We start from the raw sequence: 144,179 nt of genomic DNA, 5'->3' as shown, positions 1-144,179 counted from the left end.
TCCCTCTGGTTCTTAAGATAGTCATCTTGGGTAAGAGTCTGTGTGGTAGCACAGCATAGACTGCTCGGTTCAGGAGGATTAAAGGGTCATTAAACACCATGGTACTCAGTTCTGGAGGGAACACAGCTTAATTAGGATAAGGACCCAAGGCTTTCCAAGGTACAGTAACTTTCCCAAAGTGTTTTATAGCATTGCAGTATTGCCTAGAATTTCAGCAGAGCTCCAGTCCTCTCTCTAACACCCTTTGCAGTTCAATTCCCCTTGTGCAGTGTGCCTCATACTTTGCAAAGGGGCTTTCAGAAGGCAGCACCTAATTGTGCTCAAGCTGAGAAAACATTTCCATGGCCAAATGAGAGATTTTTAAGAGTCATTTATCTTTATTTGGAGTAAGGAATGTAAAGAAGAGGCACAAAATGAGAATTTTGGACTTTTCTCTGCATGATAAAAATCACAACAAATTTTTTAAAGCTGCAAGTTTATTTATATTGAAAATTTTTTATAGTGTATTCCAAACATTGGCATAATTGTAAAAGAATAAAACCAAAGAGAAATTTACTACATTGCAGCTTTGTCACTGAGCTGCTGTTTTAGCAGACACAGGAGTATGATAGCTACCCTGTACCATCATGCAGCACAGACTTTTGTGAGTCCATGGTGTTCTGGAAATAAGCCAGGCAATATAATAATGAGGGATTTGGATGTGAGTCAGAAATAAATTATCCTGAATATTAAAGAAGAAAGAAAAAGAAATGTAATTGACCCCAGCAGAATAAAAATCACAGCGTTTTAGAAATTACTGGTCATTTTTTCTAATACTCCAGCTAGAAATATATTGAAGAACCTAAAACCAAATGGCCTTATTTTCAGAGATTCTGAGCGTTCGTTCACACAGATGGAGTGGTTTCTGCTCCATTTATATGCTATTTCTTTCCTTGTAAAAGAAATTATTCCCCCTGCTACTGTCTGTCACCTCTCACAGTGTTATGACTACAAGCAGACAAAACCTTATGATGAAACAGATTCCAGTTGGAAAAGGATGATTACTAAAAAAGAAATGCATGTTTCATGGTGAAGGCTCAGTTTTTGCAAATTTTATAAAGCTTTCCTTCTGGGAACCTAGGTCAGGCTTTTCAATTTTGGAGCAGATCCAACTTGCAAATATTTATAATGTTTCACCCAAGGAACGAGAAGCCTTATGAAACCTGCTGTGAATCAAACAATTCAGGGTCAAGGCAGTGCTTTGGATTTAATATGTCTAGTTTCTCTGTCACAAAACCGTGATCTTGAAAATTACGAGCTTTCCACTCTAAGACATTGATATAAAACAAAATTTGAAAATCTCAGGAGTACCCAAACTTGTATTTGCAATTGTGTAGTCACAAGATCCAATTTTTCAGTTGCGCTGCTGGTTTTTGGAGGTTTCACCGAAAATGAGAAGAACCACATAGCATTTGGCTATAATCTCTGGAAGATCACAGGAAACACAAGTCTTATGAGGAGCAGTTGAGGTAGCTGGGGCTGTTTAGCCTGGAGAAAAGGAGGCTGAGAGGAGACCTTATCACCGTCTACAACTACCTGAAAGGAGGTTGTAGCATGGAAGGTGTCAGTCTCTTGTCCCAAGTAACAAGTGATAGGACAAGAGGAAATGGCCTCGAGTTGTGCCAGGGAGGTTTAGACTGGATATTAGGAAAAAATTATTCCCAGAAAGGGTTGTCAAGCATTGGAACAGGCTGCCCAGGGCAGTGGTGGAGTCACCATCCCTGGAGGTGTTTAAAAGGCGTTTGGACGAGGTTCTTGGGGACATGGTTTAGTGCTAGAGTGAGGTTATGGTTGGACTCAATGATCCTGAGGGTCTCTTCGGACTGAAATAATTCTATGATTCTACGATTCTATTTCATTTTGCAAAATGAAATTTGCAGAGTTTTGGTTATAAGCCTTTCTTTGTCTTCATTCTGGATTTTCACTCTAGACCAGACATTAAAAAAAAAAAACGTGGAAAGGAAGCTAAGACTCACTGCCAGCTTTAGACAGCAAGATCCTCAAGGGCCAGTGTCTCTTTCCACTTCTATAGAGATTCTTGGAACCTCTTTACTGGATGCATAAAACTAACCATTAATATGTCAGAGCAGAGTTAGAAGACTCCCAAGACACATGTGTAAGCTGATATGTAAGGAGCAGAAGATAAAGATTTGTGTCTTTGTATCTATCATTTCTTTAAAGAGAAATCACCTTTTTAACAATCCACATTCAAAATATTATATAGTAAATGGTGTGATATGGAAATTATTCATTTATATATATTCCATTCATATTCCTTATGTAAGCTCTTCCATTTCAAGAATGGGGAAAAAACTCTTGATTTAAGCCATGAAGGATTGAGCAATGTTAGGACCACCTATTAGAAAAAGGAGAAAAATACTCCTACCTCTTCTTCCAATCTACCTTGCCCAAAAGAATGAAAAGCTCACATCCTAACTTCCCTTCCAGACATATTCTAAAGCTTGCCCTGCTCTACCTCCTCAATGATTTGGTCAAAACTATTTGCTCAAAAAAGCCCAAAGGTTATTGACTTCCAAAACTTTCTCTCTACAAATGGATCAATAAGGCCTCCAATGGCAAAAAGCAGCTCGTCTCTTATTCTCATAACTGTATTTGCATTTATATCCACAGAGAGTGATCAGAGAAATGGGGACCCTGCTGATCTTGTGAACTTCCCAGGCCATGTGCTAGAGGGAATAGTATGTGTGGATGGATATCTGCACATCAGAGATCTCCAAAAACACAATATACAAAAATTAGCTAATGCATAGCCTAAGTAGGAGAAAAAAAAATGCCTTTTACACAAATTTTGTAAAAAAGTCCTCAGGATGCATTTCTAAAAGTGCTTCTCAGTAGCCAGCATTGACTGGCTGTGCTTTATATAGCACTGTGAATGCAAACTAGTTACGAAACTGTTGTTAGCACTGGAAAATCACCTGCCGTTAAGCTGCATACTGTGGATGCAAATTTAGCATGCTCATAAATGGAAAGCTTGAGAGGAGTACAGAGTGTCTCTACAAATATAGCTTGGAATATTAATCAGTTTGAAATATATTTAGACTGGATGAGCTGGGATTAATAACATCTCAGATAATAGGTCTTTCTTCCTTAGGTAATCGATCCAGGTTTTACTTTATTACTGGTTTATAGCTGCGTGGTGGCCCACCTGAAACAAATGAGAGGTTCTGAAGTTTCCTAGTGAGCAGCTCTGCCCACTTTTCAAGATCTCTCATCTTAAGTACTATTTGTGATCCCAGATGGAAGGTGAAAGCCTGGTTGGGCAAAAGTAGTCCAGGGTGAGATTTTCAAAGGCTTGCTCAGGCCAATAGCTCAGACTCAGAAAGCCCCTTTTTTCCCCCTACCTGCATCAGGGCTGGAGATGATCTGACCAACTTACCCAGGGTTGCTCTTCCTCACCATCCCCAGCACTGCCAAATTCTCCACTGAACATCAACACGGCTTCAGCAGGAAAGGCTGAGAGGAAGGGTACCTTCAGAGTCCAGTGGCTACAGTGCTCTCCTGGGAAACGGAGATACAGATATAAACCACTTTTATTTGCATGCAAAGGGTGACCTACTAAGCCAGGCTTCCTGATATGTACAGGCCATGCATGAGGTCAGAGTGCTTGTGCTCTCTCCTCCTCCTCAACTGGAAAGTGAGGTCACATACTAAGAGAAGGTCTAAGGCACTGGGTGGTACAAAACACAATGCAGCACCACAGCTGTGCTAGTTATTATGAATCAACCTGAACTAAGGGATTCTTGCCTCAAGATGTTGAAATCCAGCTTCACCATCTTCTCCCATACTTTAGCTACATGCTTTTCACACACTCTGGCTCTAACACTTGTCTTATCCCACAGAAATCCAGTGCAGCTCATTAAATATGAATGCTATTTAGTTGCACAGAAATTCGACTTTTTTTTTTTTTTTTTCCCCAGAGTTTGATTTCTGTGGGTTTAGCAAGCAAAAAGGTCTCAATAATAGGACCAGAAGATCACCTGAGATGACAAAAAGGGAGCAGAGGAAGATACAGTTTGGACTAAGAGGGGAGCTTAGCAGTTTAGCAGTCTCATGAAACCTTCCCCCAAATCCTTTTTTAGGTCTGAGTTCAAGAGTAAAGACACCCCACTCCTCAGTGTCGACTCAGGCTCAGGCAGCTCTCTGAGCAGCATGCTCAGACTTTGTGTTCCCCCCTTCCTGTGCTTAACTCACCATTCCTGAAGCTCCTGCAGGCAACAGGCGATGCATTTTATCAGTAATTTTGCTGTAGCTGGGACTCAGATCTCCACAGGCATTTCCATCGATGCCTCCCACTGTTTTCAATTAAGAAGTCAGGAGCTTAAATACCTCTGAAAATTTGATACTGTAAGTCCTCTTTTTGTAGCTTCAGCCCTTCAGGTTTTAGTTCCTATGCCAGGAACTATCATTTTTAGTTACAAAAACCTTACATAAAGACCTTACTGATGGCATAAATACAAGATTTCAATTTTTGAGAAGTGATTTTTGAAATACAAGATAAATACGCCTCAGCTCCTATGCAGCATGGTTTCCAACTTTTTTTACTGCTGACTATCAGTCTGAAATGAGATTTTATACAACCCAACCTAAAAATGGAAGTTTATCATAGAACTTCTGATGGACTCTTTGTAATATGTTATATGCCAGTGCTTTCAAAACTCTCCACTTGCAATCTAATTAACAAAAAAAAAAAAAAAAAAGAAAAAGAATGAAACATGACCAGTAATACAGTCTTTTCATCGTGAAAAGATCTTAGGGTATTTCCACACATATGCATTACCCGAGGGCAATTCACCTTTCGGTTGCTGATAAAAAAATCACTATCTTCATAAAAAAAATTTGCCTCAAGGAACTTGACAAAAGTTGAACTCTTCTATTAATGGGATTTTAATGAGCTACCCAGGGAAGATGGAGGAATTGCACAAGGATTATTTTTTTTTCTGTTCTACAAGTACTGTTGTATCACAATGGACTAAATACACCTCCATGAACACATCAGTTGTTCTTCATGGTTTTGCAGTAGAGCTAAATTAGACCAAATACTTTTTGCTGTAATTCTACAGTGCTAGTTACAAAAACACCTTTATGCTTTCCTCTCAATAGCAAAACTTTGTTACTCCAGACACTGAAAGTCAACTAAGTGAATGCATCTTCTAGATGCCACATTTTGCTACTGTTGGCAAAACAACCTCAGTGCAGCTTTTCTTTCTCCATGAAAAAATTCAACAAAAAGCATAGCTTTGTCTTAGTTTTGTATGTAGTTACAACACTTCAGCCTTTTGTCCCGAAAATCAAACGGGGTCTGTTTCTTACCTCCTCCCACCTCCACCACCCCAAATTGTCAGTGTATTTGCTTGATTTGCTCTCCTCTGAGGCTGGACATTGGTAAGTTCAGCACACTCAGATTCATGGATCAGAGGTGTCACAAAGAATCTTCATTCTTCCATGGTTTGGTCAATGTCTCATGTTATCAGGTTTATGATCATACAGATTTGGGTTCAGAAAAAAAAAATAAATCCTTAACATGGACTGACAAGGATCTCAGGATTGTGAGAGGTGGAGGCAAGAAAGAAAGAAAAGTCTCTTCAGCACAGGAGCTGAAATCGTCCTACTGCAGGAATTGAACACTGGAGCTCTCTGCTCTCTGCCAGATAAGCCAGTAAAATATTTCACCTCAGCTAAAGTCTTTGGGCTCAGGACAGGGACCAAGTGGCAGCCTGAGAAACAGAAAAAATCAGATTTGATACAATAATGGGTTCTCTGAGTTTCTGTGAAAGTTGGACTTGAATCATACAGCCTTATCAATCATGTAACCTTAACTTTATCAGATGGCACAAGCACGAGACTTGCCACCTGTGCTGTCAATGTTACTGGGTTGTGTTTGACACAAAAAACATTTAAAAGCTTTGTTAATGTCCCTTTTTTCTGGAACAAAACTAAAATCTTCCAATAATGAAGCATAAGTAGTATTGAAAATCTCTGACTAGAGAATTCTTTTGCTCTTTATCTATGCCTTTTCATAAAGCTCATTTCTCTTAGCTATATTTACTGAGTTTATGAAAATAATCAGGCTACTGAGAATGAAAATGAGCAGCAATGAAAACCCTTGGTTTAAGATAATTTTTATGCAGATATACAGTATTATTCAGCCCTGCAAGACTTGTACACTGAGAATATTCTTTTCATTTAAAAAGGTTTTTGTCAACTACTGATAAGGTTGTTACATTTGCATCATTAAATATTTTCAAGAAAAAAATCTAGATATAAGTAAAGGGCCAGGTATACTGGGATATTTCTGGGTATTGAGGAATACCTGTTTCTGAAAATAGTTATTTTACTTTGGTTTTTTGCTATATAAATTCTTTTTTTTTTTTAACGATCAGTTAGTATTAGCCAAAGTACCAACTGAATATCATAACTATGTAAATCAATAAGCACAGATGTAAAAGAGTTCTGATACATGTTTCAAAGGTAATTTGCAATTGAAAAATCCATGAACTCTAGGAAGGAATCTGGCATGTGCTGAAATATCAGGAGGAAGACAGGAAATGCATTCTACAAAAATGCCATTTTGAGTAAAAGGAAAAAAAAAAAAAATCTGTTCTTCTTTCTACTGTTAGCACACCCATCTCACATGAGCTTATCATGACCTAGCACTACTTCTCATTCAAGTGTTTCATGTAGTGAGACACTACAATATTGGTAAAAAAGTTGAACCTGCGTGTTAAGAATGCGATTTGAAGCTGAATAGACCTCCACGTATCATTGATATTGATATCTGTAGTATCTTAGAGGATAAAGAGATGAAAAACTCAGCTTTGTTAAACTCCTCAGAAAAATGCACCAGGCTTCCACAAAGTGTTTAAGCATATACTGAAATGTATTGATGTCAGTGGGACTTAAACTTGTGCTTAAGCTTTGCTGAATAAGGATGATGAATTCCACAAGGCTTACGAGTGGAAGAAGGGCTGCCCATGAGAACTGAACAGCTGAAATAGTTTTAATCATAGTTTACTAGTTCTCGCTGTCCCCTAGTACATTTACACTGAAGTGAAACACAGGTAGCAGATCAATGCAGCCAATGCCTCTTTTATACCATTTTCTGCCTATCTCAAGAAAACAAAATATCAGCCGATGCCATTTGTCACCCTCCATTTTACTTGCTCGATTTATGTTTATTATTTTAAGCTGCTAAAAAAGATTAAGGACTGTCTAATCTCGGAAATTTCAGGTAATAGCCATCATTTACATTTTCTGATGTTGACTTCAAGTCATTATCAATATGTCGGGCATTTATCACTGTGTATGACTGGATACTTATTCTGCACCATGCAGGTCCCCTCTACCACAGTATCCTGGGACTTTCCAGTAGCATGTCAAGTGCTGTCACTACAATTCCTATTCTCCAGCTCATTCTCTCCATAACTTTTCCCCAAGAAGGAAGATGCGACTTTGTGGGAATGGGCTGTTGCGGGTATTCCCACTGACTGTAAAATACAGAATAACAAATAATTGTTACCTGGCATCTATCACATCCCTCTTAAAATCCAATGGGAATCTCAACACTCATCTCAGTTGCAGCTGGAAAAGAAGTAATATTTTATTATATTTAAAAATCAAGGCAGAAGAAGAAAGCAATATTTCTTTAATCTAAGCTATTTTTAGACAGCTACAGTTTTTACATACTTTTAATCCCAAACCCTCTCATCTCCTGCTCTAGCAATTTTTAAAAATAAGTAAATATTACCACAAAAGTAAAAGAACCCACATATTAATTACACACATAATTTATGAGGAAATTGAATTGCTGTGATGAATGACAGAGAAAAACAATACACGATCCAGTATTTGCTCAGAACAAATATAAAAGTAAAAGCCAAAACCAAACAAAAGTAAGATTTATCTTTGAAGTCCTAGATTGCTTGTTTTAATTAGAAACTAACAGGCAGATGCAGCAGAAGCTGACCACCTCAAAGAGATCAGGAAGGACTTCTTCAGATCTCTTCAGAGAATATTTACAATTGCAAATCAGATCGTGGAACAAGCGCAAAGGAGTAACAGCCTCCTCCAGTTTGAATAAAATCCAGCTCAATGGCAGTGTTGGAGCTATTTTAGGTATCCTGATTTAATAACCACTCTTACAACAAAAGCAACAATAAAGAAGGTTTAGGTACTGATTTTTACTGGGTATCTTAATATGTAATGTTCACGGAAGTTCAGGAATAAGGCAAGTTTTATTTCCTTCATTTTACTGCAGTTATGGCACAGAGCAACAGCAGGTTACCCGTGGTCAGGAGGGCTGATAGCAGAGCTGGAATGGCAGTGCCCAGCTTAGGACAATGTTCAGTGATCCCCTAATCCAAAAGGTAATCAGAAAACAGAGGCACCATCACCCCTTGACAACCATTCTGCCCTGAAGAGCTATTTGCACCTCCAAAACCACTCCTGATCAGCTAATCTGGAGGCCGTGCAATGGGGAATGGAACCAAATAGCATATCTAAAGTTCTTATCCTGAGCATCTACGTAAAAAACCAATAAACCTCTTTCACTGCATCTCCATTTTCACTTCATAGTCATCTATAGATGCACCCTCTTCACCATTTTCCACCTCATTCAGTGTATATGCATCATTCAAAAAGCCAATAAAACCCAAGCGTGGAAATAATTTTTCATAAACTACATAAAATCAGCCCCTATTTAAGATGACACTATGTTTCCAGTGTTTGGTTTCTCCACTCCCACACACATTACCAATAGCCTAAAATGGCACAGGGACTCTGCTGGGTATGATTTATTGCCTTGATTTATTGAACTGAGCAATGACAGAGCTCCCGCTTGACAAGTTTTCATTTCTTCATGGCAAGTAATTAGCCTTCATATTGCCAAAGGGCTCTTCAGCTGCCCTGTCAATGCTGTTCCAGCCTAATGAAAATACACTGTCTTATCATAGTAAGACATTTACATTATTCACATACTGCTTTCTAGTGGCCTCTCATTAGCTCCAGCCTGCTTAACTTTGCTGGTTTATTTGCTGCAACAGACCAGAAAAATGCGATGCTCAAGGAGGAAGGGAATCATTCAGCTGCAACACTTCCTCAGTGCTGGGTTAAAACAAGGTCTTCTGACACCCCCATGCCAAAGATTTTAAAGGGGGCATGTAAGGATACCTACCCCAGTGCACATTTTTGGCTATATATTTACTCTTTAGCCTTCACAGAGCTGCATTTTGTCATTAAACACAGCCCCAAATAACAGGTAGGGTTATAATCCACACCTCATCACAGTCATAATCTCTCTCCTACTTCTTCCTCCTGACAGGTAGTTTACAGCTATCTGATCCTGAGACTCAACTCGTCTCCTGCTGAGCTGCCAGCACTCTGGCCAGCAAATAAAATCCATAACTGCATCCCTACCTGTTTCCTAACTACCTGGGGAGAGGATAACAGTCAGCAGTTCAACAACCTTGCTAACTCTTTCAGGCTGGAACCAAACCCAGCTGGGATGGAAGAGGAGCTGTGAGGACATGCTGTCTGAGCCCTGGGACTGCCAGATTTATACACAGGAGGGTGGTCTGTTCAGTAATCCCATCAAACCCCACACACAGTGCTTTGTCCGGTGCAGTAATAACAACCCACTGGAGGTTTGCAAACTGTAAAGTGCCTCAGCACCTTAGCATATATCATCCACAGTCCTATCCAAACTAACTTTAATACAGCCAGTGCAGCTGCCAAGAGTATTTTGTCTAGCAGCAAGATCTTCAGCAAGGATGCACAAGGCCACCTGGGACGTCTGGTTAGGAAGAGAGTCAGATTTGTGTGCAAGAAAAAACATATGATGAGAGTGAACAGACAAGCTGCCACAAAATATACCTTCAGTAAGGTTCTCTTATAAACTTTCTATAATGATACTAGATCCCTTCAGAACTTTTTTAGCATTCCAATCCACAGATCAAGGTTATATTAGAGCACACCAAATCATTTCACCCTTTGCCTTAGCCTTCTGTAGCCCTGTTTTCCCACCTTGCAACAAATTTTGTTCCAGTTTCTGGGACAAAGAACTCTGTTCCTCATCCACACAGGGCTGGTGTTTCCATTGACTAGGAGTCTGGACCGCCAGAGAGAACAATTAGGAAGCAAAGATTCATTATGAAGAAAATCTAATTTCTTCATCGGGAATGGATGATGGAGAGGTATGAATTTTACCTTGTAGACTTCAATGCTGTCCATTAATTGCTTAATACATAGCAAACAACTTCAGTCTACCACCAGCAAGTAGAAAAAGAGGGATGAATCCTGGTAGGAAACCAAGACTTGGTAAAGGTACTTCTACAGAAAGCCGTTCTCTCTGCAGAAGCTATCTTGGCAGCTGTCCAGTGGAGTATTTGGTGTGTTTAAATTCAAGAAGAAGGTAACTACTGGAGCCTTGCTTGGTTTATCCCAGATAAAGGTCTAACCCTAGGTGAATGCAGAAGGGAAAATTAGGAATAAGGCCCCCACAGCTGTGCTATTCCGTAGCCTTCTCCAGTCCCTGTCTTCTCCAGGAGACATTAGGAGGGGAAAGCAAATCTGACTTCCCTCTGCTTAACCCTAACAGAGAAAGACAGCCAGGAAGAGGTGAAGCACACATTCAGTCTCTGCTATCCCACTGGACTGCACAACTGAGAAATATGGTTGGTAATATTCATGAACTGGGCATATTGTTCCCAGCATGTTCTCCACCACAAATGAGAGATAACAGAAAAAAAAAAACTTTCCCTAAATCCCACATTCTTCCCATCCTTTGGGGATGGTAACGACACATATAACTCCTAATTCTTTTTTTCCACTTGTGCCTTTCACCATCCATAGAATGAATGCCTCGTCATCAGACTGCTTGTTATTTTTTTTTTTTATCCTGTTTCAGCTTTCAGGACAAACAATTCCCTGATGTAAAACTACCATCTAGAAGAGCAAAGTCCCAAATGCATATGGCCTTCTGTCTGCCTGTGTTTATTTTTACTGGCATTGCCTTTGATATTAACACTGTATCTTCCTTTCAATCTACAAAGTACCTAGAATATTTTCTACTGCACATTTGAAAATTATGAAATACTCATAAAACATTGCCTGGGAAGCATGAGTGACAAAAACCGAGCTGTCCTACAGCCATGTAATATCACAAAAAAATTAAATGTTGATTAAATTAATGCTATACAGTTTAAGTGTTGCTATTCCAACTGTGAGCAACTAGGTACTACATTTTGAGCTTGCTTTTCAAGGCAATATTAATGCCTCAGGAGGCTCTTTAGTCATAGTTCCTTGTTTCTTTCAGAAGTTTCCCCACACCAGTGCTATTATGCATATAGACACCTTGGAAACCGTGTCAGAAAGCAGATATTGGGCTTCTAATGTTGAGGCCAAAGGCTGCAGATAAATAAGGTTGTGGTGACCCAAAGGAACATGCTGTATTTCTTCTAATTGGTTTTTTTCATTTTCAATCTGAATGTTCAGTGACAAATGCCTACTGAAATTTCAGGGTAGGAGAAGTAAGAAGGGTGGGAACAGAAAAGTAATCACTTTCTGTGGGCCTTTTGCAGCTTTCCTTAAGCCCTAAAGGATATTCAGTGGTGAAGTCTTCAAAAGGAGCAAAAGTAGGTCCTGCTTTTCCACCTGAAAAACTGATCAAGACAAGAGAAATATGCTAAATTTGCCTAACACTTAAACCCTAAACATAAGAATGAAAAAAGCAAAGGCTGCAAGTTGTGGGAAAAATAAAGTACATTTGTAAGGATTTTAATGACAGAAGAAATTCTGCCTTCTTTTCTTCCCTTTGACCAATTTACTGTCAATTGCATTTAAATCTTGCTGTGGGTCATGTAAGCTTCTATGCCACTCCTTTAAGCAGTGAGGAGCTTTCTTGTAGGCTGAGGGCTGTATGTCACATAAAAAGGCTTCCCCAAGATGTGGGGGGTTTGCAATCTCATTGATCCCTTTTTGTCTCTCTATTCTGCTTTTCCTTACAGGGCTTTTTAATGTTTCTGCCACCTCTGGCAGCTTCATCTCTCCAACTCTTTTATTTCAGTGTCATTATGCTTTTCTTTCTTTTTCCTTAGGAGTCTATGCTGGCATTTCTCTTCTCAAAGTACATTCTACTGTACAATTCAAAACCAGAGCTGCTTTGCAACAGTCCTGAACCTGGTTTCCTCACAGCACTTTTGAGTACTGCTTAACTGTGAAGAGGTATCCTCAGAGATGACATTTCATGCACAGACAACCGATCTCTGAAAAGCTATTTGTACTCAGCCTGGCCCAAGAACTTGTGAAAGGAGGGTGAAAAGCTGTGTATCAGACACTTCTTTTCAGTTCTGAATATTGTTCAATAACTCTGAGACTAAAGGTCCAGTTTGCAAAGGTGAGGTTCAAGCTAGACAGAGATGTGCAGATGCAGATGGCAACTTAAAGGCAATGGCGGTTCAGAAGATGAGCACTATGTGTCTATTATTAGATTTTGACAGGCTGGCACCGAGTCTTACAAGCTGCTGAGTTAATGAGTCATGAGCACAGGCTGGGAACTACGACATCCTGCAGGGTAAAACTGATGCTCTTCAGGGACTGAATCAGAGATATGGAGAATAGATCCAATGTGGAGAGGCTGAGTCAAGAAGAATTGCAGGTGGTGAGCATCACTTAACACCTGCTCCCTGCAAACCACCCACGAATGTGGATCCTTTCTGACTATTTGGCCATTGTGAGTTGCCGTGTACATCAGAGATCTTTAAAAGTACACCTTCTTCAAGAGTACTCAAGCAAAACATATTCCTCTGTGAAGTTCTTAACTACTACTCTATTTCAGCTCACCAGTGTGTTACAGCCTTTTGTGCAACACATGAGAGTTGAAGTAATATAGAGATTCTGCTTGCAGCAACAAAGCAAATACTGAATCTCCTCCTTAATTCATGTAAGTCTTATACTGAGCCAATTGTTATTATAGCATTGCCAAGTAACCAAATATTCTGCTTTTCCCTAATTTTCTTGGTCTTACAGGTTCCCTGCCCTTTATGTTACAGTATTAAAACACTGAATTGTGCAGGCAAATCCATAATTGAGAAGGAGGGGAAATCTCCCCAATGTTTTGAGCTGTTTTAATAATGGTTTTCAACATTTGCTTCTTTTTTTTTTTTCTGTTTAAAACTCTGCCAAAAGCATAACTTAACACAAAGGGTGGAAAACAAACAAACAAAACCAACCAGTTACAAGCATGATCCCATTTTTATCTTCACAACTAGTGGCTTAGGTATCGTTGAGATGCACACTGCTCTAGCCCATGCAGAAGTCTCCCAAAATGCAAAGATTTCTGCCTTATCAACACCTTCTACTCCTGCAATTTCTCACACAGACACACAGTCCTAGAAGTGAGCTCTGAAAGGCAGAACAAAACCAGAATGGTATATCAAAACAGCTTCAAGATGGGATTTGGATTCATTTCTAATAAACAGACTTTTCTCATCACTCTGTCACATCCAGATTAGATGTCCAGCATGTAAGAGGTTTCAGATGCTGTATACAACAAACACTTTCCATCATATGAAAAGAGACAGGACTGAAACTGCAAGCTATCACATATCCAGAACACCAACCAGAACGACTAATGGAAAACTCACTTCTATAGGAATAGTTCCCTTATCCTCTCTGTGGACCTGTCACAAAAAGTGTATTAGAGGAATAAAAATGTGACAGATGGTAGTGACTCTTGTTGGATGACATTACTTGTAGTACTAACGTGATTATGAGATTAAGAAAATGTAGGGATAACATACATTCTTTTCTTGCAATATATTTGTTTAATCAGGGAGATTCCATCAGAAAATGAAGAAAAATGGAGGATGAGTATGCTTCTCAGCAGCGTTTGGGTCAAAAAGTAGGGAAATGGTACTAACATGACTCATTTTTTTAAAAAATTAGGTGTTAGAGATGTTGTCACAGAGATTATGTAAAGCGAAAAACAAATAGCACAGCTAATTAATGCATCTAATCTGTATTGATAAAGCTCATTTAATGTATATGCCAAGAGTCTCTATTTGAAATGACTGATGTGAAATCCTTACAGGAGCTAAAGCAGAAGTTTCTGTGCCTGGATCTCCAAGTACTTCCAAGCAGAGTGTAAGCTAATCACAGATGGGTGAAAGTGGAAATTGCTGGCCCATGTCAGACAGAATGACAGAAAGGGGACTTAAGTACTACTCAGAATGTTTAAAAATTCTCCTGTAGAAGGAAAAGACAAAATCCCTGCATGCTACTAAACCTCGATGTCAGTGCTCCTCTTTGAAGCATATATGGCACATAAGCATTCTCTGGTGCACCTTGACCATAGTTATTTGTTATACACAAACACTGACTGACCTGTTTTTACAACTATTGAAGATCCTTATATCCAGGTTAGAATTTGGGCATTACAGATACCAGTCCAAGACTTAAGAACAGAAACATGATACATTAATACTGCACTCGTTAAGAGTATTTTTAAAATTTTTATATAATTTCAAAAAGATCAGCCAATCTTGCTTGCATCTTCTAATAACAGAAGGGTCCTTTGTGTATTCAAAGGAACTTACTATCTCAGTAAAAAACAAACTAGAGGAGATATTATACATTTATTATAGCCATTATTAAAATAAATCAGAATTAGTATGATATGATCTGTTGATTCTTGTAATGTTGCACTGAGATGAAGAAACAAATAAAAAAGGTAATTTTCATTAGATATTTCTTCACTATAATACTCTAATCAGTACTCATTTCTTAATAGATGCAAGGCAGTCATATAGTTTTATGAAGCAAGTCTGGGAAATAATTTCATCCTTAAAATAAAAACCCCCAACTTATTCTTTGCTTGTCACTGGAAGGTGAAAAAGCACACAAAAAATGCACATATGTTCAGCTGCTCCTATGCAGCTCCATAGTGTCCTGCTTTTTGCAGGTCATTTTAACAACACATTTATGTGTCAAATCTAAAATGTCAATGCTTTGAAATGCCAACAGAGAAAGGAGAGGTAACACTGGAAATGAAAATCAGGGCCCCTATGGACATGCTAATTTATCATTTACAAAGCCATTTTGGGGTTTTCTTCTCTGAGAAGGACTTCACCTGTGATCTTTGGTGAGTCATTTTAAGACATCTGAAGAAAGGCTTTGCTTCCAAAGTCCTGACCAATTTCCATTTGAGCAATGCAAATCCAAATTACAGTCTTCACAATTACCATTCATCTGTCACTCCACATACTCTTAACCTTTTTACATTGAAAAGCTTCTTACCCAAGATAAAAAACCTTTTAAAATTTCATTTCCTGGGAGTGTTCAGAAACAACCTACTTCAGCTCAGCCTCCTCTAAACCAGAGTCTACAGAGTTTTTGCAAAGATACATGTAAATAGTATACATAGTAAAGGAAAAAGTCCTTCTACAAAAGCACCAACACTGGGCTAGAGATCAACATCACTTTCTCTTGCATCATGTATCTTTAATTTTGCCATATAATATTAACTTGCATCTGCAGCTGACAGTGATTTTCTTCTTCCATCCCAGTTCTCCCAGTAACTTGCACTCAAGGAGGTATTGTCTCTTCAGACAGTGGAAGTGTCAGTGGAGGTGTGAATTTATAGCTCCTATAACCTGGCTCATCTTTCTAACCAGCCAACTACTGGCTAAACAGAGGGAACCTTCTCCAACTGGATTTTGAAGGACCTCTGCTTAGGTTTTGTAGCACTATTCCAGGAGCAAGGCTGTGACTCTCAAGCAGACAGAGCTGTCTCACCATCGACGTCTGGTATCTTCTGTAGCCCTTATCCACCTCTCTTCTTGGGAAATAACCAAGGCAACAGCATGTCCTGTGTGCTCTGGTCTGAATCTGCTGAGCTCTGCAAGGAAGTATCTGGTTTTCGCCCGTGTTTTTAATGGAGACAGTAGATGCCCAGTTTAGCTCATGTCACTATGTCCTGGATGAAGTGATTAGCAGTAATTTTAAAGCAACTACAACTCAGTGGCAAAACTAAGCTAAGCTGACCGTAACAGTAAATGCCCGGTTAAGCAAATGTTACTCAGGACAAAAGAACTGAATACTCACAGGTACGCGTGACTCTCAGATTCACAGATGTTGATTACCTTAAACTATTAACGTGATAACAAACTAGATTGTACAGCACAGCTAATACAGCTGAAAATATCTTAAGGAACAGTATCAAAGAAAACAGGTCATAATAAAATGAGTCTAAGAAGAGAAACATGAGAGCATCCATGCAGGGAGAAAATGAGAGGTCAGGACCTATACTATTTCTCTACATGGGTCCCTGCATTATGAGTTGCCAAATGAGTGAAGAAAGAAACTGTTGTTTCTTTACTACCATCCTTCATGCAGACATTGATGCAAAGATAGCCCCAACTTTACTGATTCCAGTAGTCACAAGACAGCTTAAGATGTTGGGGAATACAGTTTTAGAAAGACAGAATCAAGGGGTTTGGCGAGAAAAAGGGTTGAAATATGACATGCTGTTTTTGCTCAGCTACAGCTGCCCTTTCTTTTAGTTGAACTGGAAGGTGTATGCAAAGTATTGACATAAAGAAGGAGAAGAATATGTGTATAGACAGCCAAGATTACAGCCTACAAGATTGTATTGATGGACTAATCTTCAAATGCTGGAATATGAAGATTCCCACTAACATAATAATAGCAGTAATTAAGAACACACACACAAAAATAAATAATGTAGGAAGAGAAGGAAGAATAGAGAAACAAGAATAAGAGCATGTTAATTCATGCCTGGCCTCTAAAAGAAGGAACACCATCTGAAAAGTTTAACTCCTAGGGAAAAAAAAAAAGCAACCAACTGAAATAAAAGTTTAAAAAGAAAGAAAGGAAAAAGAAATGGCAATTTCACCTTCAGATAAAAGCTACTAAGGGACAAAGAAAGTATCGACTGTAAAAGGGTATTTTCTTTTAAAAATACTTTATATATTTCAATTCTTGTATTTCCCTCGGGGTTTGCATATTTCAGTCACATAGTTATCCAATTAAAATGAAAACTCTGCGTTATCCTTTAGGCGAGGACAGCTGCCAGCTGCTAAGTTTTATAAAGTCTTTAATCTTGTCCATAAATATTTAACAAGAATTGGTTGGTACACAAGCCAAAGTAAAGTAAGAAATAAAAGGCATGATCTCTTCAGTAACCTCTGTATCGTCTGAATGGAGACGAACTACTTGAACAAAATTATTACTTTTATCTTTTTATGTTAAAATTTTTATTAAAATGTATTCAGGCAACTTTTCTGATCATTTTCCCATTTTCTTCTCCTCATGTAATGTATAGAATAATAGAAAAGAACTAAACAGATTTCAAAACTGGGAAAAATCTGTTTTCCAAACTCAGTTTACAGCGCACAAAAGTGCCAATCTTTGCCATTTTATCCTATAAGCTTTCCATGCTAATAAGTTGTTTTTCAAGCACAGCCTTCAACAAAGGTTAACATCTTTTCATGATACTTTGGGTATACAGAGACCGTGCGTCCAACATCTGCAGACAAAAATATATGTACAGGTGTAATGAGACTGCAGGCATAGCCTACAACATTGGGTCTTTGCAACACCAGCACCAGCACATCGTTAGACGTGACACACCATCGAAACTCCATGAAGCAGCAAGGCACACGGCCTCTCATTTAGACTGACATCAGTCTCACAACTGAGCTCAGCCTAAGTCACACCCAGGAGCAAGGAGAAGTCCTGTGATCTGCTGTTTCCACAGACTATGTGCACAGGAATGCACCTGGGAGGAGCAGCCTTCAAAGGTATATATTTGAGGACAGCATCAATGTAACAGCCCTGTGTCAAGCCAAAACTGGCAGCTCTTGCTTGGATGCAGAATATTCTAACAGGTGGTAAACTGAGGGACTTGTAGACATATTTGTAAGGCTACATGCAGTCATGGCCTTGCACAACCCCATTTTTGCAGAAAGCAGAGGAACAGTCCTGTCGTCTATGGGGAAAAGGTAATCAATCCCCCCAACCAGTTGCAGGCCTCCAGTCCCAGTGTTATGACTGAAAAGGATCAGCAGCAGGAGACACAGCCTTGCCCTGCAGCACTGCGTTCATGACAAATGCACAGCAGCGTCACGGCGTGTACAGCAGCAGCACAAAAGCATCTTCATCTCTTGGGCTTGAGAGAACAAGCTCAATGACAAGCTCCACATGTGGTCTCTGCATGATTGCTCTCAGTTTTTCTCATGCTTCTGCTGACCACCAAACCTCATCTCCATGGCCTAGACTGTCAGCTCCCCAGGATCTACACCCATAGAGAAAGGGGGGTACCTGGGGAGACCAGATCCCATAAGGAACAAGCATGAAAAAGCACCTTCAAAGTCCTCTGTATCAGTGATGGCCCATGGCCAAGACAGAGAATGACAGCTGCTGGATCACACCTGTAAATCTCTTTTTTCAAAATGTTTGCAAGTAGAACCATGTGTTTTCATGTCTAAGGGATTTTAGCCTGGTTTCACTTTCACTTCAAGGTATTAGCTTAATTTTTGTTTGGATTAAATACACACTGCTAAGTATAGTCAAACTGAGGTAAAGTCCTTTAGCACAGCCTTAAAAAAGTAATTAATTGGACCAATTTCTCACCCGTTTGATTGCCAGACCTGTAGAAACTCAGAGTTGAGAGACAGCACAGTGAGCAGTTTCAGTCTGATAAACAAATACACAATGGCAAACATTGCTCTTAATCCTATCAGTTTGACAGATCTTTAAACATCATACCCTTTCAATGGGCAGAATATTGCAAAATGTAAACACAAGCTCTCCAAGCACAGAATACTCAAGAAGAGGATCTGCCAGATGACCTAATGACTCTTCTCCACCTCTGTGACAGAAGTAGATGTCTCTGTCAGCTGAACCTTGATCAGGTGAGTGAGAGAGATGCCTTTAAACTGATTGTTTTTTATTAAGGCAGAAATAAAAACAACGACAAAAATCCAGAAATACCATACCACTTATAACAACATAAAGTAACTATCTGTGTCAGGATGTCAACCTTGGTGTAAAAAGGCAGTTAGATATTGGAACCACACTCAGTAAACTAAAGCTGCATATGCTATAAATTGGTTATAAGGCACTCCCTGGCACAACACAGCGAAGCACACACTGGAGCTTAATCCTTCTGCTTTCTGGATCAATAGAAATATTCTTCTCAATTTAACAGGATGGGGTGAAAACACTAGAATCGGCTTCACTGAAGTGGCAGAGAGAATTGTAAGGGATGCTGCAGATGAAAGCAGATGAAAGAGGCTATTGCCAGGACCCTTGTGAGCAACAGGCATTTTTCAGAACTTTGCATTTTCAGTTTTAATCTGCAACCTGGAAATAAAGGAACCTGACATTTCAAAGGAAGATCTTTGTCAATGTTGTTAAGGTGGGGGGTTGAGGGAAGAAAGGCAAAAGAAAAGGGCTCTTGTGAGATTTCTGGAAGTTAAAACTTTGATGTATTCAAAATCATCAGTCACTAATGATAAATATGACTCATTCTCTGAGCTTTGTCACTGGTGAGTCAAGTACGCTCAGAAAATTATGGTCAGAAGTTCAGGTGACTGCAAGCCTCTCTGACATTAATGAAAGCTGCAGAGACTAAGCACACTGTAAAAAGTCAGGTCATTAATATCCCTGCACCAAAATTTCACATATGTAAATGCAATTCTGAGGCAGTATCAACTCCTCTTTTTCTTCTTCAAGTGATAAAAATAAGGCCTTCGAATACATCCATTGAAAAAAATGCTTCATATTCCTCTGAAGACAGATTCAGAGGTGGTACATCCCACCCAATCTGTGATTAAGATGCTATTTGAACTTTGGATCCAGACGTAAGAGGTATTAGTCCTGAGTTCTGTCAGGCCTGACAGATTAGAGCACAGTCCTTCAGAGAACTGTGAATAATTGAACAAAGGAATTCACTGCTATGGTCAAGGTGAGCAGAACTTGATAAATATTTTCATGGAAGAACTCATCCTCATAAGAAAATTTTATAGCACAGATTCATCTCTGACACGTATTAATTATAGATGAAGGAGCTCAATGCAAAGATAAGATAGGCAGGATAGGTATTCTGAGACCCTCAGAAAACCTGCACTTAGCCCAGCAAGCAAATCCACTTTTGTCAAAGACCTCTTCAGGCTCACAAACCCTTAGGGCAGAGCTAATTAAAGTTTAGAAAGAGCAGCAAGAAGTGATGAGCATGACAATTCCTCTGATGAAGGAAACAATCCAGGGGAAAACAGTGGGAGGCTGAGCATAAGCACCCTGAGGTGAGATGTGTCAAAACTAGAGAAAGCCATACAAAAAATGCCAATATCTGGGTGAGAAGAGCTGGAGTAAACAGGTAGCAGTCCCATATTTTGCAGTAGGGGACATAGGAAAGCAGTAAATACTGAGGCTGCATCTGGAGCACTGTGTCGAGTTCTGGGCTCCCCAGTTAAAGAAGGACAAGGAATTACTGGGGGGAGTCCAGCAGCGGGCTATGGAGATGATTAGGGTCCTAGAGCACCTTTCTTATGAGGAGAGACTGAGAGACCTGGGCCTGTTCAGCCTGGAGAAGGCTGAGAGGGGATCTCATCAATGTTTATAAATATCTCAAGGGTGGATGCCAAGAGGATGGACCAGACTCCTTTCAGTGGTGCCCAACAATAGGATCAGGGGCAACTGGCACAGACTGAAGCACAGAAGGTTCCGTCTGAATATAAGGAGAAACTTCTTTACTTTGAGGGTACCAGAGCCCTGGAACAGACTGCCCAGAGAGGTTGTGGAGTCTCCTTCTCTGGAGACATTCAAACCCGCCTGGACACATTCCTGTGCAATCTACTCTGGTGAACCTGCTTTAGCAGGTGGGTTGGACTGATGATCTCCAGAGATCCCTTCCAGCCCCAACTATTCTGTGATTCTGTGAAATGACAGGATTTTTTCTACTTAATAGAAACTTAACCTTTCTTCAATAAAAGCACAGTTCGTATGCTGAAGGACGGGGTGACTACCTGAGCCCAAGCTCTGGACTAAACCTCTACGTTCAAGCGTTTAGTCTTTGAGCCAGAGTGAGCTGTACAGAGTAATAAAATCCTATGGGATGAAGCCATGGCTACCGGCAGAAATGCTACAAGCAGATGAAAAGACAGACAGTTCATCTGTAGGCACTACTGAGGACACATGGTTGCTGCACGATGTTCTGCAGAACAATGTGAGAGTGGCAGAAGAGAGAGCAGTATCTCCTGCGTGTGCATCCAGGCAGCCAAGCGCCATCAAGAACATCTGGTGAAAAGCACAAACATCACTCTCCTATTTTGAATCTCCCCTGTAGACCGTGCACGTAAGATATAGCACAAGACATATAAATAACTTAAAGTGCAGGACATCTTGCAGTTCTATTTTTACCTGATGCTACATCACAAAAAGATTGCTTTTAAGCTAGTAGAAACTTCCAAAGCAGCATCAACTGCCTTTAACTGATACTATTACTTTAGCTGATTCCTTCAGCAAATAGCCAGCAATAGCCTTTATTTTCTAGGTTACTTCCCCACAACAGTAATGGAATTTTGTTAACAATTTTCAGTCATGGAGGAAATCTGAACAAACTAATCTCTGGTAAAGCACCTCTGTTCACAGCTGTGTGATCTGAAGTATTTCTGAGGGAGAGACATATTAAGCCTCGAAATTCTTCCATTTATTATCCTCATGCCAATGAGAAAATGGAACATTTTAATAGAGTTTTGAAAGAGTGTTTGCAAACTGCTGACCTAGAAGGAAAGGCCTGCAAATCATTTGCCATAGATTTCTTACAGGACTAGTGAGAAACCTGACGTGAAGCAAAACAGCCGCCTGCCACAGCACCGGTAAGTAGTGCATGCAGATCAAGTTAAATTCTGTTTTTCACAAGCCTCAGCCAGAGCTGCATGTAGCTTTGATTCAGGAGCAACAGAAGCATTTTGCACAACAGCATCATGCACCCCATTTCACCTTTCCTTTAAAAGGAAAAATCAGGAAAATATAAACCCAGGAAAAAAAAGGAAAATATAAACAGATACAGATCATCTGGTTTGTAGTGCTTGCCTCTCAGCAGAGCACACAGGTAGAAATTCAAGTTGCTTAAGCAATCATCTGCCTGTTCTCTAGTTTGGGGGCACTCTACACAAGGTATAATAAAAGTTAGATATAAAGTAGGTATATAGTATAGGCTCATCTCATTCTGAGAAGAAATGATTCAGCATGATTCAGTGCACTAGAACGTACACCACACAGCACACCACCGTTAGGCAGTAGGCTTATATCTGCTCTTTCTGTTATAAATGATTCAGTTTTGATTCTAAGACTGGATTTCTGATAATGAAATGTGCTGCTAAGCTCAGAGGTGCTTACAGCTACAAAGGAACTCACACCGCAGTTACCAGGAAGGAGAAACATGGAATGGTATAACCCACATTCTTGCATTTCCAGATCAGGAGATCACATTTTGGATTATCTTGACAGGCTGTATTGCAATACTTGATATTTTGGGTAGAGTGTACTCATGTGAAATCATTGTTCTACCTGAAAACAAAAGACGCATTTATCAGTGGGAGGCAGGTGCGAAAGCAGAGATCAAACACATGTTAAAATATTTTGGAATGCATCTCCTGTACTCATCCCTGATGAGACACATCTGGAGCCCTGTGTCTCGCTCTGGGTTCTCCAGGATAAGAAAGACAAGCATATACGGGAGTGAGTCCTGCAAAACATCACAAAGGGCTTTCAGAATACAAGTAGAGGCTGAGGGAGCTGGGAGTCCTCAGGCTGGGGAAGGGTGGGCTCAGAGGGATCTTATCAATGTGTATCAATACCTGATGGGGGAAGTAAGGAAAATGGAGTCACATTCTTGTCAGCAATAGCCCGTGTCCAGACAAGAGGCAATGGGCAGAAGCTGAAATATGGCAAATTCCATGTAAATGTAAGAAAAAGCTTTTTCACTGAGAGGGTGGTCATGGTCTGGAACAAGCTTCCCAGAGAGGTTGTAGAGTGTCCATCTTTGGAGTGATTCCAAGCCTGACTGGACAGGATCCTGAGCAATCTGCTTTAGCTGACCCTGCTTTCAGAAAGGGAGTTAGACCAGATTATTTCCAGACGTGCCATCCAGCCTCAATCATTTATCATTTTGATTGAATTTTGACGTATCTTTCAGCAGGGTAACTCAACAAAATTGTGAGATATCTATTATTTCATCTGAAAAACTGCATGTATTCCATTAGGCAGGACATATTTGATGCTGTTTGACAGCTGCAGTTAGGGAAATGGTTTTAAAGTATGCTTTATATTGCAGTGCATTAGTGTGACTGCTCCTGCTGCCTAGGTACCGTTATTAGATGGCAGTACCTGAAAGAACCGATGACATTGCTCTTTCCAAAGTAATGTATCTGTGAAAGAGCCGATCCTCTTAGATAACACACAGAGAAATTTTAACTCATATTTTATATATTTCAAAGCTTTTATAATTCAAAGATACCAGCACTTACATGTTATTGATTATACTTATAACTCCTAAGTCCAGGAACTTACTTCTCAGAGTCAAGGATCACCATTTTTTCCCCTCCAATCCATCTAGATTTTTTTATTGAAGAAGAGCTATTTCACTCACAGGAACCTACTTGTTGCTTAATAGTAATCACTACCTCTCTGTTTTTCCGCTGAGCTTCAGTATAATCTCAACAACAATTCTGTGTTGATTAATCTTACCTAAATATAGTTTATATATGTTTCAAACAGCATTGAGTATTAAATTTCAAAACACCACTGTCTATTCTGGTACTTCTCTGCCTTGGTTTTCCTTCTGAATCTGTTTGTCTCATCTATAAACTTCTTCAGAGCAAGAAGCAGTTCAGCCAAGGCACACAGGCACTACTGTGGCAGAAACAGTAGGAAAGATGAACAATAAATCTCTCTCACTACATGCTGGAAGAAGGTCTTGGCTTCTCTCTCTATGTGCATCTTCAGAAAACAGGTTGAGGTTATCGAACACAGGAAGAGTTTGCCTTTTTGAGATGAACATGGGGAGGAGGGAATGTAATCATGTCAGACTTGAATAAATATATTAAAAAGCAAAATAAAATAAAGCAAAACCACATTTACCCTAGAGATTTCCATATCATGTCTAGCCTCCTCCATAGATTTTCTCCCAGTCAGAAGTATTAAATGCTGCTATGGTGCCAACTTAGCTGGCAAATAATGAGTGGCTGGGATTGGACTTAATGTGGTCTCATCAGCATTCAGTAGCACTACATCAAACTGCAGCAGGGAGGAGACAGAATGGGGAAGGGAGAGGAGATAAAAAGAAAGAAGGATTAAGATAAATATTATTTCTTAAATTACACAGTAGGTTTTCATGTTAACGGATATCCCCTTACACATTTCATGCTAAGTAAAGAAATTGGCATAGTATGTAGCAAAGGCACTAGTATAATTATATTTATTTTTGGTGGTTACATTTCGACAGGAACTTTGGCAGCTTTATTCCACACAGACATGCACACAAATCATTCACTCTGTAAACAGGCCTCCATTACAGCCAGAACAACATCTACTATTATTCTCTTCTTCTCTCTGTGCTCCTGCAACGACTCCATTTTTGTTTGAACAAAGAATACATGGGGTAGATGAGGTCTTACCTGCACCCCAGGGCCAGATCTTTTTTTGGTGTCAGTGGCCACAGGGGACAACAGACCAATCCCAGCACCTACCAGCTGACACTCTGTATTTGCAAAGATACACCTGGAATTTGTGACTGACACGCACAGCTCACGCTGAAGCCTGTGATGCAAGAGTATCACTGCTATTGGTATCCATTCTGCCTACAGCGAACTGACTTGCTTTTCTGTGCTGCAATCACAGCTTCCAGTGATGCTGTACACACATCCCTGGTCTCTGCTGGAAAGCACCTATGGTCTTGGTATGGCATTTTAAAAAAGTATTTAGTATGCTTGTTATTAACATTGTCTCCAAGTTCTAAAAACCTATAATTATGTGTGGCAATGAGGCCATGTTTTTTGGAGGATTATAGACATATTTTTAATATATTTGTGTTATATATATTCACCCTTAAAGCACCCCTTTTTTTTCAACTTGGGTCAAAAAAACTGGGAGTGTGTGCCTTTAATGAAGCACTAACATTTTCAAGCAAAAATCCGCCTTGCTTATCATGGGGCTTGGACTGTCCCCATGCACAATCTGCAGGAGGGACTGTCACACTCTCTCCCCATGCTCTTCTGGCATTCCCATTATCCAGAGCCTTCCCAGTCCCACACTGGGAAGAATGCAGAGGGAGAATGCAGTCACAATCCTAGTTTTATCTCCACAAATTCAAATAAAATTTGGTAGGAGGGAATAAAAATACAATTTCTTCTGAAGGATTTATGGCAAGTGCATGCACTGCAGAAGAAGGCAGAAAGAGGGAACAACAATGAAGATACAGTTGTAGATAAAATTTCAACTTGTATTTTCACATAGTGTTACTGTGAAAAGAAAAGTCTCTTCCATTTAAGTCTCCTCTCCCACCAACATTGCTGGATGCATCAAAAGACTTCACTTTCAGACTTTGTCATTTAGCAATATATAAATAGATCTACAGCTGGTTCTAATTAATTCATTCTACCTGTTTCAGAGACCGTGCCTGAGATTTTCTAAAATATTATTCCAGCAGTTTGCAACAGACCTATTAAAAGGAACCATAGATTTCTGATTCCCATTTGTATTGAAAATCAATAACTACTAGGCATAAGGCAAGACAAAGAGACCTGTTATTAAAATAGAAGGTCCGGGGCCTGTATATCCAGGTTTTATTTCTGGGGTGAGTCTTGGTGCCTGTGGGACTAAGTATATAATTTTACATCTGTGTAGCTAGCTGTCTTTGTAAAATGAAGTATTTAATTTTGCAGAGAGCTTGCAAAGGTAAGGTACCACTTATAAAGGACCTGAAGTCTTCAGGTGGAAGTGCAGTCTGGTATCATCGAACTAATATTAAGTATCCATTATATTCAACAGAAACCAAGCAAAACGGGAGCCATTAGGAACAAAGTCTAGGACACAGCAGTTAGTCAAGGACAGCTCAGTTGCCCTGATTCTCTTCCCTTTCTAAGTCCCTGCCACACACTGAATAAGGCATGTACCCTTCAGAGAAATAAAGTAGGATATTATAATTTAAGACACTGGACATACACTTAATGTTGCATTGCCAACCATAAATCTGGCATTTTCAAGGCTCAAAATACTTGGCTTTGCAACCCAAGTAACTTTCTTAATGAATTGTATTGCTCCAGATAAGAAGTAGACTGTTCATCTAGACAAGCATCACTTTGAAGTAGGAAGAAATATGAATAATGTCACTTAAATATAAAGTTTTATCTGGTCTCAAACTTATATCCCCATAGTCAACCTGTCAGTCATTCTACGGATGCATCTGCTAATCACACAACCCCGTGCCACGAGGGTCTGGCCTGAAGCCACTTCTGGATTCCAAAGGTATCACTGAGCCCTGAAAGACTCCCAGCCCCCTAGTCAAACCAGCATTTATCAAGAAGCTAAAATGAATATAACAACTATTTTCCTCCCGCACATGCTGCCTTTGCATCACGCCTGACTTTGCTTCTTCCCTGAACGCAGCCCTTGAACACCTATCCCAGCATCTACATCCTATATCATGCCCCAGCCATTAGCACCTGCAAAAGTCCCAGAGACTTCTTTTAATTGTTATTTGAAATAAGCCTTGTTTTTCTATGAAATAATATTCTTGCTGCCTAGAAAGGCAGAGAGATCTAAGTCTTCCACTGGCTCTTTATTTCTTGTACAACATTACCATCAAGGGGAAGGCTGCGTAGGTCGTAGGAGGTGCCCAGTTCCACCTGTGTCACACCTTTGCTGTCAGCATATTTGCACAGCTGTGACTTAGCAAATGGGTCCAATGCTGAAGAGAGACAAGGCAAGAAGTGTTTTTCTTTGTGGTAGTGGCTGAGCAAACATCGCAGGCACTCTGCTAACAGAGTAAAAAATCACTCAGAGCTGTCTCATGTCACACTAGTCAGTGAATACTATTCTCTGAGTGCAGCCTTGTTGAGAAGGAAGGAGCTACCCTTACATAGATACTTTTTGATCTACAAATGTATTTTAAGGTAGCGGTATATATTCTAAAGTGAGAACAGAGAGACTAGTTGGAGAAGAAAGAAATGCAGCATGTGCTAGAATGAAACCAGCAATGGCCTAAAAGACAGGACTATGATGGATATCCAGCTCCAGCATGCCCTTCACAAAGCCTTGAGGGCTGACCCAGACCCTACCCAAATGAAGAGCAGGCTTCCACACAAAACATTGCTAGTTGTGCCCTGACTTGACTGCAGATATTTACATTTCTTACAGCAGACACAGTATTTTGTACCTACTGCCAGTCAGCCCCCGTCATTACCCAGCCCGTGGGTGGCTGACTGCTTTTCCATTATATGCTTAAAATATGCAGAACTAACTAGGCTGTGATCTGGCTGCTCTCACTTATCTGTTTATCCTTGTGGCAGTGCCATATGACTGACATCAGACAAACAACAGTGTAGGATCCTTCCTAAGAGTGTTTTCTGCCAGGTCTTTTTGTTCCAATGGTGCAGCTGGGCTCCTGTGGCCCACAAGAAAACATACATAAGAATGTCCCTGCGGGTCTCCAGAATGGGCTGTACCCAGCCTCATCTTTTGATTTCATTCTCACAGATGTTAAAATGAACATTTCAGCTTCTTATTCTATAGACTCACAGCAATCAGACGGGCATCCCTCCTGAGGCAGCACGAGTGAGCGGTAGAAAGCCTTTTTAACCTATGTTGGCATTAAATATATTCTTCCTCAAGTTAAATGTAGAAACTGAAGAAATGGTTGGAAATGTTTAGCTGCACTGAGCAGACAGATTGACCTTCATTTTACAGAGCCATGTTCCCTGTACAGCCCAGTCTTATTTCCCTTGAAGAGCTACCGCAGTGTCAAGGATAAAAAGGTCACTGGAGTTCCCAGACTGCAATGTGCAATTTCATAGTGCACCAAAAGCAGATATACAGGCAACACACAATGTAAGGAAAAATACTTCTAGCTCTTAATTCAGTTCATTGATATATCAGAAGATAGTATACAGTTTCTTCTCCTAAAACTAGCATATTTTAAAGTTGTCTCTAGAAACAGTGCTAGAGCAGAGTCACACTGAGAAACAAGGTAATTTCAGCCATTTTCTTAAAAAAAAAAAGTTTTGGTTTAAAAAGTACATTCAACACTAACATGAACTGAACTAAGTTTTCTGCAATTTTGAACATGATATTTACAAAATGTGTTAGTGTACTCTCTTTTCCACAAGAAGCTGTTGATATCTGCCAAAATTTCCATGTCAATAGAGACAGCACCTCGTGTAATTTCAGTGCCTTCATTCTGGGGTTTTCAGCTTGTGACACTATAATGAAACTTACTCCTTTTGAAGGCAAATATTGCTGCCATCAATCAAAGTACCAACTGCTTTGGAAAGCATCCATCTCAGTTTTTGAAAATAAGAACTGACCTACAGGGAAATGGCTGTACCAGTTGCCTCACTCTAACAAAATGTTTGATTTCTTACAGAAAAGACTTGAAATGATGAAAACCCACTATCAGTGATGAGGTATATGAAGGGTGCTGTCACAGTAAGGGAAGAGGTGCACATCTGCTGTCTCTCCCCCTTGCCAAGACATACTGGGAACATTCTGAGTCCTTCCACCCAAAACACTCTGCCATGCATTAGAAGTTGATGGACTCAGGCTGCCTCTGTAATCTCTTCAGGGTCTGTGCATTTTTCATTTCTTAGACAAAAATTACTTCTTAAGCTTGCTTCTGAAAACAGTCAAAACTAAAAGGTGATCAACAGACCATCTATTTGAGAAATTAAGTGTCATTTTTCATATTTAAAAAGGAATACATATGCAACATAAATATGAAGCCAGAGGGTGCTCTTTTTACTTACAACATCCTGGTTAAGGCTGGTTTCTATGGCACCAGAAAATACGGGTTTGTTTTTTCCCATACACACACCCCCTCCAGAGGAACTATTCAGCTATTGAATTTAGGAAGATTCACTTAGCTCATTAGAAATACTTTCTCTTCTTTGGTGATATGCCAAAAGTGATAAAAGTTAAGCTATTTATATCATATCCCACTTTAAACTTTTCCTTCGATATATCTGCAACTGTATTTTCTTATTGCTCTTCTGTGTTTCAAAAGAGACGTTTAGAGATACAGCAAGGCCATTTGATTATTCAGCACCAGCTGAAGTCAGAAAATCACGCTGATTCATGATATTAAGCTCAGGAGAATAAAAACATTAATTATAACTTCACCTCGCACCTTTACAAGCAGGTAGCCCTAGGTTCACAAGAATGACATTAGGTTTTGGATAAACAGTTATACAGCCGAAGATAACCTTTCCTTTTAAAAGTACATGCATTTACATTTTCTATTTTTGTATCTGACAGCAAAAGCTATAATCACCAGCTTATTGTGCAGATATGGAAAGTTCCATTCTAAGATACCTGGGTTAGGTGAAGTGTTGCAGAAAAGAGAAATACATTCCATGTTAATTTACAACCTCACAGCCACACGTGACTAGGCAAGTTCAAAGACTCGAAAACTGGTTCCTTTACATTGCCTTTGAGAGACTAATGTACTCTCAAATGGCAAAATATGTAGATCTGTAGGAAAACAAACAAAAAAAAACCCCACACATACAGCCTGGCATTCAACAGTGAAGAACAACTGCAAGGGCAGGTTTAGGATGTCAGCTCAGTATTATTTAGGCTGTTAAACACATTCACGGTAGAGATTTGACACTTCGACTAAAGAGTTTCCCTGTTGCTTTGTAGTCTTTTACAATAAAGCATACCAAGCTGCACAGCCTTCCAGCACCTGAGATATTTCTATATAATCAACACCTGGTCAAACTTTTACTCAGTCTAAACTACTACTGTGTCCACATTGTATGGGCACAATTTTTGGTTTAGTTCTGAATAATCCCTTGATGTGTATCAAGACAAGACAATGAGAAAAGCTGGATCCCTCATGTCCCTTGGCACAAGCCCAAATATATCCATGTCCACAGTGTGGATAGGACAGACACGCTACATCTAACCTGGCTGCTACCACATAACCCTGTTGCTCTTGCAGCAGTGTCATATGGCTGATGGTAAGAAGACTCATCATCTATTAGGTACTTCCTGGGACCCTTTTTTTTGCACATAAATAAATATTGCAAGGACTCCTGCACTTCAAGCAAGTGCATGCTATAGGCAACAATTTACATACACAGCATACGCACAGCTCTAATTTTACCTTACAGGCGTTTTCATGACAGGCTCCCTTAAATCCACAAGAGAAGCAGCTTTGATGCAGTGAAGATTATCTATGAAATCCATTCAACTCTTTGTAGGACCTCTTCCAGTTTCTCTGCAGCACCAGGTTACCTTCCAGAACACAGCAAGTAAAGGCCATATAATTTCCTCGGTGATTTCAGGAGGATTCAGTTACAAAAAAATATTAGCATTAGCATAGTCTCGAGTCAAATGACATTATTTTATGGAATTTACATCCTATATTCATAATTCTTTGCAAACCTGACCTTATAACCTTCAATTCTGATGTCACAAATATTTACACAGATAAGCAGTTTCTGGGATAATCCAGTTTTGCTCGTAACAAAAAATCCCATTCATGGAACACAGTTCACCTATCTAAATACCTGTGTAAACAAATGCTGCTTAAGTTGAAGCACCATCTTTACCATGGCACTGTACATAACACTTAGCATTTCCTTTTTATTCCAGCATGCCATGCTGTTGAAACACGCTCCGTGTTTATTTGAAGAACCCAGCACAGAGGGGGAAAGTTTTGGTCCAGATCCTGCCATCGCTCACCTTTTTTTCACTGACCGGAATGAGAGCTGCATCGAGCCTGACAAATACATCTTCCACTGAGAAATTCTAGTGGGCAAACAGTTTTGCTTCATTGTCCTGCGAAGACTTTCAGCTCTGCAGCTGCTTCAGGACAAGACTCTCCAGGTACGGAGAAGAGACCAACCTCCTTCCCATTGACTGTAGTACGAATTGGGCTTCATTCCTTTTCAAAGCTCTCTCTTCTCTCTCTCAGATGGAGACTGCTCAATTTCTACTGGAGGGAGAAGGAAAAAAAATGCATTAAAAAGGCAGCAAATTGTATGGTGATTGCTTTTTTCCCTATCCAGTGAACATTGTCCTAAAGATGTTCTCCTCAAGTCAGATGAAACTGAATAGAATATTTTAATACCACTGCAGGCTCAGTTTGACCTTTAAATATTAATATTTAAATATTAATGAAATAGCAGGAGGAAAGCAGACTGACAGGTGTAATACAAGTCACACAGTATAGCACAGTAAAATTATATGCTGCATTGAAATTCTCATTAGTGATAATGAGATATTCACATACGATCCATGATCTGAAGATGTACTCCAGAAAACCCAGGTAGAATAAATGATCAGAAAATTTTGCTAAGAGTAATTATCCTTATTTTATAACTTTGGGGGCAACTCTTTAAGAGAGGAAAAGTCAGACACTTATACTTATGCATGTAAGTGGACTTTTTTCTTTAAATTGGACCCTTGTTGGATTTATTTCCTAAAATATTTTACCCGAGAGTCTCTTTCTATTCCAACAGTATAGGAAAATCTTAATCTTTACCCAGTTCTTCACAGTAACTTACTAGTCTGTTCTTTATTAATCAGAGTGTATCTCTCAAGCATGCCCTGAGTACTGCTTATACCACAAAAGCTGTTTGAGAATAGTGGAAAATTACATGCTGAAATTATAAACATTTTCCCATTAAGTGTAATATAACAAGATAGAGACATTTTATAATTTTGAAGTAGGATCAATTCTTCATTCAGCACCTTCTCTGCAACATAAAAAGGCAAAATCTCAGAAGTCAGGTAGGAACACTGGGAGCTTTCAATGTATCATGTATGCAAATCAACTAGATGGTTTTGAAAATGTGACTGAAGGAATCTGTCTTAAAAGCAATGAAAACAAGATGTTAATAATGAAGGAGAGCTCAACAGATCTGTACGTGCTGCCTCATGGGTCTGTGTCTCTGCTAAAGCTGCACTATTTCATGGAAAGATAATATGATGTTGGAAATTATGTAATTTAAAAATTATTTTCAGTTACTTTGTTGATTCTTTTTGAAGACAGTTCACTACCTAGAACATGTAAAGTTGTAAAAGTTATAAATGTTTAGAAATGTATGGTAGAGGTGAGGCTTAACTTCCCTGGAAGCCGTAAATATTCTACACTATATCAGGCTGGCTAGGGAATTCAATTTGTGATATCTCCCAGTGTCTCTCAGCATCACCTGCAAGGCCAGACTTATTCAATGCTTTATCTTCTTCTCTCAGAAAAAAAAAAAAAAAAAAAAAAAAAAAGTGACTAACGCTAATTCCATGGCACAGCACAAATGACTTTACTTTTGTGGGTAAATTCTTATCCTGGGCAATCAGACTCCAGAGAAAGTCTCAGAGCAACCAACAAACAGCTGTACAACATCAGCCAATGTGGGAGTACTGCAAAATCATGAAGGCAAAACACAACTGAAAATGCTATTTTCACAGAGCATGTATTTTCTGAGGAGGCCAAGATCTGTGCGTGTCTGAAGTCTGAGCTACCAGCACAGCAAGATTTATTTTAAATAACACCTGTACCGCTTACTCTGTCCTGACTGAGCTTCCAACACTGCCCTTCTAATACTTACATCCTCACCACCTCACCTCACACAGTCCAACAAAGTGTTCTGCCAGCTCCTTACTCTCCCTAATGATTTCTCCTGACTTTATCGTGACAGAATCCTGTAACAGGCTCATGAAATTTAGGAGGAACAAGTGAGAAAGCTGAGATATGGCATTCAGCTTATCCCAGACACTGCATCTTGCAAGATACGGGTCTGGATGAGGCAGCCTCTAAGCAAAGGAACATGGTTGACCTCATGCCAATGATGTCTCCACTGTTCTTAGTAAGGACCAACCATCAGCAGAGATGCTCATTGTCCTTCTGGTGTGAGATGATCAGTTAGGAGCCATCAATGTCAGGATGTAACTGGGCTTTTGAGAAAACACAAGTTTATCTTTGAGGATACACAACATGCAGATGGTGGTGACTGAAATGTGGCGTGTGCTTGGATGCGAGACATTGCATTTTGACATCCTCAAAGGACTGTCCCACTACTGTTGTCAGGGTCAGTGAGGGAATGTGCTCTTTTAGAAGGGCACACTCAGGGGACTCCAGGGTACAGCAAACCCAAATCTTTTTGCTGAAGTCAACTATCATTTTTTTTTTAATTAAAGTTTTGGTTTATGGCACTTGGAATAGCATTTTTACAAGAAATTTTGCTCCACATTTGGTATCTAGACAGAAGACATTTTTTGAATGCATATGCTTGCTGGGGAGTTAAGGCTTAGAGACTAAGAATTCACACAGAGATCTGCTTCATTCATCAAAACTCGCTGAATATCTGCAAAATATGTATCTGTCTTATGCTCCAGGTCTCCGTGTGCAGCCTTGCTTTATTTTTCTTGAAATGTTCAAATCCTAGCCAAGGACTTTTTGAGGCTATTTGCCATGTAAATCAGTAAGGCATCTCTTGTTTTTCTTGCTTTCTTTTGTGAAATTACATAATTACAGATTAATGCATTTTGCATTCAAGGTTGAAGTAATTCAGGCTTCATTTAAAGCCTAAATTGCCCTTTTAAACACTACAGAGTGAGTACATTCGCGCTCTCTCTAGAGCTTACCTATACTGATTCGCTGCTTCTTTTTCTTTATCTTTTATTATCTTCATTCCTTGTGGACATGGGTAGGAAAGAGTAAAACAGACTATTAATCCAAAGGTTGTGCCTTATTTTATAAGCAATGTCATTCTGAGTCTAGAACTAAATACAAATCCTTACCATTTCACTTGATCTTACTTAAAAGTTGGTTAGTTTTTTGTTTGGTTTTTGTTGTTGTTTTGTTTGGCGTTTTTGTTGTTTACAGGGGATTTTTTTATTTGGTTGGTTTTTGGTTTGTTTGGGGTTTTGTTGTTGCTGTTTTGGTTTGGTTTTTGTTGTTGTTGGTTGGTTGGTTTGGGTTTTGTGTTTGTTTTGTTATTTCACTCCGTACCCTCCAGAAGAGGAATGAAGCTATAGGCACAAACACTGCTGCAAAGCAAGCTGAATACCAGGCCTCCCTCATGCTTTGTGCAGAGAGGGCTGAGGGAGAACAGGCTCTCTGGGAGACCAAGGGCTCACCAGAAGGACACAACAACAGCTGCAGGCCAGACCCTGTCTCTGACAGTAACCAGGAGCTTCGATACCCTACATCCCCTGGACGTGGGGCAAAGATTGATTGTCACCACAGATAAGCAAGCATAAATAATTATTGAACTCTTTACAAAAGGGTATGAGGAACCCTCTAGGGATGTACAGCGTTTCAACTCAACCAGGCAATACTTAAAGCCTACGAAGCCACATAAACATCCAGCACTATTTCTAAAACTGCACTTAAGGACCTTGACTGTGTTCAGAGCCTGTTCACACTGTACTCCCAACAGTCAATGAAGAGAGACAGACACCACTGTGGAGCTCACGTGATATTTGAACTGCTTTCTGAAGTCAGTGCTTTAATACAGGACCTCTGTTAATGTCCATAGTTAGATGGCAGGAATGTCATCATGACTGATTTATTTCAGTCATGCAGGATGTCTGTGGCAGAGCTAGAAGCTCTACATGTATTTTTTGAGTCCCAGTCTCATAACAGAGTGACACTCTGCAATCATTTTTGTTATATTATTAATGTTATTTCTTTACACCTGCCAATTTACATGAGAATGTTTTAAGCTGTCAGAGTATGGGGGAGTGTAGAAATGAGACTGCATGCCATGGTTGAACACTGTTTCAATCACCAAATGCTTCCTTCCTTTACTAATATATATCATCTAATAAGGTTCTGTTAATTCCCTTTAAAAATTCCAATATCTGATGTTCTGTTAAATGCTTGGTAAATGATCTGTGGTTTACCATTATGTAAGTAAAGACGGAACATCTCTCTTTGCACAACTCAATGATTTAATAATTATTAATGAGACATTTCTGGCAGATGATTAAGTGCCTGCTAAATGTTTAACATAGCTTTTAGATGCTTGTATTATGATGCTGCATAGCAACTGAAACTTCATATACACAGCTCAGGTAAATTTCGTTATAGCTATCTGGGAATTATTGATGAGATTTTGTGAATGGGAAGAAATAACAAACTTTGGTCAATATGTTCAGTGCCATCTGTATATCAAGCAGTTTTGCCACACTAAGGAGTTTTGCGGTCTCAATGGATCCATATTGCAAGCCTATAGCCAGATACTCCATACCATGTACACGATTCTCACCTGCAGAATCCTGGCATGCAAGTCCAAAGACATTTGCCTTCTGCTAGACATGAACAGCTCACCTTCCTGCACACCAAGTTAAAAATAGAGCTCTGTTGTGAGAACCAGTCATCTGCAGGATGTCTACAGGCATGAATGCTCTCAAAAACAGTGGCAAGACATTGAGTAATGTGCATCAAACTGAATATGGTGAGCTGCAGAAGAAAGGTTGAGGACCTTTACACATAAACATGACATGGACGTCTGTTATCACTAACTTTAAAACCAAAAAAAATTCCCTTGAAATACTGACATATGACAAGTGAGAATATAGCTGGACATTTGGAATAATTTATTGTTTTCCTCCTTTGCTTGGTTCTGCAATTAGCCCAGGTAGCAACCAGAAAATTAATAAACATCAGCTAGCTTCTACATCTACTCATCTTATTCGGCATCGTCTCAAAGAATTTCTTCATGTTATTATTGTTATTATTGCTATTAGTCAGTGAGAGGTTAAGACAGTTTGAAATGGTTGTGAGGTGCAAAGCAAGAATTTGCCCAAATAGAAGACAAAGTGTTAGTCCAAACAATGTATAAGCCTGACATGGTCCTGAATAATACATGCTCTTGGTCTCTATACACTTGCCTTTCCCATGCGCCTTGCTGCAGTTTAAGGGAAGGAGCGTTAACACTGAGAAGCAGCTTTTGGAGTCCAAAAGCCATGACAACTCTGGAGAAGCAAGATTATTAATTTGTTAAAATTAAATCTATCAGTTGGTTCTAGTAAATAATTGAAGGCAGATCATGGTTTTCCTAAGCTCTGTTTGAGTTGGACTGGGACAATAAGGACAAAGAGTCAATTTAAGCCACTTTTATGCTCTCCTGTCTCAGAGTTTCTGGTGCTACTCTGCAGAAAAACACAGAGAAAGGTAAGAAGCTTTGCTCATGCTTGCAGACAACAGCTCAAAAGAAACTGATATCTAATACCACCACAGAGTAGTTATTTCTCCAGTAAGAAGAGACAATAGCATATTTTAGTACAGCGATATCCCACTGGGTTGTAAGCTGATGTGATGCCGCCCTTTGTCAAGTGATATGAACAGAGATCAAAAGCACCACAACCAGGTAAAACCACCTTCATCCCTCGTGGAGTCTTTCAGTTGTCCAAGAATGGTGACAGATATGTTAAGGGGAAACTAACAGAGACAGAATGGGTCATACAGTGTCCGGGTGACCACATTTTTACTGATAAAATGTAGATGAATGAATTGCGTTTTGTTTCTAAGATAGTTTTCTCCGAAATAGCCTGCCTTCAGCTGAAGCACCCAGCGTGAGGAAGGCTGGCTAGTCACTGACTTCTCCTATCAGCATTACTAGAGAAGAGAGAACTGTAGTTCAGGTACATTGAAACAGCCAGGCTGCACTAAGGCCAGTCTGAATGCTGGTAAGACCATGATTTCCCCTGGATTTATGTAATTGTTCAAGATCTGACACCTGAAAGAAAAGGTTCTAGAAGATACCAGAGGAGTTAAGCACCCAATGACTTGCTGTGCCAACAAGACACATGGCTCTTCCTTCACTTCATTTTAGATTTTTGACTATTCTGTGGCACAAGGACAGAGATTGTGGTCATCAGTAGAATTCAACTGTGATCTATTAAGAAAGACTGCCATCTCCTGGTTTCTTCAACAGTCTTCCATGGGAAAAAAGAGTTGGTTTAGTTAAAGCTTACAGCTGACCATAAAGTCACACTTGCTCTGAACCTTTAAGGGAAAATGTCACTGATAATAAAGGACAGGCAACTAAAAGTTGGAAAGGCTAATGCATCATGACTACACTATATAGGTCAAGCCAATGTGTGCAATAATTATAACTATCAAGCTTGACGCAGTTTATAAAGGCTTGAACCATAAAAGCTCAGAGTCCAATAGCACAAGCTATTGATCATTCTTTTATACAGTGCTGACGGCCCAAGCTCCCACTGAGTTTCAATCAAAAAATGCAACATTACAACAACAGACTAATAATTAACCATTCTCATTCTCAGGAATATTAAAACTCCTTTAAATGGTAATCTGAATGGGTCCAGGTTTATGAGAATCAGGTCCCCTAAGATGTATGCTTTGTTACAACATAGTATTTTACTGTCACCTGCCTATTTAAATTCTGGCAGTTAAGAGCAATATTCTGTGATTCTATGATTCTAAGGTTTACATAGTTTAGGAAGAAACGTAACAATTTAACATGTTGCATCATGTTATGTTGTTATGTTATGCTATGCTATGCTATGCTATGCTGTGTTGTATAATGTTATGTTGTGTTCTGTTATGTTCTGTTATGTTCTGTTATGATGTTATTATGTTATGTTATGTATGTTATGTTATGTTATGTTATGTTATGTTATGTTTGTTATGTTATGTTATGTTATGTTATGTTATGTTATGTTATGTTATGTTATGTTATGTTATCAGAAAGTTTTTCACAATACTTGACATTGCATCCTTCTATAAGCTTTTACACTTCTAAATACAGGTATGAAAAAGACAGAAGAAAACTCAGAAAAATCTTGCACTGCATCCTCCACCATATTTTTCACTCAAAGTATAAGAAACATAGGGCTACAATTCCAGGAAGTAAAATCTGACTTCGAACTTCAAGAAACTATTTTAAAAGACAAATTTTTAAAAAATCATAAATGGAATGATAGAATTGAATTAAAAGTATTCAGCAATTAGTAGAAAATTTTGTAGTGAAACAGTGTTTTGTGATAGTTAAATGTAGGAAAATATGTGACAGACAGGTTGGGGGGAGAATTAACCTCAATCCTTCCTTCCCTTTCCTCTTCAACTAATGGCATCTTTGTATAGGAGCTACTTTACAGCTAGAGTGACATCTTGTGTTCATTCCATCCACAAAATGCAACAGATTTGTCTCCATCCAGCTGCCATGCACCCAGAGCGTCCAAAGCTCTATCCCTCCCTTTCAATCTTTATCTTCAAATTAGTTGCAAAGAATCTTAGCTGACCCTATGTGTTTCACTTACCATCTCAGATATCATAATCTCTTTAATTGTGACTTTATATTATTTGAACAGAGCTATTTTAAATGAAGATATGTAAATGATAGGGCAATACAAAAGACACACCGCTTCTCAAAAGGAGACAGTAATATATTTACTAGGATTCTTTAAATTAAAAAGGGTGTTGTAAAAGGAAAGCCTCTTGTGCCTGAGAAAATTAATCTAAAGATCATGAAGCTGTCAGTTGTAAGTTATAAGCTAGCTGCTATACCTGCACTTTGATTAATATGTTAACTAATCACTTGATCTACTTGTAGCCTTTGCAGTACTTTGAAAGACCTTCACTAAATTTTATAAAAACAGGACAATGTTAAAAAATAGATCTTCATATGTAAAGAAAGAATATCATGAATTTGAATGCCATCTTAATAAAAGTGACAATATCTCACTGTCATGTGCAAAACAGGCTATTTATCAACACTGTCAAGGGATGGTGGTGCAGTTGAAACAAACAGCTGTAAACAGCTTCCTAAAATAAATCAGGAAATTAGGTTCCAAGTGCCCCAAAAATATTGTGTAAGTTTAAATTACAAATGTCAGAAACAACTTGTTCTGTATTGATAAAATAAAATAGAATCTAAACTATTCAGCTGTGTGCCACGCATGCTTTCACACTACAGTTATCCTCATGGTACCCTCCTGCCTGTCAGGAGTATATTACAAATTGTGCATTGCTCTTGTATTATGTATTGTTTGTTGTCTCGTTGCCTCTGTGAGGATAAAAATGTGTATAGCACCTTGTTTTCCTAGCGGATTTTTTTTTGGTCACACCATGTAGGTGTTAAATATAAAATGACTATATATCATCTTGGAAATGGCAAAGTTTTCTTAGCAAAAAGAGTTATACAATTATAACAATAAGAGTTATACAATTATATAACAATTATTATATACAATTATGTAACAAAAGGGAGATGATCCTTCCCTCTGCTCCGCACTGGTGAGACCCATGTAGAGCACTGGACACCAGTTCTGGGCTCCCCAGTACAAGGGCATGGACATACTGGAATGAGTCCAGCAAATGGCCACAAAGATGATAAAGGGATTAAAGCATCTGGCATATGAGGAGAAACTGAGAAAGCTGGGACTGTTCGGCCTGGAGAAGAGAAAGTTAAATGTGTATCAATATCTGATGGGAGGGAGTAAAGAAAACAAAGTCTTCTGTGGAGTCTCCATCCCTGGAGACACTCAAAACCTGAGTGGACAAGGTTGTGAGCAACCTGCTCTACCTGATCCTGCTTGAGCAGGGGAGTTGGACTAGGCAATCTCCAAAGGTTCCTTGCAACCTCGACCATTCTGTGATTCTACGAATCTGACTGTCTTCTTCATTTCAGAGAGATTTAAGCAACATTGTTTTATAAGCTGGGCCCTAGTGATGAGGTATTTTGGCAAAGAGGACAAAAATACTGACCTTAGCACAAATTTCTGTGGCAAACCAATGCACAAACCCTGTTACTGCAGGGAAGAACTACAGTATTTTATACTGGGTGGCATTTCCTAAACACTGAAGACTTTTTGCCCATAAATGTCACATAGTCTAGCTGTAGTCACAGCTATATAGCTCACTTCAGCTTAATTAAGCCAATCTCACACAATTAGATGATCACCTTGGTAGCAGCAGAGTCAATGATGTAGTCACAGATGGTTAAGAAATACACATGGCCAGGTATTATCTGCAAATTGCTGGCATCTGAGTCCAGCTGCCACTGGAGTTGCATTCCACGTGCTAGAAAAGGACACAAGGAAGTTGATTTTTGTGAGTTTCCAGCCATTGGGGTTCAAGTGGAGCAGGCATGCAGCTGATCATCACTATCTGCCGGTTGCATCGCTTCAGGAAGGGCTCAGACTAGTACAGTAACCCGGACTCCTGCCACCAGCTCATATGACACACCAGGATTTCACAATCAACCATGCTGAACTCTGCAGAGAGGTCTAAAAGAGTGAGATTAGACTTCAGTCCTCTGTGTGTAAAAGAAGAGAACATTAGAACAATTTAAAAGGTTTCAGTTCCTTACCACGGCGTGATCCAGATTATTCCAACACTAGAATATTGCCTTCCCTTTAACGAGCTAATAAGGGCACTTAAGATGGCCTAACATGTTGAGATATTAAACTGCTGCTCAGAAACACCTCAGTAATTGTAAGTTCTAGAAAATCCACAAGACCATGAAAAATCTACAAGGTCTTCAATAAACTGCAGTTCAACCCATCTCTACTTTCTCATCGCAGTTGAAGGTCTACAAAAGTTTTGATTTGGAACACATGCAGGTAAATGTCTGTCTGCATTGACGCTTGTCACACCAAATAGCTTCAGTTGAAAAATATGGGGTAAATGAGAAATTTCCTAAAAAAAATCACAAATGTGGTTTGAACACAGCTGTATTCCACATCCCACACAAAGTGTTCGTGATGTTATAACTGAGACAACACCCCGATGTGACACAAGTGAGACATTATTTGGAAGTAATATTAAACAAAAACCTTTAAAAAAATGTGATTACAATAACATAACTTGCTTTTTTCCAAACACAGATATGTTACTCTCCTTGTCTTAAACTGAAAGGCATACTTTAAATCCCCATATAGGTTCAGTGGAATTCAAAGATACCCTATGGAGATAATCGCACCAGTGATTTCTAACTCCTGTGAACATTAACATGCTCTATAAATCAAGTCATCTCTTCTCTACGTGCTATATCTTGATATATCTGTCTCTACACCATTTACATCACTTCAGATGTGGGTAACTTTTCTTTTCCGAAGTCCAGATTTCAGAATCATATGTCTCAATTAAATTGGAAAATTGATTACTTCTGCAGATACCTTTGTATCCATCACTTGCACACATATACAGATTTTTTTTAACATGAGTTAGATATATTTGAAAAAAAATGATATCTGATACTTTATATGAAGCCAAGTGTCTATCCAGAACTTATTATTGTCGAACAGATAAATTTGATCTAACAGGGAAAATTATAATCTGATAAAAATGAAAAGACAGCTCTGAAAGGTTTCCCAGTTTGTGGCTGTGAGCAATAAAACATCTAGTTGTCTAGTCCAAAACTTTTAGCTTCACAGTGCAGATGTTCATAAATGACATCAGTGGTGTTTTCTTCTTCATGTCCAACCTAAGACATCAAGAAAAGCATTGCTTCAGAGATTCTGCTTTCTGAAAATAAAAACTGTCTGCCTTAAGTCAGCTCTGTGCCACAACTTTAGTGTCCAAAAATTACTAGACACTTTTGTTTCTTGATCTTTTCTATATGGGATTTTGATACCTTTTGTATAAATTATCACCATCTACCTGAAATGATGTAACTCAAATCAATTTCTATTTTTGTGATACACTGTAAATCAACAGAAGTTACTTAATGGTAAGTACAAGAAAAGATCTTGAATCTGGCTTTAATGATATATTTACTTCGGCAGATGAAATACTGACATTGGCAGCCCGTTAAAAAATTCATCTTCGGAAATAAATTCAGAGTCTCTAATAGAGACTTCTTCAGTTCTATAAAGGCTTTGCTAACCCAAAATATGATTCCCTACAAACCTTCCTGCATGATCATGTGCAGAGAATTTGAGACATTTTGACAACAACTCAATAACTATTTGAGAAAATCCTATTGTTAGTAATGATTGCCTGATAAATCAAGCAATTAGGAATGAATCTATCAGACAGAAATGAGACATGTGCCAGGGGAATTCATATGATGTCTAAGAAATGCAAAACTCCAGAGAAAAACTATTAACATGAGTTAGTGGTTTAAACTGTTTTCTAGACCTGTCACAATAAAATTATCATTATTTCCTTCTGAGTCTTCCTTTTCATGGTTTTCCACTGTTGCAGCTTGAAAAAAAAAAATGAAGACAAAAAGAAAGAAGATCATAAAACATGTTTTGAAATACCCTGAGAAGCACAATTCTTTTCTAACTCTAAGCAACATCTTTTACAAGATATTGAGACAAAGCAATGTTAGAGCACATGATACTTTGCCACCTAATGAAATCTGTAATTTCTGAATTCCTATACATAATGCCATGACATCTGTTTGCACAGATGCAAGATCATCATTTATCTGCAAATGCAACAAAATTTTCCTTGTGCACAATGCTGATGACGGTCAATTGACAAAGCCAATATATTCTGCTCAGTGAGATCTAACATACTTTCTCAGGACAGTTAATCAATTTGGGCCTCGTGCCACACTAATGCAATTTCAAGAAGACTTGCCAAGTCAGCCAGGACCCAACATGGACACTAGAGGTGAGTTCTTCATTTAGGGTTTTACTTGACCAGGGTTTCCAGGTCCTAATTCTTGGCAGAGATGGGGGTATGGTGATGTGAGTAAAAGTAAAATAACGATGAACATGGCAGGACTGGTTAAGATAGGAACATACGGACAATGCCATGCTCAAAGGACATCTGTGTAAGTATTTACCCAGCATAAGTGATTACCCTCAGTTTAAGTATTAGTGTCAGCTCCCTCCTGCACAAATTTTTAATTCACTCTATCACACAATGAACATATTCCAGAAAGGAGGACCGCCTGGGTTAAATCCAGATCCTGGATTAAATCCAGATCCAAACACCAAACCTAGCCACATACGTATAAATCAGTACAAACTAAGAGAAAGCTCATATCTACTCAAAAACATATCCTCCAGATGCAATACAAGGTAGCCAGGAAGAAAATGCATCCAGAACCTGAATTACACTGAGCTGCAGCAAGGAACTTTTACCTGCTTAAAATTCAGCCTTAGAATCATAGAATCATAGAATGTCCTGAGTTGGAAGGGACCCACAAGGATCATCGAGTCCAGCTCCTGTCCCTGCACAGGACAACCCCACAGTTCACACCATGTGTCTGAGGGTGTTGTCCAGTCTCTTCTTGAACACTGTCAGGCTTGGGGCTGTGACACCTCCCTGGGGAGCCTGTTCCAGTGCTCCAGCACCCTCTGAGGGAAGAACCTTTTCCTAATGTCCAACCTAAACCTCCCCGGCACATCTTCCTGCTATTCCCTCGGGTTCTGTCACTGGTCACTAAAGAGAAGAGTTTGGTGCCTGCCCCTCCTCCTCCCCTTGTGAGGAAGCTGTAGCTGTGATGAGGTCTACAGGCCTTGAACTGACTTCCCCTGGAATTTTGTACCAAAAGCCTTTCCCGCTGAGGATGGTTCAGTTTATTTTCAAAAGCAGCTGATGCAGATGGCAGTTATTCATTCAACTTAATAAGCCAGTGGCCAGATCTGTTATCCAGTCTGAGAAAGTCTGGACAAGATCGTGTGGTTCGTCCTCTGAAGTTTTGTCAAAAAAAATGTAATTCTCTTCCTGATGACCCCATATGACCTCTGCAAGACAACAATTACAGACAGTGACAAATTACTTTTGTTTCATCCCTAACATTAGTAGCTTAAAAAAAAAAGTTACATGCAATAAACACTTCAAAATTAATATAGTAATATGAATAGTTCTGCAGTTTATTCTGCGCTACAGCAAGGTATTGCAGGCTGAGCCTTACACAATCTGCAGTCATTCGGATTTCTAACACGCTGGTTCCCGGTTTAAGATAGCGAGCTGCTGTGAATCCCCGTACTGCTTGTGCCATCTGCTGGTCACCAAGCATCTGAAGGGCGCTGCATTCCAGCCTGCCCGATGTCACCCTTTTTTGGCAGAGGGTGTAGAGTCAAAAAGCAGGAGGACACCAGAAGGAAAGGTCTGTCACTTGGACGGAGGAGCAGCTGGGAGCTGCAGCTGGCCAGATGGAAAGTGCTGCCTAAAAGAGCTCCAAGAAGCTGAGCCCTGGAAATGAGGGGCTCCCAGATCTGACCCACTTTTTAGCACTGCCAGGCTGGTGAAAATCCAGGGGATTCCATGTTCTTCGTGCCCATCAGGAGGAACAGGCAGCGGAAGGCACCGCTGTGTCCTTTATCCCCAAGGTCACCAGTTTTACCGCTGGAAGTCGGCACCGAAAGTGGGGACCCCGGCGTTGGGGATCCAGCTCCCGCCGGCACTGCGGGCACACGGGTGTCCCCAGCCCCTCCGGCTGCACACCACGGGACACACAGGGTGTCCCCAAATCCACCTCTCCCGGAGGTGCGACACTGGGGACCGCACAGGTGGATGCTCGGGGGCGTTTCTTTCCCCGGTTGGATTTAAACACCTGTAACCGTGAGCGGAGGCAACGCCACCGGGCAAACGGGCACCGTGGGGCAAGGGGCGCCTGTGGAGGAGATGGTGACTGCCTTCCTCAGGGTAAAACGGGCCGTTTTCCACTCTCGCTTGGGGACACGCCGGCCCGGGGTGGGACAGCCGGTGCCATCTCCGAGGTCACCCCCGTCAGGGACGGGGACCCCGACGCTGCCTGCGCCGGGCCGCCAGGGGGCGCTGCGGGCCGCCCGTCAGGCCTCGCGGGCGGCGGGGGGGCGTTTCCGGCGGGACCCGGATGCACAGCGGCGCTGTGGCCACGTGTGGCCGCGGGAGCGGGCGGAGGCGGCGGCGATGTCGGTGTCGGTGGCCGCGGGCAACCTGCCCATGCGGCTGCTGCGCAGGAAGATCCACAAGCGCAACCTGAAGCTGCGGCAGCGCAACCTGAAGCTGCGGGAGGCCGAGGGGGCAGGTACGGCGGGGCCGGGCCGGGGCCAGCTGGGCATGCAGAGCCTCTCCCGGGCCGAGCGCTGGCGGAGCGGTCGCTGACTTTGGTTTCCCTTTCTCTCTCCCAAACGTGTCTCCGCGCCGTGCGGTGCCTCCGCCAGGCGAGGCGGCATCGCGGGGCTCCCCGGAGGAGGCGGCGGAGGAGGAGGCGGCCCCTGAGGTGGAAGCGGCGGCGGCCGGAGCGGTCGCGGAGGGTGCGGAGGGTGCCGGGCCCCGCGGCGGGGAGGAGAAGAAGAGGAAGAAGAAGAAGAAGAGGAAAGCGGCGGCTGACGCGGGAGACGGTACGTTATCTGAACCGCAGCTTGCCTCTCAGGGCTGAGTTGTTCTTGGAGACCCTAAAAAGCTCCTTCTTTCGTTTTCCACCCTGTCGGAGAGGAGTCACAGAATGTCCTGAATTGGAAGGGACCCACAAGGATCATCGAGTCCAGCTCCTGTCCCTGCACATGACAATCCCACAGTTCACACCGTGTGTCTGAGGGCGTTGTCCAGTCTCTTCTTGAACACTGTCAGGCTTGGGGCTGTGACACCTCCCTGGGGAGCCTGTTCCAGTGCTCCAGCACCCTCTGGGGGAAGAAGCTTTTCCTAATGTCCAACCTAAACCTCCCCTGGCACATTTTCCTGCCATTCCCTTGGATCCTGTCATTGGTCGCCAGACAGAAAAGTTTAACGCCTGCCCTTGTGAGGAAGCTTTGTAGCCCTCTTCTGGATGCGCTCCAGTAGCTTAAAATCTTTTTATATCCTTTTTATATTGTGGAGCCCAGAATTGCACACAGTGCTCCAGGTGAGGCCACACCAGGGTTGGTCGCCTGGATGTGAGAAGCACCGTATGTTGGCCTGATGTACGTTCTAAAACTCTGGAGGTCTTTAGTTACTTGTTTGTTATTCCAGCTGTAACATTTGAGCTCTAATATATACTAAACCTGTAGCAACCCATTTAATTCTTGCATAAGATTCTACTTCGTAATGCTAAGTTTGAAGGTTTTGCTTTTTTGTTGTGCAAATATATATGCTGGCTTTCAAAGCAGAGCTTTGACAGGCAGATGCCTCCAATGCTTGAACGCGCAGCCATTATGTCTTTTTAGTAACACATCCAGTGTTTGGTGACATCTGTATATTGTGAAACTAAAGTATACTGGGAAACTACCCCAAATTGTGTCCTGCAAATATTGCTTGATTTTTATATACTTTATACATATATACACACACAGATATATTTCTATATATATATTTGAAACATTTCTCTCTTATGTGTTTGATCTTTGTGACACTTCTAATGGTTATGCAAATTAAGAGGTGTTTTCATGCAGTTCTCTGAGGATTCACGTACTTGAAACAGCACAGGGATTACATTTCATGTGACCTGAGCACAACCTGTGTTGGAAGCTTTATGGCTGTGTTACAGATGGGAAAGAACTTTGTAACTTGTTCTATGTTTCTGTAGAAAATTTCATATAGTATACATTAAGCTTCACTGTTTTACTGTGCAAAGTGGATTGTGTGCAAGGAACTTCTGATTTTTTTTGCTCTCTACCTCAAAAATTTCCATAGAAAACTCGCCTCCCTTTCTCGTGCCCCCATCCCACCCCATGAAAAACGCAAGACGTCTGTAAGTGGTTTACAGACTAAAGAAATTCACTCTATGGAACAACTTTTCATGATGAACATGTCCTTTGTATCTCAAACTGACTTGTCTTCTGTAAAATAACGTTCTAGATACAAAAACTAAAAAAGCAAAACCCGAAGAAGATGAATCTGTGGGGGCAGAAGACGAAGATAAGCCAGATTCTGGAGAGAAACAAGTGGAAGAGGAGGAGGGGGAGGCAGATGAAGTGCCCAGTTTACCACTAGGTGTAACAGGTATCTTGTGTCCCTTTTTCATACGTGTGCAGAAATCCAAGGTCTAATGCTTTCTTCCAGAGCAAGTTGCAGTTTTGAAATTAGCTGTATAAGTCAGGTGACATTGGCAGCTGTACAGCTGTTATTCAGTTGCTGTTCTTTGAAATTTGCATTATGTACACACTCTTGTTAGTCTTAAAACTACTAGTGAAAATCTGTTTTAAAAAATATACACATGTGTAACTGTAGAAGAAAAAGTCCAAGAAGAGCAAGGCAGAGGTGTACAACTAGTAAATTTGGCATAAGAAGTGGTGCATTCACATTCATTGTTAACAGCTCTGCAGTATTCCTAGAAACATGTTAATCAGAGTATTTCGTCAGTGTCTTCACATTTTACAGTAGAAAGGAATAAGAAAAAAATCCTTTGCTTTGATTTTTTTTTTTTTTTTAAATCTAGGTCAATTTTAACTGTGTAATCTCAGAGGACAGATGGAATTGAAGCATTTTTATTTCTTTTTTCTTTTCCTCCTTCACTTCAGGTGCTTTTGAAGACAATTCCTTTACTTCCCTGGCTGGTCTTGTCAGTGAGAACACATTGAAAGGCATAAATGACATGGGGTTTACACACATGACTGAAATTCAGCATAAAAGTATTAAGCCACTTCTGGAAGGCAGGTAAGAGTCTTTTTAATCATTATATTGACCCCAAATATTGTATAAATTTTGGTAGCAAGCTGAATGCACGAAATGTGACTTTCTGCAGCTAAACTGCTTTTTAAAAAATACGTTTTCGTATGTTTTAAATATTTTGTTTATAGACATTAATGCAAGTTAACAAAGTATGTCTGTGTTACCTGTGAACAATGACTTAGGGTAAGTTCACGGAAACTGTTTTTTGTGTGGCTTTGAAAGCAGGGAAGTCTGTTTTCGCCAGTCTGGTGTCTCAAAGAGTCTCTAGAGCTGTGGTGACAAGTTGCTATGGACCACATCTGCCACCGAGCTTGTAATACCAACTCTGCTGGTTTTGCAGAAGCCCTGTTTTTACGTTGTCAACATCATTCAAGATAGGATTGTTCTTTTCTCTGTACAATTAACTAAATACTTCTCTTTCTAACTTTGCTGCACACAGGGATATTTTAGCAGCTGCAAAAACAGGCAGTGGCAAAACACTTGCGTTTCTTATTCCTGCAGTAGAGCTCATCTACAAGTTAAAATTCATGCCTAGAAATGGTAAGGCTCTTCATTTCACAATTGAATTTTACTGTGGCCATCAATTTAGGAATGTAGCCAGGAGGAAGACTGGAGGAGTTGTAACTTATTCATGTCTGATGTATTTTTTAGGAACAGGTGTTATTATTCTTTCTCCTACTCGAGAACTTGCTATGCAAACCTACGGAGTTCTTAAAGAACTTATGAATCATCATGTTCACACCTATGGTCTGATAATGGGGGGCAGTAACAGATCAGCAGAAGCACAGAAACTTGGAAATGGAATCAACGTCATTGTAGCAACACCAGGAAGACTTCTGGATCATATGCAGGTAGATAAAATATTGATGTCTTATCTGCATTATTAAAACATAATAAAACTGTTGTCCCTGTCTGACTCTGAATTTGTTCATCTTCTAGAACACTCCAGGTTTCATGTACAAGAACTTGCAGTGTTTGGTAATTGATGAGGCGGATCGGATCTTGGAGGTTGGATTTGAAGAAGAAATGAAACAGATCATAAAACTTCTACCAAGTAAGAAAGAATACCTGTCTTTCCTGGAAATCACTTGACTAACATTATGTCTTCTTTATGACTCAATTATTATAAGAGAAATCATTAATTTTTATGGTTCTGTAAATGCATTTCAAAGTGATTGTCTTACTCTGTCCTTTTTTTTTTTTCTGTTTTTCCTGATAGCTAGCATATATTATTTTATTTAAAATCATTTATCTGAAGGACAGAATCTTAATGTGCACTTTAGGGATATAATTCTGTTTATATAAGATCCTTTTAGTATAGCATCTGCATTCTCCCATTCATTTTCCCCTGCCTATTTATTTTCTACAATGAGTTATTACATAATAAGGCTGAAATATAAGGAAAAAGGTCTTCTGACTTGCAGTTCAAATTTTCTTCATGCCTCCAAGAACAGTATCTTACAGAAATTTTGTTTGTGTATTCGTCTTAACATTTTCTTTTCCTAATTTTTCATTTAGCTATTCTTTGTAATGAATGTATAAAATGCATTCTCAGACTCAACAAGGCTCTCCCTTTAACTTCCAAAATACAGGAATAAAAACACGGAAATAGTATATAAATAAATATTAAAGTTCAGATCTGCATGTTTCAAATGCAGATAGATAAATTAATAAAGCCTGTGAAGAATGTTAGTGAGCAGTGCTAAAAACAGAAAAGGGAAGAAGAGCAGGAAAATTACAGATGAAATAAATTTTTATTTTACATCAGTTTAACTTGTTTTCATCTCATTAGGAAGGAAATAATATTTTAAAACAGACACTTCAAAGCAGCAAAAAGCATTTTAAAAGTGGTGGCACCAATTTTTCAGCAAGAACAGTTGCTACTGTTCTTGCAGTTGTGAAATTAAACAGGTTAAGTCTGTATTTTCCAAGTACTCGTGTAACAAGAAAATGTTACGAGGTCAGGATGTGTATTTGAGCTGCAAGATGATGGGCAGGCAGGAGATTCCAGGTAGCTGCTCTAAGACCACTGGAGTCACTGAGGCTCAGCACAGATGTACTGCAACTGGAGCGAACACTGTGCACAAATGCGTATGGTCTAGACTGATTTTGCAAGAACAAACAGTAACCATGCACTTCAGTTTTGATAAGTTTTTTTCCTTGCACAATCTCTAGAATGATTTTTGTATTCATGGGAATGAAATCAATTTATAGTTAGAATTACAAGATCGGTGTTTATTTAAATAATTGTTTGGTTACTAAATTGGAGTGAAAATGATTATTAACATTTTCACAGAGAGAAAGAATATTGTGTTTTGATAGATGCTAGGATTTTGTGGGTGAGGGCAGCTTAAGTAAACATCTTGTACAATCCATAATACAATTACACTTGTCTTTGTCGTTAGCAGTATGTTTGAATTACAATTTAATTGAAAAAAAGGAGAAAACTTGCTCAGGGCAGTTTGCAGCTAGAGATTTCATGGACGTGCTCTTTGAATTCTCCTTTAAAAAAATGAGGCTGTCTTTCAAAACAAATATTTTTTTTTTCAGAGCGCAGACAGACAATGCTTTTTTCTGCAACACAAACCAGAAAGGTTGAAGATCTGGCAAAGATCTCCCTGAAGAAAGAGCCACTTTATGTTGGGGTTGATGACAACAAGGAGACAGCAACAGTAGATGGTCTTGAACAGGTAAAATACAAATGTTGTTCAAAGGGTTTGGTCTGTGAACATACCAATGTGTTTCAAGTGGGTTGTACAAACACTGTCTTAAAGGTGTTCACCATCCTAAGGGGCAAAAGCTTTTGGTTGCCTGAGGGGCTTTATTCAGTGTGCTAACTGCAGTAAGTTATATGCGTCCAGTCAATGTTTGCAGGACAGATGATATAAAACCTCATGGAATAGTAATACGGTTACTTAAACTTGTCCCTATTTATATTATCTCCCTAAGCTCCAGTTGTCATTCTAACTGTATTTTCCACGTTACTGACTAGAGAGAGAAGTATTTCAGATATGTTTCATTGTTGCTGCTCCAGATAATAGTTAAACGCAGTTGCACAGCAGTTTCTGGGTTTGTGCAGTTGACATGATGAGTTGTTGTAAAATTACCAGTACCTATGTATTACCTTAGAAAAGTAAATCGGTAGCAAGAATTCCATTAAAAAATCTTTGAAATCATAAAAAAATGTTAAGAACCCTATGCAGTTATTTTCATGCCTGATGTCAATAATTCAGAGTTCTTGAAAGGAATTTTAATAGTATGAACTAATTTTTTACTGAATTTAAACTAGTTTGGATAATTAATTAAAAATTACTTCTTCATATTTCAAGTTAGTACAGTAAGTTTCTTGCTAAGTTCATAATCTTTAGGAATTTCATATACCAAGGTGAGGGACAGAAAATAAATCAAATGGTTTGGCCCAGTGTAGCTGGAAAAATTAACTACTTGGCTTATTTGTTTCACAGCATAACACTTCCTTTGTTTAACTGTATTGCTGAAACAAAAGTTTGTTCCAGACTACTTTATTTAACAATACTTAATTTTTTTCCAGGGATATGTAGTGTGTCCTTCTGAAAAAAGATTCCTTTTGCTCTTCACATTCCTCAAGAAGAACCGGAAGAAGAAACTAATGGTATTTTTTTCCTCATGTATGTCAGTGAAGTACCACTATGAGTTACTCAACTACATTGATCTGCCTGTTTTGGCCATTCATGTAAGTATTTTATCCATTGATCAATTAATGTCATAGTACCTGAAGTTGTTACTGACCTCCTGTTGGCCTTGTTTATTTCAGTCCAGTTTCTAATAAACAGATTTGCTGCTCACAAACCGATTATGGTCTTGATAAGTCTGTAGTGGAAGGAAATAAAGCAAAGACTATGTAATAATGATATTTCAACATTGCCAGTCTTGTTAAACTTTTCTAAACCAGGGTTGAACACTGATATTTATTTTCTGTGTGTGGAAGGCCTTCTGTTTTCTTCCAAGGGGTTGTTTGCCTTTCATAAGCACTACAATTCAAATTGTGGAGCAAAGCTGCTGTCAGGGGAATCTAAATTCTCTAATCCCTGGAGTGATGGCTGCTTTTTCTAAGGCCTGGGTGATATTTGGTTTTACTAAGCCAATTGTTACCATTTGGATAGGTATTCTGAATTTTTATTGAAACCACAAAATGCATAGTCCAGGAGAAAGAGTTGACTGAACGTATATGAAATAGTTGTAACTGACCACAAATGTCTTTTTTTATTTTGTTCTTTTGGGGACTTTTTGCTGTACTTTGATAGAACTTTTACAAGTATTTATATATTTTTTTTAACCTATAATCTATTTAACATATTGCTAGACATGCAAATATCCTTTTTCTGAACTTCAGGCGTTTATGCAGCCCTTCTGACCAGAATGCTTATGTAACCAAATATTAAAAACTTTGGAAGATAGAGTGTAACCTAAGAGATGCTATTTCTTATAGCTATGTGCTGCTGACCATGATAGTGTTGTTTCTTCACTGCAGAATGGTCCTGCGTGGTCTGTACAAGTCCATGATATGGAAAGATGTCCCAAATTATTTCATATTTTGTCAGTGATGTAATATGCGAAATGGGAAATTGGATTTAAGCTTACAAGTTGGCAGATTTTTTTTTTTTTTTTTTTTTTTTTTTTTTTTTTTAGTTGATATTTCACCCTTAATGTGTTTGTTTCCTTTTAGGGCAAGCAGAAACAAACCAAACGTACTACAACATTTTTCCAGTTCTGTAATGCAGAATCTGGAATACTGTTGTGCACCGATGTCGCTGCCAGAGGACTGGATATTCCTGAAGTTGACTGGATTGTCCAGTATGACCCTCCAGATGATCCAAAAGTAAGTTAAAGAAATAGAGAAAGGTCACAGCAACAAATCAAATCCTAGATAAAACATAGTTGCAGAGAAAAGCTGAAATTGCTGCTTGACAGGTCAGGATTCAGCCGTGTTTGTATCTAGCAGCTCATTCCTTCCATTTCCCTTCACCAGCTCCTAGGAGATGCTGCACCTTACTGAGCCCTTTGGTACCTTTTTAAGAGTTGCTTTCTAAAAGATTATTTTTTTTAAATCTAACCAACTGAGCAACAAAACACTTCTCAGGAAGAATATGAGTTTATGCATCCCTGAGTCTCCTAAAGAGCTTTTCCAGTGGAAATTTGATTTTTATTAAAAATCAGCATTCTTATTTGAATAAATGTCCAGTGTAAACATGCAAAACTCAGAAGTTTTCACAAATATACAGAACAAATATACCAAAAGCAAAGTTTAATTTTCATTTACAGCAGATGTAAGATTTTTTTCTTCAGAAAAAGGTAAAAATACTTCTAGTCAGGGGATTCTGTCTCAGCCTAATTATGCTTTGCATCTTCACCACTTGGTTTCCCTCATTCATGTGTCACTGCTAAGAAGTCTTAAAAAATATGGATGATGCATTACACTAACGTTAACTTGGTGGGGGTTTTTTGTGAAGCTGTTTGATTATTACGTGTTTGAAAGACAGATTGGACTTGCTGTTTCTTATTTTTTCCCAAAGGAATATATTCATCGCGTTGGTAGAACTGCCAGAGGCATAAATGGTAGAGGACACGCTCTGCTCATTTTACGACCAGAAGAACTGGGCTTTCTTCGTTACCTAAAGCAAGCCAGGGTAAACTAATGTTTAGTTTTTTTTTTTTTTAAACTGCGCAATTTTTAAAAGCAAAAACTGTAATCATTAAACGTTATAATTTTTTAAGCAAAAACATTCTTTTGCTTAGAAAATATTTTAACTGAACATCTGAGTTTAAGTCTGAAGTCAGCAGCACAAAGGTAAATATTGAGTGTATTTATAGTTGCTTTGCAACTGCAACTTGTGTTATTGAAGAATAGATAAATCTGCTATGACCTCTCTCTGGAAGGATACTGGGAGGTTGGCCATCCAGAGGAAATTAAAATGCAGAGGTTTCTCGTGCAGTTTTTATTTTTTCTATTCAAAGAATCAATTGCATTTTGTTCAATTCCAAAAGAAGTGTAGCCGCCTTGTAATCATTTTTAATATGATAAAACTGCACATGGTTTCTTAGTTGCTCTCCTTATGGGGTTGTTTGCACTACAGAGTTTTGCCACTTGTAACTGAAGTGGTGAAGCTTCTAAAGCAAAAGATAAAGGGGTAAAAGTATTGTACAGAGCATCTTTGTTATTCTAGTTTAAAGGAAGTGATAATACTGGCATATTGCACTTTGCGATAAGAGTAATAATGGAAAATACTGTGATCATTGCTTTGAATAAAAGATGATGCCAAAAACCTAAAAATACGTACAAGTGTGCTTTTAATTCACAAAAACATCCTTGAACTTGAGAGTTGTAATTACATATTGACAGATACAGCTATGGTATAAAAAACACATCACTGTTTACACAGTAGAAATAATTTTGGTATTTTATTTCTTTCTTTTTTAAGGTACCACTAAGTGAATTTGAATTTTCTTGGTCAAAAATTTCAGACATCCAGTCTCAGGTATGAAATGACTTAATACTACAGCTGCTCTGAATATCCGTGTTATAATTTACATGGAGAATGTTAGTCTATAATGACTGCAGTTTAAAAATATGCATGCTTGTTTGGAAAAATTCCTGTAGATGAGTATGGGGCAGTAAATCCTCCTGCTGTATTGTCCCTTGATGACAATAAAGCGATAAAATGTTTTGAAATTAGGGATTAATTCTAATATCCAGTACTAAATTGTCATAATTATACAGAATGAATTTGCTTGTAAGAATTGGGTTTTTTGCATTACATTGCAAAACCGTGGTGATATAAACCTGATTTCAGCTTTTGAACAGATTGTTCTTCTCTGGCATAGCAAACAGGGTTTTGGTAGCTTTTACTGAATGGTTACGTATATTCAGATTAATTGCAAGTAGCATGTGCTTTATGAGATTATTTACTCAAAGATTTCAGTGTGCAGAACGAGATCCCATAGCAACACTTGCAGATGCTAGTAGATACTCCAGCTGGATTTTTAACTGCCTGATGTTGTTAAAGTCCAGCATCAGCTAAACCTGGTTTTTGTTCCAGTGCTATAAATACAGCCATGGAGCACAAAGTTGAATAGAATTACTTAGATATTTCTGTAGATGTGAATTTCCATTGTTTAGTTCTGTGAATCATTCTTTTCATAAGAGCACTGTAAAGCTTCTTTGCATTAATTTAAATTTGAAATAGTAAGTAAAAGAAGCAGTGACAGTCCTTGCATAAAGAGGTTCCTAGTTAAGAATAATTAGGAGATGATGATGTCTAATGTAACTTATTTTTCATGTGCTGTATGTTAAACATCAAACGAGACATTTGGATCTAAAGAGTATTGGGAAATCAGCCCGCAACTAATAAAACATCTCAGTTGACACTACTGAATCTGCATTTCTGTTTTAGAATTAATACTGCACATTTTACAATTCATAATAGATAAGACTATACATAGATTTACATGGAATGGTGCAGTTTAGATGTCTGACTTAAAAGTATACTGTTGCAATCTGTTAATTCTGCATACACATGGCGTCATAGTGCGGCTGCAGTTGTATACTCCTCCTGGACTAACTTGCTTGGGACAACCCAGTTTAATATTTGTGTAAATTTTCATATTGCTGGGGCTTTGTACTGTAATTCAGTTTCAGGCTTTTTTGTCCCTCTATTTGTTCATAAAAGCACTCTGATATATGTATGTGCACTCATTCGTCATGGGGCAATTTTTTCTGGAGTGAATAGTAAATGTCACTGCAACCCACACAGTAAATAATTTGCTTGAATGTAATTTATACATGTGTTATAGCTATAATTGGATATGTCTTTTTGGGTTTGGCTTTTTTTCCCCTCACCAGCTGGAGAAACTGATTGAGAAGAACTACTTCCTTCACAAGTCAGCCCAGGAAGCGTACAAAGCTTACATCAGAGCTTATGACTCCCATTCGCTGAAGCAGATCTATGATGTCAATAACTTGGATCTTCCCAAAGTCAGCCTTTCATTTGGCTTTAAAGTTCCTCCATTTGTCGACCTCAGTATCCTTTTACTGCAGTATTTCAAAGCTGAATTTCTGCTTTATAAATGTTAAATGCAACTTACTGAAGCTCCTATGCTGCTTCAAATTCTGCTTTTTTTTTTCTACTAATCACATAAATGCATCATGCTCCAACCATGGTTTATCAAGGAAAATGTTAAATAGCAAATATTAAAACTGCAAAAATGGCCTACAACTGTCTGTGGCTTAGTGCATGTACATGCTGTACGTGCTTTAGTTGCTGCAGGGTAGTGGATACTGGAATTCATACATGTTCTAGAGTACTTCTCTCCTCCATGCAGTATTATTTTCATTGAAAGATACAGGTTTAAGTTTAATAATCATGGAATATTGAAAAAGAGGGGCAAGAGCATGAAATAGAAGACTCCATCTAGATTACTGTCAAGCCTGCCAGCAGATGGAATTTGAAGCAGTAGTACTTAGCCAGCTCAGCCAACAGGAGAAGTAAAAGCATTATTTAGAACCACAAGCACAAAGTTCTAGTTTTGCCCATGGTTATGCAACTCAACTTTTTGTATAATGCTGCTATTTTTTCTCACATCGATAACTCATACCTAAAAAGCAACATTTCACATGATTCCTTTTTAAGTTCTTTAACCAATAAAATTCCAGATGTGCACAGCAACCATGGCAGAAGACTACAGAAAAGAGGTGGAGGTGGAGGATTTGGTTACCAGAAATCGAAGAACGTCCACAAAGCTAAAATTTTCAAACACATTAGCAAGAAATCGGACAAACGGCAGTTTTCTCGTTAATCATACATTCATTAAAATGCCTCTTAGCATTGGAATAGACTACCTTGATACAAACCATCTGACAGTTACTTCCAATTTAAAGTGCTGTAGTCACATTTCTAGGGGGTGGTCATGGTTTTGTTTCAGGGAACGTCTTTTATCTTTCAGTTGAGGAAGAGTCTTTGGAAGGGACACTAAAGATAGAAAGGGAGAATATGGCCTGCTAATTTTGCTATACTTGTTGTAAGGAAGAAGATAGTTGAATATAATTGTCTGAAGTCAATACTACAGAGATTTTATTAAAGAAAGAAAACATACTTCTAGGATTTATAGAAGAATTTGCTTTATGTTTACCCTTTTTTCTGTGCACACCTCTGGAATTTTTTTGAGTAAATGCAAGGACAGATTATAGTGTGAGATTAAAAAAAAATTTGCCCACATGAATCATTGGAAGAGTTTTTAGTGCTACAGAACTCTGCTTTGTCCATCAAACATGCTGAAGAATATAGGAAGATTCCTTCAGAACAGAACATGCCTATGAATAATTAAGGCTGTATGAACTTGTGATTGATTTAAGTCATGGTATCTGTATAACAAGTACAGTGTCCAACATTAAACAAAAAAAAATCTCTTATACCACGTCTGGGACTTGCTTAGTACTGTCACTTTTAATGTGATAAAATGGTAACATTCTAGTGAAATGTTTGGTTTTCCTTCATGTTCTCTTTAAACCTGAATTTATCCATCTCGTAATGGCTAGTGTACTCTCTTATGAATATGCAAAGAAAATTAAGAAAAGCAGATTGCATAAATTGGAAGCACTCATTCCAGATAATGTTTGTTAAAATGCTCCATCACTTCAATACAGTGAGAATTTTTGTAGTTGTATCTTGTAAGTTAGAAAAGTGAATTGCTTTGTAGTCTTAGTTTGTCAGATCAGTGATGGGCAAAATCAAAGGTACTACCACGGGATTGAGCGGGTGGAGAGAATCAGTAAGTGAAAAAAGTAAAATGGGGTATAAATAAACTAGAAGGATATTTTGGGGAAGAAATGTAAAAGACTGAAATGGAAGAGGGTGGAATACACATTGCAAACAGAACAAACATGGAGACTAAGTAAACAAAGAATACACAAGTCGGGGCAAAGTAGAGTAACTATATTACATATATTATTTTAATATCTCTACCTTTGTAGAAGTAGGTAACTATTATGAGGCTACAATAGTGGTGGGCAATAGTACTCTGTTTCCTGAAAATAAGCCCTAGTGTGGTTTTTCAGGATTTTTGAGGATGCTCAAAATATAAGCCCTATTCCAAAAATAAGCCCTAGTTACAGTTGATTTTTAAAAAGTCAATTTAAATAGTGTCCAGGCAGCTATACATGTAAAAAAGTAATAAGTTTTGGAGCAAAAATTAATATAAGACCCTGTCTTATTTTTGGGGAAATGGGGTATTTCACAAATGTACATCTATCAGTACAGGGAAACACTAAAATGTCACAGGATCAAGAAATCTGGGTCCCATGTGATTACAGTAACACAGCTTTTAATTTACATCCAAAATATAGTCCAGGACCGAGTATGAATACAAAAGCATATGTAGTTATTCCAATATAAAGTGGACTGTTATTCCTTAGGTCTTTTGAAGTAGTTTGTCAGATTTAAAACTACGATATGTGCATTGAGGTATTGCAGGAAAACATTGGCAAACTTTCTTTTCACCTTAGAGAAACCAGATTTTTTTTTTGTTTGTTTTTGTTTTTTTGAAAATAGTATGACTATTCTGTTGCTACTGCTTCTACCATTCAGAACTGAGAGTGGTGCCTTTTTTCTCTTTTTTTGTGAAACAGGTGACTTAGCCCTAATGGACTTTTCAAGACTCTTAATTGACATTGGTCAGATATTAAGAACCTCTGATATGTCAAAATATTTAAGTAATTTTGTTACTAGGATTTGAATGTCTCATATTTCCAGAGTTTCAATGTAAACGCAAAATCTGCTCTGAAGGGTAAGCAATACTTAGTACATGATGCCTGGGTCTTTTGAGTTCTAGTCTTTGATTCTGGGTTTTCTTATATATTTACAAATAATAGATGCCAAAATAGTTCTCATGTCTGTTTACTAGTAAATAGCACATTTTAAGAACTATCTCTGAGATATATGGCATCATGCAGTTGAAAGGTTCTGTCTGCACCTGCAATCTGTGCAGTTACGGTGTAGGAATTAACTTACATTATAGTGAAATTGACTGAAGGACTCATTAGATGAACTGCAAAATTAATTACTTGGAAAGAGATGTAAAAAAAGCTGCAGTAAACTACCAAAAAGATCAGAGCGTGGTTATGCGGGCACAAGCAGTGTAAGTTAAGTAGTGTGGAGTATTTGTTTGGAACAGGAAAAAAGCTGAGATGATGGACGCAGCCAGTGACCACCTGTCTGACCACGTGCTGCACAGCCAGAACTGGTTGGGCTTAGAAGCGAATCAGAATTCTTGCTCCTTCTCTGTGCAGGTAAAAATCTGCTTCACGGAGAGCTGCTTTGTTCTGTCACTTCTTGTCATTCTGGCAACAGAAGGCTGACTGCTTTCCTAGCAGCCAGAGAACCTCCAGCTCCACATAATTTTTTTCTTTGGGAGAGTTGAGGTACTGTCAATTTCTGAAGTCTGATGGGAGGACAACAGAAAAACGGGGTTGGCAGGAGTCTACACAACTCTGGTAATTTTGGTTTGCATTTTCTTATATAGCCTAATACAAAGAAATCTTTCACATCATCTCATCCAAGAGATGAAAAGACCAGATGATATTTTTCTAGAGTAGTACTAGCCTGCCAAAACATGCCCCCCCCGCAAAAAAAAAAAAAAAGCGCTAACACTGTCACTTAAACATTTTTAATGTATAATGGCTGCAACAGTCTGAAGTAACTACATAGTCTGCTGTTTCACACTGTAATTTCCTGGTTAAGCAGAAGAGAAATTCCCAAGCTGACGCTGAGTATTGAAAGATAAGAACTTTGGCTTCCTGCCTTGTGCAGATGTAGTTACCTTTTATGGAGTCATAAATGAAAAATAGTTTGTGATTAAATATCTGTGTGTATCAAGCAGTATCTATTCTACTACGGTATTGCAAGAAGTTTAAAAGATTGTCAGACGGATTGGAAATCTAACGTTTCCTTTGCAATTTACCCTGTTATCAATCTTGTGAGCGGTTAATAGACCTCAGCCATCAGATTCTCAAGGCTTGTCTCGTAACGGTGACTGATCGGTTGGGAACTAATACCACGTGCCTTGAGAAATCGCCGTCTTTCTCTGGGAACCTTGACAAAGAAATTGGACTCTCTAAACCACTTAAGGGAGTGATCAGAACTGTCCTGCTTGAGCTGAAAGATTTTTTTGACAGTTCTTGGAACAGGCCCATAAAGGAGAATTCCATTGCTGAGCTACTGCTCATAATCATGAAAAATCTTGTCATGATGTGAGTTTCCTACACCGTAATGCTGCCGAGTTATGGACAAGCACAAGACTAGTCAGAAACTGTTGCCATCAAATTTTTCAAGGTGAGTATCACATTTATTGACACTGTAGAGCAAGAATAATTGAGAACCAGATAATACTTACTTGGGTCTGCTGTAAATAAGAAGTATATTTATATTTTGGCGGTAATTAGCCTTTTTGTTTCACGTATGAATTGATGATTTAAGTAAGCTACCAAAGCTTTAGATACTGTAATGATTTGCTTTCAAGTCAATACTCTAAGCTCGGGGAAGCAAGCTCTCACAGGAGGGGTGAAAATGTTTACATGATTAAAAAAGAACAAATAGCATTTGAGTAGAAGTCTCCAATTTCTTCCCACTGTGAAGGAAGGCATGGTACTGACAGGATATAGCACAGGTCTGTGACTTCTGGTTTTAGTTGTACCGCTGTCCTCTTCAAGAGGTAGTTGTCCAGTTACTTCAACCCCCCAAAACTTAAAAGGGATTTTACAGAGATCTAAAAACCTAACAACTAGAAAAGAGCCAGTTATTAGCTCTTAAAAGGTGTGCTTTTTTTTTTTTAACTAAAATAACTGCTCAAAGAAGCCTAGAATCAACTGGCTAGACATACGGAATAAAATCTGCCTCTGCTCTTGACTTTTGCCCCACCAGCTTGATTTCCTCAGGATTTTACCTGCTTGGCTTAGCAGGAGAATTCATGCAACTGTTTCTGATGCTTTTGTTGGCTCCAGATTTATAGAAGGTGTTGAGCCGTGGCAATAAGAATCCAGCCTCTTGAACTGGAATGCACTTTGCTTCTAAAAAATTTTCTGGCTTGCATCAAAATCATAAATACTAAATTGTTGCTTGTGTCAAATCTCTTCATTGCACAGCCACATAAGGAAGATATTACTTTTTTTTTTTTTTTTTTCTTCTCGTAGCCACCAAACATTTGATATGGAGTTGTGAGGAGAGGTAGAGGAAAGATGCCATTAAGAGAATGGAAGACAAATGGAAAATCAGGGTGCTGTCTAGACACACGCTCATTTTGTTATATCGGTGTCATCCAGCTTCAGAAACTGCATTCACCTTTCCAAAAGATATCTGAGCATACTCTACAGTCCATCTTCCCAAACACTTCTGTAAGCTACAACACTGAAAAATATAACCAGCTACTATTTTTTTCCCAGTTGGTCAGAATTAAGAAGAAAATAACGGGCTCTGCAAAATTGTGTATAACAGTTTCAAAATCTCTTCCAAATGCTCCTCTCTGTTTTGGCTGGTATCTGCAGATATTTAGCCACTCAGGGTTTTCTGAGCTCCTCTGTGAGTGGTTGCAATCACCTATGCATGTTGAAAATTACAGGAATATTAAATGTGTTACTCTACGTAACTAAACCTAGAGGTTCCCTCATACAGGCTGACAGACCATGTGAATTTGTAGGAGCTATTGAGTCTTCTTTATAAGCTCTGGATAAGTGTTCTTTAATTACTTTCACTTCTCATTAATAAAACTCTTTTTGTATGGGAAAACAGTTGAGTAGCAGGTAAGTTCTATGTGGCACCTTTCTCTACTTGTTATTGAGAGACCTGAGAATGAATTTACGAAGGCACATAGTAATACTAATACCTACAAAATGTAATTTGAGAGCATAAATATAACCTACAATGATATTGCTTTTTGATTAAAAAAAGGCAAAAAACCCCACCATAAAGCAACTTAATTTTTCCATGGAAATTGTATTAACTGACATCTTTATATTCCTGTCTTAATTGTGGCAGAAGAAGTGTTAGCCAAATGGCTTGTAGTACTATAAGGGGTAATTCTTTAATACTAGAAAAAGAATCATTGACCTGTACTAAGCCCTGGCTGCAGATGGCCTGTAACAAAAGTATATGAAGTACTAAATGATTATTTAAACATTGTATTTTCAACATTTTTCTGGTGCTTTGCAAGTATGTGCTATGTATGCTTTATGTAAACTCTCCATAATTTTTTGTACCACTTCCTACAGAAATTCAGCAAGGGATTATTTAAAAATAAGGAGACTAGACTAGACTAGAATAGATTTTCGGATGGGAGAGACCTACATTGATCATCTACTCAAGGTGTGGCCACACCAATGCTATTTCAGGTACAATCTAATCAATAAGGTATACAGGTTTTAATTAATCTTAAACTCATTTGAATGATTCTTTCTTTGAGTATGGCCATGAAACTTGTCTGTTCAAAAGTATTACACTGATATTTGAATGGAAATCATTCTGTCAAAGATTTGCTCATTATTAATAAAATCAACACTAACTAGCATTTATGTGACATTTAGATTCACCATCACATTTTCAATCATAAAAATAGGGAACCAGCTGTCAAAGGGCTTCTGAGGGTTTGTCTTGAGCTGAAAATCTTTCTATTTATTTATCAAATTAATTGCATGATTTATAAAAATGAGTTTGCTGAAAAATGCTTTATAAAGGAGGCTGGTTTTCCATTAAAGAGCTAGCAGAGAACAGAGGATGGAATAAAACTGCATCTACTAGAATCTCTCATAGGACTTTTATATCAAAAACAGAAAATGGAAAATGAGTCAAAACAGTCACATTCAGCCCCTTTATAACAGTCTAAAAACAATCTGCTTCTATCTCTATCAGATAAAAGCAAACTCCTGAAAAATGTAAACTTTATTTAAATTTTATATATTTGCTATAAAAATACCACAACACTTCACATAATGAGTTGAAATTTGGTTATCTGGATGAATCATCATCCTCCAAAGTTGTCCCTAAGCAGCATTCTGTCCTTGAAAGTGCTTGAAAACCGAGAGCTGTAATGACGTGGGCCTAGGAAGCTGCTGGCCGGTGAAGACGACCACTTCTTTAGCACAACTGTACAGAGAAGAGCTTGGACAGGAATTATGAGGATGCGCGGAGGATTAAGCTAAATTAAGATCTTTCAGACTGGCAGAAAAAAAAAAAGATGACAAGACGAAGTCTGAAGATGTTGGCTGCCAGAAGAGTGAGTTTTGCAGGTGGCGTTTGGTAAGGTGATAAGGACTAGGAAATATGTTTTGCAATTCCTCACCTCTGTCACAAGTCTTTTTCTCAGTGATTCTCAGGTAACCAGGGAAAAGTGAGAAAAGTTGCAAAGGAAGATGTGAAGTATTTCTACTCTTTGACTTACAACTAGATTACTATTCCTTTTGTGTTTTGTATCCCTCGGGCTGCTCTGCCCACAAAGCTCCAAACATCCAGATGGAACAATGATGTTATTTTGTATTTACCACTAATTCCATCATGTATCTTCAAGTCCTTAGTCACATATTTATTTGCTTATTTTAAAAGCAATGAAACAGTTGGTGATATCTTCTGAGGATACACACTGCTGTACTTTGTTGAGAGAAGACACTATGAAAAGCAGACTGTACTTTAAGTCATTGAAGAGTACCAGTGAATGAAATAGGATTTTCATTGTTTTCATTCCACTTTGACAGGACAACAACTTGTAACACTGTAACTACATAAAAGTAAACTAGGTCCTCCTTTAGAAAGTGTATGTTTGTTTTGTCTGTTTCTTTGGGTTGTCTTTGTTTGGTTGGGGTTTTGTTTGTTTTGGTTTTGGTTGTTTGTTTTTAATCGTTTCATGCAATATTTACTTGCTTTCCTGTTATTTAGAATACATTAATACCTGCAAGTCTCCTCATTTTTTAAAATTCCCTCTTCTCTTTTCCAAAGCATGCCCTGGTTTCCAAGACACTGTCTTGTGTTGCCATAGCAATCTTTGAAGAGCACTAAGCCTTTGCATTCACAGGACAAGCAGCAGTGGGGTAATTATCAAGAAAGAATAAATCCCTTTGAGATTTTATTCAAGCCTCTGTATCACAGGACTAGGTTATTTCAGCCCAGTGGGAGGAAGAAGTGGGAGATTTCAATGCATTTGATGTGTGAATGGGAATGTGACTATCTGGATGTGGCACATAACATACACATAATAAGTAGGAGTAGAAGGATGGACATATGGCTTCTAGGAAAGTAAGATTTTGAGATCATGGGCAGCTTTAATGGTGGCCCACACAGAGTCCACAACTCACAAGTGACGTACCCTCAACACAAGAAAAAGCCTCATTTCCTGCAGCAGCAAACTGGCCCATTTGGGCCCCTAAACCTGAAACTTCTGCAGTTAGTCTGAGTTGTGTACTTTTTGTTTGCGAGTCTTTCTTTCATAGCTGGGTTATTAAAATTGTGACAAGATTCTTTTATTCCTTTATTAAGTTCACAGAACTGGACTGACAAATGTTGAAACATTTAGAAGTTAACGGGCTTTTTTAAATTGGGTCTGGGTGCCTTTTAAGGGAATAAAGTTGTTCGGTAATTCTTTTGCTGTCATTTTAAAAGTGGCATTAACTAACAAAAGGAGACACAAATTAGAAAGGAGCAATATAAAGACAAAGCATGCAAAGCTGCTTGTGAAGCAGTCACACGCTGTCTGCCATCTCCAACAAATTTTTACCAGCGTCCAATTGTTTCAGATGCTGCTTAGGCTTAACTCACAGCAGTGTTGCAAAAAGGCTTTTCTTGACAAGCTCCATCAGATTCTGCCTATTGGAAGCTCAGGTGGCAAAATGCAAGATATTTAGCACTCAGAAGTCCTTCTCTTCTAATAATAAAAGCTGATAAGTAATGCAGATAATTTTCTCTTTGCTGCTGGCTTACACTAGAGCGCTTGTTATGAAAGGAAAACTAAAATTGTGTCTACATTAAGAGCCTGGGAAAGAATTTTTTGCTTTATTGTTCATGTGGTGAGTGAAGCGGCATCCAAAAGTTAACCAAACAAAATAGCCTCATTATTCTGATTATTCTGTCTTTGTCTTCTGTAATATTTCATCGTTGTGCCAGCTTTTGAAGTTGGGCCCTCTGAGTAAGGCAAGTTGGACCCTGCCTGCTCTGGGTAACATCATGGTGCTGTGAGAGGTTTGTGTTTTGTCAGATGATGCTGTTTCTTCAGTGAATGTGAATGCAAGTGAAGAACATTGATTTGAGCAGCATGCCTTTAGACGGGACTGTTCTGACCCCCAAAATATTCCTTCCCTACTTAAAAAATGAACAACCAACCTCCTGTCCCCAAACTCCGCTTTATTACAGCCTGTGATTGTAGATGTGCTATTTGCAAGGAAGCAAACTTCACTGACCTTTGATCTTATGTTCATCATCAACATTTTGATCAACTTCAAACACCTTTGGAGAGCTCCTGACAGCACCGCATGACCTGGTAAGGGAAAAAGAGTCTGGGTTTTGTCCAGTAACTCCAACTGAAACTGTTCTGGAAATGGTCTAAGTGGGTGGAAATGCTTATTATAGGTTGTAAAAGGATCCCAGGAACAAAATCAGGCTGGAATAAAGGACACTTCCCAAAAGACCTTAGATATAATCCCCTAAACACACCTTAAATAGAATACCCAGGTTGCTATATGATCCCGTCATGGTACTTGTCACCGTTTTCTAGTCAGGAGGTGACAAAGCTCATGGCCATGTTTCCTTCTATCGCCCTGTTAACATCCACTACAGACTTTAGAAGATGTTGTGTAAAAGGTTTAAAATTATTTTTGAAACACCTTGATTTTGAGGATAGTTACTGGAAAGTGCAGGGAGGTGGCCGTATTTTCGGAGGCCTTAGTAAAGAAACCGTGAACTGCCCCGAAACTGACGTAAAGGTGGAAACGTCCCCGGCCACTTGAAAATTTAAGAGAATTTTAGAGATGCTTTCTTTTTTTTAAACTGGGTGGGGGGCGAAAAAAATCAATTTAAATGCTATAGACTGGAAACTGCTCGTGTCCGGCACCAACACCGTCACCCACCTTGCGGGCGGTGCTCGGGGCGGCGCTCACAGGAACATGGCGGGCGGGGCCGTGAGGAGACGGGGGTGTCCGGTCGCCCCACGGCGCCCGTGGGGAGAACCCGGCGCGGCCGGCGGCTCTCCCCGCACTGCAGCGGCCCAGGCGCCGCGCAGGGGCTCCGCTACCGCCCCCGAGGCGGCCGCTGGGGCGGGGCGGGAGCGGCGGTGCCGCCCTCGCCGCGGTCCCGCCGAGCCTGCTCGCCTGTTGGGCGGCGCCGCGGCCGCTCGCTATGGGCGTGGGGAGCGAGGGGCGCGGGCTGCGCTGAGGCGGCGGCACATGGCGGGCGGCCGCTGAGGGCCCGGCCGGTGTGGGCTCCCAGCCGCCGGCAGCGGGGCTGGGGACGGGGAAGGGGGAGAGCGCCCGTGTGCTGCGTCCCGGTGCCAGGCATGGCGGAGACCCTGAGCCCCTGCACCCCACGGGGCCAGTGTCAGGCCAACGTGGGCGCCAACACCTCCTCACCCAACGCGGGCGCCAACGCCTCTTCCGCTGCCTCCGCGCTGGCAGGCGGCAGCGCGTGGAGGGGCTGGGAGCCCTTCTCCATCTTCACCATCCTCATCCTCACCCTGCTGGTGCTCCTGACCGTGGCCACCTTCCTCTGGAACCTGCTGGTGCTGGCGACCATCCTGCGAGTGAAGGCTTTCCACCGGGTGCCCCACAACCTCGTGGCCTCCATGGCGGTGTCGGACGTGCTGGTGGCCGCCCTGGTGATGCCGCTGAGCTTGGTGAAGGAGCTGTCGGCCGGGCGGAGGTGGCGGCTGGGCCGGGAGCTGTGCCTCGTGTGGGTCTGCTTCGACGTGCTGTGCTGCACGGCCAGCATCTGGAACGTGACGGCCATCGCCCTGGACCGCTACTGGTCCATCACCCGCCACCTGGACTACACGCTGCTCACCCGCCGCCGCATCTCCAACGTCATGATCGCTCTCACCTGGGCGCTCTCTGCCGCCATCTCCCTCGCCCCCCTCTTCGGCTGGGGGGAGACCTACAGCCCTGAGCAGGAGCGCTGCCAGGTCAGCCAGGAACCCTCCTACGCCATCGTCTCCACCGGCGGGGCTTTCTACCTGCCCCTCTGCGTGGTGCTCTTCGTCTACTGGAAGATCTACAAGGCGGCCAAGTTCCGCGTGGGAGGCCGCAGGAGGAACGCCGTGGTGCCCCTGCCCGCGGCTGCCCAGGTAAGGGTGGGGTGCGGGGAAGGGTCCCCACTGTCCCCCCGGCACCTGCGTTCTTGCTTCTTGTCTGTCACCCCTGCAGGCGTTGTTTCGGCACAGCGAGAAGACCGAGGTGTGCCCTGGGGCTCTCGTGTGAATTTAGCTCTGCTACAGTCCAGACGCGAGCCATAGTTAGCCAGTCAAAAAGTGCCACTCTTGGAGAAGTGTTTTATTCTTTTTTTTTTCAAATGTGCTATAAGAGTAAGTGACAGGTGCGTTCACTGCCAGTCTCAAAACCCATTTAAAAATCATCTCTTTAGTTTCAATTTACCATTCCTTGGGTTTTTCCCCTCTGTATCTTTTGACGGTGGTGTTGGGGTAAACAAAGACATAAACAGATCCCCATGTTGTGTACAGAGTAAATGTGTGCACTTTTATCTGCCAGCACAGACTTTGTGTGGGGTCTATCACTGTCTGAATAGATTTTAATAAGCAGATTATACACTTTATTTATGTGCTTGGGCTATTTTACCTTCAGTATTGGGAATGTACTGCTCACTGCAGAGTATTGAAGCAATGAGCAATGGTTTCTGGTTTTAAATTACTAGCTATCTTAAAAACCACCTCCTCCTCCTTCTTACCTCGAACATTACCTGTAATCCTGCAAAGCCCTGTTCATGGGGGACGCCTCATTCATTTTGGGGATACACCTAGCTGAAGCGAAGGCTGTGTCCCTGCAGAAGGGTTGGGGTCAGCCCCTTCTGTCCTGTTAAGTTAAGGTCTCTGCATGATGATGCTGCCACCCCTGCCATGTCACCAAGATGCTCGGTAGTATTCTCTGTAAACTCTGCTTTCTGTCACATACTCTTACTCTCACACCTGTCTGTGAAAATGATTCTTTAACAGTATGGTTTTGTGATTGCATGTTGTACTTGGTAAGTCCAGTCTCTTTTCAGGGACAAAAGATAAGTTGTGACTATTAGTTAGAAATGCATAAAGAGACATGGAGCATTTTCTGTTCAACTTGGGCTAAACCTTCAGAGCCTCAGTCCTCTGCTAAATCCCTCTAACTTTTGTTTGGAGTCATGGTAGGAAACACATTATTATGGTCATGAATAAAAGCCTGTAGATTGTGTCCCCTGATTCTAGCGAGAGATATTTCCAAGTTCTTTTAAGTATGATGGATGTATTGCTTGGAGTTAATGCATGATCTTTCCAAGCGCAAAAGCTAGTTGAATATTTACAGTGGTTTTGCATGCCTTACCTTTTACATACACACATACTCATACAGACTAGTGGGAAGCTAAATGAGCTGAGGCATTGCTGCTTAAATTTTAGCCTGTTCAGAGGCACGTTGTTGGTATGTCAGTTTTAACAAGAAAAAGTCTGGCTCCTAATTGTCATAGTTCTGTCTGCAAAAGCTCCTGCGTGGGCACAGCTGGGCTGGCAGGTAGATGCTTTTTGCTGATGCAGTGTCTAGGAACTGGTTTAGGCTGTACTGACAAAAGAGCTCCTGCCACTTTGAGCTGAATACTCATTTTGGAGGGATTGCCAGTATAAAACTATTGCAATACCAGCACATGCTCAAGCCAGTAGTTCTTCATCTTCCTTATATTGGTTGTGATTGACATATTAACTTCTCCTTTTATAACAGCGATTCTTGCATCTGCAGTTGGTATGTTGTGGTAACCCTCCCCATTGTCCCAGCACCTTCATTTGCTGACTTAAAACAGTTTTGTGATTCACATGCAAACCTTTACTTGGCATCTAAAGGGAAAGCTGATGCCCAGCTGCACATGTATATGTGAAATAAACCTGTGGAACAAGGGACTTATTCACTTTTATCCTGATCCCATTTAAGCTTATAGGAGCAGGATCCATCATGTTCAAAGGAACAGCGGCAGTTCCCCAGTGAATTCTGGAAAGGAATCTTCAGGTATATCACTACTGTTCCTTTGGCAAAACTTATTTGTTTTTAGGAAGCCAACACAATGATAACGTTGCCAGGGTAAATGGCAAACCTAGGGACATGATCCAGCTTTGCTCGTCACACCCAGGGGTAATTAGACTGTCAGTGTCAGCCCTGTCCTCTCTGATCGGGCAAATTCTGTTCCACTTCCCTTGTTTTGCCCATCAATTCACTCTAATTTTCTGTTTCTTTCTCACCTAATGTCTGTCTTTCATCCCTCCCTCTCTGAGAATGTTCACCCTGCAACATTTTTCTTTTGTCACTCTCACTCTGGATGTGAAGTGCCCTCTGTATCTATGTCAGTTCTCACCCCAGATGTCCTGCGCTACTTGATCGCGGTAATGTTAGCGCGGCTTTCGGCAGCTGATGCCAAAAGCTGGCAGCGCTTCCCAGGCTGGAGACAAGCAGCAGCAGCAGTGATCCCTGCTGGGAGACAGGTCTGTGTTGCGCTCAGGAATCAGCTGTCAGGTGGTGCTGAGCTGGAACTGCGTGCCAGGGCTGCGGTTTGTGGCCTGAGGTATACCCAGCAGTGCAGCTGGTTAATACTAGCAAGTTAATTTAAGCAGGAAAAGATATGAGGTCATAGTACTCATATGCCAGGAGAAATGCGTTGAAGAAACTGATGCACCAAGTGGAACAATTATGCTGATACCTTGATGTTTTTGCGCAGTGATTTTCAGCCAACAGAGACAGGTGCCAAAGTGCTTTGCAGGTTGCCCCTGTGTATATATATGTATGTTTATATATATACAGAGAAAGGGCAGTTGTCTTTGAGCTGAGAGCTGGCATACATACCTTGTGTTTCTATACTCTTATAGAGGTACAGAGTAGAGTAGTTACAAAATAACTATTTTGAGTAACTTTTGGTTAAAATTTTACTTGTGTTTTTGAAAAACACTTTTGAAAGTCTGAACAAACTTCAGGTGAGGGAGATGGACATGTAACATCTGAGGTCTTTCTAGTTTTAATGACAGCTTGTTTCTTACTTTCCCTTGAAACAAAAAAATTGCAGAATTGGAACTCTAAATAAGGCTAGTGCTTTTATAATTATTTGTTTGCTAATAATGAAACTCCTTAAAAAGTGAATTCTACAGTCAATACCAATGTCAGTGAACTTCATGTAAAAATACTAGTGACAGAGCATCACTGACAGCTATATTGTCACACTTTGTTGACAGTAATAATTCTCTCTGTAAATAGCCCAGTTGAAATAAACGAGACTGGTTGAAAACCAGCAGATACTTTTAAATCAATGAAGTCACTTGTAGCCTAGGTTTTGTCCAGCAAGAACAAGGATGGCAGAATCTGAATGTCAGGTTTACTTGCATGTAGCAATTACAGGGTCAGGATTAAATTTCCATGTGAGGAGTTAAAAATCAAGTTCTCTTGAGGGTTGGTTTTTGTTGGTTTCTTTTTGTCTTTCTCCCGTCTCAAAGCACCTTGTATAGTATATGAGTAATTAGATCTGACACAAGCTTTATCAGTTTTGTGAGAGTCCTTCGCACTACTTAGTATCAAGCCCCAGAGGTCCAACAGTGCAGTGTTGTTCTGCGCCTTGGATCATTCAGCCTCTCCAACCCAAGTAACCAGTCAGGACAATACAGGAGAGAAAACAGATTCGCCTTCTCTGAAAAAGTCACAGGCCTTCTATTTCTTATTTCTACCTCTGACTGTACAAGCAGAAGAGATGGGTCAGGAAACAAAGTGCAACTTTCTGCAAGAGTGGCAGAAGATACCAGATAGGAGAAAGGTGAGGCAGGAAGCAAAATAGAGTGGGCAGCAATTTCCTGAGAGAAATGCAGAGCTATTCATGTTTACAGCAGAAGAAAAGCCTTGAGAGAAAGCAGGTGTTCTTTTCCCTATCAAATGTATTGTTTGTCATATTGGTGGAGCATCCAAGAAAGTGTAGACATTCCTGTGTTTTGATCCTTCGTTGTGCATTTCAGTTTCTTGTGTTCTTGTTCAAAGAACAGGAAATATGCTAAAGCTGCGCTGAGGCAGTAATGATCTTTTTCTTTGCTGAATCACACTGTAACAGGCAAAACTCTGAATTTGTGGTAGTAAGCCAGATATGATCGATGTTTATCATCTTTACTGTTGTTTAAATCAGAAGTTATTGTAGACCCTGGAGGTAAAGTACAAACACATACACAGTAACTGCCACGAAGGACCAGTAATAACAATCATTAAACCTCTAAGAAACACTTCAAATGAAGGGATTTCATCAGAAGCTCCTTGGTGGCATGTTTTTTGTAACGCTGTTAGGAACACAGAAATTGGGAACGTACAGCTCTAGGAACATACAACCACTCAATACTAGTAATTTCCTGGGGACAGACAAACAACAGAAGTGGCATTGAACTGTAACTGCTGATCAAGGAGCAGAAGAATGAATCTGAAACTAAACCAAACTCCTTTGTGTCTGTAGAAGAATTCGTACTTGAGAGCTCTTTTCCTTCATTTAATTCTATGACACTCTCACTGGAGAGCGGCCGCCTCTGCACTTCTCAGAGCCTGTTGTCCTGGAAATAGCTGATGTCAGAAATTCAGAACCTAATTCTGGCCTTAGAGGAGCAGTCCTTTCATACCAGCATTTTTCCCTGCCGCTTCTGACTTGCGGAGGGAAGGAAGTCTGTACCCAGGGCAGAGTGTGCTGCCAGCCGCTGAGCGACAACAGCATGTGACACCATGCAGAGATGCTCACATATGAGAGATGTCCCCAGGATAAGCTGGGACATCTTCATGGATTGCTTTAATTTACAGTCTGTGACCCCTGTACAGCACAGCCTGCTTGCTAGCACTAACCAGTAGGCCCAAAATGAGGGGAAAGTTTTTATATTGGACTTGTCCTTTGCTTCATGTGGCACAGGGAAAACGGTCAGATATTGTGATTTATGTTAGAAACTGGAGTCATGTGCAGCCTCCAGGATTGGCACTGGAAACTGCAGATTTGGTACAGTCAGAGATGTGTTTAATTCAAGAAAATCACAACTGGCAGGGCTGGAAAGCAGCCAACATAATCTTTTTGGCTTGTGCTTTTGTTCAGACAATGCCAAATTACAGTGGATTACCCCATGCCTGCGCAAAGGGGGAATCCTGCAGCATGGTTCCCCTGCCAGCACCGTGTACCGCAACAGCATTTGCCTACAGTTTACTTTCCATGTACTTTGTCTGGGTTGGCTTATAACAAACAGCCTTGACAACATCGTCTTGGGGGCTGATAGTTGTAGCAAGGATAATCTTGCACCAACCAGGCCAGGAAGATGAGTCAGGTCTGCAGCAAATCACAAAGAGAGCAATAAAAATAATTTGAAATTATAATGAAAGGTTGGACTTCCCCAGCTTTGCAGTTGGCACTGATACATATTTTCTGATATGAACAGCACTTCAGATTAAATCCATGTTTAATTTTAAAAATCTAGTGGACTTGTCTCCTGATCAGTCAGTCCCCACAGCAGGGATGAGATGCTGGCAGTCCTTGTAGCAGGTGTATGTGGTGACCAGGCAGGGAAGGAGCACAGGATGGAAAAGCTGATGCATTCACAGGGGCGTTGAGTACAGGGCCTTGCTAGAAACCCTCTGTAAAGTCTGGTTCCTCTTGTGACGGTGGAGAGCCAACTGAGCAAGGGTTGTTTGTAGCTTATGTGGCTTTCACACAGCTGCCAAGCTTTAAAGGAAAGGGCTGTCAGGCACTGGACCAGGCTGCCCAGGGAAATGGTGGAGCCACCATCCCTGGAGGTGTTTAAAAGGCGTTCAGATGAGGTTCTTAGGGACATGGTTTATTGCTAGAGTTAGGTTATGGTTGGACTTGATGATCCTGAGGGTCTCTTCCAACTGAAATTATTCTATGGTTCTGTGATTCTAAATGCTTCTCTAAGTCCTGTTGAAGGAACAGGCTGAAAGACCTTTTTGAGCAGGGATACTAGTTGCGTTTTCAAGAACATCTTGTGTATCCTTTTCAAAGGATTTCTTAGGGAAAATTGAAGCAAAATATCTCCAGTCTGCCAGGGATATTTACACAGTTTACTTAATGAAAGGTTCCATGAGAGATCCCATTACCTTTTCCTAAAGCACCAGGCTGCTATTTGCACTTTTATTATTATTACAACATTAATCAGAAGTCCTAGGCAGAACTAGTCAAAAATTAATTGAAACAACAGCTATAACAACAGAGAAAGTAGCAATTATGTAGATAGGAAGACAACAGCTGTCCTGTAATTTACAAAGATACCCTGATCTGTTTTCACTTGCTGTTTGTTATTCAGAGGCCTGATCTAACAACCAGTGGAGTTTGTGGAAATTCCTCTAATTTCAGTAGGGGCTTGACCAGGCTGTAAATGTGTGCTTCATTAGGGAAAACACCAGAGGACTGTGGTATCTTCTGTCAAAATAAATAACTTTTTCTCACAATATGAAAATAAGTGGTAAGATTCCCTACTAGTGAATTCTGGAGTTGTCACAAGCCTTCTAAAACCTGAAGTACTGAAAAGGGTCTGATTTGATGATGGCACACTGCAAGCTCTATCTTTTGAGTAAGAGTTGAACGTTAAATGTCGCACCAAACTATGCCCAATGTTAGTGACAAAGTCCTTTGTGTGGCTCTTCCCAAGAGGCATATTTATGTAGCTATTCCTTAGGGCCAAGATGTAATCTTTCAGGGTTGCTTGTCACAAATTTGTCCTCGTGTCATACATTCATCCCTTTTGCAGGGTGTGATTAAGGATGTGCAGAGCAAGTCCTTCTGCAGACAAATGGTATGATCCTTGCTACATGAGGGGTGTCCCATTTTAATTGTCAGGACAGATGTGATTTTCATTTTCCTCCATTATTTGCCCGTGCCCATAATTTGCTGCTCTTACATTCTGCAGCCGTGTCTCATGTCTGAGGGCGAAGCCAGGGATATCCATCTTGAAGAGTGATTGTGTAGTCATTGCCAGTGTTTCCGTCTCTGAGTTACTCTGCTCATATTAAACAGAGGCTCTCCATCTATTATAAAGCTTGCACAAAGATGGCACACGCCTGTGGAATATGTAGTTAATTTAACAACAAGCCATCTTTGGAGTGGTGTGAAGGTCTTACAGTGCCTGTGGATTAGCACTTAGGCAAATGGTAGAGCCTCAGGTTGCATCCTTAAACTGTTTTATTTTATTGTGCTGTCTTCATAACTGTAGCGTCTAGAAGAACCTTAAACTCGCAGATACCTTAATCTGCAGATTAAAATCACAAGGGAGTATAATCTTTTTCTGGATAGATTCTAAGCACACCAATAACTTGTGCCCAGAAGCTGTTTGCCGCAGTCCTGCTGCCTCCTGGAGCTCTGGGCTATACTCACTGTGCAGATGAACATCCTGCCCTGAGAGAGGAGGCAAGAGGCACCGTGGGCAGCCTGGAGTAGCTGATGTTTTCCTCTCTCTTGCGTAACTTCTGTTGAAGCCAGAGTTTGAACTAAAGGCTGATTGAAATGGAGTTTTTCTGGCAACGGAGTACTTTTTGTGAGAATACCAAGTAGATCTGAGTGAAATAAAGGGCAGCTGACAGAAGAGAGAAAATGAGGACCAGAAAATGCTGCTTCTCCAGCAAAGCTTTTCTTTGATTACTACCAGAGTATTTTATAAGCTAATTCAAAACGGTGGCACAGTGCCTGAGGGTCCGTCATTCCAGGTGCACCCTTATGCTCCCACTGTCATATGCAGTGTTGGCACTGTGGCCAGGCTGCAGCTGGTGCGATGCGCTGCTATGTCCCTCTCCAGGAGAGAGAAGTGCCTGTGATGAGGTAGCTTCTGTCAAGGAAGAGCAGAAGGCACGTGTTCTGTCTTTCATAAGGGACTCCTCTTGATGGGTTTGCTTTCCACTGAAATATTTCTGAAGTATCAATTTTATTTCAGGCATTTATGATTTGGGGGAGGGGGATAATGAAATATTGGCTTTTTCCATAGATCAGGCACATTTCTTAAAACTTTCCTTTAATTGAAATCCTGTTCTTTTATTTTAAAAGGTTCTGATGGAAAATTTTTCCTGCAGATTTAGCTGAGTTTTTTGGGCATGCTCTTTCCCTTCTGCAGAACAAGTGGTAGTGCCAAGCTCCCACACCCACCAGGAATGAGATTTTGAGCTCTGTGTCCAGGCAGTTAGGCTGAAGAATATAGCTTTATCTTGTCAAAGAGGCATTTGTTGCAGGTCCCTCCTTAATACCTTAGGGAAATGACCCAAAGGGCCTGCAATGGAATGAAATTAATTTATGATTCAGGCTGGAGAAACTGTGAAGGTCACGTAGCAGCGTATGAGAGCCTGGTTTAGGGACAGGCAGAAGGCACATGCCCTTGTTATCCTTCCTTAGCAACTCGATTTCCCACTAGGTATCAAGGCATCTGATAAAACAAAATGAAAAAGAATGCCTACAAAATACATGGCATCAGTTACTCTTTATTTAGCTCTGTTTGTCAGTCACAGTCAGCAGCTTTTCCAACATAATGAGAAGTCTGGTAATTTTGGCACTCTGGGGTATTTTCGTTCTTTTAGCATGGAAGGAACAGAGTTGGGGCCTTTTGTGGTAGGTGCACAGATGTCGTGCTGTCATTTAAAAGTAATACTTCACTCAAACAAATTGTCTTGGTAAGAATCCATGTTTGCTTTTGTTTTGAGGTGAAGGAAGCTTCGCGTGAACCACAGATGGTGTTTACAGCTCGTCATGCAGCTATCACCTTCCAGACAGATGGAGAAACTTGGAGAGAACAGAAAGAGAAAAAGGCAGCTCTGATGGTTGGCATCTTAATTGGAGTTTTTGTACTGTGCTGGATCCCTTTCTTCATCACAGAGTTAATAAGTCCCCTCTGTTCCTGCAACATCCCACCAGTCTGGAAAAGCATCTTTCTTTGGCTTGGCTACTCCAATTCTTTCTTTAATCCTCTCATTTATACAGCATTTAACAAAAATTACAACAATGCCTTCAAGAACCTTTTTGTAAAGCAGAGATAAAAGGGGATACAGGAGAAAATGATTATTGCATAACACAGAGATTTCTTGAGGGAAATGACTGGGATATGTACAGTTTTCATGTGCAAGAGCTACTTGAAGGGATTTAGGAACAATGAAGAAGAAGATGGAACATGTTTGGAGATAAACCTAGTGACAGTTTACAGTTCCCCCTTCGAAAAACATATATGCTGCTACAGAGTTGGCAAAGAAGATGGAAGCAGTGAATCCCTCCCGTGTGCTCTTTGAATGAACACGTGCTCAGGTTTGCAAGGGAAGGGCTGTAGGTGTCTGACACCATGACCGGCAGATCTAACTGGACTGAGCTCATCTAACCAGCTACAGGTGCCATTCTGTAGTTCACTCATCATTAGCAAAGGCACCAGTGGGAACTGCTAATTGAGCAATACTGAAATGTTTGTGGTATGGGCAGGATACTGGCTTCATTTTTGAGATTTATCTGGAAGGGAATAAACATGCTGTATTCAATCAGTTGTTGAATTGGTGTGAAATTAAAATGGACAGCTCAGCAGCTCAAAACCACACCCTCGTATGATTGAAGGGCTGTGTGTTCTCTAGCAAGCAGCAGTCCTTGATGGGAAGTCTTGGGGAAATACAGGTCAGTTATGGAGGTTAAGTGAAATTTTAGAGCTAAGTGTAAAATAATTCAAAGCTACTGAGAATGTGCTCACACCACTTGCACAGGAGGAGGAGGCCCTAGCGTGGAGTGTTCACCTGCGTTGTATTCTCTCACTCTGCAGGGCTCAGGCTGTCTGCATTTTCTGAAACCCAGGTGAGCTACAGATAGACACATGATTGCTCCAAGAGAAGAGGGACTGTATGCATTATTATTTCATTCTAGCATAAAACTAAGTGTGCATTTGTGTTACAAACACCAAAGAGGCTGTTTTCAATCACCAGGTTTGCTGGCAGCAAGACAGTGCCACTTGGTAGCCATAGGTGAGGATCTGCACTGCACTCTCTGGGGTCCTTGCACCATAAATGTTGTGCTCATCACCCTACCTGCCTGAATTCCACAATTTGTCAGCCTGCATCAACTCTATCCCACTATAAGAAAGGATATTGATGCCATCAGGTCTAAATGACTCCAAAAACTCTAGAGTGACTCAAAACCAAGCCTTAAATTGCTTTTTTCCAAGATCAAACAGCTCTGTCCCAACAATATACACATAAGTAAGTTTAAAGATATTTCCATGCATACTGCTCAGTCTGTCTTTCTCCCTCTTTGTTCCTCTAATGGGTTTTACTTCCTCCCCTTCCCCAAGGGGTGATGCTGACAGTATCTCTGAGTATTTCTGGTGTGGCAACTTCGTACCGTCACAAAGTCCCAGCACCATCCCCTATCTCCTCCTAAACTTTCTTTAGGTACCACAAGGGCAAGACATCACAGCTCTGGTGGGGCTGGGCAGAATTGCAGGTCCTTTTGAAGCTGAGGTTTGACCTTTTACACTCCCTTTCTCTGCCAGTTTTTTGTCTTCTGATGCTTAAGCAACTCTTTGATTCAAAGCGTACCCTCAGGCAAACCACACAAAACTCCACAGTATGACTTAAAACTCACGAATTTCAGCTCCAGCACTATACACCACTGGCATCTTGATCTCACTGCACTGCATCGCAGTTGGTCTAATCTCTGACAGTTACCAAGCTAATGGGCATCCCATCGATGCAAGTTCTGACCGTGAAGCTCCTACCAGGGCCTTGGTATCCTGGCATTCTCTCACAGGCCATGGCAGCTTCAGCTCAGTGTTTCCCCCAGCTCGGGACTGACGTACTTAACAGCCATGTCGGAGAGGTACTATCAAGTCTCTTCTATTCTGAAAGCCAGAAAAATGATGCAGCCTTTACTTGCTTAACTGTAAAGCAGAGTATATTGCAGTGTAGCCTAAAATGATTCATGTAGCTGGTGATGTCAGTTTGCACTTAATGTCGGGTATATGGGCAACTTAGACCAAGGCAAGTTCCAGCGCCTTTCTAAATAAGTGATTTTAACAAATGCTGTCAAGGCGCGCATCCCTCCAGTTTTTCATCTCATGGGCAGAGTGGCTGGTGAGATCAGGCACCGCTGCACTTCACACCCTGCAGTACTGTGAAAATCCAGTAGGACCAGCTGTGTCTGCAGCCACAGCCACCTGTGTACCTTAGGTACCTGCAGAGGATGCTACTTCTCCCAATTTCCATGGGAATTAAGAAATTTTAATAGCCCAGAATTTCAAAAAGTTGTTATATAGTGACTTTGACTTTTAAATGCCAACTTCAATAACTGCCTTGTGAATCCCAATTGCCTGTATTTGGAATAGCTACAGTTCAGACTAGTGTTTGGAGGTTTAGTTAAACTGGAACAGAGACACATATGTAAGAGTATAAAAGTTACTAAACCCTGCAGGCCTTCGGAACCATTGATACTTTTTCAAGTGAACAGAATTTTTCATCGAAGATAGTCAGTGCTCTAAAAACTTTAAAATCTAAACAGATGACATGGAAGGAGAAAATGAAGAGGTCATCTTAAGCTGGTTGTTGAAGAGCATACAAATCTGTACATGGCCACTCCTGAAGTTTCCAATAATCACACTTTGGCCAAATTTTAGTGCCTGTATCACATCTGCCAGGTAAGACAAGCAATTGCAAGCATGCAGATCCAATGTCAGCCCTGCTGTGCCAAAGTGAAGGCACATCACAGGCTGCGGCTGCAGCAGCAGTGACGCTTGTTCCAACTGTACGTGCCAGCTGACTGGAGGAACACCAGGCTCCGCTTCTGCTGCAGGAACCCTTCCAAGAAGCGACACAGAATCTGGAGGTATGTTTTACTATGGCTTGGTATCTGGAACTTGAGAAAACACCACAAAACCAGAAGGCTGCTGTGCAGTTCTGTGTGATTGCACACTTGCACTGGTGTGCACTGGAAATGCTGAAGATGCAGTGGAGCTGTCTGCAGCTCGCTTGAGAACTGGTAGCAGGGCTACTGATGCAGCCTCCACCTCCTCAAAGATGAATTTAGCTTCCTTAGGAGGTGAATCTGAGCCTCTGTACTTTTACGGTGAGAAGTTCTCAAGATAACTAGTTTAGTCCTCTGCCCACCCAAGCATCTGTGACAGCAGCGAGTTGTCACAGACTGACAGGCTGCCACCAAAAGCAGCCTGGCTTCATGCTCACCCAGAGGCGACAAGAAACAAGTGGAGCTTTCATTTCACTACAGTGCAGTTTTAGAAATAAAAACAATAAAAAGTAATAAAATCGGTTTCCCCTGCTGGCTCTGTGCACACCTGTATTCAGAAGATGGGCAGCACACATTCAGGATTTATAGTCCTGGATTTTTATCACTTGGATCACTCACAATCTGAGCTTAGCGTGGGAGGAAGAAATATATTATCTGGGGTTCTGGTCTGACCTGCTGGATGCTGCTGCTTCCTGCCTAAAGCCAGGAAAAGCATTAGCAGCCCCTGGGTGCCGCAGAGCGTTTTACCTACAGCTCTGTGTGCCAAACCCAGGAACTTCATCCAATGGGAGCATCACTGCATATAGTCATTGACCTTGATTAAAAAAAGTTGGAACTGTGGATAATTTTCTACCTCCCTTGGTACTTTATTTCTGTGGTTAATTACTCTCATTATTAAAGCTTCCAACTTTGATAGAAAAAAGAGGAAAGAGTAAAATCAAGCATGCAAGCATTCCCCTTTCTGGCACTTAAAGCATTAGAGTTTAGATCTTACACTACCCCTGGCTTCAAGATGGACCAAAGAAAATATGGAAAGTACAACTCCCAGGTGAACTAAGATAAATCATCCAGTATCTTGAATATCCAAATAGGAAAAAAAAAAAAAACAGCTATTCTAAAGAAACATCATTTGGCAGTGCTTAGATGTACACTCATTTATTTCCCCATATACGAGTTGCCAGTTTGGAGTACACCAGTCATCTCTGCTTGTACACAGTGGACTACTAGTTTTAGTTTTATTTCCTGACACTAAATGTGCTCCTAGAACTCCTCACTGGAGCCCACTGCTCAGCAGAAAGGCATTGCTGTACCCTGCAGCAAGGCTCTGAGAACCCTGCAGCTGTAATGAAATTGATCTGGTGGAATCCACAGATTGTGCAGAAATCCAAAGGCTTTGGAAGATGAACATGAACAGAAAACACAAATAACTTTCTATGCTACTCACTCCATGAAACCCACATCTATGCTACTGCTTCCACAATTAAAGCTCTTCTGTAATTTATTATTTGATCCAGGAGCTCCTGATCTTTCAGTGTCTCCTTCCAATAGCTGTTTGACATGAGAATTCCCAAGCTCTTCCTACATGAATATTTCTGCAAACAGAGATGAAGGGTTTGGCCCTGAGAACACACGCTGACAAACCCCTGTAGCAGCATGTCAGGCTACAGGACAGTCACCAAGACACCAGGTACGACCAGCAGCTGATGATGGGAACATGCTGCTGTAGACACCACGTAAATAACCAGGCTTGCATTCCAAAGTTTTTTTAGATATATCCTAAGAGCATGTCATCCACCACCCAAGTGAGTAAATCTGGATATCGCCTTGTACATGCACCCTACTACCATCTCTGATTTAGCAAAACTGACAGGTGTCCTGGCACAGCTCTCCAGCTGTTCTGCATAAGTGCCACGAGCTGTACAACGTGGAACCTAAAGGAGGTAATACCCTTTCTCTCATGCAATTTTACGTTTTTTAAGATACTTCAGTAAAGTTCTGCTATCTCCTACATGGCTGGGTACACCTGTACCACAGTGCCTCCAGAAAGAGTGCAACGTGATACTTTGCTGCACAATAAAATGCTTTTCCATGTCATCTATTTCTCTCCCATCAAATACTGATTTCGTCAGGAACCTACACACTAAGGTCACACTTCAATAAGCAGATTTTTCATGAAATAGAGAGAAGAAACCTTAAAAAAAAAAAATTGGTCACATTTTAACTTGCCTTCAAAGATTTTCTTTTATTCACATGAGTAGTGATTTGGTGCAGTACTCTATTCATTTTGAGATAATGTAACAAAAAGATTGGGTGGATTTTGTCATGCTTGGATTAAGTGTATGTCATCGATTTCAATCTCAAAAGATATTTTGCAAGTGCACTTGAGGAACTACATCTAGAGAAAGCTGTCACAGTCTAAAAGGTAAGTGTATGCCTTAAGCTCAGGACTGTCTCACCTGAAACAAAGTGCAGACTACTTTACAGCAGTTTATTCATTAGCATATCAAAATAATTTATTGAAATGCAAATCAAAGCTCTGAGCATGCCCTATCAAATAAAAAAAGTTTTGCTACAAGTCCTGTAAATGTTATTTTACAAGCCTAGTAAGACCAAATGAATTCAGGGCAAGATCTTTCTTTCTAAACAGTCAAAGAAATTCAGCAATACCCAGGTAAAATTTTGAGAAACTCTTAGCTCCTACCTTGCAACCAGCTGAAATGGAGAATTAGACAGATTCTGCTTTCTATAGGTTTTTATAGTCCTTTGCATACATTCATCTGCACTCGCAGAATTTAGTGCCTCAGCTGCACAGCTTCAGTCACCAAACTGTGGACATTAAAAATATTTTTTGTTCTGTAGATCAAAAAACTAATGTAATAATTAGGCAAAAAGACCTTACATCTCCAGTGAAGACCTGGTACCCATTGAAGCTTATTGACTTAAAGGAAAGTAAGTGCTATAAAGCACTGCCCTCCTTTCTTTGAAAACTCTACTTAGAATTTCCCTTCCAACATTGCCCTTCACTTGGACAAATAGCTGTGATTGTTTGACTGGCAGCCAAAATTAACTCACTTGTTTCTGTGTAGTAGGACAGTCATGTTTATAGTGTCAAAGCATCTTGGATACAGTTCCCCAAAATCACCTTCCCACGAGTAGCCACAGCATGACATGTACTTGTTCCTCCACACTAAAACTGACTGGGGAACAGCCTGATCTAGTAGTTAAGCCTGACAGTCATCAAGTTAAGCAGCAGGAGGAACAATGTTAGCTGTTGGCAGAAGTGTCTCTTTCATTTTGATTCCTCCCCAGGTATGAGAAGAAATGGTGCCCCCAACATACGCACCCTGTGACAGAAAGGAACTGCCGATGTAACTTTTTCCTTACCTCTCCAGCTTCCTTCCTCTCACTTTCACACTGGGATCTGAAAGCAAAGACACTGTCTGGCTGCCCTGGACTTCCATCTATTGTAGAAAGAAATGGCCTCGTTACAGGTAGTTGTAATCTGGACACTGATTTATTTTCTATGAGCAGTAACTGGATCTTCACAAGCCCCAGGTTTATATCTTAATCAAAAATCACTAGCTCCTAGCCAGAGCAATGGCTCTAATGTTTTTATATTCCATGTTGAAGTTTCCAGGCTACTGTGTTCACAACAGGTAAGCATGAAGTTTAACGTTATACTGAACAAATAATAACATCGCTTATTCTACATGTGACTTCATTACTTACCCTACCTAGGAGATTTTGCTTGATACTAAAGCAATATTGATGAAAACCATAAAATGCAAATTGAAATGTCCATTCAAGTTATTTTTTTAGAAGTGCATGGTATGCAAATATATCACAGCTTGAATTCACAAACAGGTTATCCTGGTGCCAAAGTTAAATTATCCAATTTACAAATTAGAATTATCATTTTTATAGAGGACAAAGTTTGTATATGTAAATAATGTCTCCTAATATCACAGGTGACTAGAGAAAGCCTGCAAGTAGCACTCACTGAAAATTTCCTTCTTTGAAGGTACCTGGAACAGAATTTTGCCTTCATTATTTCAGTAGCTCCAGGAAGACTGACTTTTTGAACACATACAAGAGTAGCAGCCTGTATCTCTTCGGTCACTAACTAATGTGGCAGAGTATGGTACAAACTGGCTCAGCAGAAAGATTTTGTTTCTGTTTGTACTGAAGGAACAGGAAGAGCATTTCAAGTTGTCACAAACCCATTTATGTCGCATTTATGGGAAGGGAGATCCCACTGAACCTACTGTACTACAGGTCTGGTAGCTCACTGCATCTTACCTGGACAGAACATCAACAATCTCCTTATGCAGGCTTAACAAATGCCTATGCTTCTCCTTTTTCAATGCTACAGAGTCTGCATAAATTCACATGCTAATATCAAACCTTCCGTTGCATTCAAAAGGAGTGGAATCTGGTATTGTGGGGTGATGAACTTGTACACTGAGAATTTTGTATCTTAAGTAGATGCCTATGGAAGACAAACACAACCTTCCATGGATCTCCTTTGCATGTACCAGGTTTGGCAGTTTGTGCCAAATACCAAAACACGAAGCTTACCAAAAGCAGCAAGAGAAAATGTTACCGTTTGCTACATGACACATGAAAACATCCTTATGAATTAATATTGACACAATACATCTTTAAAATACACTCGTAATTCAAACACTTCTAAAGCAAGTACCACCTTAAAAACACAATAGCAGAAGGTCACTGGATTCCAAACATTCTTTATTTTGTATTCGCTGCCATAGAAAGTAATGGATCAGCACTGGCATCAGTGTTATGGGGAAAAAAGAACCTGTTTTTTCTTCTGAAGATGTGATGTACATTAAGAAGTCAGTCCAAAATCCTGATGTTAAGTACAAAAAGAAACTGTTTGAATTATAAAATACTGTATATACAGATATAAAAATGTTTCAGAAAGTGTTCCACAAAGTTTCTTAACTTCCAAGGGCAAATCCTCAGCAGGATAAATAGGATGTTGTCTTCAAAGGAGAGCATCAGTTCATTTGAGCTGAATGTCTGAATCTTTATCCTCCCATACTACAGGTGACAGAGACTTTGATTTTCATCCCAGCCAGGGATAACATGATGGTCCTAGTGATAAAGGTGTTTTTTCCTGGAACTATTAACAAGCATACTCTCTATATATAAAAATGAAATTTCAAAGAAATTTATACAACAGCTAGACTTTATAAAAATATAGATTTATAATTTTACATGAAGAATTATCCAAGGTAAGTTTCCTTTTCCTTATGTCTTAACCATTAGAAATTAATTTTTATCCTTTGAAACCTGATCTATGTCTAGAGTGTAGATTAAAATAATGTGAAGTTACTAGATAATGATGAGTGTTTCAAGAATCTCATTGTGTGGGTATTTTTGGCTGAAATTAACAAACTACTACATTCTGCAGTGCTCATTACATACCTATTTATTCCAGAATTCTGACCTAATTCAGTGTTAAAACCCAAATAATAAGCATCTTCATTGTCCTTACTGTGGGCAAAAAAACGAACCCCAATAAATAAAATTAGACGATATTCTATTTTGCTGTACTGCTTTAACTCTTTACTGTGTAGTGGAGGCAATAATGAATAATACAGCCATGTGTTGAAGGAATGTAAAACTGAATACATATTGGAAAGGAAGAGACTTTTACAGCTGTGTGTATATATTTATATATCTATCTATCTATATATATCTACATTGCAGTTGTAACTGTCACCTCACAAAAGAGATTCACGGGACTGAACAATCATCTGTGAACTTCACCAGCTGGCGTTTTCTTCAGGAAGAACTGGCTTTCAGCTTGGACAGCAGCATTTCGTTCTTACGGCATTCCTGTTAACAGAAACAGGTAAGGAGGTAGTTGCTTTTAACTCTACTAGTTATATCTTCACATCAGCAAAACCAAACCCTTTTATTCTGAAAGATTTCCAAAATCCAAAGTACGGGGTGTTTCAAAAACATGGACCCAATTTGAAATCACTATTATCTCTGTAACCACAACCACAACAAGCCCATGAATGAAACTCTTACAGCCTGTACGGCAGATGGAGGGAACGTAGAGCATTTATAAAAAGGTTATTAAATCTCGATAAATCATTAAACTGTTTGTAAATTTTTGTGTAATTGTAACATGCTGGGTCCATGTTTTTGAAATACCCTGTAGTCTGGAGTGAGTGATGAGCTCAAGATTCATCCATAATGTTATTCCTATGGCAATATTCATTAAACTTTGACATTCAAGCCAAAGGGAATGCTGCTTGACCATTCGTCTAACGTCGTTACAAGTAGCTAGAGCAAATCCACCTTTTTGCTTATAAATTGAATAAATCTGAAAGTGAGATTACTTTTAGGTGATCTGGAACTCCACAAGACAGCTTGCAAAAAAGTCAGTGTTCATGGAACAACTCTAAGTCAAGAAATATATTTACCTAAGTATATACCACCCGTTTTCAACACCACAACCATGACATGATTTATTTTTAAGGACAGCAAGGCTGAGTAGAAGTTCCCTCCCAAGGCAGTGAAATAAAAAATGGCTTATTTATGCTTTAAAAAAAAATATTCTACCTAACTTCTGCAACAAGGACACAAAATTCTGGATGCCAGAAAAGTAGCTGAACAGTCCCTGTCCTTCTCCCAAAGTACACTGTCTGAAACAGGAAGGAACTGTCTCAGAACAAAGCAGGACAAATTACAGAAAGATGTTTTTCTTCAGACATCCAAAGCCAAATGACAATTTTGCCGTGCGGAACTACTTTGTCATTCATTATCACAGAAACAATAATCAACGGAATTCCATTATGATCAAAAGCTCAGGAAAGGCTGAATCAATGACGTGTTCAACAGTGATTTCACAGTTCCTGAAGGTATTTTTAACTACTGACACTGGATTCCCTCCCTTATTCACACACATTTCCACAACCCTCTTTGCTCTAATACCTAACTGCTCACAGATCTTCAAGAGATTCCATTTGGAAACCTAAATATACAGCTTGCTGAGTAACAAATTCATCCTTCCCCTGTTCCACGAGGGGTGCTGGTCTATCAGCAAGAAAAGAATTTTCAGCATCAAAATTCAGAGTCCAAGAATCACGTGGCAAGTGAGAGAGACAGCGCAAACACAGTGTCATAAGCATCGTATTAAAACTCTTGTGCATATATTAATGCACGAGTCAAGCCAGAAGAGGTCACTGGACATTTGCCAGTTTATGTTAGCAAAAATGTTCTTACCTCTTTAAATTCTTTCACTGTTTTGAAGTAAAGCCGTTGTTTCTCTAGAAGTTCTAAGTATTCATCATTCAACTGGTCTCTCCGCATTTTGTTTTCTTGCTTCTTCTTTTCCATCTGTTGGTATACAGGAAAGATAGGAGACCATACACTGCATAAGGAATACACACATGTACATATACTGTATAAGGAACAACTCTCTATTATAGATGATGGGAGACAGATGCTTCATAAACGATACCCCTGGCTTGTGCTTTAAGTACAAAGAACATTTAGGCCAGCTCTTAAAAAAAATTAAAAAGCTAATACTGAAGTCTCAGTACCAGTGGCACTATAGGTAGCATTCAGAATTAAACTAAGGCTCACATCTCTGCCAGCCAAGAGTCTTGCACTGAACAATCCTCCCTCAACGATGTAATTGAAATTAACAGCAAAAAAAAAAAAAAAGGTTTTTGATGCAACATACATCTTGATTTGGTTGTTCATGTTAATTGTATCAAACAGGGAGGGCAGGAGACATCTTTACCTTCCTGTGCAATGCTGTACTTGCTCAAGACCCACCCATTAGAAATCTCTTTTCTCCTTGTGCCAAACATAACTTAAGACCCTAAAAGTGAAGAGGACTGGCTCTTTATTCTACAACAGACTGCCTTCCTCTCAGGGGTAGTTCCAATGAAGTTCTTCCATCACAGATAAATTTGCTGCTAGTCTAGAGGGTAAATTTTCCCTCCCTCCCTCTGGTGCTAGGGCACAACCACATCAAAAAAGCACTGTTGTTTTCCTCTCCCCCAAAATTATTTTTGCTTTCTCTATTTCAGGCTTTCACCTCCTGAATTGTGACAGGGAAAACTGCAATTCCAAAAACTGCAAGAATCCCCTAAAGGCCAAACAAGCAGGTACAACAGCAGAACTTGCTGCATTTCTAGAATTATGTATCAGCATTGATTTTATTGATTCTTACGTCTAAAGGAAAAGAGCAGATCCCAGACTTTGCCTGAGTATGAACGCTGCTAACAAGGTACGTCTCCTTTACAAAGCCAACTGCTTTCCAAAACATCAGGGAATCTCTCCTAACATAACTCAGCAGGTTTTTAAACTTATGTTTGAGGAAGAAAAAGCATTACATGTGTTAATGCAGAAATGCTGGACTCTCTTCAGCAGCAGAAAGCAGCTTTTATCAGCTCCAGCTGCCTGAAACATAAGTCTGACTGCGCCCACGCGATCCAAATAGAAGAGTTCTCCTTGGCGTAGGAGACATACAGCTGCTTCAAGCATCTACATCACTGCACTGCCAATAATGGAGTTAAGCGACATAAGCTTCCTGCCCAGAGAGAAGCGTTATAATACCTCTGCCCTACTCTATTCATTAACACTTCAAGGGTGAGCAGTTTCTTATGGATGTGAAAATAAGTAATAATTGTTAGCTGCTCGCTTAATTTGCACCTCCCGTAATGGATTTCTCCATGCACAGTTATTATCTAAGAGGCTTTTGTGAAATAATTCCCAGGTTCTAGCAAAGGAAGTGAGAAGAGTCTCAGACCTTCATTCGATTCTGTTTGATGCCTTCTACGATCTGCTCCATCTGCCGTAAAAACTGCTCACGAGAACCAGAAGATGCCATTGCCCTGGAAAGGAAAAAAGAGAATAACTTAACAGGGATGTGGGACAACGTGCCTCATCTACTGTTGTCTTGCATATTTACCCACATTGGTTAGTGGCCTATGTACAAATTAATATGTTTAATCACTGATTTTGGGTAACAGCACAGCTCTTCAGCTGGTATAAACTATCAAAGAGACGGGAACAGAGACTACGGAGCTCATCACAAGTGTTCTCCCTATCGGTTCAAGCTGCTCCTTTCTCTCATGTGTTGTACAGAAATAAATTGCTATTAACTAACCAAAAGCACAAACTTTTAAGAAAAGCAGCTGTTGTGAATATTAAGAAGGTGAACAGAGGACTCGTAGATCAGTAAATATTTTAAAAAATAATTTCATGCCCTCATAGGGAAAGCCCAGAAGTAATTTTAGACTTGTATCTTAAAAAGATTAAGAAAAATAAAACAAACAACATACAACCCCCCCGCAAGCACACCCACCCATCAACCACCACCAATCCAAATCCCAGCTGTCAATTACAGCATCATTGGTTTCTTCTGGCTGGACAGAATCCAGAAGATCTCATCACTGAGCAAAACAGATCTACAGTCCCTGCCATGAAGGAAAACATCTGAAACCCTCTTTTTTTCTTTTTTACTTAAAAGTTTTAGATATCACAGCAGAAAAAAGAAATATCATTAAAAAAATAAATCAAAATTTCTGATCAAACACAGAAGGACACAAGTGTATAGAAGTATGCAAAGAGACAATTAATTACTCTGAAAAAAATCCAGAAGCTTGTAATTTCACAACAGAATTATAATTGGAATAATTGTTTAAAACTATTAAACTGCGATCTCCTCCTCCCATGACTCTAATGAATTGTACTGCTGTGACAAAAATTCATACTGGAGCTTTTTTTGCGAAGTCAAAAAAAACAACCTGCTGGCTGCATCACAGACTGATATTTGATCTCCAGCTTCCAAGGGAACCATGATTTTACCTAAAGACTTCACACTTTGACCAAAAACTTTAAATACAGGGTTAGTCTATAATAAACATGTCTGAAATATGTCAGAGTCTAATGTTTTGTACATAATGTAATAACCACAACTTCACAAAATGGAGAAAGCGATTTAAATTAATGCCAGGAAAACTATGACTGAATGATTTCTTTCCACAACTACAACTGAAGAGCCAGATATTAAAAACGTATGTTGGCTATAAAAGTTTGGTAATTCCAAGTCTTTGATTTCCCAAACATTGGCTTAAACAGAATTAATAAACTACTTTATAAAAACATTTTATGTTAAGAAAAAATTCTAAGTTTTTTTAGATTCTATAGCTCATGCCCATTCCCACTTTTCCAACCAACCATGTTACTTATTTCAACTATCAAGAGGAAAACGACCATTACTTACTGATGAAAGTTGTCATGAATAGAATTCAGTAAGTTAACCTGTGAATTAGGGAAAAAAAAAAATACATTTATCCTTTCTGGTGTGAGTTTTCACTGCAACTAAAATTAAATTCAAGTTGAAAAAATGACTATATAGATATTGCCCTGACAAGCAGTCAGCCGTGTGAAAATCAGCATGAGCTTTCTTTTGGGAGAGAAACCACGATCCCTCTGTATTATTATAGTCAAATCTACACCAGTGAATGAGCCACAGAAAGCAGAACCTAGTCTTGGACCACAGTTGAGATTTTTAATTTTATGGATGCCCAATTACACCACTAATAATTTTGCAGCGTGATAACTTCCCAAACTAAAGCAATGAAGTAAACCAGCGTATACACATCTGTTCAACATGTGTTGAAACTTGACATACAAGGAACTTCCAAAGGACTCATCCAGCGTTCAACAGCAATGGGGCACAAGTGTATCTTGTGGCTATGTCAGGTTTGCATAATTAGTCTTTACTTGTAGTGATAAAGTAGAACAGTTTCACTTTAGCATATCCCTGACCATGCTTACAAGCCAGACAGGATAGCAAATGAAGAAATATCTTTAAAAAAAACCACCCCACCAAATAAAAACAAAAACCCCAAGCAATAACTCCCCACTGCCAACCCAGATTTTATTACCAGTACTGAAGATACAAGTTTTGAAGCTATTAGCAGTGTAGCCCTATCAAGGAGCTGCAACTTAGCTCATCAGCCTAAGCAAAACATTGCATAATAAAAAAAAGAAAAAAATTAAACAACCCCTCCATCCCCCCAAAAAACCAAAACACAACAACAAACAAACACAATTTTTTCTCTGAGACTGGAACTAGTATCTCCATCCAGTGCTGTGAAGACTCACAAGCAGTGCAGGAGCAGCAAGGGAATTCCTGCCCTGCTTGCTTTTATTGTGCAGGTGAGTTTTACAGGTTTCCCCAACAGCCATGCATCATTACCCACTTTGCTTATATGTATTTTACAGGCTGTTAAAAGATGAACTTCTAAAAAGTACAAAATGGCATTTCACATACACGGCTTCTATCATGAGATACTAACATGGCACTGAATCAAGACAGAAATGGCAATTTATAACAACATCACAGGAGCACCACAGTCGTGGTCAATGGGGCGGAGTCTGGTTGGAGGCCTGTATCTAGTGGAGTGCCTCAAGGGTCAGTTCTGGGACCAATACTGTTCAATATATTCATCAACGACTTGGATGAGGGAATTGAGTGTACTATCAGCAAGTTTGCTGATGACACCAAGCTGGGAGGAGTGGCTGACACGCCAGAAGGCTGTGCTGCCATCCAGCGAGATCTGGACAGGCTAGAGAGTTGAGCGGGGAAAAATTTAAAGAAATATAACAAGGGGAAATGTAGAGTCTTACATCTGGGCAGGAACAACCCCAGGTTCCAGTGTAAGTTGGGGAATGACCTATTAGAGAGCAGTGTAGGGGAAAGGGACCTGGGGGTCCTGGTGGACAGCAGGATGACCATGAGCCAGCACTGTGCCCTTGCGGCCAAGAAGGCCAATGGCATCCTGGGGTGTATTAGAAGGGGGGTGGTTAGTAGGTCGAGAGAGGTTCTCCTTCCCCTCTACTCTGCCCTGGTGAGACCTCATCTGGAATATTGTGTCCAGTTCTGGGCCCCTCAGTTCAAGAAGGACAGGGAACTGCTGCAGAGAGTCCAGCGCAGGGCCATAAAGACGATTAAGGGAGTGGAGCATCTCCCTTATGAGGAAAGGCTGAGGGAGCTGGGTCTCTTTAGCTTAGAGAAGAGGAGACTGAGGGGTGACCTCATTAATGTCTATAAATATGTAAAGGGTGAGTGTCACGAGGATGGAGCCAGGCTCTTCTCGGTGACAACCAACAGTAAGACAAGGGGTAATGGGTTCAAGCTGGAACACAAGAGGTTCCACTTAAATTTGAGAAGAAACTTCTTCTCAGTGAGGGTGATGGAACACTGGAACAGGCTGCCCAGGGAGGTTGTGGATTCTCCTTCTCTGGAGACATTCAAAACCCGCCTGGACGCCTTCCTGTGTAACCTCATCTGGGTGTTCCTGCCCTGGCAGGGGGATTGGACTAGATGATCTTTCGAGGTCCCTTCCAATCCCTAACATTCTGTGATTCTGTAATATTTCGTTGCTCTCGGTATAAACTGCCCAAACTAATTAAACTATATACTGAATATTTTCTGTGTAACCACCTTTGATTTTTTTTTTTTTTTTTTTGCTTTCAGCATATTGCTGAGAACACTAAAATTCACCAAGTAGCAATTAACGTGATTCTCTCTCTTGTCTTTGAATACTCTTGCAAGTCTCCTGTGGTTAAACCTTCCAAGCAGTTCCTGCTTTTGATGAATATTTGAAAGCATTCTGCGCTAAACAGACCTGAGCATTGCAAACAGAATCACCTGCCCCCCTGCTCCGAAAGCTAAACTGATCTCTCCCAAATCTGAAGCTGTCCATCTGAATGAGACAGCGAGAAGCACAAGCACAGCAGAATCTGCAGTTGCTCCTGACCTTACTTTGAAAAATTCAAACAAGTTCCAAAGCAGCTAAGATCCTTAAGAATTCCTGTTACTTAGAGGAATGAAATTTTTGCATGACCCATCAATAGTTGCCAAGCCCACATCCTTGCCTCAACATACTTCCAATAAGCATGTGTTTAAGGATTTAATTGCACTTTATACCACAACACATTCATGCAATGAAAAGCATTACTGCACAACTGTTGCATAGTAAGAGTGCTGATGTGTTACATTACAAACAGTAAAATCAGTGTATAAACCCTAAAAATCAAAGACATTATAAAAATAATGAGTTTAAAATCATTTTATAAGTGAATCTTTCAAAAATTATTATTAAAACTATCAAACATGCACAGAGGTCTTTCATGTCAGAACTATAACCTTTATAGCCAAAATTCCACTGTATAACAATTCCTGTTCTTGTTATTTTAAAGTAATTATGCTCAGTGTATTTTATGAAAGGGTTTATTTTGGGGGAAGAAAAGAAAAGGGGGGGGGGTGGTGCAAGAAGAAGCATAAGCATATTCCAGAAGTCTTTGTGAGGCATGGATGCCAAACGCATCTTTTGTACATTACTTAACAATATTTACTTGCTGAAACCTTGGTTCTAATATTAAAAACAACAAAAGGAAACCTCAACTGTATTATCTATTTAACAAAGTTAAGACTGCATCAGAAGACATTCAACCTTCTCTCTCTTGTGACTGACATAAAGATAAAAGAATCCCTTGATCAATTTATTTGTCTTTTGAAATTATATCCATGGAAGTGAAGCTTCGAACAAACAAACAAACAAACAAAAAAACACAAACCAAACAAAACCAAAACCCACCACAAAAACCAAAACACGCCAACCAAAACCCGTAAAGCAGGCACTGGCAAGAGTACTCCCAGTTCATACAACAATGAAATACATCTGCTCTCTATTCTGTCAGCTGTTTGTTATGTGCCCATTTCAAAACCAACCTCTGTGCTTTTCAAATTTGTTGGCTTGCCCCCAAAAGAAGAAACAATTAAAAAAAACCCAACCAACCAACCCTGTACTGAACTCTAACCTAGGGGAGAAGTTTAAGTTGTATGAATTCCACAGTTGCTACTTAACGTAGTATTTTAAATCTGGTATATTGTTATCTGCAACCTGTTGTATTATATATTATGAATAAGGAAATAAAAACCAATGCTATAACCAGTAAAAGACATTGACCAAAAAGAGAAAAAGAGGGTAACTTGGTCCTGTGATACCAAGACAGATCTTTGCTAATCAAATGTTACTCATTTTGTGAACGCAGTGAGCAGTTTAAGCATGCTGTACTAATAGCACTTCTTTCACACCACAGACCATTTCGCCCTCAATATGAGAAGTATTCTTACCAATCAGCTGTCTAATATTTACTTACAAAGACTGTTAACTCTGCTGTGACATGACTGAATATGGTGAAAGCCAAGTAAAAACTCTATCTCCTTCTCCACAGACGGAATATTTAGAAAACAGTAATAACATTTTCTTACCTCCTTTTCCAAATATACTTTCTTATCATCCAGTGTATTATAAAGAGTAAAGAACTGCTTCGTTTCTTTGTGAGTTGCTGAGACTGCAAACAAAAAAGGGCAGAATAATAAAAGAGCATGAGGTGAAATGGAGTCTGTAAAAATACATCGCAGGCTTTATATACTTTCCACTATCAGTAACAGAACACATGCTTTAGTGCATTCTGGAAGAGTACTCCCTCTGCATGTAAATCTCCAGCAGGGTTTGGCACTCTCAGGTTTTATGAGAACATCACAGCTCAGTGTTTAAATTAAGCCTCAGTTGCTGACAGTCCTTTATGTGAACATATGTTGGCACTATCAGCTGGGCTTCCTCACCGCTGCCTGTTCAGCCTTCCTTCGGAAGCTTTATCCTCACACCACACAGATACGACACAGATAATCTGATAGATTCCACTGCTTTTACTGCTTTAAAGCCTTTTTATCTCTTCTTGAATTTATATATGCTCATAGAATTAAATACTACTTTCTTTTCAAATAACACTTTCTGGTTTAGGTGATTATAGCAGGTGTTGGCCATAGCTCAGTGGGGATGGGAAGGTTCAGACATGCATTCCCTTTGGGCCTACAAGATGATGACCCATACTCAAATCCGCTAAGTGTTCATCTATTCTTTAGTTCTTCAATGCCTAAGGAAACCTAAAATACTTAAAAGAAGGAGTTCAACAGAGGAGGACAATTGGCAAAAATTCTTATGTCCAACATATTAAGCACTGTTGAGAATCCTGACCGTGGAAAAAAAAAATGTACAGGTTAAAAAAGATAAACCTGAGTGAAATCATGCTCATCTTATCAAACTCTGAAGGCTAACATGTTTTCACCTTTAAATAAAACCTTTCCTGAACTGATACGCTGGACTAAGCTTTTGAATGGAACTATTTACCAACAGCATGACCTCCGTCATGACATCATTGAACAACCAAATTCTTAAAGAAATCCCAGCTTTTGGTTTGTACAATCCTGTTCACTAGCTGAAGCCCAGCAGCAACCTACAGCTCAAAGCTAACTGTTTTAGTGACAGAAACCCAGCAGTGGCTACTTCTGCAGTAGTGAGACGTTTGGGACCAAAGAGCTTTCTCATCGCCACAGCATGACTGACACATGTTCTGCACGTGCTGTAGCCTCGAGAAACATACCAAGTACCAGGAGCCTGAAAGCACTGAGAAATTCAGGGAAGCCTGAGATAGGCTGACAAATTAGTAACATGTTCCACAAAGGTTTTCCAAATGCTGAAGTCAGGCTTCTTCCTGAAAAACTACATGAACACAAGGATCGTCAAAAGGTTTACTTCAGGCGTCCTCTCTTAATTGGTGTGGTTTTTGCGGGACTGCTGCCAAATAGAAGAGGCCTTTCCCAAACCATTTCCTTCATGTAGCTCTTCCCTTTCTTGCAGCACCACTGGGAGTCACAGATCTTTTATGAGTGGATTCCATATACCAACTCAGAAGAAAATTTTTCAGGATTTCCACTGGGTTAGAAAGTTGTACCAGTTTATAGAGCCTTATTGGCCTGTGTAAGGTAAGACGGACAAAGAAAGAATAGGAAGAAGCAGCCAATTGACTCAGTCATTCTCTTGAAACCACAGCTTAAGGTTTTCAAGGTTCAGTTAGGTCAAAAATAAAGCGGGGAATATTGGAACTTAAAAGCATTCTATTACAGAACACAGAATCGCTGAGGTTGGAAGGCGCCGCTGAAGATTGTTTTGTCCAACACCCCTTGGATCAAAGTTCAAAAAATACAGGTCTTGGCAACTCTGAAGTTCGATCATGTCAGTCTGACTAAATGAAAAGCCTCTAAAAAATACCACAATTCACAGAAAGACTTGCTAGAGATTTTCAGCTCATTTTTCCAAAGCTTAGCCTGTGCAATGCAGGTTCCCGGCCACGACTGGGCTGTGCGTTATCCAAGTTACTACACATATTTTGTACTATAGAAAACAAAGACCCCTAAAATTCAAAGCATCTTAAATCTACACCCAAAGCTGCACAAGTCTCTTTGACCGTAGTCTTTCTGTACTTCATACATAAATGAAGCCCCCATCTTCTGAGCAGGTAGATGCTCTGACCACAGATTGTCTGAATTCACTTCGAGATGACAGAGAAAACAATCTGCAGAAAACTGAATGCAAGACAAAGTTGTCTTTATAGCTGGACTTGATTAAATAAACTGCATGGAACGTAAGAAGGAAAGCGGGAGAAGGAAGTACTGGGTCTGCAGTCACTGCAGAAGTCCGTCTGTTCCATGCACTGAGTCAGACAACACGCGCAGAACGTAGCACACGACTGTCACTAGAAATGCTTCATCAGGGCAAGGGGTTTGAATTAAAGTTGAATAACAATTTTAGAACTGCACAACCTTCAAGAGCTCAGTTCACATACATATTGAAATGCAGAATATCTTGAAAGCATTAGCTAGTTCTTGATAGAAACTTATTTCAGCTTATGCTAATACACAAGCTACATTAAATATACATTGGTGAGTATACTAGCCTGTTATCAGTTTAATGGAACAACTTTAACATTTTATTCAGTTTGCATGTTCTGTTCCGTACCATCCATGCACAGCAAACATGTACCTATCCAAAAAGTCAACCGAGCATATTTCCTCATTTTATAACTTTGTATCACAAAAAAGTTAAAGACAATTTGTACTCCGATCCTACGAAGATATTGCTATTTATAAATCAAAAATGAAAGAAAACAATCCCTTCAAGAAATGGCCTTTACTTTGTATTTTTTGACATAGTTTAGTCAATAAAAACAAGGAAAGCACTCTAATGTTAATAGCAATTAATTAAATTCAAATTTACAGCAACCTCATTTGTAAACGGTGAATTAAGGACTTTCTAAACACATTGGTCATTAATTTAAGTGACTGAACCTGTTGCAGACAAAACTTACTCCGGAGATCTTGTGCACTAAAGTTTCACCCTCAGGAAAATTCTTATAGCCAGCTTATAAAACCTTGAAAATAGGGTCTATAACGTGAATACCAAAAGACCCTTAAAATACCACAAAATTAGCAAGTGCTGTTGTTACATGCCATATGCTTAAAATGCAACTGCCCTCCCTTCAGGGCTTTAGCCTTCAGCAGGATGTTCCTGCTTGATATACATACCCTGACTGTAAAGTTCAATAAATCTCTTCTGATACTGTGTTAGCTCAGCTCGGCTGGGTACTTCATCAATCTTGCGCTGTAAAATGGCTATTTCTCTGTTTCTTCGTGCCTGAATAGAAAGTTAGGAGGGGAGAAAAGAAAGCCTCTTCTTGTTCTCTTCTTAAAATGGATGAAGTCCCCCCCAGGAATATTTTGTTACTAAATAATTAATTTTAAAAAGTGTTGGCTGAGGCTCAACTTTTTTTTTTTTAATTGATTTGTGACAGAATTTTTTTCAAATTAGAACGACAAAAATAAGTATTAGAAGTTACAAGAAAACCATCAATAATTTTGCACAAGAACATTTACAGAATTACTCACCAATAACAGACGGATCTTTTGAAGTTTATCTTTCTCAGTTTTGTACTGCTGTTCTATAATCTTATTCGGCTCCTAGAATTTGAGAACCCAAAACAACTGTGTATTACAGCAGCATATGAAAGCTGCAGTGCAAAAATGTGCAGACTGGGTTTGTTTTCTATATTTGTCTATCTTCCATTTAATGGCTTCCAAAATAACACCACCATTTGCTGGGGTTTTTTTAAACAAAGATTCACAATCTGTATTAAAAAACACCTGAAATCTTTCACGGTAAACAAGTGCATTTTGCTAGCTTTTAAGCCTTCGATATTTTACTTTTTAAGATTTGTCACTAGTTTTTCCACTGCTTTACAACAGCCCCACTTTAAATGAAGGTACGCATCGGAAGATTGTCTGAATGTTTATACTTTGATTCAGTGGTGGGGCTAAGGACAAACATGGTCCAGGAGAGAACATAAACCCTCTGACACATATTGTAGATGTCCTGGATTGTTGACTTTAAGATAATTCTTTCTTCTTTAAAAATTTAAGCTTTAGGTTTACATTTTAAATTTTTTCATGCTGTGTTCAGGACAGAAGAATCATGGAACTTGTAATCCACCTCATTTCAGAGGCATACATGTATCAAGTGCTTACTCACTGAAAATACATGTAATTCGAGCTTTTCCTTTTCTGTTCATTCATTATTCATTGCCATCAGTCTGGATGCACTTGTGTTATAGGCTAACTTCTGACAGCTGCTCATGGCATGCAATGTATTGAGCCACTCAAAACTTGTGCTTTCATCCTTCAAATAAATTCACTTTTAAGAAAAGCACAACCAAAACAAACATGCTTTCTGAGGAAGACCTGGTTTTGTCAGAGGTATGCACTGCTCTTAACATCCAGAGATTCTTCTCTAGTACTACAAAGAAGTAAATAAAAGGCACAAAAGCATCTACGAGTTAGCCCCATGGGTTCTGCAAGAATAATGAAGAACACTACAGATATTTTCGGTTTACTGTATTTCTATGTTTATTAGCCTGAACTGTGGTTTTACCAGTGAGGGAGAATAGAATTTTTCAGAGATTACAACAGATACTTTGATGCTTATGAGAATGCACCAAGTCAGAAGGACCTAAAGCAGTATTTTAAAACACAAATTGAAAATAAAAACTTAGATTTTTTCTCTTACCTGTTCCTCTCCATTTTCTGCTGCCTCAGCTTTCAAATTCTCAATATTTTGTTGAAGTCTCTCCATTTCTTCCTTTAAAAAAAAAAAAAAAAAGTTGCTTTTAACAGAGACCTACCCTCTTAACAGGGGAAAGCAGGAAGCTTGACAACATAAACCTCTAACAAAATTGTGGAAGCAACCACACGCTTTAAATTTGTAAGACTGAACAGCATTCCCTGCTGAAAGGTAAGGCATCCGTTATTACTCATTACATAACACTGTCTGCTTTCAAATATAGGAAAAGATTTATTTCTTACTTGCGAATAAGATCCAGCTAAGGCAACCAATGAGTGACATGAAGAATTAAACTGAGGAAGCAAAGGAATATTACAACAGCAATAACATGACACGGCACTGCAACAATGGCATTTGTAAAAATGAACAAAATTACTTGCAAGTTAGTTTCCACTACAACCCTTTAGAGCTTTCCAAAGGATTATGTATGGGAAGACGAGGTTCCTGTGCTCAGTCTCTGCCTCAGGGCATTGTTTATTTCTTTTCATTCTATTAAATCCCGTCCATTATTGTTTAAATGGAAGATAATGAAAACAATTCGCTCTGATCATATTTCTAAGCAGTCCATAAACACAGCAGTAAACAGGACAGCAAAACATAGTAATTAAGCAGTAAAACTGAATCATGCTCTGCAAACTGCAATAGCTTCATCTCAGTCTCATCTCTTATGGTGGTTGCTCCAAAGCTCGGGGCCTTCAGGACCCTCCTCTTTGGCACTGAACCTCTCCCCAGCTCACTGCTGGCTGCGCTACCCAAGCACAGACAACCCATTTCAGACTGAATAGCACAGGAGGGTGTTCAGTACAGCCCAATCACACACTTACGTTTCAGTGCTCCCTAAAAACCCACCCCAAGTTGCTCTCAGCAGACTGGGAATGAGAAGAGCCATGGTTGTGAGCAGCACAGGGCTGATCTGGCATTCTGTGTCTAGAAACTGTCCTTTAATAAAGAGCCCCAGGCATAACAGAACACTGACAGTCACGTTAATCCAGATGCCTTGGCAGCTTCCTTACAGCTCCCTGACTCAGGGCAGAGGGCAAGGCCTGGTGGTTAATCCAGCTCCCACCTTCTTGGTCATCAACCTTGTTGCCGATATGATCCACCGAAGGTCTGGGCAACTGTCCATAATTCTGCCACAAATCGTGCTTGTGGCAATATAAAATATAAACCCAGAAATACCACTAAATGGGGGAGAAGGGGGACAGATGATGGACAGGGACACATAACATGATGACAAATCAGGAAGAATTATGATGCTTATTTACCAAGTTTTACACAAATCCTTATATAAGAAACTCAAACTTACTCTACAATGTGCTTTAAACTCTTGCTCCTGGCTTTTTAGGTTTTCATTCATGGCCACCAGCGCTCGCAGACTCTGTAATACGCTAAATTTGAAGATCCAGTAAACCACATTAGATTTTTAGTTCTAATTTAAACAGATGGAGAACTAAAAGACATTAGAACAAGCTTAGTTTTAAACAAATTTCCAATAAAATCTGTGTAAACAAACAAACAAAAGTATCACCACTGATATACCAAGCTCAAAATAAAAATGCAGTATTACACTGAGTATTTAGATGGTTTTGCGATGTCCTGACTTCATTACAGTGAAAGTTTTGAGACAGCCTCCTATTTAATATATGTGAGATGAAGGCTTCAAATATGAATAAAATCAGGAAGGCCTCATCTACTTGTCAAATGTGTCTGGGATTCTTCTTTAAACACCTACAATTATTTTCAACTAGAGATCGACGCTTTTCATTCTGACTGAATACGATGCTAATATTTTCCTGTCTTTGGAAAGCAAGCTGGAGAATTGTTTAATTTTTAAATTCTAGTTATTTGTTTAGATTGACCAAAAAAAGAAATATTGAATGATTCATTTTAAACGCACAATTTTTCAGAATTTCAAAGATCACAAAGAAAGAAACTTACCTAGAATCTGCTTGGGATTCTATTGTTTCTAAGGCTGCCAATTCCTTGTCCAGCTTTTCACCGTAACTCTTAACCTAAGGGTTGCAATTAATAAAACTGAAATACACTTCCACACATCAAATGATTCATTGTACTCAGCTTTCCCACACCACAGCATCAGTGAGTTGTCAAACACCTTCGCCATTTAATACATCCTTCCATACACCAAACTTCTCAAAATTGAATCAGCTGAATCAGTGCACAGAAAAACAAAGCAAGATTACCTCAGTTAATGTCTTTTTTGCTTCCGTACATTTTGCCTGCAGATCAGCACATTTAGCTTGCAACTATTATGAAAGAGAAAGAAAAGAGTCTGATTCTATATTCACACTAGTTACACCTGTAATGGACAAGAGCAATACTGGAGCTGTTAACAGTAGTTGTCTGCTAAAAAATAGGTCAACCATCACAAACCCTGTCTTTGCTTGTCATCAACTCTCAGAGCATCTGATTGCAGGAATTCTGATTGAATATTTAATTAATAACAGCAAACATTTTCCACCTGACCTTCTAGATGTGTTAGGCCCCAGAATAAACAGCAGCTTTTACGAAATGGATGCCAACAGAACAGTAACTTATTGGACAGATCTCTGCAAAATTGCTCAACGTTATTTAGTCTTGTTACACCAGCCTACTTTCACTCCAGGTTAAGAAGAGCCGCATTTTGTGCTTCTCCAAATAAGTCAGCGTGACTCAAGACTTGCATAGAAGTGCCATGGCACCATACCAGTCATGCCCATACCAAATAAGCAAGCTGGTTTATGAATTTTCTTTTGTCTAATTATGAGAAATCTAATAAGAAGACAGCAAAACACCACTGGATATTTCACTTGTCAAATAATTTACGGAGGTTAACTTTAGAATAACATCCTTCTCTAAAGTCCTTACAATTTAAGATAACGCTGCAAACAGTAAGAACAAAAAACAGGACATGGGTTACGAAAGTGGAGCAGTAGTGCTGCAAATAAAGAAATGCACATTTGGCTTTCTGTTCATGCTGGTTTAGTTTGCTGTTCACAACACAGAGCTGTGACTCAATACTCCACTCATCTCTTTCTGCAGCCGAATCTATAAAAAGAAAGCTTTTTCATCGGTTTTTTGTATTATTCACCAATAAACTGAATTCTAAGTAGTTGTAAAAAAAATAATTATAACTTAATCCTGCAGTCCACATCTCATGAAAATTGACACAGAAAGAACTATTGGTTACGAGAACTCTTGCTAAAACTTATTGCAGTATTGAAGCCAGAACTTCACAAAAATTTTTGAAAGGGGGTCTTGACTGTCACTCATTTCAAAAGCTGTCTTTGGCAAGTGGGGAAAATCAACCAAAAATACAAACACCAGCCAGGAAATTTTACTTTATTAAAGTGATAAAAGGATTATATCTGGCTTATAGGTGTCAGTACTTTTTTTTCCATATAAAAACATAGCACTGAGACTGTTATGTACTGTAAATAAGCAACACAGAATTAAAGGGCCGTCAACTGTTAAAATGGCAAGCAACAGGATACCAGATTTAGAAAATACTTAAGTTTTCTTGTGGATTATGAAGCTTGTTTGGCAGTTAAAGGCAGATCTGTAATGAAGTAAGGACTCTACTATTTTTGTGTGGTTTACAACCAGGTTTCCTCTCTACTCTGAACAGCTTTCTTCTTCTCAGCACTATGTGGAAAGCGAGCAAATACATTCATTCATATGCCAGGGAAAATGCTAAAGGAAATTACTTGCACCAGGCATGAAAATGGAATCCACTAAATGTATATCTAGCTACAGGCATATTCTGTATTACTAATTCAGCAACCCTACTATGCTACAATTCTGTAGAATCTGACAGCCATCTGCTATAGAAAAAATACTTTTTGAACATGTCAGTCACTGAGACTGCATCCAGAAATTGGCAGATCCTTTCTGCTTTCCAGATCCTAACGGCACAACACAGAACAGCTGCAAAAGCCACCCACAACTGCTCAGCTCATTTATCGGCCTCTCTTACTGCTCAGCTAGGCAAGAAAGCTCAAGGAAACAGAGAAGTGTGCTAGTGCAATATCGAAGCTTTTCATTTTCTGAAACCTGAGCTAGCTGTTGCTGTTATCACAATGTAATAATGCTATTATTACTACACAATTGTACCCAGGTTGTCCTCCCCAAAATGAAGCTTGAGCTAACTGCCTCCAAGAACACAAACGGCTCTCACAGTCAGGGGCTGTGGAGTCATGTTCCAGTATCCATACATCCAAACCCAGTGTGCCTCCAGCATGTCTACAGACTGTCTGCAGAACAGCTGCAGATGGATGTGAGCTGGTGGACACAACCAAAACCTATTCAAAATCTGTAAAAGTCTATTAGAACACCCTTAAACCTGAGGAAACATGTCCCCTTTTATCACTGGGCAGCGCTAAACGGCTGCCGGTCATAACAACAAAGCTGCTTATCTGGGACAAGCTTGCAACTCGATGGCTGAGAGGGGATGCAGAGAGACCCCACATCTGTCCCTGTTCCACAACACACACGGCACATCTGCTTCTCCCTCCATATGTATGTGTCTTATCGCCTTGGTGCTTTAAAGGAAGAGCTAAAGTGTGACGGAAACGTACAGCAATGACTTAGGATACAGTGAACATCCTCTTTTCTCCCCACTTCTGAAATTCCAAAGATCTCATTCTGCAATGTGTCTTTCTACTTCAGGAAAAAATCTCAAACCAACATGGGAATTCAGGCAGGATTTAACTGTCTGTGAAAGTCCATATTATGATTTTGAAAGCCTGACACTTCAGCCTGCATTTAAGTGCCACATATTGTCAATATTTTCTTACTAACAGTCATCATTTTGACAGGACAGCAAAGATGTTTTCGACATAAACAGACATAGAAAATTCATATTACCAAAGTGTTAAAAGAATACAAACTGAAGTAAAAAAAAAGTATGATTAATTTCAGCATAGCATAATATCATAATTCTAATATATCGTAATACTTTCCAATATTTCACTCTAGAATGGAGACGAATTGTCACAGACACAGTTTACATTCAACATACACTGCAAATAATAATTGTAGAGTTACTATGAAAACCTGCTATTTTTAACAGATGGGGCATGCCAGAGGGCAACAATGAAACAGAAAAGCATCCCTTTAAGAAGAAATAGACTAGACCAGCATGTTCCAAATGAAACACATTCTAATGTGTACCAGTTAAAACACCAGTCTATCTTTTCAAGGTCCTTTTTTGTGAAAAATAAATTAAGAACAACCTGTACCCATTCTTCACAAAGCTTTTTATTAAACTTGGAAAAAAACAGAAGGCAGAAGCAAAGAAGAGGATAGACAACTAGTCATTTTTGTGCATAAGTGTTATTTCTATCCTTTTATTTAAACTTAGTATTACTCAAATGTTAGTCAGCCTGCAAAAAAATGGTTCACAGCATACGCTTTACTGAAAGAGGATTTATTTAAAGGACATTTATCCCCTTAATACGTAAAGACTTTATTGCACTGTTAGAGGCTATTTCATTCTCATCAAAAAAACCCCAAACAAACAAACAAACAAAACAACAACCAAAAAACCAAAACCAAACAAAAAAACCCCAACAACAACAACAAAAACCCAAACCCAACAAACCAGCAAACACAAAGTCAGGTCTGCTAAGTGGCTGAGCAGGCAGGTTTAAAATCTAGTGCTCTCATAGTTATGCCATAGTAGGTTAAGCTTTCAAAGCCATCATTCTTTTACCTCTGTTGTTTTTAAGACTGGACACATTGTTGTCTCATAAGGTGCACCATACAGACACCTATCTTTTGAAGCCCCTGTACCCCAAACAGTCAATGGGTAAAACCAGTTAAGATGTGAGGGGTCAGGATGTTTCCGACAAGAGCCGAGCAAAACAAAACAGAAAACAGCTGAAGGCTGCCGGAGCAGTGCTGTACTTGACAGAGTATCAACCACAGAAGTCATCAGCAACAGTTTTTCCTCAAGTACTGTTTGTTTCTTGGCAAGCTCTTCCCATTTCTGACTCTGATGCAACATGTTTTCATCAGATTCTGCAAGCTAAAGATGGCATGGTGCTAATTACAGCAGTATGCATAATTAAAAGCAGCATTTCATTAACCGCATAGCTTTTCCACTGGGTTTAAATGCCAATAGCATAAGTAGGTTTAAATACAGGAATGGTAGTTCTTACTCTTACTTATATATAATGAACAGAACAGTCACAAATTCAAGAGCCTTTTCCCCCTAAAACAAATGTGATGACGTGAACCAAGCAGTGACTGTGCAAAAACCCCTGCAACAAACAAACAAACATCCCACCTTAGTCACTGAGACAAAGTGGCTCATTTAAAAGGACAGGAAGTGATAAAGTGTTTTATAGCACACTTTAGAGCAACTCCCTAAATTGTTTCTTGAAACTGCGAAAAGAGCCATTCAGCACTACAGCTAGCAAGTCAAATGGAGACGCTTCCTCTGTTTTTCTTCAAGAGACGTATGCAAAGAAAAGGAAAAGCAAGGTTTCCTTAGCTAGCCCCCTCCCCGCAGACAGGGCTACACAATTTTTTGAATATAAAACCAGCCACATTGTCTTAGTAATAAATGTGCAAGCAAGACATTCAGAAATGCTGAGATGAATGTTCAGCATGACAAAATGCTGGTACAGAAGACAGCTTGCATATATTTTCTGGATGGCAAAAACTTCGTGATCAACCACATTCATCAATGTTTTCTTCTTTATTAGACACACAATATTTACCTCTTCCAGGAGTTTGGTTTTCTGCGAAATCTGCTTATTCAGAGATGCCACCTTCCTTCTGTGTTGTTGGGCAGCTCCAAGCCTTTCTGGTCGCTCCTCAGCGGAAAGCTCAGATTGCTAAAACAAACCATAACAGCCCGCTGAACCTCCTGCCATTACTTTTTGTTTCTTCGGTAGCTCAGAAAATGCCAAAGTGGGACACACCTGTGATATTCCTTATCAAGAAATACGTCCCACTGTCCAACAGGAAAGAATGACTTACCAGTTTATCTTGCAGCAAGACAAGGAAGTAGCCAAACAACTGAATTATATCCCAATGATAACAGGTAAAGTAAGCTAAAAATAAAGTCAGGTGCCCTGGGACAGGTGGAAAATACTAGTGTATACTAGAAGAAAGAAATAATTTTTTGCATAAATGTTACAGTTAAACCTGGCAGAGTCCTTAAATGGAAAGAATACGAACATGCTAAAAAACACCTTAAGCACTGCTATTTACTGAACTTGAATCAGAGATGCTCCATACTCCAAGAAGTAGATCCAGAACTTTCAAAGGCCTTGAACTACTGTGTATTTAGATTCTGATATACTGGCTTTGATGTATCTTTATGCTGAATGACAATTACATACTCGGTGTGGTAGATACATTTGCCACTCTAAGCTTTTTGTGCGTGTGCTCATGCTATGGACACCAGTCTTTGAACACTACTTGATCCAGCATGCACTGCCAAGAAAGTGTCACATAAACACATAATGAAGACAGCAATCTGCATCCAGTCTCCCGTTCTCTCCGAACTGTGAAAGGAAAGCTGCCAGAAACATTCTCTACCAGGAGTAACGTTTTTAACAGAAATTGTATATTTGCAGTAGGCAAAAGAATGATTAAAAATCAGTGATAGATGTCTATGTGATTATTTGCCCAAACATTATTTTTACCTTTTGAAAGTCCTCACTCTAATACTTACATCCACCTATTTTGGTGATTTGCTTCATGTACTCAAACTTCTTTTTCCAGTTAATCCATTTGCCAATATTTTGTTAGAAATACAGTTAATTTTCAACTAGTTCAGGTGCTAATGTGCAGAGTCTGTCAAAGACTTCAACACTAAGTGCTTTTTTAATAATTATAAAACATTGACAACCACTACAATGTATAATCAGCAATAATGTTATGAAAAGTATGAAATACTCCTCATATTTGCTCCTGGTATCCACTCAAGGCAGACGGGTAAGCACATCTTCATTAACAGCTTAATTTTAGATGAAAATAAGAGGCAAAACCTGTCTTCCTCTTCTCCATTTTCTGTGTTATTCAAAGAGCAGCTTAATGACTTGTTGTACTTTTACATCCACAACAAGAAAAGACCAATTCTGACATCCCAATAATTCACATACTTTCTTTCCATTTGTTAGGAAAGGAAAAATGCCTCTGAGTAACACTTGTTAACACTGAACTATTCAACAAACACATACTCAGATTTACTTATTCCTCTCCTTATTTAGCCAAATCACATTTCCTCATCATGTCATGCATTCTAAGAATCCATCCTTCTCACCATATAATTAGCCTACCTAATATGCATAACATGCAAATCAAGAAAACTGGAAATCCGAGAAAAAGAAGCATGAATTAAACCAGTCTGAGACTGATCTTGCAAAAACAGTAGAAATCCATCCAGTACAGCTCTGGCATAAACACAAGGTCATGTCTCAAGAAGTGGCCTGTTAAAGCTTGCTTTTTATAAATTGGAAAGAACCATCACCATAACACAGAGGTTTCTGCAGAAAAGTCCTTCTGGTCTGTAAATGAAAAAGCAAGGGTCAAGCCTCACGCAGTTAAAGGGAGCTAAGGATCTGCTCTGCGGCAATACTACAGCTTTAAAGTTCCTGAGGAATTCAGTTCCTATTTCTAGAGAAAAATGCATCTTTCAGAATAGAAGTACGAATTATAGAAGCTACTTAGGTTTGACGCTACTGTAGTTACCTAGAATCTTACTTGACTAAAACAGCAGTTGCCTTTAAGGAAGCTGTATCTAAACACTAGTGCCTCTGACTGTTCAACATTCTCAATTTGCTACTCCATCTCAAAACAAGGACTTCAGTTCCATGTGACAAAGGAATACGTGGACACACCCTTGAACGTTTCTGTTAATACACATTGTCCACCACTGACAGATGTAGATTCACTCCTGCATTCCTCCTCATTCCCTGCAACTGCTCAACTGCCCTAAACGATTTAGCCAATTCAAATAAACAAGTTAAACAAGAAGTGTTAGTAGTTTCATTTTCCACGACTGACTTTGTTACGTTAAAACTCCATAGTAATTATGCACGAGGATCACTAATCTATGGCCAAAAATTGCCAGCCAAAATAAATGGCTAATTCTAGATTTCAAGAGCATGCCTCCCACTGTTCACATGTAAAAGTTTTAAACGGGAAGGAGGAAGGAAATATATGCAACTAACGTTATTCTTTGTAATGAGATTCTTTCACACACATTGGTGCTATAAACTTTCAATAATTAAAGAGAATTCAATCACTAGTCTACAGAAATTCACATTCTTAAAAAAAAAAAGTCTCTGTACAAAAATGCAAACTTTGTAGCAGTAAATAACTTCTCTCTTCATGTTCAACCATCTCCTGCTAGCAAATAGACTTCAGAGGTTTAGATCTGTGACTAACTCCATCATAGCTGCCTCACTTTGAAGTCCACTGTCTGGAGCCCACTGGGAAAACAAAAACAATCTCCAACTCGGTAACACTTAAACCTGTTTTCAGTCAAGTTACACTTAGATCTTTAGCAGCCATTTCAATGTAACTTGCACTTTCCTGAGGCTCAGGAACCCAAAGACAAAAATCAATGCATCTCACATTATTTTTCAGGGTTTCCACGAACAAAAAAATTATTTAAAAAATCCAATTTAGTGTCTTCCTTGAACGACAACCACTAACCATACTAAATGGTCAAAATGCTTATTTTATGTTGCTTCAATCAACTGTGTAGGGTGCATAGTCATCTCTGATACAAGATTCTAGAAGTCCAAAATATTCTGGGTCAGCTTCTCAAGATGTAAGCAACTTGCAAACAGCACTGAAAACTGTTCAAGAGGATCCTCCTCCAGGCATCTTTGAAGCACACAGTTTTGTGAAGGCACTTCTCCAGTTTTAGTCATTCTCTCATTTTATCAGGAAATAAGTTTTTCATCCTATTCTACTCTTAGCAAAATCTCCTGTTACGTATAATGATCCCTGTAAATTCTCAGAGGAAGAATCCTTCTAACACAGTAAAATCAAAGCTACTTTGAATAATTAGCCTTAGAAAGCTGGTGATGATTAGGCAGATAGAAGCCACGTTAATTTCCTGTCAGGATTTTTGAGAAGTGAGGAATAACACTGGAATTTTCCTTCCAGTTGATCCAGCAAGTTAACATAGCAGCAGAAAGGAGGGGCAAATGCAGAAACTGTGTGCATTGATCTTCTGCAAAAATACCATCTTAAAAGAAAGATCCTGGCACACGGCAACATCAGACCTAGAATTCTGTTTGCCAGTATCTTCACTGGGCCAGTGGACTCTATTAAGACTGGTAAACAAATAAGCACTGCAGTGTTCTTCAGACTATGTAAAGTTACAAGGGATTAAAACTATTGGACCTACATCCAATCATTGCTGATGCTTCACTAAACTATTTTATAACATCCTTAATTCTCTTTTCCTGGTGCATGCATGCACACACAGAAATCTTTTTTTGGTCACATCCAATAGATTTGAAAAGCAATATATTTTTTGTTTGACTTAAATCAGTTCTTACTTTCTAGAGTATTAATCATTTTTCTACTATAATAGTCAAGGTCCTGCTGCCTTCTCTCAGAACAGAAGAAATGTAACATTGAAATATGATCCTTGGGCTTCTGTTCTTCCAATCCTTTATAATAAAGAAAGGCCAAGAATTTGCTATAGACTCTGTTGAGTTATAGGGTTTATCTCCCAAATGGGAAAGCTCCATGCCTCATATGTGTCAACAAAAGGGAAGAAATATGAGAAGACTATTGGACAAATAAGAGCGGCCTATAACTCATATCTGGCATTGATGTATTGTATGTATTAATTGCTTGAAGAGCCAGATTTTCATTTCACATTACTGCAAAAACAATCACAGCTGAACACAATAAATGGAGCTAATATACACAGTTAATTGCCTTGACTTCTAAAGCAACAAAGGTTTGGTTTTGGTGATAGTAGATTCAGAACGAGAGATGCAGGGCATGACTGATACTTGGAGCCCAGTGTAACATCCCTGTGTCTGAAAATCTGAGTGGAGGAGGCCAAGATTCTTCTCTGGGTTGGCCCACAGAACTGTATTTTTGTGCTTAACACTGAACATTTTAAACTGCATTCAGTTTAGGCCTCTGGTTGAAACAGGTATCAACTCAGGTCTTTCTTTATTCATGAAAATATTTAAGCAGGTGCTTAAACCCGAACTACTTGCGAATGCAATCCACAAATACGTGCTATCAAACCAGAAGCTTATGCATGTTTAAATCTCATTAAGCTACTTTCTTGAATCCTGACTGTGCTGTTATCCACAGCACACATGAAACAGTGTTGTTTCAAAAGAATCATGGCAATTAAGTTGGAAGCTTAAGGCCTAAATTCACAAGCTATTAAACACAACTTGGTAAAACATAAGCAGGTAACACTTACCTTTTCAGCGTATTCTGACACTATCTGCTTGATCTCATCTGACTGGAGTCCAACAATCTGGCCAACTGTGCTTGCTGTCAACTTGCCCTGCAATTATGTCAAGAAAATATTTGGAGTTTTGAAACTGCCTGTGCTTCTTACGTGGCAATTTCTGCAAGCCCTAATTTTAACAGAAATGTACAAGGCCTTTACACTGGGTAAAAATCTCTAATGATTAAAACAAAAACAAAAACACACAAACAAGAAGCATTCCACTCCGCCCAAAAAACTTTGCTGATAGAAATTTCTCACTTACGATCTTTTAGCAAATTTGAATACAGACTTAAACCTTACTTTACTTGTATTCTATATACTGAATATTGCGTGCATAGTAGTAACACTCACTTTTAGACCATATTTTGAGCCGAACTATAATGATGTATATGTGTGAAAGCATGCACCTTTCAAATTGGATGCATGTAAAAAACAACCTTCAAGTAGAACTGAATTCTACAGTGGATTTCGGTAGAAAGCATGTCAATCAACTTTGAGACTAGATTAATTACCACCTTTTCTTCTGTGACTTCAGCATAAACAGAAACAATGTTTAACTACTGAATTTCTTCCCAATTCTCTCACTCAGAAATCAAAATGTAAGAAATTGCAAAGTAACCACGGCCTGCAAGTTCCATTGTATCATTAACTACAACCAATTATGAAAACAAGATAAATATCCAGTATTTTTGGTGTCCTAGACTAATGGTGGTGTTTATAAGTATTTATCAGTGCTTTGAAAAACACCTTGAAACACATACAATTTTCCTCCACTCTCCTCAGTAAAATGATTATTCCTCTGGATATCTTCACAAGATGAATAAAGTAAGATCACACTGCATCTTGGATAGCTGCACTGTGATGTCTTGAAACCTTGAAACCCTTGAAACTCTCCTGGTAGAAACCATATGAAAGAGGCACTTATTTATGCATCTATATAATCATTGCAAGGCAAATGATTAATTCATCGGCCTCATGAAAATTGTCTTCTTAATTCAACCATCTTTTCTTGCACCCCCTTCACAAAAATTCAAATGCAGTCATTCCAAGACTTCAGACTCACCATTAACCCAATTTTAGGAATAATTACCGTAACCATCATTTAAACAAAGCTGTATCGGTTTTAAATGCTGCTTACCTCTTCTGTTGCCATTGCAGCCATTCCAGTCATCAGAGTTTTAATGCGAAGCTAGAGCAAAATATGAGGAATTACATATAACAATTTATCTTTTATTATTTAACTTATTTCTGCCTCGTGACAGGGACACACATCTACAATTAGTATCCTATAGTATATATTTTAATGCATGTAATGGGACAGTAAGTTTACGAAAGTTAAAGAAGAGGTGGCTAAAGTTACCAAATAAAGGAAAATTACTCATAACAGTACAGGTTCACTGAGACTATTCGGCCCCCACTATCAGTTGGAAACTGACTCCTTAAAAATGCTCAGATTCCAAAACAAAAGTTGAATTTTTGGTATTAAACATCGACAAACATTTAGTGTGGCAGACCTCTTCAGCAGCCTGAAGGTCATCTTCATCACAAGGCTCAGATTTTCCTGCTGTTGCAAGCCCTGGAGGTAGCGCAATTTTTTTATCTTCGGCCTTTTAAAGAAAAATTAAGAAAATTTTATCTGTAGTTCTAGTAATCTAAAGTAGAAAGAAAGGCAACAAGGAGAAAACTGGAATACAGCTGTTCTGTTTTTATGAACATATTTCAGCTACTGGAACATCCTCATATTCCAATTGATGCCAACCGAGGCATATCCCTCACAGATTTCCTAAGTATTCCAGCTGTTCAAGACAGCGTCTCTGGCTGCTACGGGCACATCTGGTGCAAAGATACCTTATTCCACATCCTTCTAAGAACTACCAACCTCACAAGACAACTGGCTACTCCAGAATATGATGTCCGCTATACATGAGAAAGCTGATTTTTTTTTTCATAAACCATTTTTTTATAGCTTACTATACTTTAATACTGGTACGACAACATTAAAAAGTGTAAAACTGCCTAGTTCAGTCAGAAGAATTCATGCCACTAAAACAGTGAGAATTACTGACAGACAGACTAGGTTACTCTACTGCACCACTAACCCGACTATTTAATCTTCCACTTCTGCCTCACTGGTGACTCAATTCATACAAAAATACGATGACCTTCTAATACACAATATTCTAAAGTCAGTAAAATTTTTGAAGAAACAAATTAACTCCATAACCATGACTGCAGCATGGCAGTAATTCTGAGGGGGAAAAGATGTATGCCTAGATTTGGAAGCATCTCCATTTCTAAAATTTAAATGCTAAAATTGTATGTAGAATATTGACATAATGAAGAAGGGTAACCTTAATGTACTCAATGTATCGCTGGGTCTATGACATGCTTAATGCATTTCTTCATTATCTCTGTCTGTAATAAAAACTTTCAGCCAAAGTAATATCTGCACTGAAATAATAAAACTACAAATACTCTGACAAGGACATTTTATGATTCTATAGTCATCAAAAGCACAGCAAGGATGCTGCTTTTCAAGAGGCACTATGATTTATTTGTGGCATGGTCTCATGTTTCTCTATCACATTAAATAACCTGTTATGTAATAAATGCCTACAAAATTCCTTACCAAGCTGAATAGTTCTTTAAAAAGAAAAGGAAAAACCCTTTAATAGAACATTATAGAATGCTTAATTAAAAGATACTCACTAAACAGACAGAATATGGCATTACCTCACATTAAAAAAGAAAACAAAACACCCAAAGCCCTTTCTAAGCGAAAAATTTTTGCAAAATGTGGTTTTTGAGTAGAGGTGAATGAAACCCTTTAAAAAAGGAGATAATAATCATTTGCATATTTGGTGGTATGCAGATCTTTAGTTCCAGTTAGCCATTTTTAAGAGATATTAATAATAGAAGTTATAGCTGTTTATTCTATTGTATTCCTTTAAGATCTTACAGTAACCAACAGTTCAATAAAAACAATGCCATTCTTCCCACAATTTGAGTATTTAAAATTAGTATATTTTTTACCTGTTCTGTTTTTCCTGCTTGTCTGCTAAATCCGTATCTCCTAAAAAACCAATAGTAACATGAAATAAATACATTGTTCTTTACAACTGCCATAAATACACTGTTTCTATCAGTTGCCAACGTAAGAAATAAACTAAAAAGTGAATTATTTATGAAAACCAACAGCCAGGTTCAGGTTGGTTTTGGAATGCTTCAAATATAAACCAAATAAGCAGGTACTGCAGCATATTTACAGAATAATTTCAGCTCCATCTAATCCTTCAATGACAATTTGCAAATCTAGACTGGTCATAAAATATTGTCATGTAAAGCTCATGAAAGGAAAAAGCGATGCCCTCTTTCCACTTGGAAGTCAATCCTGAGCTATTAGCCATATACTCCTGAATTGTGGAAGTGCCTCAGGAAACTGTCCGTGCAATCTCTACACCCAAAAAAACATTCATGCTTGTGTGCTGTGAGGAATCTGCAATTTCTTTTTGAAGCATGACATTCAGAGCTTTAAATATATACTCAAATAAACATTTTTACATCTGTTATTGTTGAGGGAGAGGAAAAATTGACATTTGAGTTATGTTGTTAGTTTGGAAATATTATCTTAAAGAAAAAACAGGTAGAAAGAAATCTTAGATACGAGCAATTATCTTCAGTATTACAAAGCATTAAATTACACAGGTATGAAGCGACGTTTCTGACTGACTTACAGCTACAATTGTCTAATTCCTTAACTACTGCAGAAGCAGGACTACTTACAAGCCTTTTATGGCTAAAAGTTAACCATTTGTATATAAAGTTTATGCAATGTCAGAAGAGGTCTGCTGAGTAACAGGACACCCAGATGTCTCCCAATAGTCTCATTCCATTAGGAACACATAGAGGGTTTCATCCCACTTCAATGGAAAATAAACTGAACTATGTTAATTTGTCCATGCTGCCCTCACAAAATACCACCATGAATGAAAGGGGAAGATTATAAACAATCTGCAACCAGGACACCTATTGATTTCAACTGTGTGTCAAGACAAATGCGTAGAAAGGGTAAAAGGAAGGTTCTCAAAATAATAAAACCAAAAAAAAAAAAAAAGAAAACCAAACAAAAAAACACCACCATCAAAACATCACCAAATTAAAACGCCATTTGCACTTGTTAAGAGCTCTGCCAGCAGACAAGCTCTTCATACCACTAAACTGTGAAAAGAGAATTGGAAAGAGAAACTAAAAACAGAAACTCTGGAAAACTCTTTTTATGCATTTGGAGAGCTCTCAGCAAACCAGAGGGACTTCCAAAGATAATGGATAAGTGCAAACCTTGGTAACTTTGTCTCTATATGGAAGTTTGCAGGAAGTAAGAAGACAAATCACTAAACCAGGATTCAGCCTCCTGATGTAGCAACCACATCAGAACTACAAAAAGAAGCAATAAAGACTTCAGCTCCTTTTTTCCCCACTTTCCTGGACTGCTTGCAAAGAGGCAATATTGATTGACATTGCTACCTAGAAACATCATGAATTTAAGCCACTTTTGTGAAGCCAAGAACAAGCATGTTAAATAAACACACCCTAATAGCAGCATAAGTCAGAACTTGGGCTCTTATTGTCATTGTTCCCGCATACAAGGACTGTCCAGTCCCCAGAGAATTTACAGGTTAAGCAAACCAAATCTGAAACCAGACAGGAGCAAATCTGAAACAGTTTGACGCTGAAGTAGCAGAAAAAAACCCCCACAATCCAAATTTTTTATGGAACGCTTTTAAACGCACACAATACAAAACCCACAGACAACTAAATGCGGCCTTTCACCTGCCATACTCCAGAAGCGTAGCATGAACCTTTGATTCCTCATCTAGCAGCTCTTCAGCTCCCTTCTGACGTTTATATTTTCTCTGGGGTTTGTAAACTTCCTGTAACAGAGTGAATGAATTCAGAGCTTGTAAAAGGCTTTTCTAAAATAAACCAAGAATTGCTATCTAGAGTAATAGATACACTGTTCCCTTTCCAACTCATTCATCATCATCACCAAATAACCAGCATCAAAAAGCAACATCTCACTCTTCTGGTGTGTTTTAGATTTGTATCTTTTAAATACTTTGAGGGCCAGGCTCAGAATGCTTAAAAAAAAATACATTACAAAAACCATAGTTGATATCAAAACTTGGGCTTTCCATATATACATTTAACTTTAGAAAATCCTATTCACATGGGACAAAAGATTCAATGCAAGTTTCAAAGATTCTAGAAGAAAATAAAAAAGGAAGATGATCTGACTTTCTGTACAACACAAACTATTATTTTCAACAAGCAATTCCTGCACCACAACATTGCTGAAATGCCTTTCAATCTTTTTCAAAGACATGATCCCAAAGTAGAGATTTCACATAAGTGAAAATAGAGCGTATCCCTTGGCAAGTCTGTCCTGAGTTTGTCAGTTACTCTTGGCAAGTGTGTCCTGAGTTTGTCAGTTACCCTTTGCAGTTTTTACTTCATTTCTACTCTGAATTTCTGTCATCTTTGTGTCCAGCTATTAAATCTTGCTGCATTTTGGCCTGTAAAATGAAAAAGCTTTTTATTATCAAGAGTCTCCCACAAAATGTGCTTTCACACTTACACAAAAGCAATGTAAGTCATAGAAGTAATTATAGCTTTTATGGTGACATTCTATATTATACCTGTGCTATGTGGTGTGTAGGCATCATACCATAAAAATTAGTCTTGGATAACTGAGCAGCTGAACAAAACCCCTGCAAGATAATCTCGATTCACTAGATAGTCACCTTTCAGTGGCTTTACTTCTTATTCCAAACCCCATTATTGATACTTAATATTCCTTTTTCTAGCCTTCAGGCCTGATCATGACCATTAATCTCATTGTATTGTCCCCTTGAGAGCAGGGTCAGTCCTTAGACCAGTGTTATAATAATGAATTCAGACAACAGACTAATCTTTCACACTTGCTGGTCCTCTTTTAGGAAAGTGGATTTCTCTTCCAATTCCAATGCATAATGACTTAAAGGTGACCTGAAAAAGAGCCTCCATCTTATAGCTGCCTTTTCCTCCTTCAAGTTCCTATACATAGACAGGAAAGCTTGTGCACTTTCTCCCCTGAAAATTCACTGTGTGTTCTTCTAGACTGCACTCATGCCTTAAGAGATCTCATGAACTAATCTTGCGTTAAGAAGATCTGGTGTCAGCTGTAGAGGATATAATCCTGACAGAGCCCATATCTTTAAGGAAGAGGTGTTTGTCTAATGATACCCTCAGTATTGATGAACAAGTGTCAAAAGTTTATCTACCATGAAGATGCACCTAGAGATCTGTGATCTGGAGGAGAAGACAGAATAGACTTTTATCAGCCCTGCAGATAGATCCAAACTCGGGAGAGCAGCCAGCATGCTCAAAGGCAGGAGAGGGATTTGGAGATACTTAGACTGGCGAGCTGAGTGGTGCAAAATACTATCAAACTTTTAAGACTGGGGTCTCACGACCTATTGAAGAGCCTTGGAAGTGTCCCATTCAAAGCATACCCAAACTTCCTCTCACTTTGCAAACGCTGGCAAGACGGTAAAAAAAAAAAAAAACTGTTGGAGTCAGAAATGGTGAAGTGACAAAGTCACAGATAGGGAAATTAGAGAGAAAGCAAGGACAGAAACTCAAGCTGCTAGCTAGGAATCTGAGTTCAGGTGAGACAGTGACACCGCCTATGTATTTTACAAGTCATTCCTGGTAACATTCATGAATAAACTTTCAAAAAATATACACAAACAGTTTACTCAAGAGTCCATCTTAAGAGGAAGAAAACAAATGATACCACCGTTCCCAACCAACATTTGCTACTTGAAGAAAACATTTCCAAAGTAGGGTGTGTATTTTCATTGTTAATTACAAGAAGTAAAAAAAGACAAGTTCTGAAATGCGAACATTCAAATGAAAGAGATCATCTGTATTTTGATTCATTTCAAGATAAATAGTCCAACTGCTGATAGCTTCAAATGACCAGTCTGCTGAGGGTTTAATAGCCTGTAAGCTACCTTGTGACTTTTGTTTGACAGAGTGGAACTCCACACCCTCTGGGCAAGCAGTTGATATGGTTTACCTACTTACTTGTACAGTGAACACCTAAAAGTTCTCAGTCTGATATGTTGGCATTTGAGACCTGTTGTAAGAATGAAGCTTGACATGTAACTTAATTGGGACCTTCTCATGAGAAAACTCAGGATTGGCTGCATTAAACAGCATTAACCAGCACCATTTCATTACTAAAACCACTTGTTTCTTGATCATAAAAATCTAACATACTTACAAAGATATCAGTAACAGTTTTGATAGCCTTCTCTTTTCTTTGCATGAATTCATCATCCTGGAAGACATTAATAGAGGAGATTAAAAATACCAGGAATGGAGATTAGAAACCATTATAATGAGTTTACCAAACACAGTTGTCAAACAGTTTCTAACTGAGCTGCCCAATTATTTGGTGAAATGTTAGTGATTTCCTCTAACACAGAAAAGTATTTGCTTCTCTTGTCAGATTGGTAGGTAGGTCTCTCAAACTGTATCCAGATCAGCAGTCCCTCTGCTCATGCAGGACCTGACACAAATGTAACCCCAGCCCACTACTGGGATCTCAAATAATTACTACACTATGAAGAAATGAAGTTGGAATGGACTTAAGGTGGAAAACAAAAGTCTCCCCTACTGTTTCTAAGTATTAAAAATGATAAAACATTTAAAACAAAATCCGGAGCACCCCAAGCTAATAAAATCCATCTGTGTTTCCCAATACTATGAACATCTACCTTCAATGCTGTTACTGAATTAGAGGCAAAACTTGGGTTCTAGGTTCCAAAATGGAATTGCCTTGGGATATGCATGAACAGAACTGATGGCTCTGCACTACAGGCACAAATCCAACCCAATTTGATCTGTCCTCTTACAACAAGGAAACCTCTTATCATTACTGTAGAATAGGAAGAAGAGAGGATGACAACACTGTTCTAAGCATGTAACTTCAAAGTGGGCAGCATTTGACTGTTATCAGATGCAGAAGGAATGTGACCAAGGCATTTCAAACGGTGCAAAATTACTCTTACCACTATACTTCCAGATAAAACCGCACCTCTCACTCCTCTGGCAACCATATTTTACAGAGATAAATGTATTTCCTTTTAACTCAAATCTATCCCTCTCTTTCCCCAAGTTCAGTTTTTGAATGAAGTTTTCTAAGAATCTAGTTTTCAAGAACAAATTTTGAGGTTTGGATACAGGGAAACGAGAGTTGACTTTGAGTGCTCTAAACCACCAAGTTATAGAGCGTAAACAGCGTATCAATTCTCATTTAGCTAGATCAGCTTCTCTACAACACAGCGGGTGTTCCTGAACACATTTCAGGCAATGTAGCTCCAGTCACACGGTTAGCCCAGATACACTGCACAGAGCTCCATAAGCAAGTTACCTGGCAAGACAGACTGACAGAGAAGTACCAAATGTTGCAGAAAACTAAGGCAACTATTAAGCAAAAGTTAACCAGTATGTATAAACTCTCTGTCACAACAATTTAACATTTAAATTTTTTCCCCAGATGAACGTGTACACGGATTCCTCTAGGCCCGATTAACAAAATGATAGCAAAAGCAACTCTGGTATATTGTGCTGATTTCAGAGCTGTGAAGCTGGTACTGCACCTCAGCATCTGACATAATAGAAACAAGAACTGACTTGATCTTACCTCTGGTAGCCTATGAGTTTTTTGAAATTGTGATATAGAGTAAGAACGGATATAGTCTCCCATTTCTTCCCTTGTTTCTATTGCACGTTTCACCAGCCACTGAAAAAAAAAAAAAAGGAAAGTTTGTAGCAGTGGAAAGGGAAGAACAACAGCAGCAAACATCAAACTACTGCATAATTCTTTTTAATACATGATAAAAGCTAAAAGCACATTTTAAGCACGCAAACAAGAACATTTATTTCTAAACATGGTAACTCAGGGACCTACTCCTGACAAAATGATCCAGTATTAGCTATTTTATAAACTTTACATTTTCTCTTCTTCTACACACTAAAAAGCTCATTAGAGCAATCAGATAATGTGTAAGCTAAGAAACCACAGGGCTTTTCTTATAATCAAAGTTTTTATATGTAAAAACTTAAATATTCTTCATCCTGTTGAACTATATTGTATCATCCAAACCTCAATGAGCCATGATGTTCAAACTACAGTGGGATTCAATAGTCCAAAAAGATCAAACTGCTTCCCTTATAAGCTCCTTGAAGCAGAGTCTGGTATCCCAAAAAACCTCTTTTCTGAATGCTATTTGTAATTAGTGTATTGCAAAATTAGTAATTTCATTGCATGACTTCCCTTTATTTAGCTTGCACTGGATCTTCTCACATACTGAATTGCTTTTACATTCTAATTAATTTCTTATAGTAAGGATAGAAAGAAAATTCTATTGTAAATTTCAACTACTAGAAATTCTTAGTCAACAAATTAATTTATAAAGAAAAGCATGTGAAATCTCCACAAGCGTAAGAAAAGTTCATTGGAATTTGGCCAATATGAATTTCTGTAACCCAAATATTTGTATCTTCAACAAAATCATTCCAAAAAGGAAATGAAGAGCATATGTGGAATAGAAACGGATGTGTGCCACTTCAAAAATTATTCTTTTAGCTTGCATCTGTAAGGAGGGAGGGGGAAAATACATACCCCCAAAAAACTCCTGAAGCACCTTCCCAAAAATCTGAGTTGCATAAAGCCTACATCCTAGAAGAAGAAATCTACTACTTAAGCTAAAAATACATTTTAACAAGTGCACTGTACCACACTAAGTACTTATCTATAGTATTAGTTTTTATTACTTGTTAAGCATTAAGAAAACTACATTATCAAAATACAGAATAATACATAACATAGAAAACCACAGCAGTAGTTCACAAAACAAAGGAACGTTAATTTTCTGGCTTTTTGTTTTCATGTGTACCATGGAAGAGCCAGCACAGCGGACCAATAGCACAGCTGTACCATCCAGCACAAGGTCCATCCTATTCCACATCCAAAAAAATCAAAACTACTGAACCCTAAAAAGCTATCAATGCCATCCTTCTACTGAGCAGGCCACACAGAATAAATAATAAATCCCTCAGTTCTAGGAAGCGCGGGATTTACAGCACTTATACAAAAATGTGATTATACTTTGCATGCATACATGTTTATCTCTCTCTTCTCCAAACAAGTCCTTGGGAGCAGACTTTAAAACAAACGGTGGCTTTTACACAGTCTGTGGGCTATGGTATGGTCATGCCTCTACAAAGCAAACTTGAACTGTCCACAGTGCTCACCTCTGATCAGTCTGAGCCAGAGGGGATGAGCAGGAGCTCTGCTGGAATTTGAACTATTAGAAGTTGAACAGAAAATGTTCTGCGCTCTCAGTGCCAGGACCCAGCACCGAACCTGTCTTGTATCATTTGTCCGTTATACTCTGACAGAAGACACTACTTGGAACAAAACCTCATCTCATTAATCTTGGCTGTACCCCAGATAGAAGACATTACAGCTAGGTTACATGTATTTATATCAAGTTTTCCTACTATAGATCACTTATTGTTTTCAAAAACTACAGCTCCACCGTGAAAAGATATATCTGCAAGCATATGAAGTGTTCAAGAAGAACCACATGCCCATATAACAAAAAAGACGATTTCTGACATTTATGAGACCACACAAAAAGCCACAAGAGATTGAAGTACATTTTAAGTAATGTTGGAGAAGATAAATCTTGCAGGCTGTTGACAGCCTGTGCAGGAGGTCACATAAGAGATCAGATCAATCTTGGATCCAAGTTTGAACCAGCAACAGTTTTCTGTGCCATAACCATGAACCCCTGGAAAGTGAGGGGAAGATGATGACAACGAGAGAGATGAAAATGCAGACTATTAATTACAAAGCAAATCTCATCACTACATTGCATATGTACTTTTCTAAGAACGTAAGCAGAATTTACTACAAAGAACAGCACCGTTTCTGCCCACTGGAATATTTTTAACTTCTTTTTTAAGTTCTGCTACAGTCTCTGGCAGTGAGCCAAATCAATCTGATTTATTCCTGTAGGGAAGGATCCATCTAAATTCCACCTGTCAAGTTCACCAGACTGGCTTGCACAGCACAAGAGCTATTGGCACACAATGCCAGGTGGAAGAAAGAGCTCCTGTATTACTTGGGGACTGATTTAAGATTTACATATAGCAAGTGAAATCTTGAATTTAACAGGGTATTGAGTACAGTGTCATTATCTAAATATAATCCCTACATGCCATGGTGTTGTCAGCCTATTATAGCTCTTGCACAGTCTTTTCCAGAACACAGCATACTGATGACACCAACAAAGGTTTTCTTGAAAGCCTATCTCAGTTGGGATGAAATGAGGAAGCACCAGTACCTGGAACAGGCAGAACTTCACAGGGACCTGATAGAAAGCCACAATTTCTTAAAAAATATCTACATATAAAAAACTAAGCTCATTGAGAAAAATCTTAGGGACATGGTTTAGAGGTGGACTTGACAGTGTTAGGTTAACAGTTACTCGATCTTAAAGGTCTTTTCCAATCAAAATGATTCTATGATTCTATGACTTCTTCACCCAGATATACCACCAACTGGGCAAATACTGAGAATCAGCACTCTCAGAGGAATCTAGAAGCCAATTTCCTTCCTGCTTAGAATTTCCTTCCTGCTCAGTTTCTCCTCCTGAGAAGCAATATCCCAAATCAGGAATTTGGATGAAACAGGTCAGAGAAAATAATACCCAGTACTATAGTTTTTACAGCAGGAGTTTATGTTCTCACTTCAGGAGAGGAATTATTTCTCCTGTGAGAGAAGTCTTATACTTGATAAATGTAACCATTTATTAGCATCATTAAGATCAAATGATCAGGGCAAGGAATTAACTTGCGTTGAGATTTTTTTTTTTGTGGTAGGAAAATACAAGTTTAGAAGTAAAAATTCACATTAACAAGATACAAACTTTCCCTGTAGGCAGCATTTGCACAGCTTGAAAGCTGTGTAACAGTAGCATACACCACATATCTTTTTGTGTGAAGTGCAGTTAAGCGGGTTTTGCTCAGGAGTCTCCTACTAGAAGACAACAAGAAAGAGACAACAGGAAGTTTTTCCTACTTCTTACATAGTGCAATTTAGATTAAACTTTTGCTTTCTAAATTCCTTTACAGGCAGAAGGTAAAGAGATATTTAATGAAAAAGCATCTTGCTTAACAGTCTTCATTTTCCCTATTTATCAAGGATAAATTTATGTGTGCAGATGAAAGTAAAATTAAAAAATGGTAACGACACACCAAGGACACACAACTGGAACACATCATGTGTCAGCTTAAACCTTAATAAAATGGAGAACTAGGAGCACGCATATGGTCAGCCAGTGTTGCTCAGCAAACACACAGCAACAGGGTCACACGTCAGAGCAATTTATTTTTCCACCCAGATGTTTTTAAGTGATACGAATGAAGGATGAATTTTGTCTAAAGAAACAACCCCCAATTGGCTTTCACCTTATTCCTACATATCCTTTTGATTAAGTGACTATCTCCGTAACTTACAGTCTATGTTTAAGCTTACGGAGTAAGATTTTTGTTCTGTTTCCTAGTCTGGCAAAGTAGATTATCAGATTCTGAAACAAACTTAAACTTTAGTTTGTTTAAGCGGACAAATTCCATAAAAGGCAGAATCTGACTCTATTTCAAATAATTTAAGGAGTTTCTTTCATGTTTTTCTTAAATGCACGTCAAACAACATTTAAGAATTCTATCATCCATAATGACACTCAGTTCTTTAAAAACATTCATTCAAAATACTTCTCTGTGATTATTCATTCCGAAGTTACATACAGAGCCAAACAACAATACAGATCCTCATTACATTTTTTATGCAAGTTTTATGGCTTTTTTCAGCAAAGTATCAATATATCACAAAATTATTACCTGTACAACAGGAAATATATGAATGAAATCCAGTCCCTGGATCTGATGTGGTTCCAAACGATGAGGACACTTCATTTTTGGCAATACCGACACAATTTTTTCAGTTAAGGCGCTATTATAAAACAACAAAACCACAAGTATATATGTTACGATTTTTGTCTGTAAATTAGAAATTATTTTTGCAAACACAGTCAGTAGTTGGAAGGTTCCCTCTAGTGGCTTCCATTGCACACAGCTGTAAAAAGCAGCCGAACTTTCATTTACAAAGTAGCTTTGACATTGTACTACATATATTATTAGTCTGTGAAAAGGTGATTAAATCTCTCTTGCAGGCTCCTAGCTTGTGATTTAATTTATAATAATACACATGTAATTTTAAGATCTGCATGTTTGTTCAAGTGAAATGCCCACATAAGCTCTATCTACAAACACCTTTGCATATCATAATATATGTATGTACCTATGAGGAAAAGGTATCTTTAAGTACAGTTATACTAAGTAAAGGATATGCAGTCAAATCAAATCTGTAATCAAATGTATCATCTTCAGAATTTGTTTAGTGGAACTCCCAAAAAAATATCCTGGCATTACTACTGAAACTGTATGAGTTTAAGTATATATTACACCTAAAAGCTAAATACACAATATACTACACATGGTTTTGAAGCAGGTAAAACTGAATTTGCAGCCGTCTTATTCTACAGCTCAGGTAAGAGCTGGTACAATGACAGGATTACCCAAACACAAGGAATTAATCTACAAGAATACCATCCCGCCTTCCACTGAATTCCTTATTTTAGGGCCATTTTTTTTTTGCTGCCTATGCTGTTGAGAACATTTTTAAAGCAGTTGTCAGCACTGAGGATGAACACTGTACTGGGAAAACTAAAACTATTTTTCCATGAAGGAAAAAAATTAACTGGTCCAGTACTGACCTCAGTGGTATTCTGTACTGCCCAAATGGACAACCGATATTCTGGAAGAATAAAAGGGGAGCAAGAGATACGAGACAAGGGACTAGCGTCTGGGAACAGAGCTTGAAAAGTTACACTTCTTAACAGAAGTGAAAACTCTGCCACAATTCTTATAAGGCAATTTCCACTACGCCACCATAATAATATTGTACAACACGAAAACAGCAGCACCCCTCAGCAGAACCAAAGCAAATGCAATTAAAAAATATATATATATATTTATCCAATAGATGCAAGATCCTCTCCTAACATATGTTTCCATGTTTATTTCAACTGAGCAATTAAATAATTGGAATAATATTGAGAAAACTCAACTTTATCTTGAGAACATCACAGAAGCACTGAGCCACCACCAATATAAGCATTACATGGACATCAAAACAGCCCATGCTTGTGTGACTCTGAGCAATTTAGATTTACAAATAAATCATTGCTGCTGTTCTGGGAGAGGAGCCTGGTTTTTGTTTTGCCAGTTTTGCATCCAGTCAGCTGGAAAGATAACAGAACATTTTCAGAACAACTTAACTATTTCCTATCCCGCTGTTCTTAAGGGTAACAAAGATGGCAATTGTAAGATCTAGCACCACCATCTCCATTCCTAGTGTCTACTAATTCTGTGCACTTAGCAATGCTTTATGTACTTAGTTGTCCTTGATGATTTGCGTGTCTCCATGTTTAATGGCAATAACCACAAATCTTTATTTTTAAATGTGTTACAGTCTTGCCAATGCTAAATGACTGTAAATCAAACAGCACAGAAATATGTTCTTGTCAGCTACATTGAGCAATAAAGTCTCTTCATATAACTGTAAGTTGACAGGACATTCTCACTTCCTGAAATGTTAATTATGGCTCTTTTATCACAGAAATGCATAAAGAAATAATGTAATTTAGAATGTAATCCCTTTCTCAGCATAAACAATTTTTAAAACCTCCCCAATAAAACAATTAGCTGGCTTATGAGCAAATGCCATGCATAGGAAATGAATCAAACCAAAATGGTCTCATTGGGTCACTATCAGGAAGGAACTCCCCCTCCTCAATATGCAGCAGGTAACTCCTTCGACAACAGTGCCACGCTTTAAATTCTGTTTGCCGATGCCTACAATTCCACCCCAGAACCATAAAGGGGAATCAGAGGTTATTTACACAGCAAAACCGCAGACACAGAGAACTCAAGGAAGGTCTTCTAATGCTGTGCTCCAGTTTCCAGCAGCGTGGTCTCCCTCTGCCCTTTGTTTTGGCCTCTGCATCATCCTCTTGTGCCAGCACAAGCATCTGTGCAGCTGCGTAGAGAACTGGATCCAGGAACTGATTCATGTTAGAACTATTTTCCTTTTTTCGTAGGTTTTAATCTGGATCAGTTCCCAATTCAGTTCGATGTGGAGCCACACAAATGCTTTCACTGCTTAGTAGGGATAGAAGAACACGGCAGCCCAGATGGGAATAGCACTGCCTTGTTTAGAATAAGCTTCTTTCTGGTTTCAGAGATTGTGGAACTACAGTCTGAGAAACCCAGAAACCAGTGCAATGTTTTGCAAATGGGTGGTCTTGAAAAGCAGGAAGCTTGGACTAAAAATCCTTCTTACAAACAAGCAACTATCAAGTGACTTCCCACCCCCATCCGTTTCTTTGCCATTTCATCAACTTACATTTTTTGACCAATAGTAGAGTTTTCCTGAAACAATAAATCAACATCGATATCAAAGTTGCAAGTAGTGATACACCATGTCATGCCGCCTACCACCTGGCAAAGGAGCAATAGCACGATTAGTTCCATTTTAATTTGAAGACATAAAAACAAATACATCTTCAAGGCTTTATTTATTTTAGAAACTACAGCTTAGTATTTTCTCCATCCTCAGTATTCTTATATAGAGACTGAAATAGATAGAGATGGAATACATATCTCAACTTCTACATGCAATATATATACACACAAGACAGAAAAAGAAAAAGAGCAGTTAGTTACATTCTAAATTCTTCTCTTAGCTTCATATATTATTTTTGAAATAGCTCTCAGATTAAAAAATAAATAAAACATGACAGTATGTTAAATGTCATGATCTTTAAAAAGTGACCATACCTAAATTTTCTCAAGGATCATAATTTCTGTATTCACTTACTTACCTTGATATATATACCTTTGCTAAGCACCATATCAACATAGTAATGCATATCTCCAGCTCTGTAAAAATCTCTATTTCAGGCCTTACTCCTACAGATCCTTCAGCATATTTAAACTCCTAAGCCATTTCATCAACTTAACATAAATTACATAAATATTTAAAGATAACCTTACATGAACATATGCAAGATAACCTAAATGTATGCAACGGCAAAGAACAGAGACAAGGAATTAAAATATGGAATACCTTACCAACGTCATACAGCAAATTAGGGTGTTCTATACAAGGTTTTCGAACACCCTACCCATCTCACATTCCCCTCTGAAACACTTTATCAGCATCCCTTTTATACTACCAGCTAGATCATTTTCTTCAGCAATGCTCGTTGTTGTAAAGGTTGGGCATTGTCATGAAATGGTAACTTTGCCATTGTATTTAGGCAAGTATAAACCTGTTGCATCCATTTCTACACATAAATGCAACAATATTACATCCTAAGGCACTCTCCTTGAAAGTACTTTGTGTCTGTATGCACAGCCTCCTGAGCAACTGAGGTCAGTAATGCCAAGCAGCTTGAAGAAACTAAGTTTTGTATTGCAAAGTAAGGCTGCGCTATGATCAAAGACACAGCAGAAAACAGAAGAGTCCATTTCAAGGCTGCCGTAGTTGTGTGTTTTCAAAGCTCGGTTCAGGAATTTCTCACAGAGTCAGCACTAACACAATTCAGAAGCCTCTTTTCAACCTGAACTTTGCTCACTGTCAGTATCACATACTTCCTGTCCAGGACAATGAAAGGTTAACATTCATAACATTCTATAGATATGTAAAAACAGCTCCAAAATAATCTCACTAGGCTAACTGTTCCATTCTTTCACACAGCCTCTCAAGACAAATACTTCCTCATTTCTCACTAATGAAAACTTCTTTTTAAAATGACCATGCTATCTCCAAGTATCAAGTCTCTGTAGCTATTCTAACTGCAGCAGAGAGAGGGGCAAAATTCCCCATATATGACCCTTCCTTAGGCCGTAACATGCACAAAAAAGCACACCAGCAATTAGCTTGCATCCAATTGTCTCCTTTAAAACACGTCTTGCTGCACAAAATTGTTTTTCAAGACTGAGGAAGTACTATCTGTCTGAAACTGGGTCATTTGCAGAATTATTTACACAGGAAAATTTTATGTGTTCCAAGTGCCTCTTTTTTTTTTTTTTTTTTTAAAGTCACCTAGAATTGCTAAACTAACTAGCAAAAAATACGTAATCCTCATATACTTAAGAAAGGTTTTAAAAAATATTGAATTGGTCTCACCTTGTCAAAGGGTGATAACCCCTTGATTCTTGCTCGAAAATACCCAGCAGCCACCAACAGTTCCAAAATTTCAGTCAACTTGATGTTTTGTTCCTCATCTTCTCTTGTTTCAACCTGACAAATGAACGATACAACACTCAGTGTTTCTCTTTCATTCTTCAAATGAACATTTTCCAAACTTTATCTCAATACAGACCACACATCATGGAAAACCTTGACATTAAAGAAACAGGTAATGCACTTCTATGTGGATTTAATATCGCTTTTTTTTTCACCCTATTAAATACTTTAATCTGCTTTTGCTGTTCAAACTCCTGCTTGCCTCCAGCTAGACAGATTGCTCTTATTGCCATAACGCAGTTAATTTATTCTCCATTTGCGCATTTCTTTCAATTTCAGGGTTCACAAAATCGTACACCTCACATTAACGCTTCTAGGACCTTCTTACAAAAGCAGGAGGGATAAACTCACGAGGAACCCCACTTTTTTGGTGACACGATTTTAAGCGAACTCAAAGCACGGCAGTAACAAAAAGTAAACTCTGACGGGCAGCCTGGATATTTCGGTGCCCCGAAGCCTCAGCAGCTCAGCACCCTTGGAAAGGGCTTTTGTCCCCATTTGCTGGGATGAAGCCCCACAGCTCCACCAACACACACGACCGACCAGGGGCTCAGAGCACCAGCCCCTCAGACCTAGGCCCCGGACGGCCAAATGGGCTTTAGGTCTCCCCTCAGGCGCCTCAGAGACCCACTTACACACCTTCCCCACCCTTCCCCAAAATCTTTCGGACAGTCTCCTCCTCTCCCTCCCACGGAAACCCGAAAAGCCTGGCAAGCAGAGGGGCCAAGCAGGCGCTGGTGCACGGACGGTGACCGCCAGGGCGCTGCCCGCAGCCCCACAGGGCCCGGCCCCCCGCGGGACCCACCGCACAGGGCCGGGGAGGGCGCAGGGCCGAGCCCGCTGTACGGCCGGGACCCCCGGGCTGCCGGTCAGCGCCCCAGCCCGCGGGGAGGCGAGGAGGGGCAGGGGCAGGCAGGGAGCCCCGGGACGCCAGTGCAGCGCGGCCAGAGGAACAAGCGGGCGGCCGCGCCTCGCCAACGCCGCTCTGCCCGGGCTGGAGGAGCTGGGAGAGACGCCGCTACGGTACCTCCTGGGGGGCCTGGTACTCCTGTCCCCTGGGGACGACCATCGCCCTCCGTCTCCGGCAGCCTGCGCCCGGCCGCTCAGCCTGTCACGTCCGCTCCCCCCGCCGCAACGCCCGGGCGAAGGGGTGTTCCCAAGCCGGCGGCTGCCGGGTTCCCCCGCCCCCGCTCAATGGTTCGCCCGCACCCTCCTTGCGTACAAGCGCATCCGGGCCGTGCCATTCACGGCCAAAGGGGTGCGGGGGAAGGAGGGCGGGGGCTGCGCGGCTCCCCGGCGGCTCATGTGACTGGCTGCATGCAGCGCAACCGCCGGAGCGCCGGCCCGGCCCGCCTGCAGTGCCCGCGGCCGGCGGCCCTGGGCCCCCCGGCTGCCCCCGTGCCCCGCGGGGGGCGGCGGAGGCGGCTCCGCAGCGCCCGGGTCCTCCCTGCTCACACCCACTGGTGCCGGGCACGTCGCTTTTGCTCTGCGGGCGCCCGCCCTTTTTTCTTCCTCTTTTTCTTTCACGAGGGGACTTGAGGCCTCTCCGTGGCGCGGAGGAGAAGTTACTGAGAGCTCTGTGACCCGAGAGATGCTTGGATATTGGGAAAAAATTCTTCATGGAAAGGGTTGTCAGGCAGTGGAACGGGCTGCACAGAAAAGTGGTGGAGTCACCATCCGTGGAGGGGTTTAAAAGGCGTTCAGACGAGGTTTTTAGGGACGTGGTTTAGGTTATGGTTGGACTCGGTGATCCTCAGGGTCTCCTCCAACAGAAAGGATTCTATGACTGGCGGCCTCTCATGCCCCCAGGTCACCCACACTCCTCACAAGCAGCTGCGTTTCGTTGGGTCACCCAACAGCTGAGGGGGATTTAACTGGCTTTTTTACATCCTGCACACAGGTCCCACGCTCGGGAACCTCTGCACCCCTCAATCCCGTGCTGCCCCTGGGCAGCCTGTCCCGGGGCCCGTGTCCGCACAGCCCTGCTGGGAAGGTGGGTTTGCAGCAGGGACCGGGCGTGCTGCAGCCTGGCCTCCCACCCCACATGCCCCAGCACCCGTGTTCGCAGGCTGCGGTGCGAGGCATGCGTGCTGGCAGGGACAGGGCCCTCCTGGAAAGCTGTGCACACACACCGGTCACCAACACTCCGCTCCAGCTCAGCCACGCTTTGGACTCGGGAATAAAATTACACCAGTGCATAAAGCTTTACTGGGTGGTAACAACAAACTAACCCACAGCTTGGAGGCAGGGGAGCGTTTCTTGTTGATGGCGGCTTCAGAAATACCCGGCAGTGGCCTCTCTCGTCCAGTTTCTAGGCTCTTCACCATATACAGAGCATTATAAATATTAAATTCCATGTTAGGCTGCGGCTAGGGACATCTCAGGGAGGTGAAGGAGCAAGAAAAGCCTGGCGAGGGGATCATTTGCACCTGTTGAAGGGCAGCAAGGCATACACGAGCCAGTCCGCACCGACTGCTGCCCTGACGGAGTGATCAAAACAATAATAATAAAAGCAAAAGTATGCCAGGCTGGCTCAGGCTGCATACTGTTGTAACCACTGGCCATGTCTTAATTAGAGTTGCAGAAAACAGTTATGCAGCCCCAGAGGCTAACGTGCTCACCAGAGCAATGCAGGCTTTCAGCTTTTTGACTGCCTTCTCCTCACAGGGAACTGCATGGCTCTAATTTGTTTGTCATGGAGAGGAAGATTGAAACAAACAAACAAAAACAGGGCCAAGAAGAAGGGTTGAAACAGAAGAGTGCTAGGAAGGGATGTATGTGACCTTCAGAGGCAGCGGCCAGCGCAGGTTGTGAGATAACTACTGAAAAGAAGCATCAACTTGGAAAAAAGCTTCCCGAGCCATGATATGGTTATAAAATTGTTTTCAATGAAACACATTAAAGAAAAAGGATAAATAAATAGCCAAGGACAGTATAAAATAGGGGCTTCAGAGGTAACTGAGTAGCAGACCAGGGAGGGATCAAACCTACCCTGGAAAACCTAACTATTTCTCTGTCTTTTTAAAGCACACTAAAAGAAAAGAGGGAGATGGGGCTAATTAACTCCCATGACTTTAAAACTCATGCAAATGGCACCCAAACTCACAAAACTGGCCTAAAATGATATACTTACAAAAAGGTAATAGGTTCTTTTAGTTTGCTTTTTGTCTTTGCAATCACAAGGACTGGAAATATTTTTATCCTTTACAGTATATGGTTAGGAAATGAAAAGGCACAAAAATACAAAAAATATATATCTGTTGTCATTACAAGTCATCTTTGATGACTTGAACCTCAATAAAATACTCCACAAAGGAATTGCTTCCCAATATTTAATTGTGATGCAAATTCACCCAGTTATCCAGACAGAGCCATTTTCCCCTATGACATTCGGATAATCATTCTTCTAAATACCAATTAGATTTTTAAAAAGTCCCAAGAGGGGTGCTGTCTAAAAAAGGAGAAAAACCTCCTTTCCATCACATCTTTAGATATTGTGCTTGCAAATGTCTAGCAGGTTCAGCTTTAGTCTTTCTTTTCCCTTTGCCTGCTCTATTTTGATCCCTGAAGGTTACCCAAATTCTGGCTCTTGGTGCAGCTGCTTTGCACAATCTTTTCTTGATTTTTCAATGTCGTTAATGTTCACTCCATGAAGCTGAGCTGAAGACCTTCTTCTGTATTTATAACCATACCATTTACTTCACTGTTCAGACTGGACTTCTGGTAGTGTCAGACGTGGTCACCACTGAAAATGTAGCGAGAGGTTTCACTGTATCTTTTAGCATATATTTGTTTTTTCTCATAATAAGAATGAAAACATGAGATGGGATTATAACAGCAGCAGCAAGGGTTTCACTCTTTGTTGGCCAGGCACAATTAGGTAAATAAACAGACTTAAGTAATTTTCCAATGTTCTCTATGCTGAGAAGGCCTAAAAGACAGATTTATTTCCATACATTCTGTATGACAGATGAAATAAAGTAATTATAACTCCCTGCATAACGGTCCTTTGTACAGTGTCTGTTTGTTAGGGTACAACATTCTTGTTTGTGTTCCATACAACAAAGTGTCGTGGACAGATCTTGGAGTAAATATAATCTCCGTGATTGCATTGGACTATGGACCTCGGTAATGCCGTGACTGCATCTTCTGAGTTGTATTCCTAGGTACAGGAGAAGCTGAAGCCAGCTGTAGGCGACTGAACTCAAGCATTCCAAAGTCAGGATCGATTTTTGCGTTTTCTGTGGCTCGTACCTTGCATGAGCTCTTTTGGCAACCCATTTTGTTGCCTTGCAGCTCCAGCACAGAGATCACTTCCATCCTGATCCGTAACAAAATGATTCCTGCCATGAAGGTTTTCATCTAGATTTCTGGAATTAGCAAGGCTGCCAGGCACAGCAGCAGTATCTTCCTCTGTTTGCATTTACTATTCTTTTTTATTTGTTGTCTTGGTTGAATCCCATCTCTTTACAGTTACTCAGCCCCCTTCATCTGTTGCTTGAGATGTAGAAGGCACAAGGAACCATTCAGTAGGCAACTGCAAATTCCCAATTATCTTCCGTGGAAGTGAGACTCTACGCACTGTGAAATGAAAAAGCCACAGACCTGTTACAGTAGTCAGCACCTTAGAGGCTGCAGCAGACCATTGCATCCCATCAAACATGTTTTGCAAGGTATAGTGCCCTTTCAGCAATCACATATAACATTAAATAGTGATGTTTTAAACATGCCCACTATCACATCCATTGGTGACATCTAGAAGGTACAGGCCAGCCAAGATCCTGTTTGGTCTCTCCTTTGAACAATCCTTATTCTCAGTATTCAATAGTTTAAAACATACAGGGAGACAGGAAGACATTTTTCTTGAAAAGCACGTTTGTGTCATTTTTAATATTGTTTTATTAAGACTGGCAATGTTAACACAAACCTTTTTAGCTCACTTACAAAGCTGTTAGTTCATCCCAACCAAACCCAAGGCAAACACAGGTAAAACAGGTGGGAGTAATAGATTAGAAAATGGAAGAAGCTCCTGCTTATGGTCAATATTCAAGTAACTAGTCATTTTGTGTTCTTTGATTTTTGAGAAACTTTATGAGACTTGATTTTCAGAAACTGCCTAGTGTGCCCTCTGTGAAGATCAGGTACTGAGGAGTTTCTCAGTTTCTCCGTGGGAACACCTTGCAAAGTGCAGGCAAGGACAGGCACAACACACCTGACACAGTTTAATTACCCACATGAAGTTTGTTCAGGACAGTGCTGTTACACATCATCTCTTCCCAAAGTCTCAGGGCATCTGTAGCTATTACAGTCAAAAGAAAATAATCTATGGGAGAATGAAGTGGGTTTTTCTGACTCACATATCATCTGTGGAATAACTAATTAAGTCTGAGTCATAGAGCCTTTACCTGAGAAGTTACAAAGAAAATGAGAACAATTGTAAGTGCATCACGCAGTCCTTGATTTGGGCCAGGATATTAAATTGTGTCTGTGATGCTGGAACCAGGAAGAAATGTTTTGTTTCATTTTTATATTGAGACTGAGCAAATCTGATCTGGAATTGTTGGAAAACAGAAAGCCCAGGAACATATAATATACCTTTAAAAGGTAAAACTTTTCCAAATAGAATCACACTTTAAGATTTATTTGACATTCAAAGAACTAAAGAATATAGGTTGTTGGATCACTGGCTGTCTTGGAACAAATCCTCACAAAGGGGCAGAGAGGTGTATATTTTCACTGTGGCTTTTTTAGGCAAAATATATAGATTTAGACTTTATTTTCTACATGTCGTAATAGTATGGCACATCCTTCACTTAAAATAGTTGTAAGAATGAACAGTTAAGTGCTCCAATGGAGCCAGATAATCTGAAACAGTAACAGACTTCTGACAGGTACACGTCACTCCCAAGAGAAAGACAGCCTAAGGTGGAGGAGTTTTTTTGGCTTTTCTTCTTCCATGTTAATTTTTGTGAAACAGAATTGAAAAAGGCACAGAAATAGTAAGGGGAGGAAGAGAAAATGTCAGTGATGTCGAGGTAGAAAAGACAGAAGTGCAGAGATACAAGGCAAGGACTTAAAGTGTAACCTTGAGCAGAGCTGAGCAAAAAGCTGAAGACTGAGTGCAAAGGTATGTGAAGTACTGAGCAAAAACATCACCTCTTATCCAATTCCTGCTTTATTCAAGTAAACAGGACTTTGCCTTTTCTGTGAATTACAAGCACTGCATCAACAATTATTTCACTTCATTAACTTTTAAATAACCTACATCTTTTTTTTTTTGTGAAAAAAATTGGATTAAAAATGTTAACATTTATAAATCCTTCATCTTCTTTTTCTACTAATATCTCATTATTATGACACTAATAGCACACCTTTAAGGTATCCAGGGCCATTTACAAGCTGCTTTACAATGCAGTTTCTCTGCAGAAGAAATCAGCTGTATACTGTCTGGGTAGGCATCAAGGTTAATTTGATTAATTTATACATGTATCAATTCTGAAATCCAACAGTCCCACGGAGCAATGTTTTTTAGGAGTTTTAGCCTGACAGCAACTTAACCATAAATGGAAAGGAAACTTTGCTACCATTCAGTCTACTCCTTCCATCTTCAGGCCACTTCTAAGAAGTGGGTTCTGGCATAATCCAAAGCTGCCATTGGAAGAAGCTATCTTTTTAGGAATCAAATCTTGCTTACGCTAAGGCAAACACTTTGACAAATGGTGGAAGAGCACCATCTGGTGACACCAGGCGCATCACTATATTCTTCTGCCATTGGAAAATATATTCATGGTGTACGGCCTGTGTTGTGGAAACCCCTTCTCAATGTGGTTTAATATGTTTTAATCCATTATTCAGTTATGCAAAAGGAGTACAAGAGTGAACTTGCTGACAATAAATCTGAGCTGACAGTGATTCCATCTCTACCGTCCCTTAAATCACTGAGAAGTTAATGTAATTTGGATCGAACATTTTCTGAATCGTTCTGAGCCATTTTTTTAGGAGGCTTTGGAGCAGATTTTACAGACACCATGAAATGCGGTCCCAAGTTTTATTGCACTGGACATTTCAAGGTTTTTCTGTGTGTGATCCAAGTATTTTCTTGCAGTGTTCAAGAAACTTAGCTTAGCTGTCTTTTCAAAGATTTTCCAGAGAAGCAATTATGAAGAAAAATGAATTACCTTTTGCCACTCTAGCTATTCAGAGATAGGGAAAAAGGATAGATCTTAACTTGACTATTATTTGCAAATTATAGCTAATTTCAGCACAAATTAAACCAGGATTTGCCAACAAATAAAAGACATTATTTTTCTGAATAAGTTTTTTCACAATGATGATCACACCCATTTCATTAAAGTTCAAGGGCAAATTAATGTGAGTTTAGTTAGGAATTAATAAAAGCAGTTAGTAATTATAATAAGCTTAGCAAAGACTTTCTGGAATTTTAGTCTGCAAAGAACTAGTTTTCTAAGGCTGTGTTTTGTGCAGACTGACAGCTAAAAGCCATACAAAATCCCTGAACCTCAGGGAACATTGCCAAAAATTAGATAAAGGTCAAGACTGTGGGAACCATAGAAGTTCTTAACTGTTACGTGGGCTCAAGTATATAACTCATGAAAAACATGGTCATATATTTACCAAGTTACTTTTAAATTTCTTGTATGAGCCCAGTCCACATAATATTGATTTAATCTTTTATTGAGTAAGATAATAAAGCATTACATCTCCAAAATGTAAAGATAATCATCAGAATGTCACCTAGCATCAAACTGTGCAGCATGTCTAAGTCTGCACAGAGTGTATGGTGATTATTCTGTAAGAAAAGTCTATGCCCTGCTTCCTCCCACCATCTCATAGCAGTGGGATGACAAATCTTTAGTCTATGATGCCATTTAAAAGTGTTAATTTTGTTTCAATATTGAACACACTGTAGCAGAAACATCCAACTGGTAAATCTACTGCAGAAAGAAATACCAAGAAAGCTTGTGGCAGTTGATGAGTTGGAGAAAAATCACTCATATTAAGTGTTAAATTTAAAAACCAGATCCGTTATTGCCCAAACGAATGAGGGAGGAAATAGTTACATCTCCAAAAGCTTTAGCTTCCAATTTATACATAACTTCTCTCCATCATCTTTGCTAAGTCATGGGAAACGGGAGATGTGCCTGAGGACTGGAGGAAAGCAAATGTCACTCCAGTCTTCAAAAAGGGCAAGAAGGAGGACCCAGGTAACTACAGACCGGTCAGCCTCACCTCCATCCCTGGAAAGGTGATGGAACAACTTATCCTTGGTGCCATCTCAAGGCATATCAAGGATCAGAGTGTCATTAGGGACAGTCAACATGGCTTCACCAAGGGCAAGTGGTGCTTGACCAACCTCATAGCCTTTTATGAGGACATAACGAGGTGGATAGATGATGGCAAAGCAGTGGATGTGGTCTATCTTGATTTCAGTAAAGCATTTGACACAGTCTCCCGCAGCATCCTCACAGCTAAACTGAGGAAGTGTGGTTTGGACGACCGAGTAGTGAGGTGGACTGGGAACTGGCTGAAGGAAAGAAGCCAGAGAGTCGTGGTCAATGGGGCAGAGTCTAGTTGGAGGCCTGTATCTAGTGCAGTGCCTCAAGTGTCAGTTCTGGGACCAGTATTATTCAATATACTCATCAACGACTTGGATGAGGGAATTGAGTGTACTATCAGCAAGTTTGCTGATGACACCAAGCTGGGAGGAGTGGCTGACACGCCAGAAGGCTGTGCTGCCATCCAGTGAGACCTGGACAGGCTGGAGAGTTGGGCAGGGAAAAATTTAAAGAAATATAACAAGGGAAAATGTAGAGTCTTGCATCTGGGCAGGAACAACCCTAGGTTCCAGTGTAAGTTGGGGAATGACCTGTTAGAGAGCAGTGTAGGGGAAAGGGACCTGGGGGTCCTGGTGGACAGCAGGATGACCATGAGCCAGCACTGTGCCCTTGCGGCCAAGAAGGCCAATGGTACCTGGGGTGTGTTAGAAGGGGGGTGGTTAGTAGGTCGAGAGAGGTTCTCCTTCCGCTCTACTCTGCCCTGGAATATTCCGCATCTGGAAAATTGTGTCCAGTTCTGGGCCCCTCAGTTCCAGAAGGACAGGGAACTGCTGGAGACAGTCCAGCGCAGGGCAACGAAGATGATTAAGGGAGTGGAGCATCTCCCTTATGAGGAAAGGCTGAGGGAGCTGGGTCTCTTTAGCTTAGAGAAGAGGAGACTGAGGGGTGACCTCATTAATGTTTATAAATATGTAGAGGGTGAGTGTCACAAGGATCGAGCCAGGCTCTTGTCGGTGACAACCAATGATAAGACAAGGGGCAATGGGTACAAACTGGAATACAGGAGGTTCCACTTAAATATGAGAAGAAACTTCTTCACAGTGAGGGTGACAGACACTGGAACAGGCTGCCCAGGGAGGTTGTGGATTCTCCTTCTCTGGAGACATTCAAAACCCGCCTGGACACATTCCTGTATAGCCTCATCTGGGTGTTCCTGCTCCGGCAGGGGGATTGGAGTAGATGAGCTTTTGAGGTCCCTTCCAACCCCTAATACTCTGTGATTCTAAGGCTTCTTAGAGGGCAAAATGTCAAATATAGAAAGCAAGAGACACCCAAGACCAGAAGACCCAGGTTCCAGCTCAGTTGTTAAAAAGCCACCTAGTAGGGTTACATTCACAGAAAAGGTTCATCAAATTTGTTGCGCTCCGCAGCCTGGAAGAAGCTGTCTCATTCAGAGACAATCAGCAGCCCACCTTGATCCCTGAGAGTTTTCTGTCCTTTCTAATGGCAGGACCAGATGCCCATTGTGGACAGAAAGGTGTTTACTGCTTACAACCGAGAATCAACTTCAGTGGGGGCTCTTGCTTTTAGAATCGTATATCTGCAATCCAGTCTTGCCAAAGGACTAATGTCATGTACCAGAAAGGGAAAATTCTTCTTTGGCAGATTTACGTGTTCCAGACAAGATTATTTCCTTTTCTGTGTGTCGCAGAGTGATACCATTACCATTATCTTTTGCATCTAATGTCAGTCACATGGCAGCTGGGTTCGCTAACAGCCATGGCTGCATGTTCTAGCTCTATATTGCAGATCCTGCCTTGTTCCAGACATACAGGTAACACCAGTGGTCAGTGCTACCTGCTTTTTTACCCTCACAAGTGCTATCACAAAGGAATCAACTGACTTGAGCTTAGACCCCTCTGAAGCTGTTTTGTTGCTAATTAAAGGATGGGACATTTTAAAAAGAAACCTCCTCTTGGGTTTGGCTTCATCAGTGTCAACTACACAATGAACATTAAAAATTCAGTCTCCACAAATACTGTAATCAAATTAGATTAGGTGATTAATATATCTAAATCACATATCGATATGAAGGTTTTTCTATCTGCTTTTTTTGGCTTTTGCGCCTTTGGAGAGTTTTTTTTTCCAGCAACCACAAAATGAATAAAATCGTTCTTGTTTGTTTCTTAATTAAAACAGAGACTTCCATGTAATCTCTTGATTCCAGGAGCTGGGCTTTAAACAAACATTGAATATTGCAAGGCCCATAATAAAAACAGGGAGAACTAGCAATGTCTTATTACACAGCTTCTCATCCTTTATGCAGGGCCACTTAGGACAAAGATTTACCTCTAAGATTGTTAGCATTTTTCTTATCAGTCAACTCAAAAGCAGCAGTTTGGCTGACTCCAGTGACTATGCTGGATTTTTTTTATAGTTCAAGGCTAATGAGGTCTTTTTGTTGTAGAATTCTCCTAGCACTTTCTCCACTGTCTCCAGTAGTTCATATTCTTTTGAGTTTGAAAGGCTGGAATAAGTTTGGAGCTATACTGCACATCCCCAAAGCATGCTCTCTTATCAGCAATGATGCCTTCCAGAAAGGCATGGGAATATGGGAAAGGATGCCTTGTAACTTCCATGATGTTTGAAATTAGGCAAAAGTTCCTACAGATACACAAACACCTGGGCTATGCCAGAGGCTGTCCTGTCTAGTTGATTCGGAATGGCTATTAAAATCCCAGAATGGCTATTAAAATCCATGTGGAGCAGAGATGGCCAAATCCAGTAGCTGCTTCTGGAGGGCAATGGAGTTGCCACCATTAATTCAGGAACTATAACTTCCACAGAGAGAATAATTAACCTTTTAACTTGACTATTGTTCTACTGAGCTTAAAGTCACCTCTCTGTCTTCATCTCTTCTGGCTAGACTCCCTCCCAGCTCCCTTTCTACTGCAGAGTTAAAGAAAAATCTCACAATGCATTTTATTTTTTGTTACTCTCTGCTTCTCTAGCTGGCTGCCTTGTAGTCAAGGCAGGGGGGTTGGACTAGACAACCTTTGAAGGTCCCTTCCAACCCGAACTATTCTATGATTCTATGATACTTCTCTCTTTTTATAGCAGAAAACATCCTACAATTCTTTGATCTAGAAAGTAGGATGAAATGAGCTGCATATACTGTATCAGAATATCACATCGGGATTCAGCTGCCTTTATGACTGGAGGTATATATGAAGTGGAGCAGCACGCTTCACAGTCACGCGGAGAAAACGGGTCTGTGCTGATCTGCAAGAGAGAGAAAAACCCAGTCTGCTTTCAGTGATATATAATGAACTGGAGGTGCCAAAGTCAGATGGCAAGCAGTGGCTCTCATGCCATGCAATAAGTTAGAAATACCAGTGATTACCCATGAACTTGCAGCAGAGGCAAAATTTTCAATGATAAGCCAGTTCTGAAGAGATTCTGAAAGTCTGCCTGCATATGTGCTGGGTGCTTGTGTGAAAGAGTGGCTGTTCATAGAGGAGAAACCAAAGAAAAGAAGAAACGCATGGTGAAAGGGTTGGAGCCAGAACAGTTATTTTAAACACTTCATAGAGAAATAAAACACAAACTCCCCCACATTTCTGGCCTTTGGCCTTCGTCAGCTCTAGAGAAACCTGTTTCCAGAGTGTTTTACTTAACTCTTTCGGTTTAGGGGTATTTTATTTCATGTCTCACACAGAGGTTTTTCAGGTGACCTGACTGTTAGTGTCTGTATGACTGTTAATATATTCTCTCCACCAGAACACACTCCGGTGCTAACAGGTAACCAAATACTGGATAATACTTTTTAATACAAATCTGGTTGTCCCAAGCGATATTGTTCTACTTGGGAACTGGCACGTGTTCTCTTCTGATGCTTTTTCACTGAATTCCATATCAAACTCACTCAATTTGTAAGGCAAAATAAGATTTTTCTCACTGCCAAGTCTGCACTCAACAAAGTATCTGAAAATCAAGCTACATTTTTTCTGCCATGTAGTTCATAACTTAGCTTTGATAGCAATAGATATTCTGAGATAGGGACTAATGCTAAAGCATAAGGGGACACAGACTGAATCCTGCTTTTTCTACAGCTGTATTGATTATCAAGCCTTTTAGTAATTAAAAAAAATCAGAAAAGAAAGGAGTTAGTAGGTGTTGCCATGGGGAAATGGTTAATACTAGAGAAGTAACCTGCTTCTGACAAGAGTCTGTCTCTGATACTGCAGGGGAAAACTAAATTATTTGTAATACATGTATATAACTGTGTAATATCATAATTTATCTTTCAATGCCATAAATTATCTAAACAAACAAAATATTTAGGTTAATCTTGAAATACCACTTTAGCGTGCACAGTAGTTTTACTGACAGTCTCCTCCAAAGCCTACTGAGGTCAAAGTAAAATTTTCTGTTGATTTATATTGTCAGGACAAAGAATTAAGTTACTGAGTCAAAGCTGGGCAAGTGTACATAGAAAGTAATAGAAAATGCCTTGCTTTTACAGACCTTCTATCTCTAACTGCACCCATCAGTGGTAGAATGTCTTCTGCTTTTAACATATTTTCATGATCAAACTCTATTGTTTAAAGCCATACTCATTATATATAGCCCTGTTTTTTGCTGGACACAACCCATCGCCCATTCTGAGTGTGCTTCTATTTGTTAAATACAGTGAAAATACCAGTGGCAAGTAAATAGACTGGAAGGAACTACCTGACACACTGAATGACCAGAGCTGATGATCCATCTGGTCCGGTCCTCTCAGCCTAACAAGCTGCTGGTGCTTCCATTGCACGGAATGAGAGATGCTATAATTACTGATTACTTCTCAAGCTGTTCTTCTAGGTTCTTTTAAGCTAGATGGAAAAGACGGGATTTTCCAGGATCTGCTTGAAGGAACACAGGGCAATTGTTCTGGGAGAAGGAACGTGAGGATGGCTTTCTCTCTAGAGCAGAAGTAGGAGGAAGATGCAGAAGAGGAACCGTGCACAAAGAACCATGGCATTATTTAGGCTGGTGTTGCTGGAGTCTTCTCAAGATGTGATGGTGATGAAACGCTCCCTTGGGCACGTATAAACACGCAAAGGAGGGCGTCAAGCAGCAATCTCTACTAGGGGTCAGGCTTGCTTCTGATTTAATGCGTCCATTTAAACACTTATTATAATTTAGTAGGAACTCAGCATCTTCTGGTCTGTTAGAAGAACTCCTGACAATGGTAGTGGTAGCATAGTGTCCCCTGGGACACAAGCCTTACGGGCAAATATTTCCCTCTTGGCCTTCACAGTACATTAAAACGTGGAAGAGTTAGAAGCTCTACAGCAATCAAGACCCGTGCACACCACAAATATTTCCTGGGTGTGCGGTACAGGTTCCCTTCCGGAGCAGCAGATGGCAGTGAAGTTAAACAAATGGGAGAAAAAAAAAAAAAATCATCGAGAAAAAAATGTTTTGCCTGCTGCCTGGTGTTTCTGCAGCGAGCTCGTCGAGCTCCGTGCATATTCAGACAGTGCAAGGTTCATTTCCAGTGCACAGATCACCCGTGGCACAGTCAGGTAGCAGAAAATATTAATTCATCCGTAGCTGTTTGTAATCCAAGTCACGTTTATTTTGTTTGCGATGTTTTTAAGTCACAGAAACAGTAGAATAGATAGAATCTGCTATCATCTTTTTCCCTACATCCGTATTTAAAACCTATGCGTATCTGAACAGATGAGGACGAAGCTCAGTTTCAAGTGAGTAAACTTTTATTCTTTATTACATATCTTGTGCTACTTCTGAGAGAATGAAGATATATCACCATGGGCTGATTTCAAACTTTTATAATGCCAGTTTCTTTATCACCTAAAAAACTGTGTGAAAGGGTTAATAAGAGATCAGGTTAAAACCACAAGAACAAGGAGATTGGGAGTAAACTTTTACAGTCCTGTCTTACACTTTAAATTAATCTCACTTTTGGTGGAAGGATGGGAGGGGGGGATGTTTGTTTTCTACTTTCCAGCAGGCAAATGATGGAGATATCAGTATAGATATTTGATTGCAACTTTTAAGTTCCTTGCCTAAAGTGAAAAAGGGATGAAAAGATATTAGGGATGTCTACTTAATGTCATTAATATCTTAGTTCCACAGCTGTGTCACGGGGTTTGTGATTTCCAATCAGATGCTAGACCATCGAATACGCACTATCTATTTCCCTTATTTACTGCTCAGTGCTTGAACCACCTGAGGAAACCCAGCATGCCTCTCCCTCCATCACATACCAAGGTAATTGCTCAATCCTGTAGGACTGCGCAAGCACTCGAACGGTGCCCTGCATACGGCACTCAAGGCCCAGATCTTTATTTCAAAACCCGCTCGAGACATTAAAAAGCTCGGGCTGAAGACCTCAGCTATTAAGAGCGCTGAGCTGAACGTCAATACCATGCGAGCAGGAGGAACCTTCTTCGTTTGAACCACTAACGCTCTGCAACACAGAGCTGGACCCTGCAGCCCCGTTCCTGAGGGGCACGGAGCCAGCGGGACTGCGCGGGGACGAGAGGCCTTCAGGAGTCTAATTGCCCTGATTGTAGCATGTGTAACAACATCGTTTCTTTTCAAACACATTTACACGTACTACAGTCTGAATACGCTTGTAATCTTCCAGTTATACTAGAATTTTTGGTTAAAGCGTGTGCATGACACCCCAGCAGACGTATTTATAACGAGCGAGTGCACAACTTTCAGTCGCTTGTGAAGAAGCAGCCCCTCTTAATCTGTCAATCAGCCCATGCACAAAATGCACAGAACATCAATTGCTTTTTAGGTTATTTACTGTGACTTATGTATCTGCCAATAAATCTAAAATACAGGTCAAAGCATATGTAGCTTGAGTAAATCCATAAATGTAGCAGAAAAGCTTCACTAACTACCTCAGATTGCCAAACCTGAGGTCATTTCCTTGTTGTGAAAAATACTGAGAACCATAAATTATTTTTATCACCTCCGAGGCAATGCAGTTTCCCACAGATGCTGAAAGTATGATATGTTTTTAATTTAATATCAGAACACCACTTTTACACAGCTCTTAAAATATGAGGTCCAAGATTCTGCTTGTGCTTTAAGGACCCAATTCAGCAACATATTAAAACAGATGCTTCAGGTCCTGACATTAAACACGTGCCAAAGTGCTTTGCTGCATAGTTGTAGATTGCTGAATTGGAGCCTAAAGGCTAAATCTTTTTCCCATGAAACCCAGAATTTACTTTCCATTTTCCTTCAAGGAAAACAAGGCATTTATTGAAACATGATTTAAATAAACATTTAAAAATATTTAAAGAAGTTTGTCTTTCAGAGATCGCTGGGTGAACGATAGTTCTGGAGGTAAACCTTGGACAAAAGTTGATATAACATTTTTTTCAACAGTTTAACTGGTGTTTAATTAAAAGATTTAGTTCACATGGTTTCCACAAAGAAAATAAAAATATCTTGAACATGTAAAGACCATAAGCAAGAATGGTGAACATCCTACAGAGAACTTTGGAGAAAACACCACTGAATTAACTTACAGTACATTTGTTAAACATGAGCAGCTCTAATAATGACATTTCATTTAACAATGCCCTTTGTCTTTTCAGTTCATCAGTTACCTATTTCAGTAATGAACTGCAGTCATACCGTTCTGATTTTCTCCTAATGTAAAGGCTGAGATCACTTCACTTGCAGTGGAGCGTGATGCTATTATTCTGTTTGTGGCTTAGGAAAAAAAAGCTATAGCATATATCACAATTGTAATTGGCTAAAAAATATTAAGGTTGGGTTTTTTAAAAATAAAATTAAAGAAAGAAATGGTTGAAAATGCTCAGCATATCTATTTCATGAGCAGAGCAGTAAGTATTCAGCTGGGAAAAAAGATGAGCCATGCATTAAACGTTATTTTAATTTTTTATCAACAGTCTATGCATAGAACTTAACAGCAACATTTTCAGTTAGGATGAATAATCTCAGTTACAAAAATAAAATGGAGTTGCCTGCACTATTTAAGGAGGATTTTCTAAAGAACTAGAGGAAGTCAGATTAAGTGGGTAATATCCCACTTTGCACTATGTAAACACAAGACAGATAAAAAATATCATAGGTCTACTTGAAATGATCCATAAGTCTTACAGGGGGTAATGGAGCCTACTTTTACTCATTTGCCTATCTCTTTTTGGGCTTTCTTAAATTTCAAAAGCTCTTCCATTGTCTTTCTAGCTGCAGGAGAGACATTTTAACCAGGCTGCTCTTTTCACTTTTCTACTTAGACCGTGATCCATTCAAAATATTTTCAGAGCTCACCAAAAACATTTAATTAGCAGAGACTAGTGTCCAGCACTTCATAATCTTTCCCCAACTGAACCAAATGTGCACAATTTACAATAGATCTTTGGAAAACTGCTTTTTACCGTGTGCTGCATCTATAGATCTCTCTCAATTACCCACAGTAAATTTAGGCATTGTACAAGAGCAAATTTTACAGTCCATGAAGAGATGAAGTGAAATCTAGATGAAATTCATTGTGACAGATTCTCAGTTAGTGCCCTGATGTGTCTGTATTACAGAAGATAGACATTCTATTAGCATGGAAGCTCCCATAATGGACTGTGAATCATTTCAGGTAATAGAGATGCCAACCGGAATGACTGAAAAGCACTATTGAATTCCATTAGAGCTCTTTGTTTTTAAATCAGTCATTTCTTTGTGAATATCCAACTATATACTTCTTGACCCTAGCTGAGAGTAATAATTGTGAACTAATATTACAAAACATTAATCTGAGTTACTGTTCAATTAATGTTTCTGTTCGAGGGTTATTTTTATGCTGCAAATGTGAACGAGACTGTGGCTTGTATTACAAATATGTATTTGGACTTCAGCTAGTGCAGAATGCAATTTTCAGTTATGTTTCTGTCTCCACTGTTTTTAGTCTCATCTCATTAGCTGTAAAAAGACTGGGG

General features: G+C 39.7%; 3 protein-coding genes across 3 annotated transcripts; 2 read left to right on the top strand and 1 right to left on the bottom strand.

Annotated features, from left to right (window-relative positions):
• Nucleotides 1-45,064: 45,064 nt before the first annotated feature.
• DDX18 (DEAD-box helicase 18) lies at nt 45,065-57,262 on the top strand. The gene is made up of 14 exons (XM_065637636.1): nt 45,065-45,251; nt 45,388-45,567; nt 47,000-47,143; nt 47,662-47,797; nt 48,252-48,352; nt 48,464-48,663; nt 48,752-48,866; nt 50,363-50,502; nt 51,363-51,524; nt 52,518-52,670; nt 53,365-53,478; nt 54,271-54,327; nt 55,692-55,869; nt 56,502-57,262. Exons 1-14 carry the CDS (start codon nt 45,134-45,136, stop codon nt 56,642-56,644), a joined length of 1,941 nt encoding a protein of 646 aa, XP_065493708.1. The 5' UTR covers nt 45,065-45,133; the 3' UTR covers nt 56,645-57,262.
• A 9,002-nt stretch (nt 57,263-66,264) lies between these two features.
• Nucleotides 66,265-76,485, top strand: LOC135990364 (5-hydroxytryptamine receptor 5A-like). Its single transcript, XM_065637999.1, has 2 exons — nt 66,265-67,150; nt 75,738-76,485. Exons 1-2 carry the CDS (start codon nt 66,368-66,370, stop codon nt 76,068-76,070), a joined length of 1,116 nt encoding a protein of 371 aa, XP_065494071.1. The 5' UTR covers nt 66,265-66,367; the 3' UTR covers nt 76,071-76,485.
• Nucleotides 76,486-83,549: 7,064 nt separating this feature from the next.
• Nucleotides 83,550-128,088, bottom strand: CCDC93 (coiled-coil domain containing 93). Its single transcript, XM_065637728.1, has 23 exons — nt 127,920-128,088; nt 126,773-126,886; nt 124,985-125,079; nt 122,359-122,470; nt 118,094-118,192; nt 116,669-116,725; nt 114,172-114,272; nt 112,375-112,414; nt 110,856-110,948; nt 110,480-110,530; nt 109,309-109,395; nt 104,609-104,725; nt 100,088-100,150; nt 99,825-99,898; nt 99,193-99,274; nt 97,833-97,904; nt 96,659-96,730; nt 96,299-96,407; nt 93,143-93,225; nt 89,081-89,118; nt 87,602-87,686; nt 86,065-86,178; nt 83,550-84,666 (listed from the first exon to the last, which is right to left on the bottom strand). Exons 1-23 carry the CDS (start codon nt 127,959-127,961, stop codon nt 84,613-84,615), a joined length of 1,854 nt encoding a protein of 617 aa, XP_065493800.1. The 5' UTR covers nt 127,962-128,088; the 3' UTR covers nt 83,550-84,612.
• Between the last annotated feature and the right edge of the window lie 16,091 nt (nt 128,089-144,179).

Source organism: Caloenas nicobarica, chromosome 6 (assembly GCF_036013445.1).
Source record: "Caloenas nicobarica isolate bCalNic1 chromosome 6, bCalNic1.hap1, whole genome shotgun sequence".
Taxonomy (NCBI): Eukaryota; Metazoa; Chordata; class Aves; order Columbiformes; family Columbidae; genus Caloenas; species Caloenas nicobarica.
The sequence above is the reverse complement of the archived record's forward strand: the minus strand, read 5'-3'. Positions and strand labels throughout refer to the sequence as shown.

Bases quoted from the DNA above. Each gene is read 5' to 3' on its own strand.
- LOC135990364 (XM_065637999.1), top strand. From the start codon at position 66,368: ATGGCGGAGACCCTGAGCCCCTGCACCCCACGGGGCCAGTGTCAGGCC. The intron at 67,151-75,737 runs GTAAGGGTGGGG...TTTTGTTTTGAG, and splicing joins CCCTGCCCGCGGCTGCCCAG to GTGAAGGAAGCTTCGCGTGA.
- CCDC93 (XM_065637728.1), bottom strand. From the start codon at position 127,961: ATGGTCGTCCCCAGGGGACAGGAGTACCAGGCCCCCCAGGAG. The intron at 122,471-124,984 runs GTAAGTTGATGA...GTTTTATAATAG, and splicing joins TCTACTATTGGTCAAAAAAT to CGCCTTAACTGAAAAAATTG. The intron at 96,731-97,832 runs GTAAGAGAAAAA...CTCAAATTCTAG, and splicing joins CAGAAAATGGAGAGGAACAG to GAGCCGAATAAGATTATAGA.
- DDX18 (XM_065637636.1), top strand. From the start codon at position 45,134: ATGTCGGTGTCGGTGGCCGCGGGCAACCTGCCCATGCGGCTGCTGCGC. The intron at 52,671-53,364 runs GTAAGTTAAAGA...TTTTTCCCAAAG, and splicing joins ACCCTCCAGATGATCCAAAA to GAATATATTCATCGCGTTGG. The intron at 54,328-55,691 runs GTATGAAATGAC...TCCCCTCACCAG, and splicing joins TTTCAGACATCCAGTCTCAG to CTGGAGAAACTGATTGAGAA.